Source organism: Perissodus microlepis, chromosome 7 (genome assembly GCF_051167445.1).
Source record: "Perissodus microlepis isolate ML-2025 ecotype Zambia chromosome 7, ASM5116744v1, whole genome shotgun sequence".
NCBI classification, from domain to species: domain Eukaryota; kingdom Metazoa; phylum Chordata; class Actinopteri; order Cichliformes; family Cichlidae; genus Perissodus; species Perissodus microlepis.
The window spans coordinates 45629055-45773233 of NC_140467.1; the positions used below are offsets into that span (position 1 = coordinate 45629055).

At 40.5% G+C, this 144179-nt stretch overlaps 3 protein-coding genes across 7 annotated transcripts; 2 read left to right on the plus strand and 1 right to left on the minus strand.

Annotated features, from left to right (window-relative positions):
- The first annotated feature begins 47878 nt into the window (after positions 1-47878).
- Positions 47879-103219, plus strand: znf462 (zinc finger protein 462). 5 transcript variants are annotated; one of them, XM_084935378.1, is made up of 13 exons: positions 47879-48218; positions 74720-74970; positions 75214-80411; positions 81044-81178; positions 82907-83310; positions 85281-85399; positions 87204-87401; positions 90524-90779; positions 91179-91318; positions 92588-92811; positions 96398-96758; positions 97107-97248; positions 98793-103219. In XM_084935378.1, the coding sequence occupies exons 2-13, from the start codon at positions 74760-74762 to the stop codon at positions 99010-99012; spliced, it is 7608 nt and encodes a 2535-aa protein (XP_084791504.1). In that variant the 5' UTR covers positions 47879-48218; positions 74720-74759; the 3' UTR covers positions 99013-103219. The 5 variants fall into 5 exon arrangements, with proteins under 5 accessions (XP_084791504.1, XP_084791508.1, XP_084791506.1 ...); XM_084935382.1 differs by having other exon boundaries at positions 82910-83310; XM_084935380.1 differs by lacking the exon at positions 47879-48218 and adding an exon at positions 48225-49193.
- Positions 103220-107824: 4605 nt separating this feature from the next.
- On the plus strand, positions 107825-116836 carry rad23b (RAD23 homolog B, nucleotide excision repair protein). Its single transcript, XM_084935385.1, has 10 exons — positions 107825-108031; positions 108887-108968; positions 110590-110669; positions 112420-112601; positions 112694-112743; positions 113746-113873; positions 113965-114100; positions 114241-114368; positions 115906-116067; positions 116295-116836. Exons 1-10 carry the CDS (start codon positions 107966-107968, stop codon positions 116406-116408), a joined length of 1128 nt encoding a protein of 375 aa, XP_084791511.1. The 5' UTR covers positions 107825-107965; the 3' UTR covers positions 116409-116836.
- A 298-nt stretch (positions 116837-117134) lies between these two features.
- Positions 117135-123306, minus strand: klf4 (Kruppel like factor 4). The gene is made up of 5 exons (XM_084935383.1): positions 122967-123306; positions 122724-122835; positions 121168-122023; positions 120430-120600; positions 117135-120048 (listed from the first exon to the last, which is right to left on the minus strand). The coding sequence occupies exons 1-5, from the start codon at positions 122969-122971 to the stop codon at positions 119873-119875; spliced, it is 1320 nt and encodes a 439-aa protein (XP_084791509.1). The 5' UTR covers positions 122972-123306; the 3' UTR covers positions 117135-119872.
- Between the last annotated feature and the right edge of the window lie 20873 nt (positions 123307-144179).

Here is a 144179-nt window from a genome sequence, read left to right on the forward strand (position 1 = left end):
TAGGAATAACATCTCATCTCTGTTAGTTGCTCGTTCTTCTTACATTTACAATAATGGAACTCATTCATTTAATCCCAATTTGCAAATCACCACATGATCTTCCACAAAGGACGAAGACATGGTCACCATCAATCCTTATTATTACAGCAATATTTTATTTCAGACAATACAGTCTCCTTTTCAGTGATCTAGTTTTTGAGGTCTCCAAGGAAGAAGTTCAATTCCCCATCCATCTGTGACCTCCACAATTAACTCAGCGACCAATCATATTAGAGAGTGATGGAAGTGGATGTGAGCCATTCAGAACTCTTGAGACTGTGGGCCTTTAATACTTTATCATCACTGTCATTATGAGACTTCAATACTCGGTGTTACCGGGTAGAACTGACGCTTAAAGTATTAGAAGGGAAAAAAGGGGTTTCTTCACATCTCGCCTTCATTTGAATTATTATTATTATATTGATGCTATCATCAGCAGTCATGTGGATCCTGCATTGTAGTACTGTATTAATTATCCACCATGAGCCCTGAAAGAAAAGATTTTCCCTTTATATTATGATGGCAGTGAAGCTGTGTTGGTGTGGAAGGATTGATATTTTTTATCTACTCTTATAAGCCTCATACTGGTTTTGATCATCTCTTGATTTCTGTTACTCGTGACTCTGTTTTTAATGAAGTATCTGTGACAAATATTAGATAATATATAAATCACTGCTGGTGTTTTTATTCAGAAAGAGGAAAGTACTACACATACACTGAGGTGCACTGTCCTATGATTTATGCTACAAGTCCACACACTGAGACAGATCCTTATGAGGACACACGCAACGTCTTCCTTCTGAGTGTTTAACAGAAAGCCCACAGCCCACGGAGCATTTCACAACGACTGCCAAAACAATCCTACTTCAGAAAAAAGGAAGGGTAGAAATGGAGACTATTTTTGCTACCTGTTGAAGATCAGGCTCTGGCTGCTTGGCTGGGGTCACATAGCTTAGGGAAATTAGAAAAAAGAAGCTGACAAACAAAGAAACAAAGGACTGACATCCTGCTCGAAGGTTTCAAAACTCTTCTTATTTTGCTGTCCTCTGTGGCCCCCTTGAACACTGACAGCACAGCGGATGCTGCATCCTGTTGACAGTTTGTTCAGGACCGGTTAATCCTTCAATTTCAGCCAACTACACTGCTCAAAAATAAAATAAAATAAGACTAAAATAAAGTACAATAAAATAATAAGTTAAATTAAATAATAAGTTCACAGATGAAAGCAGGTTCACCCTGAGCACATGTGACAGATGTGAAAAGGTCTGGAAAAGTTGTGGAAAAGGTTATACTGTCTGTAACATCATTCAGCATGACTGGTTTGGTGGTAGGTCAGGGATGGTGATATGGGGAGGCATATCCATGGAGGGATGTACAGACCTCTACAGGCTGGGCTGTGGCAACATTAAGTTTTGGGATTAAATCCTTGGACCCACTGTCAGACACTCTGTTGGAGCAGGGGGTCCAGGGTTGTTCCTGGTGCACAATAATCCAACTATGTATGGCCTCACATGACGAGAGTATGTAGGGAATTCCTGCATTGACTGGCCTCCACGCTCACCTGACCTGAATCCTCTGGGATGATTCAGTCCATCTGACAGCTTGCACCTGAGACCGTCCAGGTGCTCGGTAATGTCTTGGTCCAGATCTGGGAGGAGGTCCGCTGGGATCATCCAGATCGTTTTTTCACTTTGATTTTCAGGGTCTCTTTAGCCTTCCTTACGTCGATAATCTTCATTTCCATCAAACAATGTAGCATCCTTTCATTTCTAACATATTACGCAGTTCATATCAGTGTAGATATGCAGCATGGTTTTATTTCCTATTGAAATTTAGGAAATTCAATGTATCCCACAGAATATGTTTTTAATGAGATGGATCTATTTATTTATTTCTATTTGCATGTCTATTTCAGCATGTCTTCTTGTGATTTATAACTTTGCACATTGCCACAGGACAGTTCAGCTGTACTAATCCACCTTTTATTTTGAACATAGTTCTGTCTACTAGTGAAAAAACACTTCTTTGGATCTTGACCTCATGTCTTTGAAACATTTCCTGCATTGTCGTGGGACCAGAGCAAATGTTATATCTCCTCCCTACCTCGTTTAACATCATCTGCCAGCGGCTCCTTATTTAGTGGGCTGTGAAGTGGATTGTGGCATATCTCCACCTCCCACAGAAGGTCATTGATTTCTTCTTGGGAAATACTTCTTGAGTGAGTGTGTATGTGTGTATCTCTGTGGGGGTGGGGGCACACGGTTTCATCAGGAAATTGCCAGGGTGCAGCAGTGTGCAGTGCTTATTTTTGTTTTTTTTCTCTTATAGGTGGACAACATAATGCTGCTATTTTGCGCGTTTTCTGTGTATGAGGATACCCAAGACGTAGAGAACTACTACACTTTGCTTAAACGGATATGGTTTCTGTGGGTACCTACAGGATGTGGTTTGGTGGCTTTGTTTAGGGGCAGAATGCAAAGAATTTCTTTCTGACTTTCAGATTTCTTTCTCTAAACGCAAAACTTTGCATGCCTTCCCCAGTGAAAATCATGATTTGGTTGTTACTTTCTTTTCTAAATTTGCTAATGATGAGGCAATTTAAGTCTTAAATTGAACTTAAAGTTCAACTTCTCTACAACTGTTTGGTGGAGAGAGGATTAATAAGGTCATGACTGAACTCATATATATCCTTTGAGGTACATTATGGAGCTATGATTTTGGCATTTTGGCTGTAAACCAGCTAGTTTTGTTACCAAGAAGAATTCAAGTGGATTGAAGCACCATTTAAAACACACCTTCAGGCTGTGGAAGGGCTGTATGACCAAGAAGCAGAGTAATGAAGTGCTGCACCTGGCCTCCACAGTCACTAAAGACCCATATCCAGTTGAGATGGTTTGGAATGACAGAGTGAAGGAAAAGCAGCCAACAAGTGCTGGGAACTGCTTCAAGGAGAGCATTCCAGGGAATGACCTCAAGCTGCTTGACAGAATGAAGAGTGAGCAAAGCTACTCTGAAACATCTATATTATACAACCGTTTCGTGTTTACTGTACTTGTTGTTGATGCAGTTGTCAGATTATGTCTACAGTAGATTGTTTTAATATATATGCAGCACTATACAAATAAGTATGTTGCGTTCAGAAATGTTGAGGTGCTGCATGTATACAGTACACTCATGGGTCACTTTATTAGGCCTATCTGACTGTTGTTGCTGACCCTTTATGATCCAGCAGGATAACGCACCCTGTCACTATGCTCAGATCATCTCACTGTTTTTTTTAACATGACAGTGAGCCCATTGTACTCAGATAGCTTCCATAGTCACCAGATCTCAAACCAATAGAGCACCCTTTGGATGTGGTAGAATGGGAGATTCACATCATAGTTGTGCAGCTGACGAATCTGCAGCAACTGTGTGATGCTGTCAAATCTCTGAGGAATGTCTCCAGCACCTTTTTGAATCTATGTCACAAAGAATTGAAGCAGGTCTGAAGGCAAAAGGGGGCTGACCCTGAAAGGTGTAACTGATGAAGTGGCTGCTGGGTGTAGATATTAAAATGCCCTTTTCTTTGTCTTTATTGGTTTCAGTATTTGATATATTGTGTTCTAATGCCAATTAAATATTTGACATTTAAGTTATTTGCAAATCACTGGTCTTGTTTGTTTGGGTTTTTTTTTGTTTTTTTGTTTTTATTTTTTTTGCATTCTACATCCCTTCCCAGGCTGTGTAAACATGGTTGTACCTAGCTCATCTGACTCAAGCATACATTTGTTTAATCTTCAAAGGTGATAGTGCGGGTGGCAGACAGGTGTACAAGTGCTTGGAAAAGGCAGACTGCGTTTCTGGCCAATGGGCATGTTTGCAGATACGGCTTGGGTATGCAAATACTCTGACTTCTATTTTAATAGATAAATGAAAACTTTTACTTTGGGAAGTCTAGTTTGCATTTTTCACACCCTGTTTTTTCTGTGTCCCAGCAAAGAAGAGCAGTGCTTTCCTTTGCATCACAATTCAAACTAGGATTCTTCGGCGATGGCTTCAGAAAAAAAATGTCTGCCAGAGCAACCTTCTCACAAATAAAGATGCACACGCGCGCTCCTTAATAACACCACCTGCGGTCAGCACATCTTTTGATTCTGAGCCCGATTTTCTCTTCTCACCCCATAATCTCATCTTTGTCCCACAATGCTCTTCCTGCCTCTTCACCTCATCCTGTTTCCTTTAAGCCGAGAACATCTCAGACTTGCTTTGAAATCAGGAAATGAAAGAAAGTCTCAGTATTTGGCAGAGTGAGGAACCATTCTTCCATAAACACTGTATGATAAAGGTTACAGAGTCACAGTAAGAGATAGAGCATCACTGTTTTTCAAGAAAGGGCTTATTCCCATTGGTGGATGGCTTTCTCCCACCGAGTAAAGCTCCCGGTGAATGATACGGCCTGTCTGTGTTGACAGGGTGCAGATAAGGAAGTGCCCTCAGGTATTAGTTGTCATTCCTTTTCACCAGGAAAAGGAGCTGAGAGTAGCTACCTTATTTCTTCCCCCCCCCCTTTCTCCTCGGCGGAGCACCTTTTCCTCCTCTTTTTGGATGAAAAGAGAAATTCACAACAACAAAGCCTTCCACTCTCATTAAGTCAGCGGCAAAGCCAAGCACCACCAAGGAGCACAATATCTGAGGCAGATGAGTAATCCCCCCGCTCAATCTAGAAGCTGGCACAGAATTTCAAATGTCCATAATAACTGCCGGAGAAGGAAGTGAGGGACGTAGACACACAGACACACACGTACTGTGATGAAAATAAATGTGTTATTGACCATTAGCCCACTGCAGCAGAGCAGAACTAAAATGTCCTTCATTTCAGAATGTCACACTGTGAGTGTGAGTATGCGAATATTTGTGCTTCACCGAGGCCTCAAAACCCGTATCTTCAAAGACACAGACCTTCACTACTGTCAGACTTTTGACCATTTTAGCGGTCAGAGCTTTTAAGATGACATTTTAATAAACGATCGGGTCAAGCTGCTTGGACAGAATTAACTGCAGCGTAAAGAGATGACTCTGCCAGTGCGGCTTCTTCTCACACAGTGTAGCGATGCATTTCGATACTCATTTTCCTAATTTTGCATATGGAACAGCAGACGGCAGCTATAGCCGGTGAGAGGACGGGGCTATTGGTAAAGCCATGTAGCTTCTGCACACTTTGGAAATATGGAGCTGGAATGCAGCGATGAGTCAGCTGTTTTCTTGCTGGAGGAATGAATCATTCATCATGGCCGCCAGCACGGTCCAGGACTGGGATGCAGGGTTGGTGGGGTGGGCGGGGGAGTTGAAGGGAGGACCTGATGGCAAGTTCATCTGCTGACTCTACATGCAGCCTTTGAGGATGGTAGCAGTAACTGATGGCTCCTGAATGCAGCAGCTCTGATTGGTTCAGTGATAAAGAAGGAAGCTGAATCCAAGATTGAGGTTGTTTTTTTTTTCATAGTGTTTGGTATTTGCACCTTTTTACCCCAGTTTTATGAGCAAAGGTAAATGTTTTCTGACTTACCACTGTGCAGACATACTCTTGATTTATAGAAAAAAAAATCTAATTAATAATTACTAAAATAAAATATTTCAATCTTGGGAAATTAGCTAATTCCACCTCTAATGATGAGGATCAGGCACCAGTAGCCTTGAGGAAATTTAGGAAAATTAATTTCTGATCTCCTGCATGAAATTTAAATGGATCAGCTGCTCATCCATCATCCAGACCAGCACACACTTTTCACCTTGCTATTCTGAGGTCATACTGCATCCTTATTTGGCACTAAAGCTTTTGCATTGAATGTAAATCATTGCATAAATATTCAATATGAGCATGATTTACAGGAATATTAGAATTTTAACTTCAATTTTTTTTTAGCACCAATTTACAGCAACAGTTGCCTGAAGGTGTTTGGGTAAGGTGAAAACCATATTTGAGGGAAAAAAAACAACAAAGAGGCAATATGCAAATGAGCAAACCCGTGATGAAGAGAGAAGGGAAGACCTCGGACGACCTCCAGCTGAACCAGGCTCAGGCAGTGACCAGTTAGAGGGTGATGGGAAAGAGAAAAGAAAAAAAGGACAGGAAAGAGAGACCAGGACAAAACGCAAACTATGGAAGAGAGAAGAGAAAATGGCACAAAAACCCCCAAACACATGGGGGATGAAAAGACAGAAGTGTAGAAGAAATGCTCAGAGCATAATGGAACGCCCCCCTCAGTGAACTGAGCCTATAGCAGGGTAACTAAGGACAGTTTCAACTGATGTAAGCCTAAATATAAGCTTAATCAAAAAGGAAAGTTTTAAGTCTAATTTTAAAAATAGAAATGTCTCCTGAATCCAAACTAGGAGCTGGTTGCAGGGCAGAGAGACCTGATAGCTAAAAGCTCAACCACAAACAAGCATACAATCTGAGAGCAACTCTATTAGAACAATAAGGCACTATGAGGTCTTTGAGATATGACAGGGCCTGATTAAGACCTCAAGACTTCCTATCCGAAGCAAAGGATTTTAATTCAATTTTATAATTAAAGGAGCAAATGAACCGAAGCTAAAATGGGAGAAGTATGATCTTTCTTTCGAGTCCCTATTACTACTCTCTTTATACTGTGTAACTGCACTGTTTAAAAAAAACATCTTAAAAAAACTGTAATATTCCGGCAGCTGGGGCGCCAAAATGCTACCGTAAAATAACAGAAAATAACTTCCTCATTAAAAATACGGTTATTTCCAGTAATGACAATACAGTTTGTTGCGCTAATTTTACATGGGATTTTGCCTTTTCAAGTGATTTTAAACATTAAATTAGGAACATGTTAACGTGATCAAACAATGAAATTACCTATAAACAAGGTCAATGAATGTGGCAATATGAATCATAATACGTAAATGTACAGAAATATACAGTTAACAGTTGGTTTAAATAATAATGGATTGCATGCCCTTGGACAGAGGCGAGGCTGCCATATCGCACCAACGGCCCCTCTGGCCATCACCAGTAGGCTGTAGGTGAAGAGTCTTGACCATGGACACAATACCGAGAGTGTCCGAGCCAGGGCTCGAACCGGTATCCTTTTGATCACAAGGCAAACTGCCAACTCTTGAGCCACGACCGCCCTAAATAGCAACGATAATAATACTTATGTGATGTAACACAAGCTTATAGGAATCATGTTATATACTTTTCCACACACTCATTCCCCCTCCCTTTCCAAACGCCTTCGACACTTATTCCCTTCTGATGCCGACGGTGGATCAAGGAGACCAGCGCACAGGCTGCAGGCCTGGATGTACTGTCTAAATCGGCTGTCTCTCACCCTTTACCCATCCCTGTTGCTTGTCATGTGTTTCTTTGGTGTATTAAGAGTTTTTTCATGTGCTATGTGCAGAGGTGTTTTTTTCTGTTCTCAAACTGATCTCCCTGTTGGAGCTCAGTCTGGGGGGAGTTATTTTTTTCTCCTTATCTTTCCTCATGTGGTGCATTTTCCATTGTTATATCTCTCTGACCTGTCTTCCCCATGTGATGTTTTGTGTAATGTATGTATGGTCGGAGGGCAAGATGGCGCCGCCACTGCGTGCAATAGGTCGGCAGCCTTATGAAATTTCCCCTTGTGGGACTAATAAAGGTATATCAAATCAAATCAAATCCATAGCATTACATTTGAATTCAACAGTTCAATCTTTCAAATAACGGACAGATTTTTGTGAAATCATGATACATTTGTGAATGTATTTTTACAATCTAAATATGCATATGTACAGAAAAAATATATTTAAAAAAGTAAATTGTGTTTTACTATATTTACAGTGATGTTATGTTATTTTACCTTTGACATGTAAGATCACAGTCTACTTATGTAAATTTAATGATATTCTAGAAAGACAGTACAAAACTGTAAAATATACAGTAAGATACTTTGACATTACTATTTTTTGGAACAGTGTGGACTGGCATGCACGTCTGAAACCTTAATCTCCTTTAACACTTTTACAATGAATGGGAACAATCCAGGCTTTAAAAATCAAAATTATCACCTGACATCAACTCACCAATGAAACTCTGACTGCAGGTCGATTGCGAGTCATCACATCTGAACAGAAGCTACAGTAATGCTTGAAAGTTTGTCAATCCTTTGGTATTTTCTACATTTTTTACATAAATATGAGATTGGATCAGATTGGTTACTATGTAGCTAAGCTTAATTAACTAAGCTAAACTTAATTATTTACTTGTTGAACCATTATGATTAGCATTTTGGTTAAATAAGTGCTTTTTGAGTGTTTTTTAAATTTCATTTGATATGCATGGATCAGTGAAAATCCGACCATCACAATGCGCTTGTGAAAGTGTGTCATTGTATGGGAAAAGCGCATATTTAAAGAGCTGGAAATGCTCATGAATCCAAATCCAAAAATCTAAGAGCAACACTGGTGTACGTGACAGGTGTTTCAGTTCAGTTTGTTTACTAAATTGTAAAAGATCTACCAGTTGATATTAAATTAATTTGTTTCTATCACAGAGTATATATTTAAATATTATTTCTTATCGCTGTAGTTAGCCTAAAAGTAAACATTTGTATTGCTTTAGGACTAATATTAACAAAACATTTTTATTTACAGTAGATAAACTGTGAAATCTAATTTTTACATATCAAATAACAGAAACGTTCATTTTGTTTTTGACTCTAGACTCAATGTTAATTAATAAAAACATGTCAATTTTTGAAACTGCAGTTTGTTTAAGCACATATGAACAAGCTAGAAGACTGTCAGAATAATATTTTATTGACATATTAGAACAAAATACAACAACACAAGAAGCTTTAAGACATACCCTATTCTGTTGGTGAAACACGGCGGCGGTAGTATCATGGTTTTGGTCTATTTGCTTTATTGGGGAGAGGACAACTTGGATTAATTGACTGATTAAACAATGATTTCTGAATTCTAGTCGCAATTTCTAAAGGTAAATGTCAAGACATCTGTCCATTACCTGAATCCCAAGAGACACTGCATCACAGAAAGACAGAAAGATACTTGTGATAGATTGGTTAGCACAGCGAGAAGGTCCTGGGTTTAATTCCACCATCTGGTCCGGGCCTTTCTGTGAGCAGTTTGCACATCTCCCTTTGTTTATGTGGCAGCTGAGATAAGCTCCAGCCTGCAGATGACCTTGAACTGGAGAACCGGAAGGAAATGAACAGATATTTGTAATAATGTGGCCAGTTCAAAGTCCTGACCTTATAAGCTGAAAGTCCTGAAGGGAGCAATTTCTCCCAGATCCCAGAATGAATGAAAAGCGTGCAAGTTAACAGTTATCAGAAATATTTAATTGCAGTTTTTGCTGCACACGGGGTCACACGAGTTACCAAAAGCTTTGTAAAAGGTGTACATACTCCTTTCTATCACACATATGCAATACTGATTCGCTTCCATAATAAATATTTTTGTCTTAATTGTTAATTAGGTTGTCTTGACCTAAACTCTGATTATACTTTGAGCAGAAATACAAAAGTAGATTCACAAACTTTCACTTACCATTGTATTTCCGTATCATCTTAGTGGTCATGGAACTAAAATGAGATCTCAAATCTCTTTTGGCAATGTAGTGTAGCCTGACGTCAATAATTTACAGCACAATATGGAAGTCTTTCAGCGTGTTCATGAATCACATCGTCCTCAGAAGAACCTGCCTGCTGCTATGTGCTTCATATCAACTCCTTCTTTTCTCCTGAGAGAGAGAGAGAGGACAACATCACCCAGAGGGCTGGGGAGGGGAGTAAACCAAAAAAAGGGGAAAGGAAAGCAGAAGAAAGGAGACATTGGAACACAGCATATTAGGGAATATGAGGAGAGCAAAAGAGAGCCGAGTCGAGCTTAGGAGAGGCATCAAGTGACCTCCTCCCTCTCCATTGTTAAGGAACATAAGAGTGAGGCTGGCTAGAGGCCACCAAAGGGGTAGAATAAATCAGAAGGCAGAAAGAGAAAAGGAAAAACTGAGTGAGGCAGAAGTACAGAGAGCCAGTGCTTTTCATGTAGTAACAGCAAACATCAGCAAATACTGGCTGAGCTAATGCTTTTTACAAAGCCATTCAGGATGAGCTCTGTAATTGCAGCATAGGCCGAGCTGATTGTAAACTAGCGTGCGTGTCTTCAAAGAGAAGAGATTTGCTGAGGGAGGAAATGGACAGTGATGAAGAATGAGGATTAGATTTTTGAGAACAGGAAGAGGAAGTACCTCATGACAGTGGAGGAAATGCCTGGAGAGGACGGGAAACAGGTGGCAGCACCATGTGATGGAGGATGATCAACGCGTGGAGATCGGGCTCTGAGGAATTATGCTTACAGTATCAACATGACTTAGATTACTATCGTATTATCTTCTCAATCCAGCAGTCTGGGCTTTTCCACCTGACTCTTCGTTTACTGAAACCTGAGGAAGATGAATGGCCTCAATTGATTTTCGGTTTTCTTGTTAAGATTCAGCCCTTGTTTCTCTCTTCCATACTCTATAAAAATGCAGTATTGGACAACTTTGGATCTCACAAATCTATCCTTGCAGGGTATGTTTTTTGCATGTAGCAGAGCAGAAGTGAAGGCTTTTTCTTGCATTCACAGACCTGCAAATAATAACGTATCAACTGTAATCCTGGCTATCCTCTAATACATGACACCCTAGGGAGATGCTATTTATTTGATCTTACTGTAAATAATGATATTAAGTAAAAAGGAAGTTGATGTTGACGGCTTTTAATGCTTTTACGTCCTAAACCTTAAAGTGTTTGTGAATGTGTGCAGTTGTGTGACCCCGTCTGTACCTATATCTATGACAAAAATATATACCATATTTTAATCCTGATGTAGTCTCCACACTGCAGAAAGCGTTTCGAAAATTGTTTGATCTATATTCTTATTAGATGACAGGACTCCCAAACCCTAACCAGAATCTGTTGCCAAGTGAAAAGAAATGTAAAAAACAAATAAGTATCACAGCGCACGAGTGAAAGTCCAACATTATCCCTGAACAGTCCTGTTCCATTTTTTTTTTTTTGTAAATCAGGGACTGAAAACATCCTCAAATCCTCCACCACAATCTGGTTCTAATCTCCCTCCCACACCAAGGACAAGCTCCTACATGATGTGTGCACTGATGAGTGGGTGAATGGCTGTCAGCTGCCCTCCACGAAGGAGCTGCATGATGCCAGGGTGACAAAAAAGGGCAGGAGACATCACCACAGAGCCTGCACACCCAGGCAACCATCTGCTCTGAAACTCTTCCTGTGAGAGACAGAGCCTCCTCTTCACAGCCACCCCCCCACCCCCCTCTGTAACTGTCTGCAAACCCACTTGTGTAACTGTTAACACGCTACTTACTGCAAACTGAAGCCTGTTTTCCAAATGCTACAGTGAAAAGCTTCGGCAGTGCGTTCAAAGTTTTGGTTTATTTGGATTTTGTCCTATTCAGTTGGACTTTTTCTTCACATTGGAGATTCCAGAAATCCATGGCTGCAACACGGCTTTACTAACTGTGCCGAAAAGCGAGGGGGGTTTGTGTATCGCCCACCACCACCACCATCAAACACGCTTCATCAAATCAAAAGTCTAAATGTTCTTTAGTTAGTTGCTTTTTAAAACTTTTTTTTATTAGATTAACTGAGGAAATCCAGCTCAGATGCCAATCCATCTGCTGCTGCTTATAAACCTAAATATGATTAACTCTAGTCAACATGGCTATTGTTTTTTTGTTGTTGTTCTAACAGTACTTTACTTTATACTCAGAAATGTGTCCTGAAATACTGAGGCCCTGACTGTAGTGTCTTCATTTGTAGATACAATCCAGATTGCTTTTTTTTTTTTTTTTTTAAATATTCTGCACAGCTTTTGCACCACTCCTGCTGAGCAGATGTGCTCCTCAGAAACCTGAAACTACAGAGATACATGTGAAGACAGAAAGAAAAACAAACAGAAACATCTCTCCAAGTGCCAACACATTTATGGCCACGCCGACAAAGTCTCCCATTACTTTCAGTCATCTTTTTGAAGCACTCTTCAGTTTCTCCGGATGTAATCCTTTACATCTGTGGCATGCATATTATTTTGTCCACCACAGCACGGAGCTCCCTGTGTTTTTGTCATCACACCAGAGGGAGCCCCTGTCACTGCTGCGCTCTCTTTTGTCTCCCTAAAGCTTCTAACTCTTTATCCCTTATGACAAATTAACGCCGGGTGATGATGACAGATATTACCGTACCAAGGTAACCGCCATTATGGGGCAGTGATTGAGGGCCGGTCAACCGGAGCTGCTGTTTGTACTGTCACCCTTGTGTAAAGTTCTGATGTGACGGTGCTGTGATAACAAGGGTCATTAACTAGGAGAAGGTCAGTGGTGTTAAGCTGATACACCTAAGTGTGATGAAGACTAATGCCCAGCAAAAAAGAGGTGAAATGTCTTAGTTCCCACCTGAAGTAGTTTTAGTAATAGCAATAACACACGCAAAAAACACACAAAGGTAATTCTTTGTTTAAACCTTATCTGTTTGGCATTCAGGCCCTAAACACCATAATGGCACCTATGAGTCTTTATAATGTAATTTCCAGCACTGAATAACTGATAAGTAGGAGAATGTATGTGTTTAATTATATAAAAGTCCACAGACAGATGTTCATTCAAGAGGTTTTTGCACTTGTTTTCTGTGTGTATAATAACAGTACTGGAAACAAGAAACCAGCCTGACTGGAGTTATCTTCTAAGATAAAAATGTAAACAAAGCACCACCTGTTTGATAGCTTCCTTGATAATGGCTCATTCAGTATTTTACCTGACAGTGTTTTTTAATCAACGGGTGTTCACATATACTATATTGTGCAGATGTTGCATTGGTGCTAGATAGCAAAGAGCACGATAAAAGTGCTGCTACATAGTGGCAGAAACTGCTTAACCAACTGCTTAACATGCAGGTTACCATGTAGTTCTTACCAAATCATTACCAGTGATCCTGAAAACAAAAAGTCCCAGTCACAGTGCTGCAACATCACAACAACAACATGGGCCAAGTGCGCTAATGGTCCCAGAGCAACAGTAACATGATGTTGTAAGAACTACATCACCACTGTGATATTAGGTACACCATCTTTTTCACTTTTATGCACCATAGCTGAAGTTGCCCTCCTAAGAACTGCCGCAGAGTTCAAATTGGAGATGTGATCATTAACTTCTCTGATGAGACAGCACAAACCTGGCCTTCATGGTCGAATTGGTTCGAGGAAACAGCTAGCGTTTAAACATTAAGTGCCGTGAATCAGGTCCAGCTCAACTATGCAGGATTGGCACAGTGCTGTGCTGCAGTTGACAGACGGTGCAAAGAAATGGATTCTGGTTCTTTACTAGTTGCTTCAGATGACCACTTTGTGCACTTGTGGCAAAACAGAGCACAACTGAAACTACAAAAACTTCCTCAATGGTCTTTTAACTGCCGAAGGAAGTCCTCTCTCACCGATTATTATATATTAAGGGGAAAAAGCTACATGGCCTGGTGTGAAAAGCAATTGCTCCAACTTGTTAGATTGTAAACTAACTGAGATTAACCACATTTTTTTGGTCTGGCTGAAACCCTGCCTTTTCTCACTCTGTTGTCTTTGTGAAAACTATGACACACAACAAACGCACAGCTCCGAACGGATGGTTTCTACATGTGTTTGTCCCACCATGAAGTGTGTAGGAGGAGCTGTGAGTGTCTGGGGGCTTTGCTAGTAGCACTGTTGGCAGATTTTATTTTAAATTCGAGACGAAGCTTAAACAGCATGGCTGCCATAATATTCTGCAGCGACACACATTCTCACCTGCATATTGTCACCATTTGTCTTTGCACAGGACAATGGCCCAGAACAGACCCTCAAGCTCCGAAAGGCCTATTTCACCAAGAAAGAGACTGATGGTTTGCTGCATCAGATTACAGGAGACTCCACAGTCACCTGACCTAAGCCTAGTTGAGAAGGGCTGGGATGAGCTGTGTGGGAAGAAAAAGCAGCCATCTATGAAACAGGTGTAAATCACATGGCAGCACCTCAGTGCATTTATATAGATAAGGAAGTTAAGATTGAACATTGGAAAGTTGATTTAGGTGACTGAACGTGGCATGGTTTTTGGTGCCAGATGGGCTCATCTACTGGGATTTTACCCCGACAACCGCAGGGAAGTTCTCTGGATGAAAATGTTTAGTTGATGCCAGATGTTGAAGGGGAATGGCCAGAATGCTTCCAGCTGCTAGTAAAGCCATAGTAACTCAAATAACCACTCACTGCAACACCACAGCCCATCTGAGTATTGTTGCTGAACATGTCAATCCCTTCATGATAACAGTGCACCCATTCTCTGATGGCTGCTTCCAGCAGGATCACACATTAACTGGTTTCTTTAACAAGTGTTCACTGTACTCAAATGACCTCTATAGTCACCAGATCCCAATCCAATAGGGCACCTTTAGGATGTGGCGGAACATGAAAGTTGCATCATGCATTAGAAATATTGAATTTTTGAGGCAATAGTGCCACAAACCTGGATTATTTCAAATGGCCATCAGAGGGTGAATTTGCTTATTAATTTACGCCTTTTACCTTATAGTATAAAGCATCTTGAGGCAATTGTTGTGTGATTTGGTGTTATATAAATAGCACTATATATAAATGAAATTAAACTGAACTGATTTATATAAAAAGTCAGATTGTGTAGAAGTCTACTGGAAAATGACCCTCTGCTCTATGATCTCAATGCTTACCTGATGGGTTTAGGGTCTCAGTCAGCTGATTTAAGTGTTTAGGAATACAATATCAGTTTTTATATTATTATGACAATTACAGTGAAAAAGGAGCATAAAGAATGATGGGCTTTGTTGTAAGTCACAAGTGCAGTGTCCCTCAATTTCTAAATCAAACTCACCTCTCATTCCTATTTTTAAAACAACAAGGTGGGAGGCCACAAAAACAACAAGCTTGACAGCAGGACTCTGCAACAGTGCCTGTGTCCATCTTTTATATACAGTCTATAGCTGAAACTTAGTTTGCATGTGGATGACTAAAGCAGAAACCTGTGGTTTAAAAAAGAAACCTGCATACGTATGGCCCGTCTAAAAATTCTTCTATGTGCAGCGCTATATTGTCTGTTTTCCCTGGTTTTGATAGTAGCATAAAGGAGTTGTTATCGATCTACAAGTTTGTTATATGCATCTAAATATTGTTCATAAGTTTGAATGAATTTGCTGGAGTTTTTAGACTTCTAGAAGAAATTCTGACCTTGTAACCCTTTCAGGAAATGCAACTGCGACTGCATGTTGTTTCAGGTGATCTACTAGTGAGGAAATGTGGCCAATGTGTGAAAAAGACAGGAGTTGCGCTAGAGGGTGTAAATTCATCTGAGCCTGTAAACATGTATGAGTGTATGAGAAACAGAAAGTATGTCACATTGTAAGTTAAGTATTTCAGCTGCTCAGACATCAGAGAGCATGGAGGAGCAGAGAGCATGTGAGAAGCGATTATAGAATATATATATATAATATTTTGAGCAAAAACAAAAAGGAAAGTAAATCATCATCAAAGTTTACATTTATTCATTTGGTTTTAACCATCATCCAAGGTGGAAGTATTTATGATTCCTTAGACCTGAGACTGTTTGTAAGCCACTTTATTTCGAGGTTTGTGGTATTGTCGCTACTTGTTGCAGCAAGGTGTGCCAGAAGATGTTATTCTTTCAGAACAGGTTAGACTGCTAATGTCAGTGATATTAAACATTAGTGATGTATAATGTTCTCTAATGCAATTATGTTTGCTGTCTCAACACGAGATCGGTGTCAGGTTAGCCTGGTATCCACTATCACACAGGCCATAGAAGAGAAACCTCTGGTTGGCTAGAAGTTGGTTATAGTTAGTATATTGTCACCTGGCTTGCTAACATTAGGTATCAGCAGAGAGTGTAACCGCACAGTGAGGACGGGAATGTTATGCGGGGGCTAAAACTGAACTCGCTGCCGAACTTGGGGCTTTATGTTGCTGTACATCAGAAAACATGAAAGTCAAGAGGCTTCTGTTAAATTCATCATACGGTTGCAGTACATAACTTCCTGTTTGTAACTCTCACACACATATTTAGTTGACTTTTGTACAGCCTCAGTTTAGTTGTTCTAATTTCTGTTTCCTTTAGATCACCACAGCTCAAATGACATGAGTTTGACTGCATGACCTGTGCATGTGCAAAATGAAAGTTAGGTGTGTGTGTGTGTGTGTGTGTGTGTGTGTGTGTGTGTGTGTGTGTGTGTGTGTGTGTGCCTTAAATGCAAAACTATGTTCAGGAAAGCCGCAGCTGAAATCACAAAATCAAAATAGGGTTTCAAAAACCAGCATAATGATGAGGATGTTACCCAGTGGGGCCTTCTATATACTGTCTAGGCTTCTCTTTATATTGTCTTGTCCACCGTGTGTGGTTTTTTTTCACCAGTGACTCCTCATGCTTGGTATTTTGCCATGACCTCTCTCAGAGTACTCTGTATGTAACTCTTAAGGGAAAAGGAGATAAAATGTTTGCTCAGGGTAAAACCAGTGTTTAAAACAAAAGGGGTTATCTAAACATTAGTCACAGTCACTGCACACAGCATCACTAATCCAAGGTCAGAAATGGGTCTATTTGTTGTCTGCTGTTAGTCAATAAATACGTTTAAGTAAATAGTAGACTAGCAGCATGCTAAATCATAATGACCCATTTTGTATTTAAATATGTGAGATGTGGATGTAACAGCTGGGCTCCGTAAACTAATATGTTGAGTAATCTGTAATATAATAATTACTGCTTAAATTAGTAGTAGATTACATTTGCTACTAAAATTGCCCAGCTAGAGTCATGGTAAAAAAAAAAAAAGTCTACCCTGTTTAATTTCTGAGGTTTTATGTATCAGGACATAATTAAAAGTAATTTGGTCTTTAATAGGTAAATACAAACTCAGATCAACTACATATTACATCGTGTCAACTAAAAGTAAGCTAAATGTAGAAGCAATGTGTTGAAACTAAGTACACTCTTATTGCGTCCACATGATAGCAGCCAGTCTTTGATGACAGTACAATTAGACAAAGATTGAAAAGTATTGTTTGGTAGAGTTGTCAGAGGAAAGCTTCTTCACTCTAAAAAGAGCATGGGAGCGTGACTTAGGTTTGCGAAGTTGCGTCTGAAGAAACCACAACACTTCTGGAACAATGTCTTTTGGACAGACAAGACCAAAGTAGAGATGTTTGGCTATAAAGCACAGCAGCGTGTTTGGTATAAACCCAACGCAGCATATTAGCACGAACACCTCATTGTGGTGGAGAGGTGATATATGGACTTGTTTTGCAGCCAGAGGAGCTGGGCAACTTGCAGTCATTGAGTCAAACACGAATCTTTATTATTGTGTATTCTAGAGTGAAATGTGAGGCCATCTGTCGGACAGCTAAGACTTGGCCAAACCAGCATATCTACAACAGAATATCTCACTCAACTCAAAGAACTGAGGTATTACAGTAGCCCAGTCAAAATCCAGATCGTAATCTGACCTTAAGAGAGCTGTGCATGAATGCATGCAAAGCTCAATAAGCTGAAGCAACGTTTTTTTTTAAGAAAAGTGAGCCAAAATTGCTCCACGATGCTGGGAGAAAGAGATAAAATCATACAGAAAAGGTGGTTTTAAAATCTGTTGTATCATGAGGTGCACTCATTCTGCATTTTGACTTAATTGTTGTTCGCTAAACCCAATGATTTGTCGTTCATCAGAGGTTTTAAGACTCACATTTTGACAAACCTCATTTCTTCTTATCGTTACTGTATTTCTGTAATGGTGATTAAAAAGCACTTGAATAAATAAAAGGGTGCTGAAAAAACTAAAGCTAAAAAAATCTCAGACTCATCTACTGCAACAAGAAGCAACTGTTTTATTTTCGTCTTGAAGCTCAGTATTCAGCTCACAGCCCGCGCTGCCTCCATCTCGCCATCTCTTTACAATACTTCTCCTGTCTGTCATTTCCTCTCTTTTACCTTTGCTCCATGTCTTTCAATTATATTTATTCATGCATGTCTTGGTTGATATAAAGTATAAATAATCTTATTAGATGCTGTTGTTGAGACTCATTTCTTTATGGAGCTCCAAATTTATATTCATGACCACAGATGCACATTTGAAGGTGCGTAATGATGGAGGAGTCATGTCCTACCACGGGAAGGATACAGAGGGAATAATATTTGTTGTGTTTGCATCACCTGGAATGAGACTGTGTTGCACGCACAGGATGACACCTTGAATCAGATGGAGGAGAAAAAAAAAGAGAACTATATTGGATCTGTGTGACTCAGTGGTTTTTGATCATCTAGCCTCTCATGTGACGCAAGTCTAATGTGGGAGAGTTCTTTGCTGTGCAGTAATAAATATTAGATAAATAAGGTGAGGAAGAAGTTTGTTTTAGGATCTTAAACTGATCAGTGCTCTTGTGTAAACGTCATGTTATGTGCGGGTTTAACTGGGGCTGCTTGTTAGTGTTTGATAGCGATACCAGCAAACAGAAAAGAGGGGAGAGAACGAGAAGGGAAGAGATGTGAGAAGAGGAAGTAAATAAGACTTCAAGTGTAGCGTTATGATTGTCCTGTTTATGACAGCCGGCAAGTAAATCAGAGAGTGCAAGTGATTCTCTGCTCGAATGACTCCTCAGATCTTGCATCTGAAATATTACATCTTTTGCCCATTTGCTATTACTGGTTACATGAAAAAATAGAACAAAATCTAGCTAGCTCACCTTCAGTAATTTCACTCAAGAAAAGGTCATTTCAGTGGAACATTATGTCCCCAGGGTTAAAAAACATCCGTCATTGAATTCAGGTGTTCCAATCACTTCCATGGCCACAGGTGTTATAATATCACTGTTTATGGTATTATGACAAAGTGGAAGTGATTGGAAATGACAGCAACTCAGAGGTAAGCCGTAAAATCACAGAGCAGGATCAGTCAATCGCTGCAGACCTCCAAACTTCATGTGGGCTTCAGATTAGCTCAAGAACAGTATGTAGTGAACTTGATGCAATGGCCAAGCAGCTGCTTTCATGCTCCCAACTTTGTGGGATGATGAAATATTTACCAAGGTCACTTTTTATCTTTTCTGTTCCAACATGACTGCGTACCAGTGCACAAAGCAAGCTCCATGAAGAAATGGATGAAGAATTTGTTGGGGAAGAATTTGACTGGGCTGCACACAGTCCTGACATCAACCAATTAGAACACCTTTGGGATGAATTAGAGCAGAGACTGTGAGCCAGGACATCTCAACCAAAATTGGGGTCTAACCTCGCACGTCTACGGTCAGTAATTCCCATAAACACACTCTTAAACCTTGTCGAAAGCCTTCACAGAAGAGTTGAAGCTGTTAGAGGTGCAAAGGATGGGTTGACGTCATACTAAACCCTAGAAGAATGGGATGTCACTTTACTTCACATGCTTGTGAAGGCAGATGAGCAAATACTCCTGGCAATACAGTGTTTTTAGATATATAATTACGTGAATATAACTGCCATCCACTTGCTTCAAGAAAAAGCCCGAGTAAACCTTTCAACCATAAACCTCAACTTTTCAGTTTATCTGATTTTGAATGACACAAATTTAAAACATTAAAAACAAACAAACTGTGGATCCTGCTCTTCTTATAATGCAGCTTGTGTTGCATTAGGGCCTAAGCTTGCTCCTCTGTGGGTGAGTATGCTGTCCACAATGATTTCTGCTAAAATACACCATTGCTCTTCACTATAGACTAACCTACAGCAGACACAAGGGGAACGCTGCTATAGAAGCCTTTAGAAATTAGATGTATCACCATTTCTTACTCATACAGTGGTTGTACCCTGCTGTCAAGGATGTACTGATGCGTGCCAGTGATTAAGAAAGCCACGATAAGATTAGTAAAGAAAACAAGGAGCCAAAAGTAAGCATCTTTTTCTGGCTACATGATTGCCAATATATCCTAATTTGTGTTGTGCTAACATTGCTTTTCTGATCCAGACAAACAGTATTTTTCAAGCAGCAGACAGCACACTGCATCATTGTGGATTCAGCTGCAGCAGAGGCAGCGACAGTCTTTGTCAACAATCGTAGCGTCCGTCATGGGACAGCTCGGAGCCAAACTGCGCCTACATGCAGCGATGCTAAATATCTTCTTGAATTCCTCAGATGTCTTGTTGCTCTATCCAAGAAGCAGAGCGAGAAGATGCGGGCCAAATCAGTCTTGCAGCAACATCTGGAACACTGCGAGTTTCCACTGGTCCATATTTGCTCCTTCGCTGAAATCCCAAGATTCCCCAGTGAATTTCCTCAAATGAGCTTTCTTCATTTTTTTCAATTCCTGTGAGAGTGAAAGAGGTTGGACTGAGATCAATTTAAGTGAAGAATTCCTTCTCTGGGCTGTGGAGGAGTCTCAGGGATACAAGTTTTGGTTTATCATCTCACATCTGGAATATTTCAGCTTCTGAGTCACCAGGGTCAACATTTTCATGTGGAAAAGAAAAAATCACAAATGCAAATGCAAAAGTATTTCTAACTAAGAAACTGGAAGAATGTTGAAACATATTAACAGATATGCACCAGATAACTGATATGCATTAAATCAGTGTAGGTTAGCTCTTTATCTCTTTAAAGCCCACTCAGCGTAACCCTTCGGTCTACAGTAAGCTTTTTTTCTGAACTAAGTGGTTTCTGTCATATTTCAGCCTGGCTTGAAAAGCAAAATGAATGGGTGTGCATCAAAAGTTAGTGATCTCTGCCTGTGCAGCTACCCTTGGGAAAAATGGTCATCAAACCACATCTTTAGTGATAGATACTCATCATCAAGGGTACGGGGGAGGTCGTTAAATGTCATCTTTATGAAGGAAAGACAAAGACACACACAAAAAAAGATTCCATGTGAATAAATATAAGCAGTAGCTGTGCAAGAGTAAAAACTGTCAAATTTTGGAAATCTGAGGGGAAAACAGCTCTTCACTTTTTGAAGAATAGATTGTCATTATGACTACCACCTGCCGCGTAGCGACGCCACGGTGACAGGTCTGAGATTGGAAATATGATTGGCTAATCCTGCAGGATGAGCTGAAAGGCTGCGCCTTTCTGAAGACCAAGGTAAACTTTGTTGAGGACGGGGAGTTAATTGAAGTGTCACTCCATTCCCAATGTGAATGACATCCAGGACAAATGAGAATCACAGTTTCCTTCTCTCGCACTCCCCTGCTCTGCATAAATCTCTGTTTGAAGGTCACTGACTCTGAAAACAGCATCTGGTCAGTTAGTTCACACCAATATTTTACTCACTCTCAGGCATAAAATGGCTGCTCGGTTTTATCTGCTGCCAGCGGGCTTGACTGACATGCATATTAGCTCTTTTCTCCCGGGACTCTGAAAACACATCATATTTTCCACAACTTTCATTTTCTCCATTCAAATTGCAGCCACATTGAGGTGTCTTGGTTGCATACTAATTGTGTGTGATGCTCACCTCTGAGAGCGAGCTAGACATCCGCGCGAGGAGCCAACTATTTTTCATTGTCTCTGTCGCAATAAAAAGTGTCATCTTAGACAGGCTGCAAAAATAGCAAAGATCTGTCATCATCTGTGGAGTGTAGATTAAAACACGGGCAGAATGTGATTGTTCGGGGACAAAAAAGAAGTCTACACGGTAATATAAACACAGCCTTTCTTCGTCTGCAAACCCTCTAAAACCACCTTTTGTTCCACTTGGCCTCTGATGATATCCTGAGTCCCTACTGTCATTTCTTCCCTTTCCTGGTTCTAATGCTACAACAATCACCTTTGCTTTTCACTGCAGTCTCACGGCGCTACAGACCTTTTCATTAAATATGGAGAAAATATCTCCAGGAGAAAGAGAGACTCAAAGAAAATGTAAATAAGCAGTGAAGAACTTCAGTAACCCTGTACTGTTGCTTTTTCTTTTTTCTGTGGAGTGTGTGATGAGATGTGACCTGAGCAGGCCTTGTATTTGGGATAAAATGAGTAAGATGCTGTGTGTGTTCGAGTGTGAGTGTGTGTGTGGTTTAGGATGCTATGAGTAGGATGGTGGAGCCAGAGGATGCATGAGTCGCACTAGAAGACAGCTGCACAAGGAAAACCTCCACATGTAAAACCTTGGCCGTGAAACAGACAATTCTGTAAGGACATTGGCTGTGCAGTGATTTTTTTAAAATATCAAAACAACTCAGACAACTGAGATGGTTAACAAAGAGGTCATAAAATGCATTTAACAAATGCACTATAATATAATGCAATACAATGCAGGAGCACAGCAAACTGTTCATGCAGTTAAATGAATTCCTTTCTAACCAATAAAAAAGGCAAACAAAGGGTTGGATATTAACAAGCAAAGAAACTGAGTATGTTATCAGAATATCTTGAGCAAACCAGCCCTGTTTTGCCTGCCACATTTGTTCTAGCGGGTCGCTGAGCACGAGTCAATAAAATATAACATTAAATGCCTGCTTTGCACCAGTTTCTGTAGTTGTTAGTGGTTCAGTTTAAGTTTGTGCTGAGTCTGAATGTGGCTGTAATTTCTTTTAGAAGTGCAAAGATCTATCATGAGCTCTGTCAGGTAAGTTTATCAGCAGATTTCTGAGAAGTCAAATGAGTACAAATGCAGCAAAACTGTAGCTGCCCTCAGCGCTAGTTTCACACTTCTCATTCATACTGTATCACAGCCTGAGCTCAGACAAACACTGTGTCGTTGCATAGCCCGTGTAAGCAAACACAGAGAATAAAACCTGACCTCCATCAGATTTGCAAAATAGTTGAGTTGCTTTATTTGAAAATCTGAAATATTTCTGTTTATGTTGGTTTGGTTTTGGATTTTTAAATCGAAAGATGAAAATGAGTTTTCAGCCGAATCAGGTACATGAATAAAAAGAAAATTCTGTTTATCATGACGTTTTAAATATCAGGACATTAAAACAATATAAATTAAAATACATTTAAATTTAAATTAGGTCATTACAACCTCAAATGAACAGCAACACATTGCACTTATTTGGCAAAATCTAAGCTCAGATGGAAAAAGCAGTGTGTAAAAAATTAAGTACACCCTTAATGCTTCCACAGGAATCAAGAGACCAGGTAGCAGATAATCAAAACTGATCATCAGAGAGTGTGAGCACATAAATAAAAGCAGATGTTCTGAGGAACAGTAGTGGAGGGCAGCCTTGGGACCTGTGCACGTTGCAGTCATTGAGTTGACCATGAACTGCTCTGTATACCAAAATATTCTGGAGTCAAACGTGAGGCCATCTGTCCAACAGCTGAAGCTCAGTCCAAATTAGGTCATGCAACAGCACAATGACCCCAAGCACAGCAGCGAATCTACAACAGACTGGTTGAAATAATGGAATGGCCCAGTCAAAGTCCCGACCCAGAGGAGTGAAATGCAGCGGTGGAACCTTAAGAGAGCTGTGAATAAACGAATCGATGCAAGCTTCAATGAAATGAAGCAACATTGCAAAGAGTGAGCCAAAATTCCTCTACAGTGATATGACAGACTGATAAAGTCACACAGAACATGATTACTTAAGTTATATCTGCTATAGGTGGTTCTGCAAGCTACTGAATTATGCGGTGTGCTTAGTTTCACACACACTGATTCTGCATGTTGCCTTCCATAAGTAATAACAATGTGTTTAAGTAATTTTAAGACCTACTGAGATCAGATTTTTGTTTTTCCTGATAACTGAAAGAGGGTGTGCTTTCTTTTTCACCTGATTTGTTTGTATTGTGCTTTGTCCCTTCTAAATAAACTAACTTAATAAGAAAAGAAATGAAGAAAATCAACTAAAGCACTCTATACAGCACTCTATTTTCTCTTAAAACATTAAGTTATATTTTTGGTGAATGTTTTTGACGGTTTGTGTTTATGAGCAAATTTAGACGCCAATAAGCATTTCTTACCTCGCTGCATCTTAAGTGCTTTAGATCTGTTTTAGATAAATCAGTAAGAAATTAAAACTGCCTAGGCAACAGAAGGAGCTAAAGTTATAAAGGCTGAAAGAGGAGGGGTAAATCAGTGGAAGGAAACAAGAAACACAGCCCCACTGTGAAGTGTATTTACCTGATTTTACCTCTTTTATTTTTAACCCCTTCAGTAGAGCTGAAGTAGCAGCAGCTCTATAGCGCGCTCTTGTCACAGGTAAAAGCATAAAATGAGCCAGATTATTTGTGAATGACTGTGCAAACATGCAACAACACTCTCTGGCTGTTTCTTCAACACAGATGTCTGGCAGGTGCACGTTGTCAGAGCAGCAACTGAGTCTGCGAATATGAATATTAATGTACAGTAGAGAGCTGCATTATTATGCTAAAACCACTCTGTCCTTCTGTCTGGGGTAGATTCACAAATCAAAAATTCCTTGATGTGCTGCACACTTTGTCAATTTAGTCCATCAGCTGTTACTTTGAAAATATGTGAGAGGAAGAGAAGAATCTAAAGCTGCAGAAGAAGACATGAGAAACGTAAAGGCAGGATTATGTTGCAGCGTGCTTTAAAAGACATTATTATTTCTCTCTGGCCTGTTGCACAAAGCTTCCAACCCCTGCTGGCTTCATCTGACACATGATGTGTGTGTTTGTGTGTGTGCGTGTGTGCTGTGTGAGTGAAAAAGAGAGGGTGAGGGGGGCCTGACAAAAGAAGTGTCTGAGTGAAATGAATGGGGACTAAATCTGCCCATCAATAAGCTGCTTGGGCCTGTGCCATGAAGGCCACATGCCTCCCTGCAGATGCAGAACTTAAAAAAAAGAAGATACATCTGGATCTCAAACTGTGAGTGTGAGTGTGTGTGTGTGTGTGTGTGAATGTGTGTGCGCGTGAGCAAGCCACATGCAACTTGGTGCTCCTTCCAACAAGGATTAAACTCTCAGACATAGACTCATCTAATCACTGGTGGCCCAAATGGAGAGAGAAAATCCAATCCCCTCCCAACAAAGTGTGATCACAGGCACAGAGAGAAGCAAATGTGCACCACAAAGCATGGCTGGATGAAGAACTTCCTCTCATTTAGGCCAGCAATGTTTGGTATTTTAAGGAGTGGTTAACCCAAATCACTAAAAAAAAATAATAATACAGTCACTGACTACCTCTAGTCAGCAATGGGAAAATGTTTCAGAGTAAAAGTAAAAGTAGAAAAGAAGCACTGCAAGAAGCTCTACTTGAATAAAAAAGGCCTGCTTGAGAAATTCTGCTTTGCAAAGCCCTCAATTCCTCATATTTTCCTGGGGAAAAAAACGGGAATAGGTGTGGGAATTTATTGCAACATGTACAAGCATGTATTGAAGTAAAAAAGTCAATATTTGGTATGACCACCTTTATTCTTCAGCCTAGTCTGAACTCTCTTAGGCAAGCTGTTTTGTAATTTCCTTAAGTAGTCTTCAGGAATAGCTCTCCTGGCTTCTTGGAGGACATTCAAAGCTTTTCTTTGGCTGCCTTTTGTTGCGCTCTCTTTCGAGATAATGGCACACTGCTACAATAGTGTTGAGGTCCAGGCTCTGGGGAGGCCAATCCATGGCCGATAGTGATTTAATTGTTTTTTTTTTCTATCCAGATTTGCTTTGACTGCATTGAAAGTATGTGTGTGTATCATTGTATCTATTCTATTGTAATTTGGCATACCTCTCAGGTTCTATGTCAGGAGTCAACTGCTGGATTTTTTCTTAATCTGAGTAAACTTGTCCAGTTTCTTCATATTTTTTGACTACACACTGCACACTATTCCAAGATATTCCAAAACCCAAGTGTTTTGACTAATAGCTCTTTGGGACTCAAACAGCTTTGTGGCCCGTTTTCACCTTGTTAGTGAAAAAGGATCCCATAACTTTCAAACTGTGTTATTTTTGGAAATTCTAAAAAAAAGAAATGGGAAAAATGGGCTGCTAAAAATACTGTTTAAATTCCTTGCTAAAGGTTGTGTATGTGTAGACACAAAAATCTAGGTTAGTGTTCATGGCTTAATTACAAACAAAAAAATCCTCTGAAAATGTCCTGAATTGAAAATGAAAAACTTTGAAAGACCTTCAGATTTGTCAAGGCTAGTTAAAAAAACAACAACACAGATTACAGGAATATCTGGCTCCTAGATAAGTGAAAAATTGTGCCTTAACCAGCTTGAAACTGTGACTTAAATCAGTGGTTCGTAAAAGGAAGTTTGCAAAATTTTGCATGTTGTATCATAAAAAAATGAACCTATGCACCAGTTACGCCTGTTTGTTTGTTTTTTTAAACAAGCAGTCCATCTTTTCTTCATCTTCATCAGAGTGCAACAGACTCTTGCTGTTATTGGGTCATTAGCCAACAAGCACTGAGCTATTGTGAGGTAACTCCAAGTTGAGATAAATTGAACTGGAGTTAGGATTATGAGAGGATCTTTGGAAAAAGGTTCACCATTGCAAGATTACCATGAACCAGGAGCAGCCAGGGATTGAACGCCCAACCTTCCATGACTGTAGAGGACCTGCTCTTCCTCTAAACTACAGCTACCCCATATGAAAAAATTATTAATTATTAATTTTAATTAGTTATTTAACTTCGAAAGCTAGAAACATGGCCACGAGACACGAGTGAAAGTGTGAATTATTTTATTACACACATGTATCTCTGCAGAAATTATTCTTCCTAATTATTTCATATGGGAACATGTTTTTCGGAAAAAGAGGAATGCCACTGAAGACTGTAAATACAAATTTCTTTAAACTGATGAAAAACAAAGCAAAACCATGTTTCAGAAGAACTACACAGCAAAGCTGGTTTAAATTGTGATGATTTGTTTTAGATGCGATTTCATGTCTCACAGGAGAAGGCAGACAAAAGGTAAATATGGAAATGAAGCTACAACAAAGACATCTGCCTGGTGGAAAACAAAAAGAAAATCAATATAGATATATGTATAGCACACGCACAGATACACATATATCAACACACACAATCATACAAATGGTCAAAAACTGTTTATTGTTAGATGCTGCAGCAGCACTGCTCATCTATCATTCATGCCAATAGAGCACAGTGAATTGAAGTGAAATTAAGAGAAATAGCAAGGGAGCAAAGGAAAAGGAAAAACAGAACAAATCTGACCTGGCTTTGATTGAATCCTGCACAGACAGTGGCCAGATACACCTGGGTTCCTCTGTTCATCTGAATCCAGATATTACCCCTGAATATAAAACATCAGAAGCTTGACAAGCTGCCTCCAGTGTTTCTGAGATAAGGTGGTGTTTCTTCAGAGGCAGATCAGATTTTTTTTCCCCCTTTCTTTTTCTTTTTTGTATTTCACAAAGGTGCCGCTTTTTTTTTCAGAGCTAGGTTGCCATCCGTTGCCAGGAAAGAAAAGTACGCACAGAAATGCATGCAAAAAGCATTCACTGAAACAAGCAAATCATTTGAAATGAATGTCCCCTTTCACTCTGCCCAGATCAAAAGCATCTTAGGTAACTGGTAAAAGTTCTTCTGTAGCACGGCAGTCTCAATCTCGGAAAAAAAAACGTTTCCATCACTACAAAATGAATGTTAACAAATGCAAACACATACAGAAGACTTCCCACTGAGGAGTGTGAGCCCACCTACACGGCTAAGATTACTTATTTAAAGCAGATATATTATCTCACAGCTCAAAAGCCACACTGTTCCCAACAGCTACTCGGAGCTGTCATTGTTGATTTACACTCATTAGTTCAAAAACTCACTGGATCATTAAGGTGTTGTTTTCCTCACTGTTCCATTATTACGGACACCCAAATGTCAATCTACTCAGCAAAAAGCACATTTCTGTGTGCTTGAAATACCTAATGGCATCCATTCAACATTTTCAATAAATAAAGTAGCCGTGGAAAAAGGCGCACTGTCAGTAGAATATTAACAGTTGGGCATTTAAAGCATGTTTTACTGCACCGATTTTAACAAAATGGTTGGTGAAGAAGAGCCAAAACGTATTTCCATGTGACCCTTCGAAATCGCTGGCATTTAAGCTCTGCAGCATATATAATCATACATTTAAAGCAGCATGCAAAATGGGGGGGCATTGGCAGTGAGTTTGGAATCATACAAGATCACCAACACCATGGCTGAAATGCAGCCTCAAACCATGACAGCCTCCACCTTGTTCACAGATGCCTGAAACACTCACTGTTGTACCTCTCTCCTGACCTCCTTTAGAATAATTCACATTATTCATATTATTGATGAATTGAACCAATATTTTAAAAAATATATTCATCACTTCATAAGACCTATTGGCACTGATTTGGCATTCCTCAGCCTTTCCTCCCCATTTCCTTTCCTTAAGAATGGCTACTTGACAACCACTCTTCCACTGAAATACTTTCTGATGAACTTTGAAGATCTACTGAAAGGCCAGATGCATCTCTCAGGTCCTGTGTCAGGTCTTGATTTTCTTCCTGTTTCTTGACATGACTTTGGGATACTGTAGAAAAAAAACTAAAAACACAAGAAAGTCTGATTCCTTGAAGCAAGATATAAAGAAATGAGGAAGATTTGTGCACAGTGCATGACAGTTTGAAAGAACAGACTGTTCACTGTTTACTGTGGCAGTGCACCATGTTCCCTTTTTCTTTACTCTTTTCCCTTTTCAACCAACTAAAAGTTAAACACGTGGAATTCACTGGTTGCTGATCATTTTTCATAAAGTGTTGCCTGTTAATAACTGGTTCATGTGTACAATGTTGTTTGTTGCAATATTATTTTAAACTAAGACTTTTATTCATTAATTACACAAAAAGAGAAGGGTGTTTAGGCATCCCCATTAATATACACTCAATAATGTCAATAATAATGTGATTACTCAGTGAAAACATGTTTTTAGAAATATTTGCAAATTACTTAAAACCGAATTCATAAAATGTGCCTGAGGCTGTGCCACTTAACATTTTGGTCAGGTCCATCCTGTTGCTGTGTTTATCTTAGGACATGACTGCCTACCTTTAACTGTGGTAAACTGAATAAAATGTTTTGAAAGACACAAATCTTTGCATATAAGAACTCACATTTAGCAGTGCATGTCAAGACAAAAACCAAGCCTCAAGTCTGCGTTGTAGTCCTACATGATAAGATTGTGGACATCAGGCAAAACTGTAACAGTTTCTAAAGCTTTGAGTGTTCTGGGAGAAGAGTAGCCTCAAAAACTTCTAAATGGTTACCACAACCACTTACCCTACCAAATAAGTAACTGGCTGATTAGGTCATGACATCATCATCTGACACTGACTTGGGCACTTTGTGCCCCCAGGATCACATCTGAAGCCAAAATGGGACAAACTGGCAGGAAAATTTTTGATCTGTGGATATAAAGTATAAATATAAATAAAACCACTGAAATAAATCCAGAACTGATATTGATACTTTTGAATTACATTATACATCAGGTGGGCTTGTGAAAGTCAGTGCTAATATTAGCTGTGTTATTGATGTTCTACAATAACTAAAACACTTATGAATCAGAGTCAGTTTTTTTGGACTTTTAGAAGAGCATGAAACAGAAAATGGTGACATAGGCTGCCACACAGCTGTCAGGTAGCTTAGCCTGGGCAAAGTGCTACAAGGACTACAGGACCTGCAGAAATTCAAGAGTTTTAAAGGACATTCCAGAGGGCTCATGGTGTAGAATAAAAGGCAGATCTTGTATTTGCTATTGATGTGACTGTACTAATGACTTGAGTAAATACCAAATTGCAAGGCAATGGCCTATTTGCAAAATAGTAAAAGCTTTAATGAGAAACCTGCAGCTTCTTTCAATTCAGTTCAGCTCATAGAACAACATTCTCAATCACATGCCAACATTGATGGCAGGAGCCATTACAGCCCTGCACGATGAGTTTGCAAAGCAATCTGAAGACTTCAAAACAGTTGAGAGTGAAATGCACATGATTCAATATCCTTTCACTTGCAGTGTGGATAATGCATCCAGTGATGTTGAGCTTGAACTCACTGACCTGATTCACTTGTTGCAGAACACTTCTAGTCAGGATCACTCCTGTATTTTTATTCTTTTTTCAAAGAGGAGAACTTTCCACACATTAGAAGGCTCAGAAGATGTTGCTTCTCTTTGTTCTTCATATGTGAAAAAACATTCTCAGTGATGAAGTTTAACAAATACAGATGGTCTGTCAGTGATGATCACCTGTCCACTGCCCTCCACAACAGTCCCAGGCTTTCATGTGGACTCTTGGGATAACTGATTGCTCACCTCTGCCATAATGTGTGCCTCAAGGAGCTTCTACAAGGTAATGAATAGAGTGTCTGAAGGATTTGTAAATAAATAAATCCAAGTTTTACTTTTAAAGAAATGTGAAAAATAAAAAATCTGAAAACATGTTTTTACTTTGTTGTAATGTGCTACTGAGTTTAGATTTGTTTTTCACTCTAAATATAATCCTCTGACTACATAGTGCATAGCTTTTGGAGTTATGGTGCATTAAATTAAAACTAAAGAGCCTGATGCTCTGTAAAAATGACTCATTGCTCAGCATAAAAAACAACAGCAAAATAAAAGCAAAAGGAAAAAGTTGTGTTCAAAAAAGGTGGTTTAGATGTTTAGATTCACCACTAGAAAAACAAGTAGTCATGCAACAGAGCAACAGATAAAAAATAAATAAAATAATAGAAAATATCCACTGAGCAGCAGTTCTCTGGGCAAAAATGCCTTTTTGATGTCAGAGATCAGAGGAGAAAGGCCAGACTGCTTCAAGCTGATAGGAAGACAACAGTAACTCAAATAACCACTTGTTACATCCAGGGTATAAAGAAGAACATCCCTGAATGCACAACATGTCAAACCTTGAAGCTGATGGGTTAGAGTAGAAAAAGATCACATCAGGTGGTCTAGAACCCAATAAAGGGGCTGGTGAGTGAATTATTTTATTATACTTCCCTTCCAGTCTTAATTCTGACAGTACCATTATAAACTATCTCCATATGTGAAGTTAAGTTTTAATAGAATATTACTGAATTCTCAATAAGTGGTTAATTCAAGAAGAAAGTAAGAAGGTTTTAAGCAATCTGTCAGAATTTATTATTATTTATATACTGTCCCGTCACGACAGCAGTCACCTAGATGCACTTTATATTGTGACGATCCTACAAGAGAAAACCCTCAACAGTCATATGAGCAGACAACAGTATGAAGGAAAACCTCCCTTTTAACAGGAAGAAACCTCCAGCAGAAACACGCTAAGAGAGGGAAATCCATCTTTTGCAACCTCTGCGAGTTAGAGGAGGGACAGAAGACTAACTCATTTTAGTTCATTAGCATAAAAAGAAAAATTAGCTAACTGAAACTATTTTTGTGTATGTTTGAAACACATAAACAGACAAAAGATAGAGGACATATCCTGAATTTAGGTACCCTTAAAAAATAAAAAATAAAAAACTCTTTGGCTTCATATAAATGGTATATGGCATTCATACAATAATACTCAAAAAGACCAAAACTAACACAGAAACTAATAAAAGCAAAAACATTTTTTTTAAAAATAATACAAACTAAACTGAAATGAGCAAACTCACTCTGTAAAATAACCCAAATTAAAACCCAGGAGTCAAAATAAATGAAGTAGTAATTAGAAAACATTAAACCATTATAACTCTAATGTGTTGCCTGTTAATGGATTTGTACACCAGCTTATTCCTTTATAATGTCCACTCTAAACAAAGGTCACGTTCTCTGTAATGTCAGTTCCCATAATTATAATGTGCTGTCTGCCTCCTGGATCTTTTTTCTTTTTTTACAAATCTGAAAAAAAAAAGGTACATTCAATTTCGGTGCCTTCAAATGCTAAGAAAATTATCGCTATCTTTGCTGTGACATTCAGCACAGCCAGTCATCAAATCAATACCTCCATAATGATGCCCTGTGAGGATTTTGATAGAAATGGGAGAGGATTAGACTTCTGAAGACAGCTTCTTCAGCTCCATCTAACTGATTGAGAAGCCACAGGCAAAGACTGCAGTCATAATCCAGATTCAGGTACTGCAACATTGCAGCCATTTCTCACAGTTTTCTCTGATAAAATCTCATCCTACACTTACCTGCAGCAGCTCCTCTGTCATTTTCACCCAGTTACATCAGCAGCTCTAGGTGTTAAACCTAAAAGAGAGGCCCCTGCCACTTGGTCATGCAAAATTGATGATTATAAAGTTCTGAATGGACATAGCACTGTGTTTGCTGCTAAATGTGTACTGTATGGAGGCCTGCAAATGTGTCAACAGCCTGTGAAGGATCTGGATTATAGCTCTGCTTCCTCCGTCTAATGAGTGGAAACCTTAATCCACACCTAGCAGCTGCTAATTCCTGACTCACCTCCTATTTGCTTGTAAACCAGCAAGCTAGTATTGAGTAAGAGTATGCTGGCACAGTCTCTCTATACTAAAGTTCAGTAGAAATTAAAATTCATGATAAGATGTCAGTATATACTGTAAATTCTTGGTGTTTTGACCTGAATATTTAGGTCAGCTACCGTAAAGAAGAAGAATCTAAGTTCACCTTTATAGGGGACCTACTGTGCTCGTTACCAGCTCTTGGAGTCTACTAGAGTAGCTATGCATGAGTCACATTTCAAAGAAATCCTTATTTGCCTTATTCTGGGCCTTGAGGCAGACCCTCAGTTCATCAGCTCTGAAAAATATCTTTCTTTGCCTGAAATGACATTATTATCGTGACATCATACAGAGAAAAAATAGAAAAAACGCTCCAAAGCATGGCTTTCAGTTGATACAGGTTATTCATATTCATGTTGACATCATTAATTCAAAATGAATGATTGCAAATCCCCTTTATAGTATAAAATGGGTTTGTCTTTTTTTCATTTGCAGAGATGGCACTAGCATGCCTGGACAATGCTAGCATGAACCGGTGCAGACAAGCAAGTATGCACACCAGCATACCCACATAGATACCTTTGCTATCCAGCTTTGACACACATGCATGCATATATGCATCTATTTGCATATACATTTGCTATATGTTTATATTTATATATACACATACATGCAGGGGAGCTGTCAGCCCATGCGAGAACGCTATAGAAGTTAGCATATCATTCACCCATCCCCTTTGAAAAAGCCTGGCCACAAACACACCATTTTATTTGTCCTTATAATTTGGGCTTACTGCGGCTGACAAGTGTGATGTCCTTTTACACACCGGCTGAGGGGGGAGAAAGTGCTGACATGGACACTTGTCCCATGAATTTCGTGCCAGACGAGAATCTGCTGACGCCGCCAACTGTCTCAGGAAGAAATCTTAACAAAGAAGTGAAATTAAATGCCGACAACTTCTTCTGTGCTTCCTGGAGTTACAACCAGGCTTTAATATTTCATAGCCGCTTCCATATACTTTTATTGACATCAGACCTTTTGAGGATCAGGTTTAAGGAATCAAGGCAAAGGACGACATCTGTGAATAGTATTCATTTACGGATTATGACCACGAGTCTCGGCTTGTTTTTGCATCATGAAGAACCTTTTGATTTGTGTCAAATATTTCATGAATGTTTAAATATCCATTATTTTGTATTTTGGAGAAAAATCATTTATTAGACAGTGCACTACGGGATCAAGTTAACTGTTGTGAATTGCATTTTTTTTTTAAATTACATGGGTTACAAAAACTTTGTGTTATGTATTTGTATAAAATTTGTAGCAAAACACTTTTCAAATAGCAAATATAAAACATTACATTTTTCTTTCTGCTGTTATATTATTGCTTTAACCCTGTTTGAGTGATGAGCACATGGCTACAGTAAAACAGCTACAACAAATCTAGCATTTTTTTTTAGATAAAGACTTGTTGTGACTCTATTAAGGATCAGAAAATGGTGCATTGCCCACAATTGGTTGAACAATAACAGCAACAAGTCAGTGGAGGGAACTGGTCAAACAAGAAATATGGGTCACCATGCAGCCCGGAGCCATGGATCTGATTCACAAGATCTGGCCTGAAGGAAAAATTCACCCCAATATGAAATTCACAAATGTGGGGTCTCCCGTCTCAAACTGACATGGACATTTTCAAGCATCACTGCCAGTTTTCTGTCCTGAAATTAAAACACAAAAATAGTAATGATTAAAAAATATGTAAAAGTGGTTATTTTTATAAAAATGTATGTATGTATGTACGCGGTATTTAGCTCCTCCTAAGCCCAGTGTTTGTTGTGGTTTTCCCCTCCTCAGGATGGTGCGAGATTTCCATTTATTTCTCTTGATTGCATGACATCCTTGGTGGAAAGATGTGACCTTGGAGAGACAGTGGTATTTTGTAAGCACCGTGAGTGCATCACAGATTTGCTCTTTATGTGCTGTATCCCCTCATGATGGCACTTACAAATTCATGGCTTTAATGTACAACGTTATTCTCACCGCGCTTTCCTCTCTTTTTACTGACAGCTTACAAGAATGTCATAATATAGAATTGTTGGAATGAAATCTTGAATCTTAACAGGCAGAGGCCCTCGGAGGCTTGAGGTGGGGTATAGACACAGTTATTCAGTCAGTCTGCTCAGTATGCTTGATTCGTGTGAGTTTCTCTGGTTAGGCTGTAGGCATGCATCTTATAGCAACATTTGTGCTGTTTAGTCACACTACAACTGTGTCTCCATGGATGACAGTGTTGGCATATTGAAACATCTGGTACTGCTATGCATGACTCTAAAAGACTTCAACAATCCTCTGACTCTTCAGATCGAAGTTTTTATTTTACAGTCTAATGTTGTTGTTTTCTTACAGTCACCAACCTTAATTATTCAGAGGTAATAATGACTTAAATGTTCCTGTAACATTTAAGTCCTGCTGTTGTGTACAAATTTATTGGTTGGCAGAAATTTCTGCAGATATTTATCATTCGGTGTCTCTGAGATGCTGGTAGCTTTGACAAAAAGGCGATATCTGACACACTGTAAATGATAATGTAGTGGTTTAACCTTTTTTAATATAATCAGCTGCAAAAGCTTAAAAAACATTCCCACCAGCCCTTCACTTTGTGTTTAGAACCAATTAGAAAATAGATGGTAAGTAGGATGGAACAAATAAATGTGAAAAACAAAAGCCTCTCCTTCACTAGTACCTACTCAGCTCAGCTTGACACAACTCAGCTCTACTCATTTTAATTCTAATTTTGGTTGTTTTCCATTACAACTGAGTGCCACGTAATGTGTGTGGGGTCATTACTGCAATGTGGCCAAAAGTCCCATGAGAAAAAGCCATTTCAGGCACAAGTACAAAGTTTTTACCTTTCATGAAATCATTTTTTTCCTAATCTTTACTAGGTCTTAAATATAGGTAAAAATAACCTCAGATAAACAATAACACATGACCTATTAAATCATGTTATCATTTATTATTGTTATTTACTTAGTAAAGATTAAGGAAAAATGCAGAAGCTGGGTGAAAAACTGTGCAGTCTTACAGAATCAAGAGGGTAGGAAGCAGTCAGCTGCTGCTAATCAAAAGCACTGGATTAAATGATCACCACCAAGTGTGAGAACCTCTATAAAAGCGGAAGGAGTTTGCTGTTCTGGAGTATTCAGGCATGTGTTAACACAAAGGCAAGCAGGAAATACAACAGCGATTATGTCTTAGAGAAACAGTTGTTGCTCCCCATCAATCTGTAAAAGGTTATAAAAAGCCATTTCCAAGCAATTTAAAGTCCATCATTCTACAGCGAGAAAGATTATTCACAAGTGGAAAACATTCAAGGCAGTTTCAGTTTTCCCAGGAGTGGACATCACTAAAAATTCACCCCAAGGTCAAATCATGCAAAGCTCAGGAAAACACTCAAGAGCTGCATCTTAGACTCTGCAGGCCTCAGTTAGCATGTTAAATGTTAAAGGTTCATGACAACCACAGGATCCAGGCACCTTGCAATCACTGAGTTGTTCACAAACTTCTATGTATACCAGCGTATTCTAGTCAGATACAAAGCCATCTGTCCGACAGCTAAAGCAGCAAAATATAATTTTTTTTAAATGTAAATCCTTTTGATTACTCCTGCTAACAAATTACCAAGCAACCATTCAAACAAAGTCTTCTGATTCATTGGAATAGAGAATGTCAGTTAATATAGTAAGTTTAAAACGAAATGAACTCCACAAAACTTCAAAAATACTTTGAATTTGCTCGACTTCTATCTGCCAAGGTGCAACATTGTCCATGGTCAAATACTTTAATAGAAGATAAAAAAAAGAAAAGATAAAAATGTTGAGGATTATAAAGTGCTATGCAGTATTTTGGCATCTGATGATCCATACAAAGTGACTTCATGTCTTATTTCACACCCAGTTATGCAGCCACCTTCACCGCTTGCAGCTTCAAAAAGGTGGAAAACTATTACGTATCTCGTGTTGCAAGTGTGCTGCAGTGAAACATAAATGTCTGTGACAGCAGCATTTGAGTAGGAGCTCTTCCTTGGTTCGAAACTGAATTTCTTTGAGGTCCTCTTTACATGGAAATGCTTTTATTAATATCTTATAGTCACATTTAACTTAAAAAATGAAATTCAGTAGACCAGCCAGTCTCTGAGTCAAGCACAGCCAGTGAATCTTCTTTAGTGGTGTGCAACACCTTGCGTGACACGCATCCGACTCAGACTTATATAACCCAGCATAACCCTTGCAGACCACAAATTGTTGAAAGTAGCGTAGCTTGGATCCCGTGAGATTTTTGTATCTGGCAAGATAAATAAGCAGTGGCCAAGGAGCGAGCACAGTAATGGACAAAGGAGAAGCACATGTAAGCAAACCACCTAGTAACACCAAAGAGAAAGAAAATGAGAGGCTAAAGGAAGAAAAGGAGCTAAGATGAGAACTAGAGAGGATGATGAAAGCTCCCACTGATGGTAGTGAATATGTAATTTACACTATGAATATTGTATTGTTAATATATTGATATATTTTTATGCAGAGGCACTACATATTCACTAAATGAACAACAGAAAACAGTTCAGACTGAGCTTACTTCTTTGTGCCAAAAGAATTTCAGTCAATTTGAACCCTCTTTTATTAGAAAATAGATATGTTGGATGCTTTGGTGCTCTAAGGAAGGCCATCCCTTTATGTACACTCTTGACTCTCCAAAAGATAAAGATAAAAATGTGAAAAGAATCATTCATCAAAAGCAAAAGTGATGAGTGTGAAGTTGAAAACATAAAACATTTCTCAGTGATTGGATGTTGGTGCCTTGTTTGTCTCTCTCCTACACTCTGAACTCTCCTTGTAGTAGCTGAGATGCTTTTAAGGAGGGCTGACAGGAAAATGGATTAAATGGGGTTTGCTGACGGAATACATATCAAATCTGAGGGCATGCAATTGTTGGCTGCGGGTTTTGCAAGGCTTATGACTCCTGCTGAGGGTGTGGATCCATCACTACTTGCCTGCTCTCCTCTTCTCCTCGCTATTCAGATGTGGAGGAAGAGAGAAAGAGGAGAGCTGGAGGGAAAAGGAAAGAGCTCTTGATCACCTGCTTTGTCTGAAGTGAGTCACCTTGCAAATATATGAATAGCAAATGCAGGAAAAGTAATCTGGTGGCGCACTGGTACATCCTCCTATTTGCATACCTGCCAGCCCTTGTAGTTAGCTCTTGCATTTCAGGACTTGGCACCTTAGATACGCTTGGGTATGCATGGATTTTCTTCCTTTTTTCAACAGCTCTGTCCATTTCTTCTTCTATTTCACCCTCCTTTGTCTCCTTCTCAGCCCCGTCCATCTTTTCTCCTCATCTATTTGCTTCTTTTCTTCTCCACCCCATCCCCCCACCTCACTCACCCCTTTCCCCTCATGTCTCCCTCAGACATCAGGGCGTATTTCCCCCCCGGCTGGATGCATGACAAGGGAGCAGGTGGAACGGAGAGCAAATGACAAATCTCTCTCGCCATCTCTCCCACTGTCCTGCCAGAGGCCCTCTTTGGCTGTTTCCTCCCTCCTTCCAGCACCTTTCCATCCTATCTGACCGCATTGATATTCAAATCTGCCCCGGCTGCGGTCAATCTCCTCTCATCGTGAAGGTCTCACCAAACCAAAGAGAGAGGAAAAAAGTTCCCCACTTTGACTCAACAGTTGGATATATGAAATTGACTTATGCTATGGTTTGTGCTTTGCAGACTCATTTCCATGTTACTAACCTAAGGTCACTGATTAAATCAGCTGAAGGTGGTTAATAAAACACTTTCAGACTGCTTAAGAAAAAAAAATGTCCAACCCCATTCTCCTCTGTATATCTCAGATCTGTGGGTATATTGTGTGTCCATATATCTGTCTGCATGTAGCTGCTTCAGCAAACACAATTCTCAACTAGAGATGAGTTTGAAAAGACTGTTTGTGTGTCTGTTGCTGTTACTGACTTTGTCCCACGTGGCATGTGAGTGGAGCCACCGTCTCACATCTGGCCATGAGCAATCATTATCTTTGCCTTCTTCTCTCTGATGAATCTGCCCCAGCTCCTCGGTGAGGAGCTGGGCTTTATTTAATGGGCTCTTTCAGCCGTGGTTTGCTAGGCGGAAGCCTCTTACAAACCCATTTAAAGAAGGGTCTATGGATTTCATGGCTCCCCGGGCGCTCTCTCCTTCTTTCAATAAGGTGAAGTCCAAGGCTTTATCCATCAGTCAATGGGCCAGGGGAACAGTGGATGCAGCAGTTTTTAATCCCAGAGATGACACTGTCCACTATATGCTTGGCTGTTCTCTGATAGGAGGGCCTTCCTTGCGCAGCTCTCACCTGGGGACTTTAAAGTTCCTGTGGCAGAGCAGATTTATTGTTGCATAGATGGGGATAAAGACTGGGCACCTTGGACTGTGCCAGCAGACAGAAACATAGATAAAAGTACGAGGGAGCGACAGAGAAAGAAGATGCAAGCAGATTTGGGTGAAGCAGTATGCGTAGATTTTATATTGGCTGCACAAAATGTCTTTACTTTCTGCATTTGCATCATCTATCTACTGTCAACATCAATTTCTGCCAATAGTTGTATGTGTAATTGAGATGGCCTATGAGACAAGGACAACATAATAATATAATACTAACAACAGTGGAATGTATTTGTGTAACACCTCTCGTGCTTAAGATGTACCTCAAAATGATTTAAATGAAGCTACAAAGAGTCACAGACTATGTAACAGACTAAAGAATGCTTTGAGTAAAAATGCTAGCTTAAACATCAGCATAGCAACATGTGATGAACATACTGATGTTTAGCAGGTGTAATATTTGCTACATTACTATGTTCAGATTATTACTTTGCTTAGCAAACTTTGCATATATCTGCATGGCATGTAGAACAGTATGTGAAAGTCATGTCCTTAAGACATAGGAAAGAAATCCTGCAGAGACCTGACACTGAGCCTAAGAGATGTATCTGGCCCTTCTGTTGATCCATGTTGCCAGTGCATAGTAGAAGGTCAGGAGTACAGTGAGGTACAATAGTGTCTATGACCATCTGTAAAGTAAATCAGTAAAGGTTTGGGGCTGCATTTCAGCCAGTGGTGTTGTGGATCTTGTCAAAATTGATGGTATTATAAATGCAGAAAAGCAGTTTCTGATTTTTATCCAATATGCAATACTATTCAGTTTCATTTTTTCATCATGACAATGATCCCAAACACACTGCCAGTAGAGTAAAAGCACACCTGGATAGAAAAACACAGTGGAACACTAGCAGTCATGGACTGGCCTTCCCACAGCCCAGACCTTAGCGCTATTGATGCAAGAGTGGGATCACTGTGACAGAGAACAGAACAAAAAGCAGCCAACATCCAAAGATGAGCTTTAAATGTCCTACAAGAGCCCGGGAGAATGATTCCTGAAGACTACTTAACAAATGACAAGAAAGCATGGCTCTAAGAGTTCGGGCTGCATTGAACAGTAAAGGTGACAAATTGACTTTCAGGCTTTTTAGAGTTGTAGAGCTGTATTTGTCAGAACTCTGCAGTCACCCTATATAGTCTGTTTCCATTCATGTTTGTATGTTTCAGTAGATAACCCATTTCCCATCAAAATCTAAAGAAATGAGGGGTGGCTAAAGACGATTTCACAGTGTTGTATAATGGCTAAATATCAAAGGAATAGTTTTATGCCCTGCTCTATTGCTGTTTACAACAACAAATGGCGTATGACAAAAGGGCTTATGAAACATCAGTGATTCTTTTATTATTACCAATTAATTTTACTCTCGTTCTTTCCATCAGCCATTGGCATACTAATGAAAGGCTTAGCAGGTGTGGACAGATCAATGCATGATTTAGTTACTTAGAGGCAAATATAGTGCAGTCAATTTTCTCCTTTGATAAATCAGGACTGAGAAAAATCCACACCTCTTTCAGAAATCAAAGTATTTTCTATTCTAGTGGCCTGATTGTTCTCTGGAGAATTGCAGAGCAGTGGTTAATGGCATTATCAGATACAATCACTTCAGTGAGGTCAGAATGAGATCTTGAAAGCAATAAAATTCATCACAAAGAGAAATTAACCACCATCACCCACTCACGCACACACCCATAATGATATTTCTATTGTTCAAAAATATATAGCAACCCATCTAATCAGGTTTTAAACAATATCAAACAAAACATTTTCATTTGTGCAAAAGTGAACACAAAAAAGACATTAGATTAAAATTGGCAAGTGCTACTATTAGCTGACCAGCTGAGTCAGGTGGCTGATAGAGACTGAATCGTGTTTTTGAAATACCATTTATGAGCAAGCATTTGGGATGTTTTTTGTGCTTTAACCGATGACTTGCCTACTTGCTAATCATTTGAGAAATCGCGCAGGATCTACCCATGTGTACTGCATCCAGTCCTAATACACAGATTGTTCTTACTTCAGTGCCATCAGTGGGTCAGTCAGTCAACCATGAGGGATGTGAAGCATAAGCAAGAATGGCAGAGCAATCCTTCAGCCCTTGGAAAGGTAATATATTCACTGATAACATCAACAGATTAGGAGATCATAGCCAAATGAGTTATGGAAAGGTTATGAAAATCACTGGGCAGCAGTTTTCTGACAGTCTAATGCCAAGGTGGTTCTGTCATGTTCAGATGACAAATAAATGTCTTCTTCAAACAATGTATGTAGGTCAACATGAAAAAAAAAAAAAAAAAAAAACTTCAATCTACTTAGATGTGTACCAAAATAAATTGCTTCATATGTATTAAATGCTAATTGAAGTAAACACATTGCATACCATTTGTCTAGTTCTTCTTACCTTTAGCATGTCATACCTTTCATATCTTTAATGAAATGTTTGCATCAGTCCATTATTTTGTCTGCTGTCGGAAATTGCTAGGAAGCACAAAATTTAAAATGCTCTTTGTCCCAAAGACATGAGATTCAGAGTTTTGATCCAAATACAGGATTCAAACTTAACAAACTTAACTTATTGAGGCTGATCAAGATACACCAAATATTAAATGCAAAAACCAAATTCTCACAGAAACAAGGAGCGGGGGCATGGGTCACAGCTGGGGAGTATAATAGATACTCAAAAACAGAGAAGACAGGACGATTTAGGCACAAAGAGCCCCATGACACACAGATGAGGAATTAAACCACAAAACCTTTGGACAGACCAACGTGGAGATGTTTGGCCAAAATTCACAAGCATGGTGGTAGAGGGATCACCTTGCAGTTAAGGAACTGACCATGAACTCAGTATACCATGAGCGTAAATGCTAACACTTAAGAATGAGACAAAGAACCACAAAGACAAGGAGGGGGAAACTGGGGAGACTAATGCAAATACTAATGAAGATACAGTGCTGCGAAAAAGTATTTGCCCCCTTCCTGATTACTGCTGCCACGGATGATATGTTTTTGATGGCGTTTACGTGCGCGCTTACGTGAGAATCATTCTGTCTGAAAATACAATAAGGCAAAATGTTTTGGAGAATTCGGATTACACTTTGTAGGGGTGCAGAGTTGGGTCGTGTTGACAATTTATTAAAACTTGGCTTACATCCACCAAGGTCTACTTAATAAGCTATTGGTTATCCATCCATTCGCTTCCGCTTATCATTTTTTCAGGGGCGCTGGAGCCCATCCCAGCTGTCATAGGGCGAGAGGCAGGGTACACTCTGGACAGGTCCCCAGTCTGTCACGGGGCTAACACACAGAGACACACAACCATTCGCACTCACATTCACACCTATTAGGAAATTTAGATTGATCAATTAACCTATATGTCATTGGACTGTGGGAGTAAGGCAGAGTACCCAGGAAGAACCCACGCAAACACGGGGAGAACATGCAAACTCCACGCAGAAAGACCCCGGCCTGATGGCGGAATTGAACTCAGGACCTTCGTGCTGTGCGGCAAGAGTAAGAGTACTGGCATAACCACCATGCCACAATACTGTTATTGGTTAAAAATTTGAAGGAAAAAAAAAAAAAAAAAAAGCAGCCTTATAACAGAAATTATGATTTCTACACACCTGTAATGTCAACATATAAAAAGTGTCACATAAAGATTAGAAATATCATTGTACATTTGACCTCTGATCTCTTAATAGATTGATCTAAAGTGATAATAAGGCTATACAGAGATTTAAAAATGTTTCTTACTCCCATTACTTGTTGTCATGATCCAAGCAGCCAGGAACACACAGGCACAAATGTAATCTTCAAAAAAAATGGGTTTTATTATTCCCCCAAAAAGGACAAGATGATTACAAAAATTCAAAATAACAAAAAAAAAGTTTTTAAGAACCAAGTGGGCCCATAAAAAGAGGTTAACTTAACAGAACGCTACTCAAAAGTCACTTAACAAAAACATAACTCAACAAACTGACCTGCCCAAATGAGAAACAGCTCCAGTTATATAGCAAATGAATAAACCATTATATACACCAAAGGTGAAAACTAAAGAGATAACAGCTAACCATCATTCAAGAAGAACCCCATTCCCCCTGCATGATCACAATAGATGGTCCAGTCCACTTTATTGGCTTCTGCATTTAAACCAGCTCCACCCTCAGCCTCCTCTTTCAGCCAAACCAGGAAGGACTGGAGCGGAGGTCAGGTAACTCAGAAAGAGCAGAAATATAATCAATATAACATATACCTATATAAAATAACAAACAATGCAAAGCAAAGTCTATGCCACCATTTGGGCTATAGCTTAGTGCTGTCATGCATTACAGGTAAACTCAAAATATCAAATTAGTTAACTTATGATCACAGAAGCTTTAGAGCAGCGGTCCCCAACCCCCGGGGCCTCGGACCGGTACCGGTCCGTGAGTCATTTGGTACCGGGCCGCGAGAGTTGAGGCTCAGGTGTGAAATGTATAGTTTTCAGGGTTTTTATCGGTTTTCAGCGTTATTTTGTTATCGTTTTTATCGTTTACTCGGTTTTCCTGGGTCTTTTCACGTGTGTTATGAATAAATTTTCTTTTTTTCGGTACCGGTACTAGTTTTATTTTGTTGTATTTATCCGCGACACCTTAAAGGCCGGTCCGTGAAAATATTGTCGGGCATAAACCGGTCCGTGGCGCAAAAAAGGTTGGGGACCGCTGCTTTAGAGCATAACGTAAACATAAGACAAAAGACCAAATGAATATTACCTAAGTATCTCAATTGTGTGGTTGCATGCAGCCATCACACTTGTATTAACAACATATAGGCAAAGGCAATGATATATGGGGATTCTAAATATGACATTACTTTGGACCTCTGACCTCTTCATCAAGGTCAAATAGTTTTTTTTATGACGGTTTGACCCTATCTTTGAAATTACTTTGTTTGTATTAGCAACATTTCAAAAATGACCTTCTTATATGGGGATTCTAAATATCGGATTATACTTTGCATCCAAGTATCATGTCACACTTAACTTCTGACCTCACTTTTACCTTTCATGTTTATCTTTCTTTCATGTGTCATAGCAACAGAAAGAGATTGAGCTGCCCAGTTAGTAAAAAATATACCGTAGCATAATATTATGTAATAAGTCCAAGTTGTTCATGGCCAGTTATTTACAAATCAATACCTATTATTCATTACTCCTACGTAAAGATTGTATACAAAATATAATACTATTCCTTTAAAATAAACACTGCCAGAAAGATGTTCAGGCTTCTGGAAGAAAGTTAAACATTCACAAAAAAGTGGAGGAGCGCAACAGTTTCTGGTAATCCTTAAAAGACATATAAAGACAGTTAAAGGGCTTAACTATATAAAATAGTAGTTCAAGCATTAATAATTCAGGATCATTTATCCATTTAGGCCTAAGCCGTGGTAATTTGCTGAATGTAACATCTCTGTCTAAAGGTCCTTGCAGGCAGCAGTTAGTGGATTTATTTCCACTTTATACACATTGTAATGGTGTGTTTTGTAATTTAAGAGATATATCAAAAATGCAATGACAGTTTAAAAGAAGTTATTCTGGGAAATACATACAGAAAGAAACTGTATGAATTTCTTTTTCTTTCATCATAATCTCGTACATTTAAACGGAGCGCACATTTAAAAATCTGTCCGACAACTGAAATAATTATTTCATTGCCTGCTTGATTACAAGAAAATTACGTCACGACAGAACCGGCACAAACAGTTCGTGTGCACTTTGTTGTGCTCATTGTGAACGTACGTGTGCTGTTATGCTGTGAAAGGGGGGGAAAATGAGAATTTAAGAGGACACAGGCAGCATGTTTAGACCTGTAGCTGAAGGTAGATGTCCATGAAAAGTCCCGTAACAGCAGCAATCATTTTATCCGCTTGTATCACCTCCGTCTATGTGTGGTCACATATCTAGCAACTTTTGCTGACCCAAATGCTGTAGGACTCGATTTAAGTGTTTCTGAGTTCCAAAAGACTCCTAAAAGCATTTAAGAACATGTACAACACAAAATATCTGTTAAACTGATTCTTTTTATTTGCAAAACTCTTAAGAAATAATTGACTGAATTAACTGAAGACCCTCGTTTTTAATTAGCAGTAAATATTTACACTGAAATGGTGGCACGCTGATGTAAACGTATCCAAAAAGTCATCGGTCACCTTCTAAATCTGTACAACACCTCCTCTGCTCCCGCTCTCCCACTGCTCAGACCATCTGAATCCCTGACGACGGGTCTGTTTTTAGCTGCGCCGGGTGGAGGCCTGGCACGGTGTGAGGGGGAGGCCGGACCAGTGGGGATGTCCTGGCGCAGTCTGTCCCACGCTGCACGCTGGTCTCCTGGCCATCCCATATTAATCAGATTTGCCGCAGCAGCCATATGTCCAAGCAGCGTGATAAACCCCGGCTGCTACCTGGCACCCAAAGGACTCACTGTCAACAGAGTGTGTGTACGTCTGCGCAGGTGTGTATATTTCACAAGTCTTTTACTCCAGAGACATTCCTTCAAAGATCTGTTGAGACATCAAAAATGCTTGGCATGAATATCTTAGGCCTTTTCTGTTTGTGTGTGTGTGTGTTTCTTTTTCTTTGAGATGCTCTGACTTAAAAAGAAAATATATAACACAGGTTATGAGCAATAACCCTGAAGGAGGGGGAAGTCACTTTTGGGCCAAATGATCATTTGCCACAGTGTTTGGGAAATACATGGGGCTATGTACGTCACGGCGACAGAAGAACTGGCACAATGGAAGTGCATTAACAAAGGCAGAGTCCTGTTTCCATCTGTCACCTTATGCTTAACAGCACTGTATACATTTCATATTCGCACATGACTCGGCTCACAAGGTGTCACATTTTAGACACCACTTGTATCACACTGCTTAGTAGTGTTGTGGAGAATCTACTCGAGCATTAGCTCTGCTGACACGAGCAGCGGCGATGGTGATAGAAAGAGTGACTGAATATAATTTGCTAACCCAAGCTTTCTATTAAATTCAAGACAAAAAAAATATGCATTCCACAATCCATAATTCATAACCGAACCTCGCAAGAGGCAACATCAACACTTGTCAAACATGATTAACTACGTCTGTATCTTACACAAATTTAATTCCTCTCTGTGTCTCTGCCTGTAAATCAGGCAACAATCACCAGTGAGCATGCTCGCAAGATTTGTGGCTGAGGTTTTTCGTGGGTTTGAATGTCACAGGAAAGGAAAAGTTTCTGGAATCCAAACGACTTTTTTTTTCACTTTTTGCTTAATGAATAAAACCTTGAAGCACACAAAACATCTCAGATCTTTGTTTGAACAATCAGGGCAGATGGGCTTTTCTGTCTTCTGTCTTGAAAAGACAAAACCACAAACAACCAATCTCCTTGTGCACATCATGTAGAGTGAAGTAATTACTCTGCGTGAGTATTAAAGAGTAATCACATCGGCCTTTAGATGAACATAGCGCAACTATTACATATACTGTACAGTATTAATAAGCACGTTTTACCACTATTTACACATATACAAGTGTAGTCAAGTAGATGCAATGAAAGGAAATTGAGTTTTATTGGGTGGTTTGTATAATGCATGGCTTACACACAGTGCTTGCACCAAAGATCTTCAACAACAAGAAGAACAAAGAGTCCAGAAACAGATGGTATTACCTCCTACCCTGCCCCCCCCTCCCCTCCCCCCCAGGGCCCTGATATCAACAACATGGAATCAGACTGGGATTACATGAAAAAACAGAAGCAAACGAGACAGCCTAAATCCACTGAAGAACCACAACAAGGTCTCCGAGATACACAGAGCCACCAAACTGCTGCCGAACCAAACACAGATCTCCATTTTTAATAAACTATTTAAAAAATGATTTCATTTCATTTTAGGTTAACTGATAAGTAAAAACTACCAATGACAAAAGACGCTTGCTTTAAAGCAAATACTTGCAACTTCAGCCCAATTCTGCAGCTGCAACTGCATTTATGTGAAAAATCAAAGTGCCTGACATCATACAAAGCTTTTAAATATTCAGACATGCAGTGTGTGACAATAAGCTGTTGCCATATCAGAAATATTGTGCAGAGATATAATGTAAACAGCATCGATTTAAAAGAAAGAGCATATATAACAGGTAAAAATATACACTTCTTCCCAACAAAAAGTCATCGAGGGAGACACATTTCCCCGCTCGCATTGTAGTTACTCAACCACTCAAGGTAGACTCTTCTTCTCACTACCCACCCACCCATGCGTGCCCTTCCTGCCGCTCAAACCCCCACCCACTCACCCACCCACCGTTTACACTGACATACATCTGAGCAGGACCCACCACCTTTTGTCTTGGGCTCCCTCCTTTGTTAGTGGCTGGTGGACACAGCAGCAGCAGCAGCCTGCGTGCCGCATGTCTACAGAAACAGGGAAGTGACAGAAAACTGCATCTCATCAGCCATTTACCTATTTTTTTTTCTGACTATCAATCAAGTAAGCACAAAATATATATTAAAAAATATTAAATCTAATATACATATATAGAATTATATATAATTAATTGTTTAATTTAATTTAAATAGAATACTTTGAATTCTTGATTTTTTATTATTTGGATGAAAACAATAAACCTTGTTTGTCAGTCTCTGGGAGAGATTTTTTTATATTCTATATTTTATATATATTGGGATGTGTAAAAATATATAGTTTAAATTATATTTATCTTTTAATATCGGGGTGTGTATAGTGAATCTGTGTATCTATGTGTCTATCTGTGTGTTTGGTTGACTTGGGAAGCAGCATCACCACCAAAGTGAACTGCAGATAACCTCATGACGTTGCAGACATGGTATGCAACCCTATATAAAATTGACGGTGGCCGCATGTATCTGGTGGTGGTCTGCGCCGCTTGATAAGGCTTTGCAGACTATCTGACTTCAGTCTAGATGAAGGATGAGCTTCTCAGGCACAGACGTTGTCCATCCTGCTGATGCTCCCTCGTCTCATCGTAAACTCTTGTGCACCCTCTGGTGCTTGCTAGTCTCCCAAACTTCTTTGTGTAGCCTGCTTTGCAGATTGTCTTCCTTGTCTGTGTGGTTGCTCATTATTCAGAGACAGACGGATCTCAGGTCATCTGCAGCTGCAGCAAAGGAGAAGCAGGAAAGATGGCGATCATCCACTAGACCGACCGAGCGCACGCATGAAATACGGAGGACAACTTTTGGGAGGATCGCTTGAGGAGAAGATTGTACCAGTGAGTTTTTTGTGTGTGTGCTCTTGCTCTATATTTCCAGTTTCGTCAAGATTTCGGCTGAGCTTTCAAGGTCTGCGAGAACGTCGGTATGGTAGATCATGGGATATAATTTGGAGAGCGCCTCGTGAATGACCTGGAAAGAGCTGATCTCCCCTCGTTTCTCCCCCTTTTTTTTGTAGTCGAGGTCCATGCTACCACTGAGAAGGAAGTCGGGGCGAGATTTTCTCCTCTCTCTCTCTTTTTTAATCGGGTGGTCGCTCTTGCTGGCACCCGTGCAGCCAAAGTCAAGTGGGTCTTCTCGCTTCCCAGTTAATATCCTAACCAGCCTAGCGCTTCCTCGCTATGTCGCCTTTCGGTTTGTTGTCAAAGTGACACAAGGAAATGGACGCGGCGGTGTAAAGAGGCTCGCCTGCGTGTTTCGGCAGCACCGGAGCGCCAGTGTTTTGTTATTCTGACATGTCTGGTCAGGGGAATTATTGGCCCCGGCTGTGCACCCCCCCCCCCTTCGGCCGTGCGTGTTGTTGCGCGTTAGCTTCATGGAGAAGCCATTGCACGGATTGCTCTCCTTTACCAACCAGCCTCCATTAGCGACACAGTGGAGCTGGCATAGCCGCTGGTCCAGTCTCACACACACACACCATGAAAAGCCATGTCCACTGTGTGGAGGCTATATGCGCTCTCCACCTCCCCTTGCTTCTCTCAATTTTTAAAAAGGAAACCTTAACGTGGTGGCGATTTTTGAGTCCACAGTGCTGGAGCTACTACACGTCTTGCTGGTCGTGAAATCAATTTAAAAGCGCAGTGTGGCTTCTTCTTCTGCTCTTTCTTTTTAGATGTTTTTTTTTTTTTTATTCAAACGGGTTTTTTTGGTCCTTCTTTTGCTTTTCTCCTTGGGTGCTTCTTGCTACACTGTTAACCCGCATGTGCCCTTGCACTGTTTTGGATGTCTATTTGCTGTCACTGGTCTCAAGTCAGGTATGTCACACTAGTGAGGGCTTCACCATAAAATGGAGGAAGGCAGATGAGTATCCAAGGAGAGCCCTGGAGTCAGATAGGCAGGATCTCCCCCCCACCTCCCCCCCTCACGCCAGAACAAAGGTTGTGTTTAGAAAAAGAAAGAAAGAGAGAGAAGGGGGGGGTAAAAAAAAAGAAAAGCTCGGCCACATCCTCTTCTTCCTCCTCTTCTGCTTCGTTTTCAGCTCGGAAGTTTTAGTCTAAGAGGAAGCAGAAGAACTCTAAAAAGTGAGGTTAGATCCTCCAGTGTGTGTGTTTGTGTGTGGGGGGGGGCCTTTCGAGGTTAACTTCTTTATTTTTAACCCCCGGCTTGCTTGTTTAACTCATCTTGATTTGAAAAACTTGCTTTTCAAATATTTCTTTATTTTTGCTAGAGATGTACTGCTGAGGCTTCTGGAAAGTGTGCGCTTGTGATTGGCTGGGGGGGCACATGGATGAGACAGGAATCCTAAGGCTCAATAATGCAGTGTTTTGACCATGCAAGTAGTTAATGTTCAACAAAAAGTGGTGTCAACACACACACACACACACACACACTCTCGCTCTCTTCTCTCTCTCCTGGTTGAGTGTGTGAGGGTGAAGTAATGACTGTCGCAAACAGTTTCTTAAAGGAAGTTCTCAAGATGATTCTTTTTTTTTCTTTTTCTTTCTTTTTACTCCGTGCTCTGGTCAGACGAGGGCTCAGATACTGTCATGAATGTGCTTTACATTTTGCTCCCTTATGGCTTCCCCATAATTTGCAAAGGAAGCAGGAGCCTCCACTGTGCACGTTACTGCAAGGCTCTACAGACTTATTTGGGACTTATTTTGAGATTCTGGGTCCTTTTGGAAAACTTATGTTAGACTTGCGATTGAGGTTGTTGGTCATTTATTAACAGCCTCTCGGTTGCAATGCGCTCCGCGTTCGCTCTGCAAGCCTTGGGTGACTTTTCACACATTATATCCAAAAGGTGTCTGTTGACCAGCCTGGCAGGAGAGTGTGGGGGGGGGGCTTGAAAGCTGTAGTGTGTTTGTCTGTGTGTGGGTAGACGTTCTGTGTGTGTGTGTGTGTGTGACAGAGAAAGAGAGAGAGGGAGTGTGTGAGGTTGTGCTACGCTCTGCAGTTCCCCTGGCCACTGTGTGAAATCTTGCTGACAAGGAGACTGTGAGCTTGACACACTGTGCTGCGACAATGCCGAGGCTGAGAGGAGCAATCAAAATGGTGGCGAGGCTCCTTCTCCCCGGCGTGGCAGGGCAAACAGGTTCTCGAGGAGGAGCCAATAGAGGACAGAGACGGGCAGGAATCTGCTGCGGCGACACATTTGCCTCGCTGCAATGCAATGGATGCAGTCAGGTGGATGGTGGATGTTCTGCAGAAACAAGCCCCCGTGATCGCAGTGTTTTGTTCCTGCTCGGAGTGTGCTTCTCTTTGCACTTGCAGTTCCTGTAATAACTTTCACAAGTCTCCAGCACATTTGTGGCCTATTCGTACTACGCTGGCAGGTGACCTATAGTCATATACCAAAGCCCCCTGGACTCTGTGAGGGCCCCTGAAGTTCCCTGTAGGAATTTCTTTGTTATAATTCGGCAAATGACACTCATGTGTGGCAGTAACATATATATATGTGCCACACATATGAATTAAAAACTGAACAACGCAGGGTCCTTAAAGTGGCTCCTGTATTTTTACATAGCCTGGAAGGCCACTATCTGTAACGCCAATCTCTAAAATCAATCTCTCCTTGGGAAATATGTATTTTGTAAGTGGAAACTAGTGTGCTGGTAAACAAAATAGGCTTGGAATTTAGACTGTAAATAAGAGGAAACATCTTGTGCCCCTTTCCTGCTTGTATTTCTGAGACTAAACTAAGAATTTCACAGAGCCAGAATGCTCTACTCAAATTTGATCCTGGACTTTTCCGCTGCTCTGTTTAGTGTTTCACTCTTCTGCTCGCTTCGTGTCTACAAAAGCATTTCTCTGCTGGTGTAATCATCACCAGTGACGTACAGAAAACCTTGGGGCAGGGCTGTGTGGGAGCACATGTGTTGGGTCTTTGAGCTGCATGTTTCTGAATGATCTTCTAAGATTTAACTGAAGTCATGTGATGACACGAGCAGATGTGCACCATCATGTTGGACTGAAAGGCTATCGCTGAATGTCCCAATGCGCATTCCCTTCTTCCTGTTGTCTCACTCTTCCTGTTTTATTCTGAAAGTCCCGACCAAACGCCGTGACACCGTGACCTCCACTGTGCCCTCCACTGCTCGATTACTGTTTGTTCTAAAGAGACTACACCTCCAGGACCTGTAGTAATTCCAGCAAATGTTGCCTTAATTTGCATTAAGTTTGAAGTGGAGAATGGCAGTTGGGCAGTGCTGTTGTTTGTTTAGTAATAAATGGTCTGAAAAGCAGATCAAGATCATCTCTGATCAGGTCCCCCTCTCACTTGTGATGTGGTGCAGCAGACAGTAGTGTTTTGGGTTTTATTTTATTTTTTTTGATGGACCACTTTCTGTCTGACTGAATATTTGCATGTAACGCACACTCGTATCAAACTGTTTGAATTTTAGCGCGGCATAGAAAGGAAATTTTAATACTCAGTGTTACCATAGCTCAGCTTTAAGGTGGCGGGGGGAGGAATTACATAACTGGATTTGTTTGCAAGGTATTTCAGGATTATGTTAGAAAAGCTTGACAGAGAGGACAGAGGATCAAACGAGAGACTTCTGTGATGGTTTGAATGCTCGGAGGAAGTGGTCATGAAGCTCATCACCCCCCTCTACACACACAAACACACATGCATGCATACAGCTGCTCTCTCTCTCTGTCCTTCCCTCCCCTCCCTCCATCTCTCACTCACTCACTCACACTGGGTGATGCACGTCTCCATTCTTCTCTACCTGGGGCACTGAAGAAGGCTAAGGAGACGCACAAAAGCAAATTGAAATGCTCCAGTGAGTGCTTTCTTGACGTGATGCATGGCTCACAAGATGCAAGTGTAGCAGCAGGGCCAGGTTGCAAGTGTAGATCCAAAACACCACAGTCATCACAGCACAGCAGCAAGGGGGGAAAAAACCCTCACTATTTTCTCCTGACCTTCCTGCCTTCATAAGTAGCCACCACACACATGCATGCTCTTACAATATGCCCAAACCTGCTCTGCCCATCTGAATAATTTAATGCTGTTTAACTGTAGCGGGTATATTTGAAGAACTAAAAGGCAATATCATGTCAGGGTTTAAGTGGAACAAGGAAGTAGCTTCTTAGAGGTGTCATTCCAGTTTCTGTTGTCAGTTGCGACGTTATACTGCTGCAAAACTGGTTCCTCCTCTCTGCTTTCCATCAGAACATCAACAGTTCAACTGTGTCCCGAGGAAGAGAAAAAAAATGCTTGTGAAGCTTGCAGTTGTGCCCTACCTTTATCTAGATCTGCTGATCTTTTCAGCGTGCATATTTTAGGCGTGCGAGGGACTCGTTTTGTTGAAATTCAAGGTCTAAAGTGGCCGTGCTGAAGAGACAGCTCGTCTGGTGGGATAAATTAAGCAGTCTACACGGCGTCCTCAGGTTTCCAGCCTAAATTCAGGATTTGTGCTGTTCTCTGCTAAGACACAGTGAACCAGCTCTGTCAGTCTCGAGCTGCCTGTGGTGGGGAGGAAGAAAAAAAAAAAAAAGGAGAAAAAAATTCTTTGGAGACGCCCGTTCCTTGGGCAGTGTGGTGCCACCAGACAAGGCCTTCATTGAGCAGAAACAGGAGTGGTCTTGTAGATGGGATCCACAGTGGCTCAGCCTCCGAAGCAACAGAACTGTCCAAGGACGATTAAATATTTAAGAGCTTGGAAAGGAGGTCTCAGTGGTAAGTTAATATTGATGGGTCTCATCTTTCCCTTCTCAAACTTGTTGAGTTGACTCAAGAGGTTGGTTTAGCAGGTCTGGAGAGGAACCTACCTTCTTTTCTTCTTAAAAAACTTTGAACCTTCACAGAGTTTGTTTGCAGTGTTTCCTGCAGCTGACTTTTGAATTTTTCTGACACCCCCCCCCCTTTTTTTTTCAGCTTCTTCCTGTGTCCTCTCATGGTCACTGTGAAACACTCCATCCTGGCTAGCTTGTAACCTCACCCAGTCCTTGTAACTGTAGTAACTGCCATGTCAGGCTTACAAGGAAGTCAGCATTGCAAGCTTTTCTGGCATTTGTCCACTGAGCACTACTTACAAGAAACCCTTCAGTGCATCTTGCAGTCTTTTCATGTAATCCTTCCCCCCCCCCCCCTTTCCTTACTTTTTTGTGAATTGGGCGAATAGCATACAACCAAAAGGCATTTTGATGTGTAAAATGGAAAAACAGGAGTAAAATTCCTGTTGCCTCCAGCTGAGGGTAATTTTCCTGACAGTAAGAAGGCATTTCAGTTATACTAAACATTTCCCTCGATTGTAAAGTTTGGTACCTCAAGAGCAAAACTTCGGGGTCATTTATGGACAATTTTTGTGAGATGATGCCGATTTATCTGAGACAGCAGTGGATTGATTTACGTCAGGAAATGGTTTCCTAGGAGAGATGGGCTTCAAGGCTGCACGGAATGCAAGGTTTCCTGGACCTAATTGTCCTTGTGGAAAAACACTTCCTGGTTTCTCTCCAAGATCTGTCCTTCACTTGCCCCACTCTTGTTTGTTTAGCCCATGAACCCTTATGTTTCACTTTGGAGCGTTCTGACTCAAGCATGTCTTCAGGCTCATGTGTCTGACTTATGTGTTGTGTGCAGAACAACTTTTTTTTTTTTTTTTGCTCTAGCCTACTTGTGTACACATCTTTTGCAGGATTTTTTTTCTCTTTTAAGCTCAAGGGAAGAAACCTCTCGAGAAAACCAAATATATCTACTTATTCCCATATAAAATTGTAAAAATAATCATGCCTGAGGCTATTAATTAAATTGTGCACTTAATCATTTTTGGATGGAATATTTAATCGTGTTGCTGAGGGTTGCCCCAAGTTTTCCTCTCTTATGCTTTTCAGTGTAGAAAAGAAGCTCTAACCTCTTTCATGGAAATCTTGATTAGACCACGTTAGGTCGCCTATATAAGTATGATGTCGCTCGCAGAAGGTTCAGGACGCGACATCGCCTCTGAAGTGTACTCGACCGGGCGGTCGAAGGAGCCGCGTTTTAGATGCACGACAATCAGATCTGGGCTCTTGTCTTCACCCTCCGAAGAACAGCAAAAGGCAGGTTCGCAGGAGGCCATCTTTGCAGTTCATAAAACCACACTTTTCACTTCTGCTTTTCTCGCTGACTGCAATGACAGCGTGCAGAGGAACCGACAGGAGGAGAAGCAGCTTGCTCAGGTCTGCGCTCTTAAAGTTAAACACTTCCATCTGTGTAACAAGATAGCAGAGCAAGCAGAGGCAGCTCCACTCAGCTGAGCAGGACAGTCAAAGACCTTGAGGAGCACAAAATGGTGGATGGCCATACCACTGATTCTCCAGCGTGATTGGCTGCGTGTCTCCTTGGCCACTGTGGGGCTGGCTGTGTGAAATGGAGTCCTCTGTGCTGAGCGTTGGCCCAGCCTCAGCTCTGATGCAGAAGATAATTCTGTCAGCCTCGAGAGAGAGAGACGAGAGAGCAGCCAAGTGAGGTGACTATACTAAAAGAAGGCAGAGGACTCGAGCCATGTTTGTGTCTGCTTGCTTCTGTTTCTTATCTTCTAATCTGCTGTCCTACTTGATCTCCCGGGTTCTGATTTCTATTAATAGCTATTTAAAAATATATATTTTGGTGCTTTTTAGCTTTAAACAGACCTGTAACAGGTTAGGAAGGAATCAGTTGGGATTTATGTTTTGGCTTCGTTTGTAGGAATGAAGAAAGTGGCTGTGTAAGAGTGTTCGGTATCTCGGTATCTAACCTTCACACCCAGCAGGCTCAAGCTGAGGGATTTACCAGACCCTTGTTTTGCTGCTTTCAGCCTTGAAGGTCACATAAATATCTCTCAGGCTCGTGATTAAAACGCAAATTCACGAGATTTAAAAGAGTGTCAGCGCTGCATATTAAGTGGACTTGTATTTTTTTTTCTTATTGGTTAGTTTTCACCATGACAACCTGAAGACGGCAGCCGCACAGCAGATAACCATTAATGCTTGTCCCTTCCTAATCTGCTTGGTCATTATCATCTGTGCAAAAAAAAGGACCAAATGTTACTACTGAGTGCTCTGCAGTCGTCCTCCTGTTCAGAAGGAACAATCTGAGCCCTTTGCTAAGCACAAAGGTTACCCTTGGTGCAAGGTTACTTGTACCATGATGGCCAGCGTCGTCTTCTTCTTCTTCTTCTTCTTCTTCTGCTTTTTTTTTTTTTTTTTTTTTGGTTCCAATGCAGCTTTAGAGAGACATGGATTTGGCAAGTTGGATGTCTTTTGCTTGACAAAGGGAATGTCTTGCTTTGCAAAGTAAGTCTATATAGAGGTCAGCAAGTACACTGATGTTAAATAGAAAAGGCCCAGTGACTGGTGATGGGTGATGTCAGGTAACGTGTCAGAGAGACAGGCTGATCCAGGCGCTGTCTGACCTTATATTATTAATGACTGTGACATAAACTAGAAAGTAAAAAACAGGAAGAAGAAAAAGTACGCTTGATATTTTTTTTTATTCTTATTATTGAGGTCTGCATTTGAAACTGTTTTCGTGGTTCAGTTTATGTTTACTTGTTCTTGGTCAAGATTTTTGCTATAAATGTGCATGTGTTTTGTTTTTTTTTCTTTTTTGTTTGTTTTTTCCTTCTAGTTTTTTTTGAAAGAGAAAGTTGTCACATTTTTCTGGGCTCATCACAGCATTCCAACTAGGTGCCGTGTTAAAAGAATTTCAACTTTCCTCTTTTTGATGTGAGGATTTGCTTGAAGGCTTCAGTCACTCAAATACTTTGAGGTCCAGAGATCAAAATCTCTGGACTGGGGGGACGTTGCTGACTTTTATTACAAAGGTGGCGTGTCTTCCTTTTGTTTAATGTCTTGACCGTGTGGCGAGTTGGGACCAGATGTTGTATTCTTGCGTTTCTTCTTTCAGCACGATTTCAATATAAATGTGCAGGCCAGTATTAATAATTGTATAAAAAAAAACAAAAAACTTGTTCCTCCAGTGTTATTGTTCAGAGTTGGTGCATTATAAGTGATACGGTTCCGCTTGCAAAAACGTTAACTAACTTGCGGTTTAGAAGTAAAACTCACAGAGGGAAAATGTGAAGAAGCCACTGAATAACATCACAATTCGGGCTTTTGCAGTTTTTAACGTTGTTTGCTCTTCTTTAGTTACACAGATATCATGCTGTATTGTGATACTATTGTAACTGCGTGCAGTGTATTGCAATAGCAATCAGTTTGAAGAGCAGTAACAATTTTCTAAACCTTTATCAACTGACACTAGAAAAACATATCTTTGTGCTTCATTTGGTTTCTCTTTAGTCATCTTAACGGTATGGCGGTTAGCCTACATGATCTTCTCAGTTACCCAGAATCCTTAAGGGTTGCCTGATCCTGCTGCGATGAGTTGTTTCTCTTTTACGTCCTTTGAATGTGACACTCGTGAAGGTCAGGCTGCGGCAGATCAGCAAAGCTTGCTGGATTGCAGCGTCTGAAAGGCTCTGCACCTGCATTTAGCAGTCTCTCTGAGACAAACCAGGATTACTGAGCTGGATGTTCACAAAAATCTTCACTGCTTTTCATTCATTCTGCTCAATTGCAGTTAAAGTTTAGACACAAATGACTGCTGTTTGTCTATGCAAAAATGGGCTACTTCTGCTTTGTCTGCTGTTTTTGAGACTTGTGCTTATGTACGGTCCAGTGTTGCTTATGTTCATTCTGATTAGAAAAAAGTAAAAGCTGATTTTCCAACCTCAAAATAGTGCAGTTAATAAGCACAAAGAGCCTGCATGCTAAAAAATAACGTTTCAGATGGGGGGGAAAAGGTAAAAAATTAGATGAAGGTTTTCTCTGAAACACAGCATAGATAGATGTCATGGAAGGAATTCTAGAACCATGAGGACCACATGTAGATCAGGTCATCTTCCTATGATGGACAATTATAAAGAGGAAGCTCAAAAGGAAAAACTACCAAGAGGCCAGCAGCAAGCTAAAAATATCTGAAGGACTATATAGCAGAGTCTGTCCACGACATGCAGTTAGCAAGAGATTCATGTGTTCTGCACACTTCTGAACTCTCTGCGGGGCAGCGGCATGAAGATTTCTCTTCTCCAAAAGGCACATTTTAATGTTGCAAGCATGTGGTTAATTCCCATGACAGGAAATGGAACTTGTGGTCCGATGAAATCAAGGTTGAATGTTTTGATCTTACTTGCCAAATATGGAGGAGTGGTACGTTTCAGAATGCAGGTCAAAACCTTTATACAGCTGTTTTGTAGATGGAAGAGAGAATAAATTCACAAGGTTTTGAGAGAAAATGTAAATAGAAATATTTATCATGACTCTGACTGAAAATATTCCCGGGGTCTTTGGAAAAAACGGACTTTAGGAAGGCAGGAGAATCTCAGTCTTATGTTGGCGGACATTACGTGATATTAGTCATTATCAGCTGCCGGTCAAATCAAACCAAGTAAGGCTGAAGAATGTCTTTGGTCAGAGAGATGCTGTTTAGCTGGTTATGGTTGACCTATTTTTTTTTTTTTTTGAATGCCATATGCCTCCTGAAACAGATCTCTTCTCAGATTTTACGCCCAGCGTTTTTATCAGCCACAATGGTGATTATGGTATTGTTTTCAGGCTTTGGTGTTTAGGGCTCCGTTGCAAAATGTAGCCCAAAAGAGCCAGAACTAGTAGAAAAGCCACTCCTGGGTACTTTGGCATGTGTTTATAGGTCTGTGTGCCTGACGACAGATTTTGTCAGCATGATGGCAACATGTACAGGTGGGTAGCTGAGGTCAGTATTATAGCCGTGTTTAAAGATGGGTGTGGTCTGAAAACACATTGACTTTGTGACTTCTCCTTTAGTTATTAGTCAGATAGCTGATTATATCTCATGACAATGTGGAGGATTTCTGGTGTTCTGGAAGATGTTTGTGACTTTTAGACTCTGCAGAGTTGGCTGATTCATTTGAAACATGATAGAAATGCTATGACTATTATGGTGGTTTTTTTTTTTTTTTCTTTTTTTGTTTTTTCCTAAACTGAGTAATAATGCTAGTCAAACTGCGCTGTTATTTAAAAAACACTGTCCTCTTAGAACCAAAACTAAAACTGAACAGAAATGTGACAGAGAATATTTAAGTTCAAATATATGCTAATGCTCGACAGGCAGAGCATTGCGTGGTGGCATTGCTGATGTATTTTCAGCCCTTTTTCTGTTGCCTTTCATGCCCTTCCCCATCCCTTTCATTCAATTCCAGCAGATGTCTGATGAATGTTATGACAAAATGTTCATACTGAACATTATTGATTCCTCACATCTTCTCTGAAAAGGCCTGGTTCATTGATCGGCCAGGTGGGATCGATGTTTCATCTCGACACATTCAGACTTCCTCAAATGAGTAGGATCATGTGATCACGTCATTTAAGGAAGCTCTGTGCTCTGATCACAGACACAGAAGAATGAGGTCAGTGTCCAACTAACTGCTCTTATCGCACAAGCTGTTGTAACGAGACAGATATGCTCATCAGTAATATAGTAGCAAGATAAATATCTGTCAGATTCAGGTTGCTTAAACCTATCAATGTCATTGTTTTAATTATCAACACTGCCAAAGTAGCAGGAGCACCAATTTGAGTATAATATATTTCTATTCAAGAACTCCAGACTGTGAAATCAGTCGGGACATCTGAGCAAGTCCCAAATATATCCTGCAGCTCCCCAAATATACAGCCAGAGCATAAACGAGCTATCTTCTGCAACAAGAAGAACAAGGAGTTCTGCAACAGACGGTAGTGCACACTTACCTCATTCCACCCCACCCCCACCTCACTCCAGAGTCCAGACCTCAACAACATTGAGTAAGCCTGGGATTACATAAAGAGGCTGAAGCAGTCTAAATTCACAGGAAGACTGCTGAAGTTCCTGAAGTTGCTCAGGGCATTCTACAAACCAGAAAGAAAGTATGCTTAAACACTGGTACTGTTTCAAAAGCAAACAGTGGTCATCCACCATAATGATTTGGTGCTAATATTATTTGGAAGCACTTTTGTGTTACTTATTAGTGCCTTTTTTGTGCCCAAAGCTGTAAACTAGTAACAAATATGTTACAAAAGAGATTACTTCATTACTTCATCTATTACATCTCTTCCAACTTTGGATTGGTGCAGCTGTGCAAGTGCGGAGCGTTTGGTGTCTTTCAGAACCAGCTTTCACTTCATCAGTTTCTAAAACCAGTTACATGCTTGTTGGTACCTGTCAAACATTTGAACACATCCACTTATTGGGTCTATCCAGTCATTTAAACTGGTGCTGAATGTAGGAAAAAAACCTTCCATAGTTAATGATGAATTATTCCACCTTTGGACCAAACACTTTTTTGTGGTGCCACACTGGTGACAGATTTTGGGCACCAGTTTGTTTGTTTTTTGGTGGAAATCACATTGTTTGAACACTAACTACATTGGTGGGAAAGAGTTAGCTCTGAGGTTGCACTTTCACACAGTTACTTTTAGCTAAATACAATGGCAGTGTCCCGTGCTAAAATAAGGCCTGTTTCATGTTAACAGTCATGCCAGGTTTGAACTTATTACTGAAGTGAGAAATAGAAATTGCATTAAATACCAAACCAGTAGGTGAGACATTTGACTAAAAACAAATGCAATCACTCTGCATGATAAGTTGCCAAGAGTCCTCCAATGTGCACCATCAATGATGGCAACAGATTTAATAGAAACAATCATGTGGTTGTTGAAACACATTAGATTAAGTGCTGAACCAACAAGCACATCGCAACTTTAGGTGCAAGCAATCAGTAATCAATCCCACATTAGCGATGCACAGCCCCTACATGCAGGATCTCTACATTAGAGTTTTACTATGCAAAAGGAAACTACAGTGTTTTTCTGTCTTTCAGTATGTTAAATCTTCTGTGATTGGACTGAGAAGGTCAGTCAGGTTGGACAAGCCTTTCTGTTTTGAGCCAGTGTTGTTATCTGCTACACTGCCAACAGATAAAACTTCAACTGTGCGGCAACAAAACTCTAAGCTGCATGCAAATTTTTTTTCGTTCTTCAAACCCGACTTATATTTCTAGGTTGTATTTGAGGGCACCCTTCCAAAATGAACCAAGGCAACTTTCAACGCTCATGCAAAGTAATTCTTGATCCTTTTCAGGGGATTAACGCGCTGTGGTATATTCACACCCCATGGTTTTATTGTTTGCTGAGACCTTCAGGTGAAGCTACACCACGAAAAGTCTGAGACAAGTTGCTGCTGGAACTCTGCACATTATATTTTAGGATGTGATGCTGTGTAATCTTTCTGATTGTTTTGTGTGTGTGTGTGTGTGTGTGTGTGTGTGCAGTGCAGTAAATTTAGACGCATATGGGTGCATGTAAGCTGACAGTACAAATGTTAATTATGCTTCCTGGCTGCCCTTTGGCTGCTGTCTCAGGGCCTGTAGCATCCTGTGTTTGCTGACCCTAACAAATTAAATTAACTGATAAATGTGCGGCTTTATCACACTGTTAACACTGTTAACCTTTCTTTAAAATAACATTTTTACCTGCTATTATGATACGCTGTAAACATATCAGTGACATATCACCTTTTGAGTCGATACGATGAATGTTTAGCAAATCAGTTTTCGCTACTGCAATGCATTAATTTCAAAAATTTGGAAAAAATAAACTAAACCCCCCAAAATGCAGGATTTTTAAAACCGATAACGATATTTGATTATTAAGAAAATCCAGTATACGGGCCGCTGGTTGTCGTTTGTGGTGTTAATATCAACACTTGGTTGAAGGGCGTTTCTCTCATCTTTTATGTACTTTCAAAATTTTCATTTATCGCCCGTTATAAAAGCCAAAATTGAAATATCGTCTAAAAGCTAATATCGTACGATATATCAGCTCCATATTGATTGGGCCTCACAATAAAGTGTTTTATCTTAAAGAGTAACTTTTTTTCTAAATCCAACCGTTATACAACAAATCAATTTATTTTGAGCCATCTGAAAATTCTGAAATCCAATGATTGCTCTCTTTTAGCTCTTGTGTTGGTTCTTGCTACAATAGTTCAAGGACCATTTTTTCGCTCTGACGCCATGTGCGCACACATGGTAAAAGCAGCAATGGTTGTTAATAGTTGAGTAGGGAGCTGTGTTAAGGCGGAAAAGGTAGTCATCACAGAACAGGCCTTTTTTAACGGATACGTTTTAATGGGATTTGCTAAAGCCCTAACAAAAATACAAAAATAGTATGTTAAGATTTCCCACAGATGTGGAAGGAGTGAGTCAGTTGTCCTGACCATCTAGTCAGTGTCTGTGGTGGCTCTATATGCAACTGAGCAGTCTCAGTGCTAGTGGGAGCTTTGTGTTTTTCCAAAAACTGGGTTGCCGTTTGCTCTTTGTTATTTTGCCTTTACATTCAAACGCATGCAAGTTTAAGTGGAACTGTCATAATTTAAAAAGCTTAAATGCTGTCTGTAAAGTGCTTCCCATTAAACAATTAACTCAATTTTTTAATAAAAGGGAACTAGTCAATGTTGTCTATAGTTTAGTAGCTTCTAATCACCTCTGCCTAGTATGATGTTGGTCTATTAAGTGCTGCCACAATGTAATCAAACCCACATGGACTCTATAAGGCATTGAAGGTGCCCTGTTGTATCTGACAGTGAGAAATTAGCAGATCCTTTAAATCCTTTAAGTTGTAAGGAGCAGCTGAAGCAAGTCAGACTTGCTGTAACAAGTCTTCCAACACCATGGTACTGATTCATGATTTATCCCATTGTCCATCTGTATGTACCATGTCCGATTGGTAAGCAACAAGCCTGTTTGTTTAAAGGTGCTCCTGACAAAGTCTGTAGAGATTTAAAAAAAAAAAAAAAAAAAAAAAAAAATGTTCTCGGATGTTCGGTTCATTAAAGCTGTCCATTTCAGTTTTGCTCTTTTCAACATACATACGCCGGGTAACATGAGCTCTTAATATATTAATATATCCCCTACTTTGGTGTGCACATTGCTGAAAGATAACAACCATTATTTGTTTCACTTTTAGGCGATCTCTAGTCTACAAGGTTGTTAGAAAAAAGTGAGAAGGACCTTTTCCAGTTTCTTAAAAGCAAATTGTGACATTTTTAGATTGGTTGCATTGTTTTCAGGCAATATAATCTCAAATATGATGGAGCAAGTCAGCAAATCGTCACGGTATATACACTGGCATTTTTGCTTGAATTATTTAAATAAGCATCAAATATTTCCTTTCAGGAAGTTTCAGATGTGTTTTTTTTTTTTTTTTTAATTTAACTGTTTTCCACCACATTAGGCACCAAATCAAGTTTGTCCATTTTAATATGGTTCATCATCATCAAACTGCCAAGCTTCATTAAGTCACTACTCCTTTACATCAGCCGAGCTGGTTTTCCTGTTTGTTTCAAAACAGCTGGTAAATAATTTAACAATAAAAGACCAACGGGATCTAATACTCCGTCTAATGATTACAGTGCGTGAACAGGTGTAATATGACCACACACAAAAAATGAATCTGAGGCCTTACATTGTTAGTTTTCTGGTTTCAAAGTCTCACAGTATCAGGTAAAGAAAAGGTTTAACAGTTTGGTGCCAAAGTAAATATTTCCTGCTGCTGCTTGACTTGGCCCACACTTGCATCAGTTGATTTCACGAAGATAATTTGAGCCTTCACCTTTAAAGAGCGTCTTGCAATGTTAAGGAACTGTTAGGCAGGAAAGAGGTCTTCTAAATTTTTTAATGTGTATGTACTGAGATGAAAATGGAGACAAAATCCTTTTACTTTTTCCAAGTAAAATCATGAACCATACATTCATTCACAATGCCCTCATTCCTGTATAAACTTGAGTCATCCCAGAGGTGTTCCATGGGTTGAGATCAGGACTACGTCCACACATACACGGGTATTTTTGAAAAGGGAGATTTTCCGTTTTCGTTTTAAAAAATAATCACGTAAACGCAGAAATGAAGGAAAACGTTGCTAGGAACATGCCAAAGCAACAGGTGGCGAAATATTCCTAACCGTGTAGAAATGTTGGCCAATCAGAAGTCTAGAAGCCTCGGTGGGAAATAGTAAACAAAGATGGGGCATAGAAGCAGAACCGAGTCGTATGTGTGGAGGGACAGTAACTGTGTGTGTGTATATGTAAGCATTTAAACACTGCAGAGAGTACAATTAACAGTAACAGTATTGTAGAAATTCATTTCACCGAAACAATAACGTGGCGCACAGTGTGACGTCAAAAAAGGCGCACACCTTTGACGCTGTGTTTTCTCAGTTTTTCTCGTCCACACATAAACGCAAAAACTGAGTTTTCAAAAATATCCACCCTGGCCGGAGTTTTTAAAAATCTCCGTTTTCAGTGACCGAAAACGCCGTTTACGTGTGGACGAAAGGTGCAAACGCATAGAAAAATCTGCGTTTTCAAAAATACCCGGGTACATGTGGACGTAGCCCAGGACTCAGGCCAGTCAAGTTCTTCTACACCAAACTCATTCATGATTTTATGGACGCTGCTTTGTGCACTGGTGCGCAGTCACGTTGGAACAGGAAGGGGGCTCTTCCCAAACTGTTCCTACGATGTTGGAGGCATGACATTGTCTAAAATGTCTTGGTATGCTGAAGCATGAAGAGTTTCTTTCATTGGAACTAAAGGGACGAGCCCAACTTCTGAAAAACAACCCCACACCGTTAACCCCCCTGCTCCCCTCCACCAAACTCTACACTTGGCAAAGTGCAGTCAGACAAGTCGCGTTCTCATGGCAACTGCCAAACCCAGACTCTTCCATTTGGTTGCCAGATGGAGAAGAGTGATTCGTCACTCCAGAGAGCACATCTCCACTGCTCTAGAGTCCAGTGGCAGTGTGCTTTACACCACTGCATCCAACGCTTTGCATTGCACTTGGTGACGTAAGGCTTGGATGCAGCTGCTCAGCCATGGAAATTCATTCCATGAAGCTTTCTACACATGGAGATGATCTCAAGGCCACATGAAGTTTGGAGGTCTGTGGCAACCGACTCTGCAGGAAGTCAGCAACCTCTGCACACTCAACATCCCCTGATCCCTCTCTGTGCTTTTACATGGCCTATCACTTCATGTCTGACTTGCTGTCATTTCCCAGTCGCTTTCACTTTCACGACTGGGCTTGTTACACAGGTGGCATCCTATCACGGTACCAAGGTGGAATTCACTCCTGAGAGTGACCCATTCTTTCACTAATGTTTGAAGAAGCAGTCTGTATACATAAATGCTTGATTTTTATATTTTATCTGTGTCGATTTAGACATGTAAGTAGAAGTGCCCCATTCAGAAACAAATGTTGTAGTTCAATGTTTACTAAACTTAAAATATGTTCCATTAAAGATGAGTGGGAAAGCATGCAAAGGAGCAAGTGAAAAAAAATGCTTAAGGCATAATTCGATAATAAATGATGAACTGACCCATATTCATCCACTACTTGGAATTCTGTTAAATATCAAATCCTGTTATTTGTAGCCCATTATTGTTATTTAAACGGTGCCTGTCAGCAACATCTTTTAGAGCTGATAGGATTAACAGTTAAATTCATCAGACAAGCTTGAAAGCCTGAGGACACAATGGCGGTATCATTTAAAAAGTATTGCCTGAATTAAAACCAAGATGAAAAGTTACAGCTGCAGTTAAAATTTGCTTACATATTGTATGCCAGTCATAATTCTCCCAAGTGTCTGATCCATTTGTTCATTTGGCCTCACAGTGCTGCAGTTGTGTTTGACTAAATTTGACTACATTTTTAAACTTTCTTCATGTGGAAAAGACCCAAACACAACTACCAAAGGCTTTAGGGAATAACTAGACAGTCATTGACTTGTCAAGACTTGTAAGATGGCTCAAGAATCATCATTTGAATTGATAATTGAGGATCTGAAAATAAAGCCCGGTGAGTAGTTTCTCTTAACAGAGGAAGTCGGGACTTAGAAAAATGCAAAAAGCAAAATCTGTATTTAATGTGTCAGCTAAACCTTCCCACATGAGATCGGGGCACCATTCCTCTGTATAGAGCTGCTTGCAAAAACAGGTTCTACACGGAAGAGTCATCAGGAAACCTCACAAAAATCGACATAGAAAGCATGCAAAACATCTGCAAAAGCACGTTATTTTTGAAAAGGGTGGACGCATGAAGATTAAATTGCATGTAGCTTGCCAATTGTTTAGCTTGGGAGAAGAAATAGTCTGCTTTAGCATTGTCTGTAACCCATTGCAACAGACAACACTGCACAGATATGAGGACGATTGGATTGCACTTAAATATAGAACAGTCTGGATGCGTCAGTCATGCAGTCATTCAAAATAAATAAATAAATGTGAAACTGAAAAGAGACAGGTTCCCACATCGAGACGAGTTTCCAAAGCATATCTTTAAAATCTAGCATGACCTACTTAAAGAAACTCAGGCTGAAGCTTTGGAGTGGCCTTCATAGTCCCCTGACTTGAAGAACATTCAAAGTCTCTGGGTAGACATCTTAAACATGCTGTGTGTGCAAGAAGGCATAAACATATCACAGAACTTGACATGATATACAGGGAAAAGTGGGTTAAAATTCATAGAGAGATTTTGATGGTCATGCTCTCCTTTGATTTCACAGTTCAAACAATCAGTAAACAGATAAACTAATAAAAAGGTTTGTTTCAGCTGTATGTCGGTGTGCATGATGTGCTTGCAGCTTCACTTTGTTTCAATTCAACTCAGTTTCTAGTTACAGTGATTTATATAGTACTGTGCAGAACCCTCGAGCCTCCCCTCATTTCTTTATCTTCTGCCAGTGACTTATTGAAATGTGCACATATAAATGAAAATGAAATATTTCAGAAAAAAAAACCAAGTTGTGTAATTCTAACAAACTTAAAAGTCAAAATCTGGTATGACCAACTCTTTAAAGAAAAAAGCAAGCATATATCAAGATTGTCAGCAAACTTGTGAGATAAACGTTGTCAGTCATTGTCAGATTCATTCTTTTTGGCTGAATATCGTATGGTTTAATACTCTTGATTAAATCTTTCTATTGCAGCAGCACTCTGCCGCAACCTGCCATATTTCATGAATAATGTTCAAAAGACAGGTGCGTATAGACTACTGAGAGGAAAATGTTGAAGAAGAGATTACTGATTTTTTTTTCTTTCTTTTTTTTTTTTTTTGTAAAGGCAGTCTTTTTGTCATCCTTGTGAAAACCTATCATTGGGTATAAATATGAGTTATTTTCACAGAGCTAGTGTGCCAGCATGCAGACGCTGCTGGTTATGAACCTGCTTGTTTTGTAGTGGTGTGCAGCAGATGTCTTGTCTCTTGTGGCTCTGTGGCTTTATGATAAAACAATCATAGCAAAGAGCTGCAAAATTTGACTCCTTGTGAAAAAACCCCATAAAATAAAGCAAAGATTTCACTTGGGTGAACTAATCTTCTACTAGTGAGAGTCACTGCAGTCTGATGTACGTCCGATATGTCCAAGTTGATGCCAGGTTTTTGATGTTTTAGGTGTAAACTTAGATAGTTTACAGTCTTGGCAAGTTGCTGTTAAGCAGCGACAGCTCAGCATGGTTTTCTGCTCAATGCATATAATCTTGCAACTGCAGGTACATTTTGTACACTGTCTCTTCCATTATTTTCTATATACTACTGCTTGCTAAAGTGGTAGCTAACTGTGAATATTTAAAGCTCCGCTGGTGATGTTGTTGTACCGGTGTTGGGTGCTGCAGCTCGCTGAATGAGTAAGAAAAAGGTCTACTTCTCAGAGGTGACTTCAGGCAGGGTAGAAAGACCACTGCTCATGAAGCAGGGATGGAAAGGCACAGATTTTATTGAATTTTATTTCCTTTTCCTCTACCGTCCCATTTATCTGGACTAGATTTGTGGCTAGGTGTACCTTGTGAACCCTTAGGCTGGGCGTGGTTCCTGGCAAGGAGGCCAATGTGCCAACCATTACACAATGGAAACATTACATATGACGCTAGGTGCATTTTTAGAAAAAGTTACTAAAGGCTGTTAAAACTGGCTGGGTGTTGTGACAGAGTCACTAAGGTAGCAATAATGAGACAAACTGAAGTATCACTGCTGTGAAGAAGATTTGTCAGGTTCTTAAGCTAGTTCCAAACATTCAAAGCAACTATTGTAATCCTGAAAACTAAGACATGGCTGTGAATGGTCTCCTCCTGCTGCTGCTGTGTTTGGCCATTACTTAACTACTATTAACTTGCTTGAGTTTGATAAATTCATTGTTTTTCACTCATTTGCTGAGTGTGCTCTGGTGAATATTACCTTTGCTAACATTTTGCTCTTCTTCTTGATTTTTCTGGTGGTTTGTAAGCAGCATCACGGTCCATTACCTCCACAACTGGAGTGCGAATGGGAAAATCAAACTTTACCTTTACTGTTTCTCATAATAAATACCAGGAAAAAACTATATTTTAATGGTAAATTAGATTTACATGACATAATACGCCTCGATAATCTCTGTAATCTTTGCCCCATGTAGCAAACAAACATCTGTATAGAGAAGCTCGACAGTTGAATCCATGTTTATTTTATTGTTTATATCTCAGCGTCTTGCTTTGTTTTCGCTCAAACCTGTGACAGGGAGTAACTTGTTTATTTTATGAGTTACTCATAGCTGTGTTAGATGTTGCGTGCTATTTGTGTTTGAGAAACTCTTAAAGCACACACTCTGATCCGGTGTCTTGAGTTCTCCGGGTCCGCTGACATCAGAGGATGGGAGTAGACATCTTGATCTCCAGATCTCTCTTTCTCTTGTTTGTGCAAGAGGCCAAATTCTCACTGGTATCGTGACGCAACGTTTTCTCCTCTGCGAGACACAATGAGATCTTTCTCCAGCTTTTCCTTTTTCTTCTGGGTAAACCCTGGTGAAGCACTGCGGGCTAAAGAGATCAGGATTTGGAGTATTGTGTGGTTTCCTACACATTTCTGTCTCTCTGCCTTTAAAATTTTCTAAAATTAAACTAAACATATTGATTTCTTCTCTGTTGTGGTCATCTAAACTCTGCAGGAAACACGAATAAATACATTTCCATGATTCTGGCTACCTGCTGTTATTGCCACTATCATTTTTTTTCCCCCTTTAAAAAAATCAGGCTGTCGTTTTCATTCACTGGGTCATTAATTATTGAGGATGTGCAGGTTGACGAGATGCACATCCTGCCTTGCTTGCCAGATGACTTCTCTGTCACCAGGATGCATGCCATATAATAATTTAACACATCTGTGGACTTCTCTCTCCCAGACAGCATGAGATGGTTGCGCTAACCAACAGTTAAGGACAAACCTCTGTACTCCTAATCAGCTTAATGCTGGCTTATTCAAAGGCCCTCTTTCAGACAGAGCAGCTGCTGTCAGCCAGTTTGAGTAGAGGGTGTGACTGCTGGCAGAGCTTGCCAATGCAGTGAGACCGGTTGGTGATTAACAAATGTCAGTAGACTTTGGAATCTGGGGAGCCCAGTCTGATGGCTTTGTCCTCTTTTTCTTGCACCAAAGGTCTTCCAGGTGGCTCCGTCATGCACTTTCACCGCCTCCCACCCTTCCCTTCCCTTCTCGTCCTTTCCCTCTCAGATCTGCTCTTCCCTTTTTGCTTCTGTGTGCCCCTGTCTCCTCAGGGCTCAGGGTTGCAGAGCGCTCTGAGATAAAGAAGTTCAGACATGCCTCACATTTTTAGACCCCCTTGTGGAACGTTGCTGGCGGCTTCCGCAAAATATTTTTGCCGTATTTTGCTCCGCAGAGTGCCGGTGGATGCCGCTTGCTCTGACCTCCGCTTTCTTCCTTTTAGAGAGGGACATCCAGCATTTCTCCGAGAATCTCTTGATGTGAGAGATAATGTCGCCGAGAAATGAAAAGACTGCGCAAAGTCAGGCTGGCAAGAGCGTGAGATGTTTTCTGCTGAGCTGTGTGGGCAGAGAGCTCGGGTACAGTACTGTACATCTGGCAGATAGATTTCTGTCAGCAGCTCTCCAGCGACAGCCTGCCTGCCTTTGAGGAAGAGGATCAGATCTGTGGGTCCATGTTGTGTGCTGGCTGAACACCTAAGCGCACATAGTCAGCTCCTAAAATGGCTGCCCTTGAAGCTCGGCTCAGAGGAGGATCTGAGCAGCTCAGTCGCTGTCTGTTAGAGCCTCAGCTGACTAGATGAAAGCAGTTACACAATCTCACCCATTAACTTGGTGTTGTGCAGGGACTGACTGCCTGAAAAGACACACTGAACTCTGAGGCAAATGCTGGTTGTGTACAAGGGTTGTTTTTATTTCTCTCCCACTCTCCTCCCTGGCCATCTCTCTCCCCTCCTTCTCCAACGGGATTCTCTTGATATCCATGTCAAGGAACCCTTCATTAGGAGACAACTTTGTTCAAAACAGCAGTGAACTGCCAAGAGAGCAGGGTGGGGCCACGTGGTGAAGTTGTAACCTGACCCTGAACAACAATGGCTCCCCTGGTTGCTCAGGGACATACTGGCAGTTTGGCTGGCTCTCGTGGAGCGCTCCACTGGCTGGTCAGTTGGGTGTGGGAAGCACGGTAGGATTCCCAACTGTCTCTGGCTGGATCTCATTTGAATTGCAGTGGGAGTGAGAGTGGGGGGACTGAAAATGATAGTGTTACTGAAACTACATTTCACAGATAGCTATCCAACGTAAACCTGACATAATAAATATAAGTAGAATAAGTATAATTAATTTTTTTCTTCTAGTAGTTCAGTTACACTGGAAGTATTTTTTTTTTCTTCACTTAAAATACTTTAAACTAGTGTATATATTTTTTTTCCGTTTTATTCATTTATTTATTTATTTTTCCAGTTGTTGTTGTTGATTCAGAATTGAACTCATGAATGGGGGGTGAAAAAACCAATAGCAACAAATGGTTTTGGGAACTTTCCTAAAATAAGTGTAATTCTCCACTTAACACAGGTTAATATAGGGTGATTGTGTATTGCTTTTTATTTCCCTCTCAGTTCCATACACACACTGTATACAAGATGGATGTAGCGGGCAGGCCTGAATGTAAAACTGCTTCCTTGTTGGCTAACGTCTTATAAACCATAGAGATGGTAACCAGTGCTGTGATTGCAGGTAGTTTGTATGGAAGATGCAGACTTGTCTGCAAACACTTGCTTATAAGTTTCACAGAAAATTCACCTTCAAGGTAAAAGCTGTACCTTACTGCTAAAACATTTCAAAAGGCGCAACTTTTACTTTGATAGCGTACAGCTTCCATCTCTGATTTGCGTTGTACTCTTCACGTTTCCACTTGGCGCGACCTTTGCAACTGGCTGGCAAGAAAATCTGCATCTTCCGCACAGGCAACTGGTGCAACCTGCTACCAAAGCAATTGTGTAGAGGTTTGCGGTGTGGTTTCGTATACCTCTTTGTGAACCAACTTAATATTACCACTGCCAGCAACCACTGACCACTAATTGTGCCCATTGGTCCCTAGTATCCAGGTTATCAGAGGGTCACTGACCAGTCTGTTGGCCTTCGTGAGTGCTACTTTTTCTCGCAACTGGTACTTTTCAGGTAGTTGCATGCAATAATGCCTGTGCAATGAAGGCTTTGATACATCTTAATATAATATGAACTTTTTGTAAGAAAAAAAAATCTGTATGACTTGAAATGAGAGACTGAGTCTATAAAGTCTGTAAGAGCAGGTTTACAGTCAGACATAGAACTGGATGTCTTTATGTAACCATGTGTATCGCCCCCTAGTGGCTGTTAATAAAGCAGGTTTAAGGAGCTTCTGCTTTGCCGTAACATTTAAGACCTGAAAGACAGGTCTGTTTTTTGATGTTCTATGGTTTCACATCGTGGAGCGTTTAGCGATCATTTGTAGGCTACTAATGTTGCTTCGGATGTCTCATCTCTGGCTGCCGATATCTACTTTCAGATGAAGCGTCCATGAATGGTTTTTCCATCTGGTGATTCGACTGTGCTTTATTTTTTAAATTCACGTTGTTCTAAATACTTGGTTAACAGCACTTGTCTTGGTTTTTTTCCAAAGTACATCGCTAGTTGACATGACCTGATTTCGGTGTTTAGTCATCTGTTCCAGACCCACGCCCACAAATTTCAACTGTGGTGTTCTTGGTCTAATTTAGTTGTGTTGTAGACATTTAATGCACTGCAGCATTCAAATGAACAGGCCTAAGCAGATTAATATTTTACTAGTCTATTTGTTTTTATATTGTTTTTTTGCTTTAAAAATTTTTAGATTCAAGGCTTTAGGTTTATGGGATACTATTTATTTTGTGCCAGTCATATATTTTTATTTCTTTCAATGACAAAAAGTACAGCAGTAAGATAGGATTTAGTCATATTCCAGACATCCAAGAACAGTGCAGTGTAGACTATTTTCTTTTATTTATTTTTTTTATTAAAACAACAAGGGATCAACAAGGGTCACACTGGAAGTGTGAATCATTAATCTTCTTTGAATATATTCAAAACATTTTGGCCGTCGCCTAATAGAAAACAAATGAATAGTCATGGCAAAGAAGTGGGTCTTGGAAAAGAGGCTTGATTTTCAGCTTGAAAATGTGTTTCCGTTGGTAAGACTGAAAGGGTTACATTTAACTCAATGCATACCAAAGTCATCTTCCTGGGATGCCAGACACGGGCATGCAGTCCATTGTAACCCTGACGTCCATTTGTGAATCGAGCCAGGGAGTAGTGTGGGGAATGTCACTTGTCATTCGTCATTATTAAACTGCAAAGTTGTACAATAAAGACAGGAAAAAAAATTATAAATTGTGCAAAAGAGCAATGTTGTTACAGTCTGGGGCTTCTTACCTCTTCCACTTTTAACAGATTTGAGCAGAAGTGGCGTGCAGTGTATGTAAAGTGTGTTTGTGTTTGGTGTTCATTTGTGTACATACCACTTGTGTGCACAACTTCCCGTGTGTGTGTGTGTTTTTTCTTTTCTTTTTTTTCATTGTTGTTTTAGTCTTTTTTAAATTATTTTTTTATCCCTCCTGCGGACATGCAGTGCTGTAGAAAAACAAAGGGAACTCATCGCACTTCATCAAGCAGGCAGTGAGGAAGGGCCACCTGTGCTTTCAGAGGTGCTTTAATCCATCCTGAAATGTTCCAGGTAGTTTTCATGAAACTCTTTTTGGTTTGAAGGTGTAATCATCCTGAAATACAGAAACAGCATGAGGAGCTGCTGTTTGCACAGCAGGGTGTGTCTTGTTCTGTGAAACGGCTGCATGCCGGTTGTGTTGAACAAACCTAAAGACTCCCACACCACAACCTTACTCATCCATACTTGTTAGACATTTGTTGGTTGTGTGTGTTTTTTTTTTTTGTGCCCTGTCCTTGGACACAAGCAGTTTGGTTGGGAAACTTGCCAAAGATGTCAGCTTAGGTAAATTCAAATTATACAGTTCCTGTTGAAATCGGGCCACAGAGGTGCTGATTTAGTACCAAAGTAATGTAATCTCTTAACCGTCGATTTGTGGCATAGTTTGCTTTTATTTGCTCACCGAGATAAACAGACCGTTTATCTCAGTTTCTCAGTTTTGTCACAAGTTTTCTGTCTTTTGATTTTAGAAATCCTTTCTTTTTCATTTCAGGTTCTGAGATGTTTCATGTTAAGATCTGCTCCACAGATTTTGCAATCATGTTAAAGGACAAAAGCTTCAGCTTGTGTTTTATGAAAGCAGAAGTAGTTCATGGACGAATTCTTCCGTTTTTCCCTTCTACGTGTGCTGACACACAGCCTTTTTTTTTTTTGTTAAATCAATTGCTGCCTTTTCAAACACCAAGCATACTTATTCTGGTAGTAAACCTCAGTTTTAACCTATTCTGCCCACAGTATTCAGGCATTTATGGAATGAACCATACTTGTATATTAAAAAAGAATCTCAGATTGTCTGGGGTTATGTGGACCATAACACCATATAGCTCACATATTAGAGTTACATTTACTGAAAAGATGAACCCACTATGAAGCTCATCCTAAAAAATGTAACATGTTAGAGAAAAACTTTGGTGTCATTTAATTTGCCGCGTTCAGGAGAAAAAATCAGATTGAATGTGTTTTAATTCTAGAATAAAGGCTGTAAACTTTGCCCTTTTAACCATCTTTTCAAAAACCAATGCCAGCTACATGTTTGTTTTTTTTTTAGCTTTGAGGGGGGGGGGGAATCACTGCTGGTGATCAGAGAGCCACAATGACAGAGATTTGAAATAACAGCCACGCCGTCAGCTTTCATTTTACTGGCTATGTCCAAACTGCAGAGAAGCCCAAAGACATAAAGCCATCATTTCTTAGTTGATTCATTCAATCTTATTTCAGAGCAGTTGATACAATCTGATGGAATAGTCTGCTCTAAATACTGAGCTGTGGAGCTGCTCTCCAGCTGTTGCTTATCCCAAGGTAATAAAAATGGGACAAATCAGCCCATAATCCCTCCTCAGTCCCTCCATTGTTCTTGGAATGATGCTATGCAAAAAAAAGAAAAAAAAGGAACCTTCTTAGTATTCAGAATAACATCGGCGACTGCTGATTTGCCTCTGTGTCATGTTTTGTTGGCTTTGTGTCATCTCCTGTCATTTTAGCGATAGATAATATTTGTATGTGAATTTATGGCGCTTGATCCGTGCGGGTTTTTTATCAAAAGGAGAACAGATTAATTCTTTTTTTATTTCTTTGTTTCTTGTGGGGTTTTGGGTTGTTGTTTCTTTTTTTGGGGGGGGTCTTTTTTGCGGTTTGTTTTTTGTTATCTGTACTTGTTTTATTGCAGTTTTTTTGCTTTTTAAAAAATAATAATTCGGTGGCATTTCGATCGATTTTGGTCCTTTAATTGTGTCATTTCAAAGCAGTCCTGAAAGGTGTATTCAAAGGGCGGCACTTTATCCAATACATTTCCCCTCACAGTATAACAGGTGAAAATGTTAAGGAGGTTCTATTAGCCTGAGTTCTTTAAGCTACGAAATTAGGGTTTGCATTTGGAGCATATCTTTTGAGCTGAGACACATAAGCATCTGTTCTCTCTTTTTTTTTCTTTCATAGTGTTGTTATTTGGTGAAGGTGTGTGTACCTTCCTGCACCTGATTATTCTTTGCTCACGGAGCAGTAATCATCACTGATAATCATATCAGATCATCACTGAGCTCATTTTTTATGGAACAGCATGTTTAATGCACTGAACAGGGTGATGACAGCCCTGAAGTCTAGGCCTGGACTCTCTCTGTATATACTTTCTCTGAGTCTGACAAAATTCGGGCCCTGACCTCACGTGTGAAAGTGTCAGCTCGATTGTTTTATATTACTTTGGCTTTTCTTAAAAAAGGTTCTGTGTCCTCATGATTTTCTCTTTTTGTGTTTTGCAGGTTTCCCTGATTTTCCAGGGAGTTCTCCCCAGTTTTAATAATGGAGGTGTTGCAATGTGATGGCTGTGACTTCCGAGCCGAGTCATACGACGACTTGAAGACTCACATACAGGAAGTGCACACTGTTTTTCTGCAGCCTGCAGATGCAGATGAGTCTGATTCCCTGAAAGATGAAGATGAAGACGAGGAGGAAGAAGAGGACTATGATGATAAAGATGACAAGGATTATACGCCTCCTAAATCTGGAATGAGTATGCCTACCACATTCATTTAGATGTTGCTGTTGTTTTGTTGAGGGTTAGGATCATGTCTGTGTCTGTTATAAAGAAGTCTACAAAGTAAGGTGATCATACATTTTACAAAGTTGGGTAATGTAAAGAGTTGTGGATGGACTTTATCAGCAGAAACGACAGAAAGGGAAAGAAATTACAACAAAATAATTTACTATTTTCCAGCATGTGTCTAATAATCTTTCTCTTTTTCTTTCTTTTTAGGCCCCAACTCTACTGACAGTCCCAACCAAACATCACAAAAGCCAACAGCTGAAACTCATCTGCAGTTTTATCAGTGCAAGTTCTGTGTCCGTTACTTCAGATCAAAGTCTTTCTTAAGAAACCACACCAAAAAGGTGCATAATGTCATAGAGCCAGATTCGGATGCAAGTGTCTCCTCAAAGACTGCAAAGCAGCCCAGCTACACTGTCATAATGCACAGTGACCATTCAAAAGTGTATTCCTGTCAGTATTGCACATATAAGTCCCCACGGAAAGCACGGATAATGAAACACCAACTAATGTATCACAACAAAGTTCCTTCGGATAGTGCTGGAGATCCCCCGGAGTGCAATGAAAGCGGTGAGAAATCGGACTCTGCTACTGAGCTCATGAAGGGAACTTTTGCCTGCGAGTGGTGTGACTATCAGACCAACCAGAAGGACAGCTGGACCAATCATGTGGTGAAGGAGCACAGTGACAAGGTCAAGATAGTTTCCTGCATTGCGGAGGTGGAAGAGCAGGCAAGTGCAAGCTCCCCCAAACCGGATTCTCCCTCCTCTTCCCGTGCTAATGTTAGCGGAAAGGAGGAGTCTGTAGCAAAAACACCAGAAAACACCGGGGAGAAGTCCACCTCAGAGATCTCATCCTTTCAATATGCACAGATAAGTGCAGTTACACCCAACAGCACAGGTTCTTCTATCCTATCCAAGAGGTTTGCATCATCCGATGTCCCCAACAGTGCGATAGCTATGGACACCAACCTACTCAATGAGGAAGACTCGAGGAGCAGCTTAGAGGACGATGACGACGACGAAGAGCTGGGTGATATGGACGATCCCAGCTACACTGGAACCCTGTCCGCAGATGCAAAGCAGCTATTAACAGATGAAGATAATAAATTATTGGAAACTAAAGGAATTCCCTTCAGAAAGTACATGAACCGATTTCAGTGCCCATTCTGCTCCTTCCTCACCATGCACAGGCGGAGCATCTCCCGCCACATTGAAAATATTCACCTCTCTGGAAAAGCCACGGTGTACAAATGCGATGAGTGCCCATTTATTTGCACCAGCCCTCTGAAACTAGGCACGCACAAACAGAGCCACAATTTTTCAGATTTAGAAACCTTGGACCTGACAAGTGATAGCCCAGGACCTCAGAATGACAGCGCAGCAGAGCCAGTTAATGAGGGTAACGTGAGTTCTAAAGTCAATGGGAAAAAGACAACCAGCACACCAAATGACCAGCAGAACCCTCACCGCTGCACCCTCTGCAGCTTCTCCACCACCACCCTGAAAGGTCTGAGGGTCCACCAGCAGCATAAGCATTCCTACTGTGATGACCTCGACTCCACTGTCTTTGAAGCCCAGCTGTCTGACCAGCCAGACTCTGAAGTGGATGCTTCTCCAATCTTCCTACAAAAAACCCAGACCCCCATTTTAGGGCTTGCCACCAAAAAGCCCTTAGTAACAGGGAAAAGAGCCAGGAAGTCCATTAATGACTTGCCTTTGGATTTGTCCTCAGTCAAAAAGAGAACCAGAATTGATGAAATTGCCAGTAACCTTCAGAGCAAGATAAGCCAAAGCCAACAGGACACAGTCATTAATCTGGATGACATGGATGATGAAGACGCGGGAGAAAATCATGCCAGCGCTGATGAGGGGAGAAACAATGAAAACAACTCTGTCTTTGCTTACAACACACAGCAGCTTTATGCAAGAGACTCTGCCAGCTCTAATGAGGGCAGCAGAATAGGGAAAAGAAAAAGCAACCCTAGATCCAAGCCTAGAAACATCCCCATATCGCTGACTCTCTCGGACGATAGTGAAAATATCTCCGCTGATGCCAGTGACAGTGCTATCCAAGAGAACATGGAATATTCAGAGGATCCTGGAATTACACGCTTCTACTGCAAACACTGTGATTACCACAACAAGTCGGCTCGTAGCGTCAGCACCCATTACCAGAGGATGCACCCTTACATCAAGTTTAGTTTTAAGTACATCCTGGACCCTGAAGACCAGAGTGCAGTCTTCCGCTGCTTAGAGTGCTACATCGAATACACAAATTACAACGATCTGCACCAACACTACATGGACCACCACCCTGAAGCAAGCAATGTGCTCAACTTCAACCAGCCCCATCTCTTATACATGTGCCGGTTTTGTTCGTACACGAGCCCTAACGTGAGGAGCCTAATGCCCCATTACCAAAGAATGCACCCCACCGTGAAAATCAACAACGCCATGATCTTTTCCAGCTATATTGTAGAGCAGTCCCACAAAAGCAGTGAATCACAGACTCTGAGGGAAATACTCAATTCGGGACCGAAAAATTTTAACTCTCCCACTTCGATGCCCAGGTCCACCTCAAGCCCGGTGCAGAAAGCGGTTTCCAAATCCCCTGAAGCTAGCGCTGACCCAGAACCTCTCAAAGAAGGCAGCAATGTTGTCGTCTACGATTGTGACGTGTGCTCCTTTGCAAGCCCCAATATGCACTCTGTTCTGGTCCACTACCAGAAAAAACACCCAGAGCAAAAGGCGTCTTATTTCCGTATACAGAAGACCATGAAGGTCATCTCAGTGGATCAGTCACAGCCTGTAGCCAACTCTTCGTTTAACACCAGCATGTCTTCGACTCCAAAACAATCAAGTGCAGCAGTTTATGGATCAGATGAAGAAATGTATTACTGCAAGCACTGCGTGTACAGCAACAGATCTGTTGTTGGTGTTTTGGTCCATTATCAGAAAAGACACCCGGAGGTGAAAGTGACAGCGAAATACATCAAACATGGCGCTCCTACCCCTGGATTGATGAAGCTCATGGATGAGCTGCAGATTGCAGCACCCAAGCAGTTCATGAAGCAGTTTCAAAATAACGGTCACGACGGATCTAATAACTCGAGCCCCAAACCCGGAAGTGGTGAGAAAGGCGAGGATGAGCTGTTCTTTTGCCAGCACTGTGATTACGGCAACCGCACTGTAAAAGGCGTGCTTATTCACTATCAGAAAAAGCACAGGGAGACCAAGGCCAACGCTGACCTTGTGCGCCGCCACACTGCAGTCGTCCGGAGTCAACGTGAGCGAGCGCAGATGGTTCAGTCCAGCGTCGCCTCGTCTGCCGCTGTCCCAGCTCCTCCAGACCCTGAAAACACTACACCTCTTCGTTCCCTGAAGTGCAGGCACTGTTCCTACACATCTCCCTACGTCTATGCTCTGAAGAAGCACCTAAAGAAAGAGCACCCTACTGTGAAAGCCACAGCCATGACAATTTTACACTGGGCTTATCAAGATGGTATCTTGGAGGCTGGCTACCACTGCGAGTGGTGTATTTACTCCCATGCTGAACCCCAGGGTCTGTTGCTCCATTACCAAAGACGCCACCCTGAGCATAATGTTGATTACACATACATGGCCAGCAAGCTGTGGGCTGGGCCTGAGACAACCCAACAGGGAGGCAATGCAGAGACGAAACATTACAAGTGTAGGGACTGTGCCTTTGAGGCTTGCACAATATGGGACATCACCAATCACTATCAGGCAGTCCACCCCTGGGCTATCAAAGGGGACGAATCCGTGCTTTTGGATATAATCAAAGGAAACGGCTCAACTGAAAAAGCCCAACAGCAGGTTTCCAAAGAGCAGATGCCTCTGAATTGCCAGACTGTTGAAGATGACGGCCCGTTGGTTATTGCCACCCCACCTCAAGAAAGCAATCCCCAGCCTCACCACCCACGCCTTTCCATCTCTAACAATCCTTATCAGTGTACTGTATGTCTGTCAGAGTACAACAGTCTGCATGGCCTCCTCACCCACTATGGAAAGAAGCACCCAGGCATGAAAGTGAAAGCTGCAGATTTTGCACAGGAGGCAGACCTCAACCCCAGTTCTGTGTATAAATGTCGCCACTGTCCGTATGTGAACTCCCGGATCCATGGAGTCCTCACCCACTATCAGAAAAGACACCCGTTGGTCAAAGTCACAGCGGAAGACTTTGCAGACGACATAGAGCAAATCACAGAGTTGCACGAAGGGGACGACAAGTTCAAAACTCAAAGGCAGGGCTACGGCGCGTACAGATGCAAAATGTGCCCGTATACACATGGGACTCTGGAGAAACTCAAAATCCATTATGAGAAATATCACAATCAGTCTGCTTCCGACATGTTCTCTCCTTCTCTGACTCATTTTTCTTCTGGTAAAGAAACAGAGCTAGCAGGTGAGTGCAGCGCTAGTCATATATCAAGTGCAGCAAAAGTCCAGGAGGTCAGTGAGTTGGACCTTGCCCTCTCTCAGTTACCCATCAATAAGACAGAAAAACACGCTGTGTTCAAGTGTCAGCTCTGCAAATACTTCTGCTCGACCAGGAAGGGCATCGCTCGCCACTACCGTATCAAGCACAACAACGTCCGTGCTCAGCCGGAGGGTAAAAATAACGTCTTCAAATGTGCTCTGTGCTCATACACAAACCCCATACGCAAAGGCCTGGCAGCACACTACCAGAAGCGGCATGATATCGATGCCTATTACACCCACTGTCTGGCTGCTTCGAAGACTATGAATGAAAAGGTGAACAAAGTGATGGCACCCCCGCCGACAGAAGGGGACAATTCAGAAATGAGCGAAGATTTGCGATTAGCTGTGGAGAGACGGAGGTGCTCTCTTTGTCCCTTCCAGGCCTTCAGCAGGAAGAGCATTGTCTCACACTACATTAAACGCCACCCGGGTGTCTTCCCCAAGAAGCAGCATTCGAGCAAACTCGGCCGCTACTTCACTGTCATTTATGCCAAAGAACCCGAAAAGACTGCCGCGAGTGCATCAGCAGAGGACGATAAGGAAGTGATAGAGGTCCCGCTCGAACCTGAGCAGGATGGAGATGTGGACTGGCTGCCATTCAAGTGTCTGAAATGCTTCAGGTTGTCTTTTAGCACTGGCGAGCTGCTCTCTATGCACTACAACAACCACCACTGCAACGACTTGAAGCGGGACTTTGTGGTATCTCCTGGTCTCTGGGACGAGGATCCCGATTTATATCATTGTTCTCACTGTGAGCTGAAGTTCCTAGATCTCCCCGCTCTTGCTAAACATCTCCTGAAGCACAATGAGGAGTTTCAGAAAAAGGCGATGAGGCACGAGAGAAGGAGGCAGCTCCTCAGCAAGCAGAAAGCCACAGAGCTGCCTGAGAGCAAACAGGAGAAGGTGAGCAAACATAGTCGTCCCGAAATCTCATCAAAGAAAGAATTAAGGCGTAATAGAATTCTCTACCTACCATTAATGTGTGTGATGGCATACTGTGATTTACATGAGAGTCACATACCAATGCTCTACATGTGTTCTTCATCTTCCTGTAAGATGGAAGCTTCCTTCTGTTTTTTTTTTTTTTTTAAACAACTATTTGTGGCATTGTGCTAAAGCTAAAGGGTGGCTTTGCCCCTGCACTTCATTGGCAGTAAACGGTAAAAGTAATGGTAGAAGAAGCTACCTTTAGAAGACGCTATTTTGTGTCTCCTTCCAGGATTGAACCAGAGATCTTTCGCTCATTGAGCCAATTTGCAAGCTGCTAACTGTGCATGATGGGGTGATTTCATGATCTGCCAATTAGTTTCATATTAACTTCATGTTAAATTATAGAACGGTAATATTTTTCTTGTGAAAATTGTAAACCAATACTAAAATAATGGCAGATATGTTGGCTTGTGTGACTGGTGTGCACAAGCCAACATAACTCATGTTAAATTAGGTAGTTATGGTGCTTTAATGGTGTGTATTTTTTGTCATATATTATTAAATAGGACATTTAAAAAAGAAAATCTTTCCTTTTCTGTGCACAGGAGAGTCCTGTAAATAAAACTCCCATCGGATTCAGGTGTAACTTCTGTGTAGAGATACACCCAACCCTCCGAGCCATCTGCAACCACCTTAGGAAGCATGTCCAGTATGGTGAGGTCAAAGAGGGGCATGTCAAGGTAAGAGAAGCTGCTTTTAAAGCTTCTTCAAGTGCTTATAATATATAGTTATATTTCTTGCGTCAAATAAATACTATAGTGTATATTCACTATCCATATCCTATATGAAATAAGTCGTTATTTAAAATGTGCGGCAACAATAGAAGTAAGTCGTTTGTCGAATATATTAAACAAGTTATTTTACTATTAAGAATATACATTTATCTTGCCTTCTTCTTATTGTTCTCATATTGGGCAGCAGGGCATTAGTGTGCTTTAGGGGATAGAGATGATGAGCCAAACATCAAATATCTGCAGCATCATATTTATTGTGATGTTATGACTCTTTTAAACTTTTCCTTTTATAAATCGTGACCACATATACAGTACATGTAATTCATTCCACTGTGCTAATGTGATATCAGGGTAATATCCTCCTAACTATATTTCAAAGGCACATTTTTTTTCCGGTCCCCTGTGCTTCTGTATTATTTTCCATCTCTCATCCTCCTAGCACTGCAGTGATCTGTTTTACTGGACTGGGGTTCTGTTTCCCATTTTGTTTATTACTGACAGAGGCTTCTGGGTAGACAGTCTGTCAGCTACCCCGAGAGAAAACAAGCAGTGCTGTCCCATTGCTGTAGAGAAGCAGGGGGGTTGGAGTGGTGAGCCATAACTTTTAGGGCAGTGGCGGGTAACCATTCGAACATTAGTATTCCAGTGAGGCTGCCAGTGAGGGGAACAGGCCTAAGGACCAAATGCCTCACCCAAATGGAGGCCTGGATCTTCCATCAGACACTCGGTCTCTCTTTATGTGTCTAAGACGCCATGTTTTCCACCAACGAGAGTGATCCAGTGAAAAAGCACTGTATTCGTTTTGGTAACGAGGTCATAGGTTCAAAGATGGGAATTAAATTCGAGAACAGCGCTGGTTTCTCAGAGGGGAGCGTGAAGAGCAGACTGACGGTGCATTCAGGGACTGGATGGTAAGGCTGGGGCTGTGGATGCCACATCTTATTTATGGATTCACAAAGTGCAGGGTCAGGTCCTTCCACAGAAAGAATGAGTTTCCTTGAGGCAATAAAAAAGTCATGGTGATCGTCTGTCTGCTCGCGATGACTGCTGCAAGTAGCCTGCACTCTGGCAGATGAAGGGAGGGGGGGAAAGAAATGTTTTTCCAGTTCCTTTCAGTAATTGTTGGTAGAACTGCACGGTTGCAAGATCTTTGTTTTTAGAAAAATTTGTCTCGATTAGTCACCTCGAATAAATGCTTATGGTTGGTTACAGTTATCACACTTGATGCATGAGGCGAGGGGATAGGCTGGAATTTTTCTGTCATATCCTGTTAAATATAAGCCAAGTGCGGTTTCTCTCAACCAACACACTGAAGAGTTTTATGTCAGAGTTAAAGTTAACCAAAGTGCTGATCTTCAGATAACACAGAGAGATGGAAAGAAAAACAGGGGGGGGGGTCAAAGGCAGAGTGTGAGAAACTGTAACTGAGGCCTAACTGACAGTGACTACATGGATGGAAGCAGAAGTGTTAGGCAGCTGCTTAACTGTCGTCTGTATGCAGATAATGTAGTAAAAAATAACTGTAGGTGCTAGACTTGAAGCGATATTTATATTAAAGCGATCTCTTCATTTCAGCATTCAGCAACCACATGAAAAAAGGTGTTGGCAGATAAAAATCAGCATGAACTGAGAGGTTGCTGAACATCTGAGACCTTTCCTCTCTTTGCTTTGCAGCAGGAAGTCAGCGAGGTCCCCCTGATCCTACCTTCAGAGAGCCTAACTAATGGCAACATGGAGGGGGATGAAGCCACCGAAGTCGACGGCCTGGAGAGACCCGGAGCCACGCCCAAAGATTCTGATGATGTCGCTGTTACCGTGGAGAACCTGGATCCTGAGACGGACGCTGGTGAAGGAAGGGCGGCGGCCTTGGTGGCCGCAGCCAGGGCCGTAGTGTCAGAGGGCCAGCTGAAGCAGCGGCTGGCAGCAGGGGGTCACCCGTGCGCCCAGTGCGATCGAGTCTTCATGTCCATGCAGGGCCTGAGGTCCCATGAGAGGAGCCACTCAGCCATGGCGCTGTTCAGCAAAGAAGACAAATACAGCTGCCAGTACTGCCAGTTTGTCTCGCCCTTCAGACACAAGTAAGTGGGGAGGATCGGGGTTTGTGACTGACACCTTTAACACCGCTTCCACAGTGATGTCCCTTGTGTGTACTGTGGTACTGTTTTTAAAGAGTAGAGCGCAGTAAATTGAGACACTTTGGCTGAGGCAAGCACATATTCACCATATTGCTGTGTTATCTGTTGACTCTCCTTTGAACATTTTCTTTCCTCACTTTCCAGTTCTTTTGATTTTTTTGCTTTTCATTAAGATGAAGTTTTAAGATTTAGTGGCTGTTTTGCTTCTGTCTCCTTTTAGAATAGTGCAAAGAAAATCCAAATGTGCATTTATATACACATAGGTGCAGATTTTTTTAAGACATAGACTTTATTTAAGTGGGGAAATTTACTTGTTACTGCAACACAAGGGACAGGAAGAAAAAATGAATTAGAGTGATATTAGATAAATAAAATTAATTAAATTTTCTCCCCTCTTATATCCAAGAATCAGTGCTTTAGTGTGACTTAGATACACCAAACTTTCCAATTTTAGTGTTTTCTTTTTCTTCTTCTTTTTTTTTTGTAGAGGGGTTTGTAACTATCAAACATTTTAAATCTCAAAATATGTGTAAAATTTGAATTTTCTGGCTTTTGATCAGTTTTTCACATTTGTGAATCGATTTTAAAAACATGCCACAATCCCTCTGTAAAAGAAGAAATACGGTCTCTTGCATGCCACCAAAACGAAGCCTGTGTCCGATGTTCAGAATTAGGTTCTGGAAAAGCAAATTGTCACGTATTTAGACAGATAATGGCCACTTGTCGTTAGAAAAATTGCCTTAATGTTAGCCCTTAAGCAGGGGAAGTTTCATAACGATCGCCATGCAAGCAGGATGAATGCAAAGACCATCTTCTTTAAGATGTCAGTCCAGCTTTATGGGGAGCTCTTACATGCAGCTACTTCTTGCTGAGAAGCTTCTTCCTGTTATTTGGCTATTGCTATTGCTGTTTGGCTAAGTGGCTGGATTAGCAGATGCAGCCTTGAGGAAGTGCGATCAGTGTTAACCTCAGCGATACACATTGTGCACCCTGTGGTATTTGAATGTTCTGACTGTGAAGCAGCATTACTTGGAAATGTTTAGTTTGCGTTAGCAGTCACTTGGCAGGAGGCAGTGAGTCAGACATTAATCTATTAAAAATTACAGTTAAAAACGGATGAGTGGTTTGAACCCTTTGCAGCCCCAGTAAGCGGTATATTTAAGCTAAACGCCTCACCAGCCTTTACACCAGCTGCTCTTTAGATCAACTAGATGTTAAAGTCATTTTGTACAGAGCACAGTTTTACACCTTATTCTGTTCACCCTATCACAAGCCCTTTGAATCTTCAATCTTCTCCAAGATTTCCTGCCTCCTAGGAGAGAAAGACAAGCATTATAAGCGAGACAGACATTTTTTTTTTTTTTTTTTTTTTTTTGGTAGCGTGATTTGTTTTATCCATCACAGAGACACAGAGCGAGAGGGGAAAGAGAGAGTCCTCATCTCCTCTGAGCTCCCAGGTGTAATCCCTCTGTACTGTATGTGCCCTGACCCAGAAAGAAGCCACATTCCCATGCCACCTAGGAGGCTGGCATTAAAAACACAGCTACCGTCCCCACAGGCACTCGCACACTCATTCCCACCAGGGGATTGTGGGTAGATGAGTTCACCCCACGGCTCCTTGTTCTGTAGTCATTGGAAATGTGTGGCTGTTGTTCGCGAGGTAAACAGAATCGAGCGCTTTAGACGCCGCTGAAAAGAAGAAGGGAAAAAAACCCCGCTGTTGAAATCATCAAAGTGGATGCTGTAGAGCTGCTTTCTCTTTCTTTCTCGTACTCCCGTCTTGTCACCGTCTCTCTCTTGTCCTCATTTCATCCATTTTTCTCATTTTATCCTCTTATCTCATATCCTCCCTTCTGTGTTTTGCTGTTGTTGTTGTTTTTAACTTCTTTTTTAAAATTTTGTTTCATTGCCAGTCTGGACCGACATGTGCAGTCTCACCACGGGCACCACAAGCCCTTCAGGTGTAAGCTCTGCCCCTTTAAATCTGCCTACGTGAGTCGCTTGAAGAGCCACCTGCATAAGGCACACACAGGTAAATAAAAAAAAAAAAACACAAGCAGACACAGAACATTGCCACATACAGCTGTATCTCTGACTAACAAGCTATTCCTAGACCCATATACCTACCAACTTCCTGTTTATCTTCTCCAAAAAGATGTTCTGTGTGATTATCGAGCACAACTCAACTAGTGGGTTAGCCTTAGCAGCATTTTAACCATTCACTAAATCCAGGGATTTAGTTTGAATTCCTATTTTAACACTTAAAGGCCAAGTGAGCATTTGTATTTTTAATATTATGTATTAATTTAATTCTATTCTTAACATTTTCTTTATTGGGGAACCTAGCACGCTACAAAAGTGAAGGTTTACTGGCCGTTGTGGCATAATGAGATTATTTTTGTTGTCGAAGGAGCCAGACAGCGATTTGAATTCATGTTAATGCAAATGCGGAAAATCTCCACCTGAGCTATCAAAACACAAGCAAAATGAAGCAACCTTGAAACTGGTGAGGCAGATAAGCTATTCCTACGGAGGATTTGAATAATACTATGAAGAAAGATCCGGGATGTCAAATATAAGGCTCGGGGCCAGAATCTGTCCAGCAAAGACTCCAATCCTGTGAGGCTCTGGAAAATGTGAAACGTATTTTCATAACTTTTATAGGTTTTCCTAATGATAAAGACCTCCACCACATCCATTCACACTACACCAACATAATCAAAAAATGTATACTGATTTAACTTTCAACTTTTTTTCAATTGGTAATAAGTCAGTCTGATCTGTAAAGGTCAGAAATTTTACAGTGGGTCCATAGTTTACAATTTATTTACAGTTTAAGCCCAAAGATTCCTTTAATTTGTTATGGCTGCAAGTGTAGTTAAACCTCTTTACACTGACAGAAAGAGCAGTTTCACTGGTTAAGATCAAAGTGGGATGTATGTGGCCCACAATGTAAGTCTGACTTCCCCGCTCTAGATCTTTGAGGCAAACCAATGTTTAGTTACATTCAATAAGTGGAATTGTGAAAACGATCAGCATTGAACGTTTCCATTCACATTGCTTTTGTATTGAAGCTACCAGGAATTTATGTTGAAGATATTCTTACTAGAAATAGTTCAGTGCTGTGTGTGGCAAGCCAGTGTTAGAGTTCGATTTGGATCAGGATGCTGCTTCCTTTTAAGATGTTAAGCAAATACATTTAACAGAAGCAGGAAGTACAAGGCTGGAAATGCCCATGGGAACATTCAGAACATCAAAACCAAAAATTATAAAGTAAAGCATGCAACAGTGTGCAGTTATATGCTATAATAGAGCATAAAATAATAAAATGGGTCACTGTATTGGGCTTCAATTTGTAAATGAGAGATAAGCTGTGATAACCTCATTGTAACCTTTTGTATTTTATGAAGTACTCTTTTTGTGTGGCTCACTAACCTGCGCTGAGCGCTTTTTAATGAACCAAGGATTACAGTTTTTATGAGCTCTTCGTTCAGGTGCAAATTCAAACTTTCAAATAGCAATCAAATCAAATTTCTTCTAAGTCTAAAATATGGGACCAGCTTCAGCATTTTTGCTTGAAGTTTAAGAAGCTTTAATAAACGCTGTAACTCAGGGGGAGCCCTGTTGCCAATAGGTTATTACATTTGCTCCAGATTTCCTCAAAGGGCTTTGTTTGTGGTCGGGGATGTGTTTATCGTCACCGCTTTCATTAACAAATGCTCCCTAATTAGCTATCTAGAACCATGTGCAGGTCTTTGCAAGCCTGGTATGTATAATACTTCTGTGTTGATGTAAAAATTAAGTCCAACGCCTCATGATCCTCAATATTCTTCCAGGTGAGCAGCACACATACAAGTGCTTGTCCTGCCCCTTCACTTCTATGACCATCAGCCAGCTGAAGGAGCACTCTCTGAGAGACCACGGTGAAGTCTTGACCCTTCCCAAACTCCGAGCAGCCAACCAGGCTGCGCATGCCACCCTCAGGCCCCCCCGACCGGCCAGTAATCCAGAACAGACTTCCATAGCACCTGATGGTATGAGATCATGCGTAATCTTCATTAAGCATTGTTTTCTTCGGTTTGTCTCTGGGTAAAAGGAACAAATTATAATATTTTATCTAGTGAGATTTATAGGTGCTGGTAAGCAGCATGCTCCTGGCTCACCACAGTCGACTACAGCATTTTCCAGCTTTGAATCTTACATTTAATGAAATTCATTGCGTAGAAGATATCAGAAAACTGCAGGAGCTCATGTGTAATGTTTTTTTATAGTCAAATAGGAGTCAGCATGAAGTAGCTGTCACTGAGGGTGTACGCATTTAACTGTATAACTGGTTGCCAGGGTATTCTCAGGTGTCTATATGGGGTATCGTTGGGAAACAACCTCTCATGACCAATCACTTCTGTCGAAACACACATTTCAGTCACTTGAATGTCACGATCCTCCCATCCCCGAAGTATCAGACATTCTCAATGTATGCTTGGATATGCAGGCAGGAAAGTGCCGTCACATTGAGGGGGAATAGTGTTAATAAAATTAAGCGGGGATGCCTAACAAGCATAGCCATCTGTAGAAGTGAGTCTGGTATTCGTGAGTCATGCATTCATGTTGGAGAAATGCTTTAATGTAGTACTGTGGCTGTTTAGATTTGACTACGTAAGACACTGTTTTTCCACAGAATATGTTCAGACGGGGACGTGCCGTGACTCTAGGCTGGTGTAGAAGTAAACCCCTTGATGTAATCCCATGTTTGAGGTGTTATAGTGGCTTTGCAGCGGCTGCTTTAGCTTGCAGACTGTTCTTGGCAGCAGCTGTCACCTTGCTGCTGGAGCTGTGGAATCTTCCCTGGAGCTGAAGCGGGGCAGCATTCCTCAATGCACCATCCACCACTGTCAGCTGTGCCCCACCAAGACAAATGAAGCATTGAGAGAGCGAGGCTGACATATTGAATGTCTCTTTACTGAGCCAAACTAGCTACCTTCAGCTGAATGTCTGAAATTCAAACAGAGGGAGTTTGTCTTGTTGGCAGGGTGTCTTGAAAAAGATTTCCATTTGATCGCCCGTTTTTAGCGGCAATGTTTACTTGAATTTCTTGGAAATTCCTCTTAACAGTTGTACCTGGCAGAATTATGAAAATAAAACCAAAAGGTCTTTGAAATCCAGCCTCATCATCGCTTTTAGCAAAATGGCAGTGCAGGCGTATTAGTTTGATCCACACCATATCTCGGTGACTACTAAACTGCTATACACGCTCATCATCCCCGCAGAATGAATAATTAATAGCTTTAGGAACTCTATAAAGAAAAGGATTAGGTTAAATTTTTTCAGAGCTTTAGTTTATGACCAAATACCTGCAAAGTGAGTGAGTTTCTAAAGGTTTCAGCTGTACTTACAATGTGTGTTAGCTTGCAGGTAACTCCTTTATGACTTCCGTGTTAGCTTTTCCAATTTGAGGCCGACAGCTTGGCAGTTAGTGTAGGCAGCCGCTATCGTAAGGCGTTCTCCTCCTTTCCTTTAACTTTCCCACACAGGTATTCCATCTCTAATGCAGTACAATAAATAGTTTTAGCCCTTAATGAACAATTTAAGAAGCCACGTCCCCACCTAACTACAGAATCTGCTCTTCATCTTTCCGTCTCATCTCCATACCTCCTCCACATCGCGGAGAAGATATTACGGGAATTAATCAAGCGTGGCGCTGTTTAATTTAATAGAGCTCTTCCGTCTCCTCTGCCTAAGTCAAAAAATGGATCTCAAGAATTTTGTAACAGCAAAGTTTCAAAGAAAAGTTGTTGAGTTTTTTTTCCCCATTCCCTGCTTGCTTTCGCCTACTCTTAGTGCTGAATGGGGTATTTTTCGCACGGAGAGATACTCTGTTAGTGTCACTGTAGTTTATTTATTGATGTGTTGGAGGCTCAAACTAGGACGAGAATATGAGCCGGCTCGATGATATTATAGAGGAGGGAAAGAGGCAGGGTACAAAATGACAACAGTCACAGTTACACTTCGGCGGGGGTGTGAGGGACATTTGGTGTAAGCACATCTGAACACCTCTTCTTTACAGAGGCATGAATCATATATGGCCCTTTTATTCAACGTTATGTATTCTTTCTATCGACTTACTGAAGACTTTATTAGGACCACGTACCTTTTCGTATGTGTATCTAAACAGCCACTTATTTTCCAGCAGTGTAGTAGCACAATCTTGCTGATACACGTTAGAAGCTTGTGTTAGTGGCATAATTGTCAGTTCCAGACGGGCTGATTTGGTGGTTTGAGTGTTTTCGAAGCTGCTGATCTCATGAGATTTTCACACAGTCTCTAGAGTTCACTACTGAGCACCTCGATGGCAGTCGGATATTGTTTGAATGCTACAGCCTATCGGAGGACTGTCGCTGACCTCACACATCCCTTTATGATGCAGTTAACCCTCTAATAGCGACATTTAAGCATAGTAAGTAAAAGATATTGCACACCGGTTTCATTAAAATGACACAACCGTGCTCCTCGGTGACACCCCCCCAGTCACCAGATCCGAGTCTAACACCTTTGGGATGTGGCGTAAAGTGTGGTTCATAGCGGAAATTATGCGACGCAATCATGTCGGCGTGGAGGAGAATCTCAAAGGAAAGTTTCCAGCACTTGTGGAATCTGTGCTGCAAATAACTGAGGGTCTGTCGAGAGCAAATCGAAGCCTTTCCCAGTGTTAGTTATGGCGCTCATAATAAATTCCCTGGTGAAATGTTTACTCTAAAAAAAATTAAATGTTAATGAAATGTAATCAGACCTCTTACATAAACTGAACAAAACTGGGAGATCAATTGATCCAAGTAGATAAAGTAGGTTAAACTTCACCCTGCTGTGCAAAAACATTCATCAGCTCGACAACTTCACCGTGCGCTGGAGTCAGTCGGTGACTGATGATGATGATGAGTTGTGGTTGGAGTGGTTACTTGGTGAGGGAAGAAAATAATCAAGTCCTGCCACCTTGTATACAAATCCTGTCCTATGGTAAAACATAGAACATCTAAAGATAAAACATCAGTGTAAAAAGCGATCTTACTTGCCAGACATTACATTTTCCCCATGTCCGCATACACTGCGTCACCTTTTATTAAACCCTGAGGTTGTCTAAACGCCTCCGCCTCTCCCTCAGATCCGTCATACCTGGAGCCAGTGGATGTTCGTCAGCAGCTCAGTCATTACCAGCTGGCCTCCCGCAGTCAAATGTCTTCCAGCTCGACACCTGGTGGCTCAACGGTGGCCGACAATCGTCCTGAGAATATCCTCACGTGCGAGTTTTGTGAGTTCAGCTCCGGATACATGCAGAGTCTACGGCGTCACTACAGGGACCGTCACGGTGGCAAGAAGCTCTTCAAGTGCAAAGACTGTTCCTTTTTCACCTGCTACAAGTAAGTGAAAAACAAAATTTAACAGAGAAACGTAGAAAGATGTGCACACATTGCACTTAGTATTGACACAGTTGCAGGTGCTCATTTAACCTCATAAAGTCTGAAATGTGAAATAATTGCCTGAAAATTCACTTTTTTTTGGAAACTGGAGTTTACTGAAGTTTCTGACTATTTTTTTTTTTTTTTAAAGAAATTAAATATTTGCATATATGAGTTTTAATTTCCATCATTTTTTGCCACAGTTGGCGCTTTTGTGCAGTTTACTGCTTAAAAACATATTCTACAATGTATTCAGCTTTTTCAGGAAAACAAAAATCTCACTTTCGTCTTAATTCACAAAAACTCTCGGATCAAATATGAAAACCTTACAGGGTCTGTCTGTCTTTTAATCTGCCTCAGGAATACCTTCACCATGCACGTAGAGGCGGGTCACTACAACAACATGCCAGAGGACCTCGCTAAAGACCTGCGCTGCCCTCTCTGCCTCTACCACACCAAACGCAAGAGCAACATGATCGACCACATTGTTCTGCACAGAGGTACGCTGCCTTCAAAATGGAACCGGCCACGTAGCATGTTTTTCTAAAGTCAACTTTATCGGTGGGTCATGCTGTGGGAGACTGGTTTTTAATGCTGTGGCTCAGGTGGAAGAATTAACCTCAGGGTCAAAGGGTCAGTTCGCGTGAATATTGTTTTTTTTTCTTCTACCACTTACCATTTAGGAGTGAAACCAGCTACAAAAGGAAAGGCGTGTGTTGTGGTGAGATCTGAAGACCTTTGGTGTCGGCGCTGCGGCCAGTTTGGCGAATGTTTGCCAGCTCTTGAGTTGTTCTTTAACTCTTGTTCTTTCTGTGTAGTAAACAGACATGAGCCATCAGAGATATCAATCATCTTATATAACTGCCGGCAAGACCGAAAAACAGTGCATTTTCTAAAATGTCAAAACATTCTTTTACAGCAAACGCCATTAGATTCAAAGTCGGCGTCATACTGCCTGTGCTGGCATTTGCAGTGTTCAACATGAGGGAGACGGTTAAATGATATTTGAGTCAGGACTACTACAGTCAAAGGAAGATTGTTATTTCCATCTGCTGTAATTTATACTTGGCGGTATGCCTCGGCTGTGGAGTAGGACAGCACAGATCCCCCGTGCAGGGGAGAGCAGGCGTTAGCGTCTGTAGATATGACACTGATGAGAGACCCAACATGAAAGGAGCTGGTGTGGAGGTGGGTTGCAGCCACAGCGAATTGTAGGCAGGCTAAAGCGGCTTAAATAAACACGCCCCATGTGAGATTTGCCAATCTGATACATAGAGGTTTCTCATCTGAGCCGTCAGCTGATGTGGGCTAGCACTGTGATCAGCTGATCTGCCGGAACTGCAGCTGAGCTCGGCTTCTCGCTTTGCCTGGTCTGCTGTGCTCGATGTTTCTGAGTGATGGACAAGTCAAACGTTTAAATTTCTCCTGACAAGAATGTTTTTCTTGGATTTATATCACAAGGAATAAAGACACACCAGTAAAAGTAACGGTAACACAAGCAATACCAACGGTCTTTACATGTTATGTGGAGCTTTTTTCTTGTTTTTCAATAGTTAAAGCATCACTTTCTGTAAATGAAAGCGTTTAAAGTGACACATAACAAAAGCAAGCAAAGAGAAGTGCGACTGCATTATAGTGTTCGGGTACTTTTTATGATAGAAAACGTGTCTGTAGGGAAACTAAAGAAAATGGTAAAATCGCTTTTACCATCCACTACCTGTATTTCCTCCTTACTTTCTCCCCTTCACTCTCTCCTCTCACTCCACCAGAGGAGCGCGTGGCTCCATTGGAGGTCAGCCGCTCCAAGCTGTCGCGTCACCTTCAGGGCCTGGTTTTCCGTTGTCACAAATGCACCTTCACATGCTCCAGTGACCAGGCCCTGCAGCTACACCTGCAAAAGCACGCTGAGATCAAGCCCTACCAGTGCCAGCTCTGCTATTATGACACCAATAGACGGATCCAGCTAGAGGACCATCTACGCCTTGAGCACAAGGTCGGTTGGAGTTCACGTATAATGGTGTGGTGTTCAAGTAAATTCAAACTAGTAGTTCTGAATCGTGGTGTCGTTTGGCAGACGAGAGTCTTGCTTTTCACTGTAAGAGTGTCTTAATAAACATGTTTGTATTTAATTATTGCTCTTCTCACTTGGTGTAACGTGAGATGTTCATCACTGAAACACTGAATAGTCTTACTCGCTCCCAATGTGTAAAGACGGAAAATCTAGTATTATAAAAACATTACACACAAACACACATTCATTTTTTAAAATATTAGCATTACATTTTTAAAAATTTAAGCGTTTAAAAAACACATTAAGCATTTAAAATACAGATCGTTATTTGGCAAGAAAAGGAGTTTCACGTTAACTCACCAAAATCCAGTGGAAATGGTACTTACAGTACAATAAAGCAACAGATCAGGGGAACACTGTACAGTTGGCAGTTTTCTGGACCCCAGGCAGTGTTGCACAAAAGTACTGTACCTCCTAAAGGGAGGAAATGAGCAAAATACTGCATTGTTTTGTCTTTTTCTTTTTTTCAAAGCACGAATAATTTGTAAAACATTTACAAACATACTTTTAAGTAACAAGAAGCACTCTCGAGAGCACAAACTACCACCAAGGCAGCTCGCTCAAGGCAGTATTTACTTTTAAGGGAGTACTGTTGTATTTTTGATATACTCATTCTGTTTTCTTTGTTCTTTTTAAATGTACGTTAAGACGTTTGTAGTGCAGTAAAAATCAGAAAACGGCAACTTGACAGACGTTTACTTTGATTACACAAACACGTGTAGGAGTAGGTAATGGTAATAAGTATTGATTTGTAAATAACTGGGCATGAATAAATTGAGCTTATTACATAATATTATGCTACAGTATATATTTCTAACCAACTAGGCAGCTCTTTCTAAAAATGGTATTTATATATGTACCATATTTTAGGGTCATATTGAAAGAAAGGCGGAAATGTAAAATGAAATGCCAGTGTCATTGCCAATACATTGCCTTTGTTTGTAATGTTGCCAATACAAGCAAAGGCAATAAGCACAATTTTAAAAATAAAAAAATGCATTTTATGAAAGTTTGACCTGATTTGACCTCGAGAAGAGGTCAGAGGTCCAAGGTTACGTCATATTTAGAATCCCCATAGATCTTTACCTTTATGCCTATATTTGCACACAGGTTTAAATAGCTCTATATAGCATTGTTGACACGTTGTTAGCAAGTTGACCTTCAGATCAAGCCTTTGACCTTGAAGGAGAGGTCAGAGGTCAAATGTAACACAATGTTTTAAATCTTTCTATACGTTCTATACGTTGACAATACTCAGCACACTCGTAAGAAGAGTTTCTGAGTCGTAAAGCTTTTTCTGAGTTTTCAACCAGTAAATAATGAAGTTGACCTCGGTGTATGTAACCCAGATTTTAATGGATATTTAACATTCAGTTTTACCAGAATTCATTCAAAACTGTTGGAGCTACTGTATCGTGTTTACAGGCAGAATGACAGGAACGCATGCAAGCGAATAACAAAATATAACCTCCTCGTCAGAGGTAAGAAGTAACAACCTCAAGGCTGTCAGTGAGCGTGGCAGTCAGACTAGATGTATACCTCCTCTTTTTTTTTTTTTTTTTTTTTTCCCTCCCTCTGACTATGTAATGATAAGTCACATTTAAATTGGAACAACAATAATCAGTCCCCATTAGCATATATTTGTGGTATATGAAAAGTTGCACCGGGAATAAATAGGAAAGTCTTTACTGTTTGCTTGGGTGTTGTAGGTTAACCTTAAGAGCAGGCAACTCACTGCTAAGCATTTTTTTTATATAACTAATCAAATGACCAAAAAGAAAAGAGCCACATTTTTCCAAATAGTAGCTCAGCATGGGGTAAAATTTGTAAAGAGGCTGCTCTGGGTTTGACATTAAAATCTGCTCATTTTAAGGTAGAAAAAACTGCCTCAGTGATTCTGCTGACATTTGTTACGCCTGCGATTTTATTCATTTATCTTTGCATGAAACCTTAGTTGGTCATAAACTAGAGGATTGGAGTGTCTGCAATTCGAATAAAAATATGTCGATGCTCTCATATTATCAATAGGCTCCATTTCAAAGTCTCCCGTTATCTATCAAGGTGTAACAAAACTAAAGAAGGGCAGTGCATTGATACATTGGGGTGAGACGAGTAGGTGTCATATTGCTACAGTTTCAGTATATTCTTACAAATCAATCCAGGAGAGGAAAAAGAGTTAATCTATTACTCTCTCTTAATAGGGATAAGATGATGAGATGATGTGCGATGGCAGGTGGAAAGAGCTTTAAAGGGCACCCTCTTAAGTTCTTTTTCAACCTTTACCTGAGATTCCGCCCAGTGCTTGTTGGGATAAAGTCAAACCCAGCTTTTAGTTGAAAAACGATTTGCTTGCTTCAGAGCCATGATTTTCACATATAATTTATAATCATATCTCTTTGATTAAACCGTGCGATGCTCTTTTTATCAGACGCCTATAAATACTTTTTTGGGGTTGACGTTTGCGATAGTTTTATTTACAATGGAAGAGGTCAGTACGACCTTTTTTTCCCCTGCCTCTTCACTGGTTGTTGTGTATTTAACCTATATATAAAAAAGTCAGTTTTGAGTTTTTCTATGAATTTATATGAATTCAGAGCTATTTCAGATCATCTTTGTTTTATTTTTTCCTGTTTCAGATTAATGGTAGTTCTGAAAAACTTTCAGACTGTTAGAAGGAAGCATGACAGATCAGGTTTCTTCCTGGGTGAGGCAGCAGGCTAAAGCTTATTCATGCTAAAGGATGATGTGAGTTGAGGTTTGGAGGGTTGCTGTTCCGTGTCTTCAGGGAGTATGGGAGGAGGAAATTACTCAGAAAGAGTGAGATAATAGGTGACAAGATGAATGAGATATTGGAACAAGTTTCCTTCCTTTGTTAAATGTTCTATTTTAGATTATCTGAGTTTGTCAACTAGAGATACAAAAATCTCCTTGCATAATTCTTGCGAATCATACGAAACTTTGACTGAGAAGTAGAGCGTTCAGCAAAAGCTGCGACTGTTTAAAAAAAGACAGGCGTTCACCTGCTAAGGCCTTACAAAAACCAGACATTTCAGTTGTTTGAGCACTTTGGTCTATAAATAACCACCAAAACTCACTTTGACTGATACCAGGAATTTCTGTGCTTGTGCTAAAAATATACCGCTTTCACCATGAATGTCGTATCCCATACAGGCAGGATGTGGACTTGTGTTACAGTGAATGAATATAGGTCAGAGAAACATAGCTGCTGGAGGAAAAATCGCATCAAAAACCAAATCCAAGCAGAAACAGTTAGCTTTGTGGTCTCAACCCAGATCTGGAATTTCTAACAGGTTTTCATTTTGTTTTCATTTTCCTGCTTAAAATCAATCAAACAAAAAAGGCCAAACATGCACATTCTGATGTTGTCAAAGCCTGGAAAGTTTCAACTCTGATTTCGGGGAGCAAGCGGGGGGAGCTCCTTGAAATAAACCCTGGTTGACGAACACCACGCTAACCTGAAAAACACACATCTCCTGTGTCCGATTAGGTAATCCGCAACTTTGAACTGATGGGCCGGGTCAACCTGGACCAGCTGGACATGATAAAGGATCAAGGCAGCAGTGCTGAGGAGGAGGAGGAGGAGGAGAGAGAAACTATGGAGATGGTGTCAGATGGAAAAGTGGCTCTGGAGGAGGAAGAGGAGGAAGCGGAGGAGGAGAATGACGATAATGATGTGGGAATGGAAATCATTGAGAACATGGTGGAGGGCCAGACAGAGATGGACGATGAAGAGATGGAGGAAAACGTCAAAGACGAAGACGATGAGGTGGAAGAAGTAGAAGAAGTGGAGGATGAGGAGGACGAAGAGGAAGTCCAGGAAGTGGGGGAAGGGAAGCCTGCCCCTCAAGGTAACGTCATATCCAAAAAACTGTTATTTTACGACTGGCCTGTCAAATCCAAAACTCTATATTATGACTTAAAAAACAAACAAACTAGACTCTAAAAGCAGAATAGACTCTTTGACAAAGATTACTGGGGACCACAGTGCAAGGGATTATGTGAAGCTGACCTATGTTTGTGCTATACATTATCTCCTGTGTCTCTCTTTGATCTCAGTAAATATATTGGTATGTCTGCAAAAAGTACATTAAGTATGGAAAAAAAAATCCAATCTGATCAATCTGTAGGTATGGGGATGTGGAGGCTTGTTTTTCGACATGTGTGAATTTGCTGTATTCTGAAACTCTATTTCCCAGAAGTCCTTGCATCTCCCATCAGCAACAGCAGCAGCAACAGCTCTGGGCCAAGCAGTGCAGAGAAGCGTATTCCCTGCGAGTTCTGCGGCCGCTGCTTCACAAACAGCCTCGAATGGGAACGACATGTCCTTCGACATGGCATGTAAGTCTATTTTTTTTTTTTTCCTCTCTCTCTTCTTCGTAACTGTCTCTTTGTGTGTGAGCCTGCATACTTTCCCTACCCAGTCAGCTCTTCCAGCCTACTTTTAAATGCCCTCTGTGGCCCTTTTTAGCCATTTCTCTGCTGTCATTTATGTACAAAAAAAAATCTGCATTCAGTTCAACTGATGAAAGGTTGTGCTGATACAAAACCCAAGGAAAAAGTTGACAAATCATTCGAGAGTTAAGATGTTTGTTGACATGGTTGACATGAATTGATGAAAATGAGGTTTTTCCAGATTTTTGTCTTTGGTGTGCAGCTGTGGAGAAACGTGACTTTGGTAAAGCACCAGGTGCATCCTTTTCAAAGATGTTTGCATTCAAGCGTTAATGTTACTTAAGGTCAACCCAAACCTGTCTCAGCAAATGGCTGCCTCTCCCTGTGTTCTGCTGGAGCTCTTCATCTTACATCTGTAGCTGCCCAGCAATTGCTTTGAATTGTTTTTGTTCTTGGAGAGCAGTTGCATGCGTTTGTGGAGACTGACTTTCGATTTCAAGGCAGTTGCACCGATGGGATGGGAGGCAACCTGTCTTGTTTGCAAATAATTGCCATCTGACTTATAAATGCAGAAATATTGCCTACAAATTGCAATCAATCTGAGTTCGTCTGCACAGAATTCAACTCATGAACTGTTTGCCAATATTCATATACTGTATGACAAAAGTTGCTTAGTACCTATTTCAGTCTGCAGTTAAATTGCTTTCTTGCAGCAACTATGTCACTATTTGTGAAGCTATATCTGAATTAAATCTGAGGATCTGGCTAAAGTCTGAATGTAACTAAATGCAAGAAGCCAATTCTGTTCATATAGAGTGTTTTCAGTGGGAGAAAATTTTCATTACTTATCCAAGTGACATCTTCAGTCTCAGTTGACTGCAAGTTTCTCCAAACTTACAAACAGTACTTTTGCATAATGACTGAAACCAGCACCACTGCTTAACACTGAGCCACAAGATCAGTTTCATGATCGTTCCCCAACTCTCTGTGAATCAGACACATGGTCATTGTTCAATGGTCATGACAATTTGTATAATAACTGATCAAAAACCAATCTCTGGCTCCAGATGAACAGAATCAACTTCCTAGGATTTTCTTACTGGAATCAAGACTCATTTGCAGAGGAATCTGCTTTCTATTATCAAATCTGTCAAATCTATGGTGTTCTGGCTGGAGTCTGAATGTTTACCACCACCTAGATGCACTAAAATTGTTATAAATACAACAACTGACTGCAAGTGGTCACAAACGTGGGCCTTGTCTTTTGAATTAGTCATTTCAAAGTTCCTTGCAAACAGTCGCAATAATTTTGGTTGTGCCACAGTCACAAACTACTGTTTTCCATAATATGACTGTAGTGTAAGTAAGATATGTTACCACTTTTGCTGCTAGTCTCATTGTCGGTGCACACCACTTTGTTTCATTGCTTTATTTTTTGCAAACTCACACACTCATTGATGTCTTTCTGTGCATTGTTCCTCTGGCTTTAGGATGGTTAACAACAGTCGACTGGACACCAGCACCACTTCAGCAATAGAGGCCTCAGCTTCATCTTCCACCGGCTCCTCTGTGTTTGCAGACACAAGACTGGACCTGTCCAGCAACAGAAAAGAGGACGGGAACCCCACTGATCTATCTTTGGCAAGTCAAAGCCAGTATGTGGAAGACAAAGAAAAGCTTGACACCAAAAAGGATCAACAGTTCGGCTGAAGCGATTGTGGCCTCTTGAGATGCTGTGCCAGAAAGTGATAAGATTGGGTAGGATCAGCGCCGAGTAGTGGGATCAGAAAATAAGATGTCAAAGGAAACAAAAGGTTGAAACATAAATAAAAAAAAAAAAAAAAAAAAAAAGAGTTTTTATGAGTTGGTGCATTATTAGATTTTAGATGTTACATATATAAGTATTAGGTTGTGCTGCATAAAACGGCTAAGCTCTTTAAATGGGCGGTCCCCTAGGACAGATTTTAATATATTGGTAACCAATAGTGAACAGAACTCTTTATTGCTGACATTCTGGTCAAATCCACAGTAAAAGTTCCCACCTAGATAAACTCCACTATTTATAGAGAATGTTGTCCAAAACGAGAAACTAAATTTTAGCATTTTATTATTTGAAGCACCTTTCACACTCCTCCCCTGCTGATTCAACACAGTGGTACTGAAATTTTACCTAAAACAAAAAGGCGTGAAAGCATTTACAGCTGTGACCCACTGTAGACCAAGCTTTTCTTATATTTTATCAAAATTTCAGAGGTTTTTTTTTTTTTAGTGAAGTGTGTGGAAGTATTTTTGGAGAAATAGTGGCACCTTATGTATTTGAGTAAAATCCCAAATCTTGTTCTCTCCCTCGCAAATTGCCCCAACGTTTGATCGGAATTGCTATAATTTTTGGTCCCTTTAGTATTATACTATGTATAAATCTTTGGCCTGTGGCACCCTTTGCATTTTACTTCTACTCCTTTTGGGGTTTTTTTTGGTTTTTTTTTTATTGTCCACAAATTCACTGTGAAAATCGTAGAAATAATGGGATCGGCTTAAATCTCCTGTAAGATATTATGTTGAGTGTAGTCCGGGTTTTCCTTTGCCCTCAGCAGATCCCACAACGCCTCTCCACAGCCAGCTGATTTATTGTTTTTTTGGTCCAATAATTTTAGAATATTAAATGAAACCGTGGAACATTTTACCTTCATACTTTGAAATTCTTCTGAGTTACAGCCTCCCCAAGTACACGATGGTTGCTATTGCCACTTTCTATTTCATATTCTAGCCTTTTTGAACCCCCATAACCTGTAAGGGACAGAAGGATCTTTATAGAAGAACAAAGTTATCATTATTACTTAAATTGATTTCCATAGCATGAAGGTAAAAAAGAAAAGCAATGTATAAGTACCACTCCATTTGTCATTCACCACGTTTTTGCATTGCTTCATTGAATATACTGAAGTTATTATACCAAAAAAGGCTGATTGTGAGGTGGAAGTGACTTTAAATTTGTCATGGATTGACCTAGTGATTTGTTTAATGTGTCATGACCTTACCTGTGTCCGTTAAGGATTAGCCTGGATTGCAACTACCAGTTTTACGATCAATGGCAACTTTTCTGAGAGACAAAGATTACACTTGTCTTTTCAATGCAAAATGTGTAATCAGGTGTGCCTGAAATCCCGCTCTCTCCTCGTCCTCTGCGGAGGAGTAAGAGTCCACGCCTCCGCCGAGATCAGGAGGTTCTAACCGTATTGGAGTGGTCTGGTTCACTGGATTACACTGTGCACGGGGGATCGGACCACGCCAAGTGTCAACCCACCACAGCTGTGTTTCAAAACCAGTGCACAAGTGCCTTAAAATGCAGCTCCCCTTACGGCCGCTATATGGCTTTTGATTGCTTTAACAGTAATAAGGAATACACCAAACGTCCCTCTAAAATTTCAAGTTAAAGTTGTGTGTTTTTCCGCAAGAATTTGCTCTATATGAATCTATTCCAATGTGTGCCTTATTGGCAATAATTAAGATCAGATCAGATCGAGTTAAATTTATCTTTATTGTAATTGCACAGAGCAAGTACCAGAAAAGTAAAATGTGATTTATCATCTAGCGCAAAGATATTGAGACTTTTAGCGTAACCAGATTACCAAAAAAAAACCTATTCTAATCTAATCCACCGGATATAGTTTTAGTCACTCAACTATATAGTGTAGTTTATTTCTTTTGACCTCCCCGATCCACTGTAAGCACATGGGATTTAATTAGTTATGCTCACATTATTGAGAGTTCGATAAGGAGGATGGTGTGTATATAGAAGGAAAAGCTGCTTTTGATTATTTTTGAGTGTTTGTTTCATGTTTTCGCACCACAAATGATATCCCGGGCTAAACTGAGTATGTTTGTAGCCTTCTTTGTTTCTTTGAAAAATGTCTGGACCTTTCACTGTCACCTCTGTTGATTACATTATGGAAAGGTTGCTCTACTGTATTTGTATGTGCTTGCGTTGAGCATTCAAACATAGGCTTTGAAATGTCTCTTCAGAAACACATGGCTGAGGCTTAGGGAATGGCCCTGTTTTGCTATAGTCTCCGGCCCAGTTTTAAAAAAATACAATGAAAAGACAAGTGTAACCTGAGCAGGAAGCTCTGAAAACATTTGTTTCTACGTGTATAGGAAAAATCTATAGGAAAAATATGAGACAATGTTAAAGATTCACTGTTTTTAAAGGTCTCAAATTCCCTGATCTTAAAGACCTCTGGAATTTTTTTTTTTTCTGTTTTGACGCACCTGTCATAGTCTGCATTTGTGTGCTTCTTGTTAGACAAAGCTGTTATATAATTGTTAATATTGACAAAAGGCAGAGATTGTATTTGTTGGAAGCTGCTGCTTGAATGCCCTTAAGCCTTATGAGAAGTGAATAGCAATGAAGTCAAATTCGCATCCAACTCCAATAAGACCAGCAAGAACAGTTAAACAGTCTGGAGAGGGAAAAAAAGAATGGCTAATAACTCCAATGTTAAGAGGAACACGTAATAAAGCAATGTGTTCTTGGTACCAAAATATTTACCACGCCTGATGTGTTTGCTGCTGGAATCGGCTTTCATAAGCATTGAACTGTTGATGGAAATGGCAAATCTGGGTTTGAACCATAGACTTGTTCTATGGGTTGAACTTGGACGAAGTACATGTTTGCAGCCATGTATAGACAACAAAACTACTCGTTAAGTGTTTTGAACTGTGGTGTTTCAGAAAGGATAACTTAACCCTTTTTTTTCTTTAAGTGTTGACTTTTTTTTTTTTTTTTTTTTTTAAAGGGAAAAAAATAAATCTAAAGATCATAGCTAACCGTTGGGGGGCTTTGAGTCCCCAATCCAACATTATTATCCTGTTGTGCAATGTCTGGTTCCAATGGAAATGCATCCCTATTTTGTATCGTAATGGGAATGAGCAGATAGGAAGCACAGTGTGGTTGTACAATAGTAAACATAAAGGAAATTAATGCAATTCTCTACTGATTAATGGCCAGGGCTTTTACTGTTGAGGAAGAAAAAAAAACATGGTTGAGGAAGAGACATGTAAAGAATAGTTTGCTTTGGGAGCATTTATCTAAACTGTTCTGTCTATTTCTGGGCTTGACCATCATCAACATCTGGATTCCAGTTCCTAGTGAGCCTCTTGACCTGCTCTAAGATTTAGCTTATTCTTGTCCAAGCCCAAATCTGACACACCATTATCTTCTGTCCATGGCAAGTAGGGGCACCAGCTCATGTTCTCCAAGTGTACCTGTCCATCGTCTACCCACTCAACAGTAGGTGGCACTCTGAGAGTCGGACTCCCCGGTCCTTCTAATACCCTCAAACCAGTTGAGTTGGTGCTGAATCTCAAAGCCCTTTTTTTTCTGTTTTACTGAACCAGCTTGTATCCTTTTTTCTTGAAAGCAAAACTCTTTGAAAATAGTTGTTGTAGAAATAAGCTTTGTAAGGCAGCTTGTTACCCAGCTTGAAATCCCAGGGTTAAACCAGATGATAATCTGGGACAATGTGGGTGATGAAGCTGTCGACCCAAAATTGTTTGTTGTTCTGTGATCATTTTAATAGAGAAGGACTATGAATCCCTCACTGTGTGCAGTCTCTAGACTGTAATGTTCCCAGTTTACCCAAAGTTACGCCCCTGCTGACAACACACTGGATACTTGTATATATGTTTAGTTTGTTTCCAATGCATTTCTCCTTTCAGACTGTTGTCTCCATAGTTTGACACTAGAATCTCTCCTTCTTGCCTTTCCCCATATAAATCTGATTACCTGATGGTGGGTTGTGATGTTGCCTAGAATGATTGTTTACAATTTTATTCCATTTATCTCTGGATATTCTGTAAATATTGTAATTCATTGTCTTTTTTTAACTTGATAATAAAGTTATCAGATAACAGTTAATTGTTGGGTTTTTTCTGTTTTTTCCAATTTTCCTTGCTTAGCACAAAGGTTTAGTTAAAATACAGAGCTGTGGAACTTGAACTAAAAACAACTTTATTAGTTTTGTACATTTGACTTGATATGTTTGATAGTGTTTTTTGGAGCTATTTAAATCGGAGAATTGTGCTTTCTTTATTAAAGTTTAAAGTAAGTATGCAAATGGACAATAGGGATTAAGTGAATCCAAAGGAACTAGAAAGAAAATTTTGTTTCCCTAATACAGTCTCCTTCAACTATTTTGATTTAAAGGTGTTAAAGTGACTGAAGTGCAGACCTTCAGCTTTAATTCATGGGAAGATTTTACGAAGGTTTTTCATTAACTGTTATTATCATTTATACAGTCCCCCATTTTCAGATGCTCAAAAGTAATTGGAAAAAACAAAAAGCTCCAAAAACAATCTGAATATTTATTACTTGGTTGAGAATCCTTTGCAGTCAGTGACTGCCTGAATTCTAGAACCTATGGACACCAAAATCCCTGAAGTTGCTGCTTGTATGTGGGACATCCTGCAATCGTTGTCTCCAGAAACTAAAAAGCTGCTCTGTTGGGTTGAGATCAGGTGACTGACTCAGCCATTGAAGAATATCCCATTTCTTTGCCTTGGGAAACTCTCGGGTTGCTTTTGCAGCTTGCCTTGGGTCATCCTTCGCTTACACTGTGAAGTGTTGTCTGATCAGTTTTGCAGCATTCATTTGAATCTAGCAGAGCATAGCCCTGTACACTTCAGAGTTCATCTTGCTGTTTCTATCAGCTTTCACATCATTAGTAAACACGAGTGACCCACTTTTGTTGGCTGCCAGCGTGCCTATGCCACAATATTGCCTCCAACATGTTTGACAGATAATGTAATATGCTTTGGATCATAAGAATTTCACTCTTCCTCCATACTTTTCCTCTTCCCATCATTCAAGGGCATGTCCATCTTGGTTTCATGAAGTCTTTTTAGTTAACCAAAGAAAGAATTCTGCGATCATCCCACTTCACTTGTCTCCTGTGCTTTTCCAGCCCTTTTTGGTGTTGCTGATCTGGTCAGAGCATTCTTTTCCTCCTTTTTTTTTTTTTGCACAGGATTTATTGTAATAGGCTGCATGCTGCCATCAGCCCCGGCTGTGTGCTTAGGGATAATTAGCCAAACTTGGCACAACTACATGCTGCACTGAAATAGTGAAGATTATTTAAAAAATGCAGTGGCTATGTCAGCATCATCACTGTGTGCATTTTAGCTTACACTGCGTGTTGGCTTTATCTGACGGTACCAGCCACCACCCAGATCCGGAAACCACCAGCAGTAGACATTTCACTTGCTCAGATGGAAGACTGTGTTTGGATTCTTTGTTCACACATCTGGTGAATTATGATTCCAGTTATATTCTGTACTTTGTAAAACTTTAATGGTTGGCACTTAACTTTAGAGCAATGTACTCAGCAATGTTTTGGATTTCCAGTGTAACACATCTACACAGCCCCAGTACCAGCCAATAACAGCGCCTACACCTTTTTCACAGGAAATAGCTTTGGGCTGAGAAGGCATCTCAGTGGCCTTCAGTCTGTGTTCCACCCTTCCACCCTTCTCTCTCTCTCTCTGTGTGTCTCTACACCACTCCACACCCTGCAACAGCTCCGCTGACCAAAACCACAGATCCCTGCAAATACCAGTTGTGTCTGTTGTGTACTTGTGTGAGTCATTGTGTCTGTTTATTGCACATGCATGAAATGCTGCAGCTCTGGATGTCACAAGTCACCGACACCAAAGGTACATTTAGCTATGCTTTCATGTTCCACGAGCTCCTCATTTTCTCACCATTACGATGGACCAAGAGGCACCACTCTGACTACTCCATTATCGCTGTCTTCCTCCAGAAAGCCTTTATTTTGCCGCATTTCCTCTCCTGCCTGCAACGTCTTGATTTCACATGTCTAACATCATCTCTTAAAAATATCTTGAAGTCACCAGGGATCAGACTGTAATCTCTGTGGCTCTTCACTTCAGAGGGGGGCTGACGGCAGACTGACGACCCCTGGAGACAGGAGCAAGAGTCACAGCCACAGTGGGAGAGGGGAAAGGAGGACACTATTGCTTCTCGTGCAGCTGCTGCTGAGTGGAGCAACATAAGGAATGCCTGATGAGCGCTCGGGCCAAGGCAGGCGAGGGCACTGCCCCCGTCGTAATAACTGGATGATAGAGGGAGAGGATTGAGTGGAGAGATAGAGGAGGGGAAGGCAGAAGGACAAAGGCAGTTGAGAGGAGTGGTAGATAAGGACAGACAGAGTCATACAAACAGTCATTGCAGGTAAGAGGGAGCGGTATAAGAATAAGGGTGAAATGACCTGGGGAAGAGACCCCATCGGCCTCCAGCATATTATCTTTGCACTCAACAGTCCTGTTTAAAGTCAGGGCTGGGCAGCTGGACGATAGAAGCCAATAAAACCTCTGAATGCTGAGTGCTGGATGGGTGATATTGAAATTCCTCTATGCATGCCAGAAGGACCTGGGATTGTTGAAAGGTTGATAACGGAATAAACTGCCAGCTCATGTTTACTAAGGAGAGAAAGTTTTTCCTAAAACGTCAGTCTTGAGACAAATGTAATGAACAAGCAGCAAAAACATTCAAGTAATGCATTGCATGTCAGTGGTTACATACTGCAAGCCTTCGCATCTGCTCAGATGATGCTGTCCCTGCTTTGAAAACAATTTGCATCTAATTTGAAGAGGTTAGTACTGTAGAATAAGAGTGTATGCAACAGGCTACGATGACCTTTGAAGGATTAAATTGAAGATATAGGCCTTTTTGACTTGTTATAGTGGCTTACTTGGTTACTTAGTTTGTTACTATTTTAATTTCATGTGTTTGTCCTGTGTTGACAAAGCAAAATGCATACCATGAAAAAAGAGCTGTTAACACTATTGCACTGAAAATTGTTTTTGTGTCTATTGAACTATCCCTCATTTATATTCATATTTTACAAGGAAAATGGGAAATAAATGCAGCAATTTATTGAAACATATGCAGACATAACCAGCAGTAAAGTATATGAGACGAAAACTGAGTTTGTAAAATTCTAATGACCTTGAAAGTCAATATTTGGTATGACTGCCTTTTTCTTCAACAAAGCCAGAACTTAGGCAGGCTTTCTTGAAGTAGCCTTCAGGAATCGCTCTCCCGGCTTCTTGAAGGACACTCAAAGCTCTTCTTTGATCATAGTCATGCTGAAAAATGAAGCCTGCTGAATGAATGCTTTCCAGATGGTATTGCACAGTGGATCAAAATCTGGTGGTGCTTATCTGTGTTCACATTCAATTCATCAATTTTGACAGATGGTTGTAGATACTCTCTCCTATATTCTGTTGCAGCTGATTTTCAGTTCGGTCCAGTCTTTTCTCCCTCTTTCCTGATGAGGCTTCAGTGAGCAGTAGATGGATCAACAGCTATCAGACCTGTGTCAGACCTATGATTTTTACTTCCTATTTCTTAGGAACATGACTTTCAGATACTGTTCATCTGCTGATATGTTTGGGGGGGTGGGGTGGGTGGGTATGTTTGTTTTTTCTTCCTCCGCTTGTCTAGTTTCATCAAAATCTTTAAGGACACAGTGCACAGCATGCTGAGATATGCCAAGTTTTCAGCTCATAGATCTTTGGGACTCATCTCATTGGTACAGAAATATTATGTCATGCCTTTCAAACTGTGTTATCTTTGAGATTTTTTGTAGATTCAACTAAAGAAAGGGGAACAAATGATGTGCTTTTGTGACAGGCTGCTAGTAATAAAGTGCCTAAAGATACAAGTTAGGTGTTTTATTGTGGTTAGTGAGTCATAGGTCAGTTAAGTGGTTCAAGAAACAAACAAACAAGCAAACATTCCCCTGAAAATGGTCACGTAAAAGGACTGAACATGAGTGAAAAAGCAGCCATTGTACAAAGAAAAACTTTAAATGACCTTCAGAAAGCCAAGACCTGCTCAAGACCACTTTGAAAAAGTACAAGAAAGTCTGGCTCTTTGGAAGCAAAATATAAACTAATGACAGGTGACTCTGGACTTTTGCGCAGTACCTTACCCTGTACTGTATTACAAATAAATGAGTATAAAAGAAAGGAAAGTTTGCAAGCTCACTTGGGGACTAGTAGCTGGGGGAGTAGCTTTTTATGTGTATGCCCTTATGTATCACATGAAACAAAATGAATGATGAGCAGTAAAAATGTTCTTAAGTAATGTGCTTAACTGTACTGGAGAATTTCTGTTTTCTGTTAATTCACATTCATCTGCAGTTAATGCTGAATTTGCAGGTATTATAAATAGCCATAAAACATCAGCTTATAAAATATATTTTTGCATGTTATTGAAATTATAATCCACAAGACTCTTGGCTTACTTGAGTTTTTCTGCGTCATTTTGCCCATTATACTTGTGTGCCTTCAGTTAATCAGCTCGCAGTGTTTCTGCATTGTAATACTTCATTGGAATCAAGCGTGTTGGAAAACTCATCAACGAGCACACCTGAGCATTGTGGCCAATGCTCAGTTTACTGTAGTACCGAAGCAATCCAGCAGAAGCGCTGTCCGTCAAGTATTTAACATAGAAGAAGAAAAGCGATACGTCATGGCGGCTGACAGTTTACGATGATTTAACGAAAACAGTAAAGACTCGTGCAAGTTGGATTTAAAGCGTTTAAACCGGACGCAGGAATAATAAAACTCCACCGACAAAATGCTAATAACTTTGAAGACCTTACAGCAGCAGACTTTCAAAATCGACATCGATGAAGAGGAGACGGTGAGAGTTAATAATCATGCATTTTGTGACAGGGGAGTGGAATGGGAGTTGAGTATGTCCTGAAATCGACATGATTTGTTTTGACTATTTCCAGTTTTGGCGTTTTATAGGCAAGTCTGGGTTATAACGTAAGATTCTTTTTGGATGCGTCTGACGTGCATTAGAAGTTCGGCTTAATGCAGATGCGCATTATTTTTAAAAACCAATCAGGAAATTGTTTTTGTTGTCAGCATTTAGCCGTAGCCCACTTAAGGCTCCAAATGTGAGTGTTACGGGGGGCGGGGTGGGGTTGACAGGTTAGCTTGAACCTTACCATTTTAGTGTTTCTCAGTCTTTTTATGTTGGCTTGTAAAACTTATTGTAATTGGAACATTTGGGTTAAGGTAAAACAAGAAAACATTTGTGCCATTTAGAGAAAGTAGCGTTATTTAAAGTAATTAAAACATGTTGTACTTGTTATTAAGCTTGTATAAACTCCCTTTTGTCTTTGGTCAAAGATATAAATCTTTGAGCTAGCGTTAGCTTTAACCGTCGGCTACTGAAGGCCGGCTGGCTACAGCACATCTCATTACATCTCATTATAATAGGATTAACTTTAGTGCAGACACTTAACTTTTACTTTCGACGTGCTTGTATGCATATTAGTCGCCAGATTATAGTTAGCGTTGCACTGCTTTTAAATGTATGGTTTTGCATAATCACCGATGACACAGCTGACACAGTTGGGTCACACTTTGGACTTTTACTCCTGTTAGCGTTGCAGGGCTGGAGAAAATGGTGCCAGTAAAACATCTTAATGGTTTTGTTGGTAAGGGATGAAAATATGAAGTAAAAGTGCATATGTTTATTTCACAGGTGAGGACATTGAAAGAGAGGATTGAGCAGGAAAAAGGGAAGGAAATCTTTTCAGTTGCCGGACAGAAACTGATTTATGCTGGTATGTTATATGCTCTTGTATCTTCTTAACTTCTTTCTTTCTTTCTTTCTTTCTTCAAGGAAATATTAATTTTTAAAAAATTACTTTATTCTTATAGCCCTTTTTAAGCACACAGTTACAAAGTGCTTCAAAGTTTGGATAAAATCACACATTAAAGATAAGCGTCAACCATACCAACATTGGCTTACATTCAGTCCTACATACACACAACTCCAATAAACGCATAATGAAACATGAGTGAACGTTTAAGAAAACACTAACAGTCGTTTAAACTACACTGGTCCAGAATTTAGGAGCTACAGCCTCAAAAGTATGATCACCTTGAGATTTAAAATGAGGGCGGGGAACTGTTAAAAGACCCTGATCAGATTATCGAAGAGGTTGACAGCTGTTATAAGGTCTCAGTAGTGTTGCTATATATGCAGGAGCTGATTTTTTTTATTTGTATTTTTGAGTTGTAGGCTAGGGCTTTTTTTTTTAGGTTTACAGTTCAATGAAAGACGACCATTGCAGAGCCGTTGAACTGACTGTTGTCCCAATTTTTGTTGCTGTACTTCCACTATACGTAGACCCCAAGGCAACTACTCATGTGAAATCAAGTCCTCTAGACAACCTTCAAATGGGCTTGTAAATACTATAATAGGATTAACTCACACATCTCCAGTGTGCGTGAACACATCTGTAACCTGGTCTTTACATCAGTCATGTCTTAGCAGACTGCTGGGTTTGCTTGTAGTTAATATGGAAGACAACAACTTGTCTACAAATACACTTGATGTACAAGCTGTGTGTTAAAGAAGCTGTGCGAACTATAAACAAAACATTCACCTTCAAACTAAAGGTTGTGTCTTTTGAAACATGTTGGAGTTGCAATAAAGCACTGCTTTTACTGTGAAGGTGAATGTTCTGTTTCTAACTTGCGTTGCACAATCGAGTGTTTGCGGACAACTTGGTATCTTCCATGTAAGCTTTTGGCGACCATGATAGTCGGCTAGCAAACAAAAGAATAATGAGGGTGCAGCACCCTCTTTGCTACGGATTTCATCCAGTGACAGTCAGCAACCTCCAACAACCGCTCGTCAACCAGTGAATGAATACATATTTTTTTCCTAGCCTTCAAAGGGTTTCCAGGGTTACTGGCCAACCCTTTGTTGGGCTGACTAGGCTCTAGGGCTATGTGACCGAGTCCTTAATCAAGTATATTCAGGGAACCTGTTGCAATTGAAGTCACCACAAACGCTAATTTTCCTTTGTTTAAATAATTTTTGCTAGTGTCTATATTTCAAAAAGTGCAATAGAGGGAAAAGCTGCATTAAAAATATAGATTTTTGTCTCCCTCAAACTTAAGTGACACAACTGAGCTTTTGTGTTTTTGAAAACCATCGGGGGCTCATTGTACTTTAGAAGCTTTGTCTATATAACAATACTGTATTGCCATTTAGACCTCAGGGTTTTGCTTGACCTGCTAAAAAATTCTCCGACATACATAAAGTACAAAACAAAAGCCGTGTAGCAAATCATATCATGATTCATCTGTTTACTGATATAGTTTGATAGTATCTGTTGTTGAGGTTAAGGGAGGGAATGCCCTGAAGTTTTGACTTTTTTTTTTGTGTTACAGGAAAAATCCTCAGCGATGACTCACCGCTCAAAGAATACAAAATCGACGAGAAGAACTTTGTGGTCGTCATGGTGACAAAGGTTTGGGAATTAGGAATAGTTTTAGTAAATTGCAGGTTTTCTTTGTCAAGCACATCTTGTGATGTTTCTGTAGAACACCATTTCCTTGTATATTATGAGTACAAGCTCATACTCAACTATGATTCGGCATTTCCAACCACTTGTCTGCTATTAAATATCCTCTTCTGCACAGGAACAAGTGCTCACAGCATAATCAGTACAGTATGGAGAGAAGGTCACTGTTTAGCTCTGCTGTCTATTCCACTGCATGGAAAATTAGTTGTTCCAAGCAGGGATTATCCTCAAAATGTACAAGAATTACTTTTTTACGATTTTTTTTTTTTTTTTTTTTTTTTTTTTTTTTTTGGGGGGGGGGTGTTAGTTTGTCTGTTTTTTGTTTGTTTGTTTTTTTAACTCTATTGTGCTACACAATAGTCCCCTGCCTGTTAAAATGTGTCTATAAGAAATAGGCTGATTGTAGCCTTCAATAAGTTTGCAAACTCTCCAACCAAACTTAAAATAGATTAAAAAATAAAGTGCAGAAAAACATACAAGTATTTAATTTGTTAATTGGCTCTTTTATCTGCACTTTCATGTGAGCTACTGTACTCTTTCTGTCTCCACTCCTGTGCTCCCTGTTTCGCAGAGAATGTGCAGTTTACACTGTGTGTCTGTAGGCCTCTAATCTTATTTGCTCAGCAGTGCAGAGTAGTCTAGGAAAAATACTGATAATAGGAAGCCAAATATTGCCCAAAATATCAGAACCCCCCCTCTTCTACATCACTTCACAAACTTCACACTGGAGTCCTGAGGAATACAGCCGCCGCAACTGAAATAGATTGCACAGTCCAGAGCAAAAGTAGGCCCAACAAAGGTAATGAAAATCAGTTTCTCCTAATGATGAGTAATGTAAAAGTAGCACAATTACTTGGGCTCTGATTCATGTTTGAGGCTGAGTTGTAAGCCACAGAAAATGAAGGCAGTGTCTTTGTGTATTTAAAACACGTTGTTGTTGTTTTGGGTTTTTTGCTAAAAGCACAACTACAACACAACAAGGACAGATATAATGGTAGAGCAAATGATGACAGTAACTATTGCCTTTAAAGTAGCTGATGAGTAAATTTGCACTTGTTTTAATGTGGGATATGATAAGATATTTGTTTTTTTTTAAATCCCAGAAACAGGGAATTATTTTGCAGTTTGGAAAAGACAAATCAGTTTTAAAGCTTTGAAAAATGTTCACATGGAAGGTTGATTGGTACTCTTGTGTGGGCAGATGAGCAGGTGCTTTTACAGTTTTATACTTTGGAGAATGGTGTAGTTCCAAGTTTAAGATCCATGAGGTAAAATGCTGATTATGAGAGAGGAGCGACTGCAGTGCCACAAATGTTGCTTATGTATCTAGAATCTATAGGTTTAAGGTATTAAAAAATGAGGGCTGTCCCAAATACCTACATCAATAGTGAAGTTTTGGGCCTTCTAAGGATTCACATAGTCACATAATCGGCTACAACCTTAGAACTTTTTATATCCAAGCAATCGTTCAGTGAGCAAATCCTTGTCTTTGGCTGGATATTTCCTGAGGCTGTCTTTTTGTTGCTCACACTGTCTGACCCATAGGAGCCCACTGAGCTTCCTAAGGAATCAGTCCCAATTCCATGTGATGCAACAGCTGATCCAGCAGAGAGCAGCCTTAAGTAAAATACAGCCCAAATTTACCATTTTGATTACAACTAAAAGAAAAAAAAAAAACTACAAATTTGTTTTGCAGCCTAAAAAAGCCCCCGCTGCCTCACAGCCTTCAACAGCAGTGCCAGCTCCCAGCACTACAGCTCCAGCTGCACAGTCTGATTCATCATCCACTTCAGACAAACCAGCAGAGCAATCTTCTACAGACGACAAACCAGAGGAGAGCCAGCCTTCAACAACTGAAGCATCTTCCACTTCTGTCGGGTAAAGACGGGCTGATGCTTCTCTTTAACTGTTCAGTGTGTGGCTTTGAGAAACGACTTTTAGACCTAATCCAAGGTCTCCTTCTGTTACAGACGATCTGGAGATTCAGCAAACTTAATCAGTGAAGCAGTTTCAAATCTAGGTAAGCTTGTTTTTGTGAGGTTTAGTATTCTATTGCGTTCTATTGTTGTTGGATTTCTATTTTTTCTTGTTGTTGTATTTGAGGGGAAAGATTTTATAATGGCTAAAGTAGGGCTGTTTGATATAACAATATATATCGGATGACGATATAAAAACGTCTATCGTTTCATTTTACGCTATCGTTTGTTTTGTGGTGTCGCAAAATAAACCATTTACAGCAATAATTTTTCATCGTTTTGATGGTCACTGTAGTGGCTATATTAATTTCTTAAAGTTCTCTCTTTCTCTTATATTTAATATAACCACACTACGGACGGACAAGCGCCTGTTTTTATGCGTTGTCGTTAGCAACAACGACGGTAAAACCATCGCGTGTCCCCTTTTTTATTTTCCACATAAACCTTTCACCATAAAGTTCAAGATACTGTTGAGACTTTTCAAAATAAACTAATTCACATGAAAGAGTATGCAGAGTATTTACGGATGAGAAGCAAAAAAGAGCCGCCAGGTGCTTAAAAAATAAACCCTAGACTCAAACGTTAGAACGGGCTTTTCCCCGCAGCACGCCGTGTAATAAATACTCACAAAGAAAACGGCGGCTGTTACAACTTATGTCTAAAAATGTATCGTTTCATGCATCGGTTAAAACACTCGACTCCAGGTACATGACGCCCAGCTGGAAACACTTCACGCAAGTCGAGCTGCCCGAGATTCACAGAATTTAAAATGTTAAATTTTTGTGATTTTTATATCGTTATCGGGACAATAGATGTCTTATATTAGGATATGAGATTTTGGTCATATCGCACAGCCCATGTCCCTGTTGAAACCGAACATATATGCAGATATTGGGTCATTACAATGTTGCACCACTGAGCAGAAGTTCCTAAGTTTACTACATTCTTCTAGAAGTGGCTGATGACGTACTAAACGTCGGAAAGCAAAACTTGACTTTCAGTTTGTAATAACGAAATGTTCCGTCTTTGTGTTTGTATCCGTACAGTGACAGGCTCTTCATATGATGCCATGGTGAATGAGATGATGCTCATGGGCTACGAGAGGGAGCAGGTGGTGGCTGCTCTGAGAGCAAGCTTTAACAACCCCGACAGAGCTATGGAATACCTCCTCACAGTAAGAGCAGTGAAATTTTTAACAGAGTATTGTATATTCAGTAACTGTGTCATAGCAAATAAACAGGTGTATGTCATCAATTTCCCCACAGGGTATCCCAAGCAGAAATCAGGGTAATGCATCAGGTCGTGATGCAGCGGCGCCTCCAGCGAGTGGAGCTCCAGCTGCACCTGCAGGCAATGCTAGTGCTCCTGCCAATACTAGGTCTTCACCAAGTGCTGGGGGAGGTAAATGGCCTTATATTGTTCTGCAGCTTCAATGAACAAATGTTTTTCTTTGTTCTTCTTCCTGTGGCTCTTTTTTTTCCTTGTCTTTGTGTCTTTTTTCTTTCAATTTTTTGCCTGCACTGTGTGACTCATACTTGTAGGCAATCCACTGAACTTCCTAAGAAATCAGCCCCAATTCCAGGTGATGCGACAGCTGATCCAGCAGAACGCAGCCCTTCTTCCCGCCCTGCTGCAAGAGATCGGCAGGGAAAATCCAGAGCTGCTGCAGGTGACAGGACAGAGCCTTATGTGTCAAAAAATAAAAATGTTGTTGGAAACATGGATGTAGTAAAGGCTTTTAACATAATTCTTATTTAATATAATTAAGGGGTTAAAAAGTCATATTTCACTTAACAGGTCATTTGACCAGTTCATACTTCTACTTACTCAATGCAAGGTTAACTGTTTTTCCAGTTTGGATAGAATACACCTTCCCTTTGGATGGTCTGATATCAGTATTAAGTTGATAAGCCATATCCCTTACTCTGAAGGAGGGGCTCAGAGAATCACTTTTATATTTGAGGAAGCATCAGACTGAATTTAAGCGTTACAACAAATAATTTAATGAAATAATTCTAATTTAGTGAAGTGGTATTTTTAACTTTTTTTTTTTTTGCGTTGCTCAGTTCAAATGTATGTATTTGCATTGCTTTCTTTTAGCTAGTTGGGAATCACTATCACAAGTGCACATCTTTACAGTGAAACCGAAATCGTATAAGTTGAAGAAGATGAGTCTTCAAGCTTACATAATGGGAATTTGAAAAGCACCATGACTGGAGATTTTCAGTTATGGCAGATGTGAAATACCTCTGCTCAAACTGCTCACACTTTGCTGTTAGCTTCTGCTATGCTGTTAGCACTCCTGCCAGCAACTGTTACACTGCTGCTGACTCACAGTTGGCAAGGAACACAGAAATGAAGAATTGCTTCAGCCTGTTGTGAGCATATCTAATCTGGCTTTTCAAGTGGGGAATAGTCTGATATACTGTCCATATATCAGATCAGTTCATTCCTAACTTGGCATATTAACAAGTTTAACCATAAGATTAGAAAAAAAAATTATATCAAAATTGCTCTACATTGAGAGCAAATTGTTGAGTGATTGTCTCCTCTTCCAGGTTGTCTCCTTAGGCACCTCTGGACCGTTTCCAGAGTAGTTTCTGTTTTTAGTACGCGTCCTAGGACTCCAAATCTGATTACTTGCACCACTTCACCATGGATGACCAAGGTCTGAGTCAGTTCATCGAGTTAAGAATGCAACAAGGAGCTTACGGCATGAATTTGTCTCTAACTATAAACTATAAACATACAGCTCTGCTGTAGCATAAAGGGGTGTCTGAGGAAGAACATTAAACTCAAACCACCTAAACTGTGACACGGGCTGTAGTAGCAAAAGCACTGGAAGTAGTGGAGTGCTGCCATGAGGAGACTACTTATAAGGGGAGCTCAGACAAATTGACTTTAAGTCCTAAAATAAACAAATTCAAAAAAATACATATTTTCTAAGTGAAACTTTCTGGCTTCATGTTGTGTTGAGTTGTGTGACTGCACAGCGAATTCATGAGATTCCAGCTGCTTTGTGCAAATAAACCTTTAGACCCTTGGTGTTTGCGAGTCTTGTGACTCTAGGAAACTACTATACCTAATCACCTATTTTTTTCTAATTGTAAAATTATCATTTGTAGTCTTTATTTTTAATGTATTATTTATTTCTGCAGTAGAGAGTTTCCATTGCTATGGAGTCTTCTTTTTATCTACCACACTAGGAGATCAGCAGCCACCAAGAGCAGTTCATTCAGATGTTAAATGAACCCGTCCCAGAGCCAGTGCCAGGAGGTGGCAGCAGTGGAGCAGGAGGAGGAGGTGGCGGCGGAAATCAAATGAACTATATCCAGGTCACACCACAGGAGAAGGAGGCCATTGAGAGGGTGAGGAGAACGACACATGGCTGACACATGACACATTTTCCATAATTGCAAAGCTCAAGGCTCCTTTACCAAACATGGTGGAGTATCTATGTGAACCAGTTTCCCTTACATGTCACATTTGTGCAACATTTACTCAACAAAATGTCAAATGAAGGGATATTACTGACTGGGGAGTATGTATTAACGTATTGATTGACTAACTTTAAGCTATGACTCTCTAATTCCAGCTAAAAGCCTTAGGATTTCCAGAGGGACTTGTTATACAAGCCTACTTTGCTTGTGAGAAGAATGAGAACTTGGCTGCCAACTTCCTTTTACAACAGAACTTTGATGAGGATTAAACAAGCCATCTTCATTTCGATTATTTTCATACCACTTTCTCTATGTTTTGATCGCAGATTTTTTTGATAAATGTGCACAATAAGCCTTTTAGTTTCCAAAAAACTATTTTATTCACCACTTCCACATTCTACTTTGTTTGTAACACTGGATCTTTATCAGCTGGTGGCTGCTGTACGAGGGGAGGATTTTGTTTGTTATTGGTTAAAAATGAAGTAAAAATTAAAGTACAATAATTTTGCATCAGAAATAATCTGTTTATTATTATTTGTTATACTTAAGACCAGTATGTTTTATGTTAAGTTTTTTTCTGTTATGTGAGATGAGTTCTGGGTTCATCTGAAAGGTTCTGACAGTATTCATGCACTCTTATTTGATTTTTGGAGTTGACTTAAAATGGAGATTTGAAAAATTAAAGTGTTCAACACAAGCAACGTGGAGTTTTGTTTCTATTTATTTTTTTTATTCATCTTTGTTTTTCAGCATGAAAAAACGCCACGATTAACTGCTTATCTGAGTTAGTGTTGTGTTTCGGAGGTTTCACCAAACTGGTGAATCTGCAATGCGCATAGATAGATAGATCGATATGCATGCATTTTAACATGTGTGGTGCTATGGAGAAGTATTAGCCTTCTTCCTGATTTTTTTTTTTTTTTTTTTTTTTAATTTTCAAATAATCAAACAAATGTAATATTAGAGGTAACTTGAATAAATACAAAATCTAGTTTTTCATTTATTAATGTGAATATGTTAATGTTCCCAAACTTGCCAGGCCTGGTGTAGGAAAACGCCTGATAACCAGTTGTACCACATTTGGGGGAGATGATTTTTCAGAGCACTGTATAAGGAGGGTCAAAGCTTTGGGAGAAGTAATACAGTGCTTTTTTTTTTTTTTTTTTTTTTTTTTGCTGTTAATAAATGTGTATACTCACTTTCACATCTTTATGTAAAAAAAATAAATAAACACACACACAAGAAATCCACAATCCGTCTGACACTTTAGTCATTAAAATGCTGAATTAAAAGACATTGAAAATTAGCATATTCTTTCTGTGGCAACAAGCACTACAAATGACACCTGCAATTATAGCCATCTGGTTTACGAAGTGTAATTCTTAATTAAAAGGGAGATTCTGAAGGGATCGTGCTGTGCTTGAACCAAATAAACCTATAGGGGGCAACATAGACCACAATATATTTCCAACTTCCAAGCCTGATGATGTGTGACTGGGGGCTACCACTCACAACAAATGGAAAGCAATGCTACCCGCATGGTCTTACACACATCCTTCTTTTCCCCTTGTCATCCCTGTGCTGTGGTACTTAAGTCTCTAAAGAATGCTGTAATGTCCTAACTATATGATGTTTTTTCTCTATAATCAGTATGTGATGTTTTGAATCATCTTATAAATTCATATTGTTAAAAAATTATAATAAAAATTTTGTATTATTCAAAGGCTGTACACTCTCAAAGAGCAGTAAACCTCAGAGACACAGCAGCACCACTCAGGCGATCACGTAATCCTCAAAGAAAACAAATCCAATGGAGGCCACAGTACAAATTCACTCAGGATTTAATTTAAGGTGAGTCTCTATGGGGGTTTTTTTTTATTATCGTTGCCTCACCACAACATCTGATCTCAGGCTTCACCCACCTGCCAAGTGCCACTTTAATAAATGTAACTATACAGCAAATGTGTCAACATCTAAATACACAAGTAATACTCATACATGGGTTCTTATGGTTTTACCCTTTTCTTTCTTATCAGGATGTAAATTACTTTTTTCTTTCTTGATAAATTTAATAGAATTCTTTGCAAGGTGCTATAATGTCATCACGCTACAAATCCAAATCCTTAGTGATAAATAACACAGCTGTTGCAAACCCAGCATTAGATACAGTGGTAGATTTAATACATTTTTAAGTTCCCCTGTCAAAATGAAGGGCTATTTAAATATCTAAAAATGATCACCATCTGTATTTTAAACTTATTTGACATACATAAAAATAAGTACGGTTATTATAGTCCAAATCTCTCTACGAGGTCACACTGTGAGGCCTGCACAGTATAGGTATAGAGCCTTAACGGCTCAGCAACATCACCTTTCTACTGAGCTTTTTTCAGTGCTGTAAGTCTCAGGTCATCTATCTCACTGCAGCATATCTGAGTGCTTGTACTCCTATTGTGCACATCGGTGTCAGATTTGGTGTCACCCTTGAATGTCAGCCACCAACTCAGTTGTCCTCCCGATTCATCCGCCTGACAGGTGGAAAGAGAACTCCATGGAAGTGCGACATTGTAGGAGTGAATTTTCTTTTGAAAACCTTTTTAACAGCAACATTGTGTTAGGTCGCCTGGAGTGATCTCACCATTACCACAGAGGTCAGTGCTGTAATCTTCAACCTACTGTAAAACTTTTTTTTTTATAGGACTAATGTCTTTCATCCTGCCAACTGTTCATGTCTTTAGATATCAAAGGTTGTCAATGAAATGGCATAAAGGTCATAAAGATTTTTCTTCTTATACCAAATACATTTTATTATAATGTAAAATACAAAACAATAACAAAGAATTATTATTTACAAATGTACAAAGTTCAAGATTATATTACATATTTTGGCTATAAACAAACAAATATTTGTTCAGAGTTATTCATTCAATACAAAAATACAAGCGTCTCATATAAATTATTGCACTTTGCAGCTGCAGTGCATTGAAGATTGCCATCACCTTTAAAAAAAATGAAGTGTTTACCTGATTTAAGTCAGATTGCGGAAGAGAGGTTTCCAAGAAACACAAAAACCAAATGGCACTTTTTCATTTCACCCTTTTTGTATAATCTTTGGTACCTTTTATTACAAAAAAAAAAAACCTTCAGAGTCACTGAGCACCATTCTGTATAAATTAACATTGTACCTGAAATCAATGGCATTGCAGGTGAAATGTGTATATAAATATATATGTATTTAATTGTACAGTGTGTCGTTTACAGGGCCTATGAAGACATGTTGCTGGTAGAAGGCTTCTGGAGATGTTTTTTCTGTTGCTCCTGGTTTCCCTGACAAAAATACACTTCCAGTTCGAAAAAAAACCCCAAAAAACAGTTGGCACCTGGTCCTCCAAGTTTTGTCGGTTAAATAACACAAATTCCAGTTTGGTCCCTTTCATAAAAAAGTTTACAACCCTGGCTGAGAGGTCTTGTCGAGTCACCTGCACAACGTGCGAGCACGGGATCAGTCTTGAGAGAAATTCTTGGCTCTTAAAGATCCAGCGCTCTTTCATTTTTGTTTTTTCTTGCCATGAACACCACAGCTTGTCTTGTTGCTTGACACCAGTTTGAAGGCAAATCGCGGTTTAAAAGAAAAAAAAAACTGTAGGTCACAGGTTTGTTCAGGGTTCTGCTAACGTACATATATGTCCCCTTCCCCGCCCACTGGAGCCTTCATCCACCGACCATCCAAGTCTCATAAGTGTCTCTTCATGTGGAGAGCTAGGTGATCTGACCTTGAAAACGCCCGGTCGCATTTCTGGCACTGGAACGGCCGGTGGCCTGTGTGTTTCCTGTAGTGGCGGGTGAGCTCATCCGAACGCGCAAACTTCCAGCCGCAGCCCTCCCAGTCGCAGTGGTAAGGCTTCTCCCCTTTGATGGAAACACAATACACACAGAGCGGTTAGCACTGGCCCTGAGGTTAAAAACGGCCCAGCCTTCCCCACATTCAGGAGAAAAAGAGGTCCATCCTGTCCTGCAGCTAGTGTGTAAAGGCCAAACCATCCGGCCTGGGGTTTGTATTTGAAAAGGGATCAGTATCAACCTGTTTTACTGCACCTGCTAAACAAGTCCCCCTCCCAGCCCCCACCCTTCCAGCCCCTATTCAAACATGTTTGTCCATAATGAGCAAGTGATGTTCAACAAGGAAAATATCACGAAAATAAGAGAATAAGCTTAATGAGAGCGTGCTAAGGCTAAAAGCTAACACTAGTGTAAGCAGACGCCAGAAGCGTCAAACATCCATCTGCATACCTGTGTGTGTGCGGTGGTGCGCTTTAAGGTGCGAGCTCTTTGTGTATGTCTTCCCGCAGCCGACAAAGTCACACGTGTGTGTCGCCACTCTCTTCCTCGGCCAGGACCGTCGACCACGTTTAGGCTTTGGCTCCTCCGGCATGCAGTCACCAGTAGATATCATGAGGGGTTCTGTGGAGTCAAAAAACAGATGTGACAATAACTGTTATCATGGTCCCTAATCATACTCCACATGAACAGAGAAAACTTATAACTATATCAGAGATCACTGAACAGTGGGGTAGGCTTATAGCTGATATAACAGAGGCATAAAAATTCAATATTTGTTTAAAAAGAATGTATCTTCTGTCTCGAACTTTGAAGGGACTCAGAAAACATCAGCCCCTCTTAAATCATATAAAAAGCTTGTGCAAAATAAAGCTGCTATTCTAAAAGCTTTAATACTTCTCTGCAAAACACTGCACAGTGCCACAATTAATTAAAAAAAAACCCACCACAACAGAGAAGTGGTTAGTTTTAATGTTTTAAAGTAACAAACAACACAGATTCTATAGAAATTCAAATTCTGTATGCGGGCTAGACTTTTAAAGAGTTTTACGAGGACAAGATCCTTTTAAGTGCAACACTTTGAACCAATGGCTCGTTTAAAACCATTGACTCTGTATAAGTTGTGTTCTTAGACAGATTTTAAGAAAACACAGTTTTAAGAACTCTCTATTATAATAAATGCTCTCTAACCTTGGTACTGCATGGATGATGTCTGGGCGTAGGACGTGTATCCCGGTGGCGAACTATGGTGGTATCCCTGGGGAGGAAGAGGGATCTGAGAGTGGGAATGGCCCAACACCTGGTGTTCCCGGCTCAAGGGGTGGTCCGGGGAGAGGGAAGAGGATGAGGATAACCTGCTGTTTGTCATGGAGCGCCCTCTGCCATGGAACCCAAGATCCAAGTGGCTGGGACGCTGCTGCTGCTGGCTTCCTCGTCCGTGGGAGTTTACTCCAGCCAGGTGTAGGTCCATGGGTTGTGAGATGGTGCAATTACTGGGGTTTTCCTGCTTTATCCTGTGGCACGTGAAGGTCGTCGAGGCACGTGAGGGAGTCGGGTCTGACACAGCGTTAACACAGGCCTTGCTAACATTCATGCCTTGGTTGTAATCTCCCATGTCCATTGTTGTCTTGACTACAAACTTCCCATGGAGGCTCGTGGGTTGGAGGTAAGCCGGATCCAGCTCGGGTCTCATGAGCTCGGCCACGAAGCCTCCAGAGGGCGAAACATCGTTGATGTCTGGAATGGTGTAGAGCAGCTCGCTGGCAGTTCCCTGAGGGGAAGGGAGAGGGTAAGATGAGGTGAAAGACCCAGGGGAAGGAGACAGTCCCTGGGCAGAGGTGCATGCCATGGCATCCTCCTGCTGTTGCTGCTGCTGTTGTTGCTGCTGCAGAATAGAGTTGGACAAAATAAAGTCATAGTCTAAGTCCAGGTCCAGCTCTGTGTCTTTCTTGGACATGCTGGTGGCAGTGGGATGGTCTGGGTCGGGGCAGCTGCTTTCGTCTGGCACGCTGGATCTCTTAAGATGGGACAACTCCTCCTTCCATCTCTACGGGAAAGTTATAGAGGCAATTATGAGTGTGCTGGCACAATTTGATCATTTGTGTCATGTTGTTGTTTTTACAGGCACAGAGTCGAGAAAATCACACTAGGGTTTTATCCTGTATGTCCTGCTTGAAAACAGCCCTAAAACAGGGTAATTTAGAGTGAAGGGAACCTGGATCTGCAGTATGGAGACTGATTATTATGACAGCTTAGCTACAGAGCTGAGTGTGGTGCAGAAAGTGTCCTTGGCTGTAAGCACTTCCCAAGAATACTGATTTGTAGCTGAAAGCACGAGAAGAGGCACAGGTATATCTGGTGAATAAAGAGTGGGCCCTTTTTTAATGATCAGACTCAGAATAATCTTCCTTTCAATATTTTGAATTTGAACTGCATTTAATTGGAAAGCTAATCGAGCTGGATGCTCTCCACGGAGCAATACAGTAACCCATGTGCGCTTCCCGTGCATGTCTCACTGTCTCCACGCTAAAGCAGCCTGTGTAAACTGGTGCACGCCCCATTGGAGCGTGGTGTCAAGCCCTGGCTGTAGTGTAACAACATGGGAGAGACACATTGGAAAAACAAACACCCTAGAAATACACTGCACCCAATTCTTTGATGCTTTTTTTATTTTTGTTTTTTTACCCCACACAGTGCTATTTTTTTTGGCATGCGCGCATAATATGAAGTGACCACAGGATACTCACTAAATTGGCGTTTCCTATAGATTTACTCTTGATAGTGGGGCCGCTGGCAAAGGTGGATATGGAGGGCAGAAGGGTTCCACCTAATGCCATCTCGACGTCATTTGGAGGCTGCCTGAAATTTAAACAGAAAAATAACGTAAATCCTCGCGGGCTGATCCCTGGGGCGAGCGCAGGCTGTTTGTAGTCCAACAAGCAGATGTTAGTCAGTCAGATGTTGTCATTAAAAGTTTGTCAGGTCCACACCTCATCGCTTAGAGTTTATATATATACACACACATATACATAAATGTATATATATGCGGAGTCCCGTTTGAAAAGATTCTTCTGAGGATGCGGCTGCACTGCTTTGAATATCCCCCGGATTTTAAAGTTTCTGCTCCGCGTCGCGCATTACACTTTGGTTCCAGGACATGCCACCGCGAACGGGTTAAAAGCTGCCGGGCTGCTGCATTTTTAAAGCTGAAACGATGCTAAACGGGAAGATAGACTGGGGCGACGGGGCAGGGGGGGAATCCCTTGCTCCTGTTGCCATGCAGGGACCGGCAGTCTGAACTGAGGGAAGCGCGTGAGAGGTATTCGTCTTAAATCACTGGAGCGAAGGGAACCGCCTCTGTCGCCCCGGCAACAAAACATTAGCGGAGGGGGGAGGAGGGGAGGGGACTGGAGGGAGAGGCAAGGAGAGCGAAAGATTGGAGAGAGAAGTTTGTTTGTATTCATAGCAACCGTGACTCTCCTTACTTTTTGTTAGTCGTGCGAAATGTGGTTGAAGAACCGCGTTGTTCTAAATTCTGCACACGGCTGACATGGGAATACCTGAGACTTTCGTTAATAACGACTGGAGAGTCACCTGACGTGAGCAGGTGATATTAGGGCCTCGTTTCATTAGCTAACCCCGAGTTGTAAAAACACCAGGTAGCTCTGCTTTTGGCGTATTTAGCCAATAACAACAACTCTATTTGTGTTTGTCATTGCTGCGTTTGTTTCCCGTCGTAATTGTGGATTTGTTATTTAGTGGCACAGAGTAGTGCCAAAGCGGTGGCCTATCCCATGACAGGTAAATATGCAAATTATTGTGGGTAAACATTATGTTTATCTGTGTTACATCACGAACCGGCACAAGGACCCTGTGTTGGAAATCATTCGGCCACTCACTACTCCCCACTCACTGTAAAATAGGGAGCTCTGTGTAAAGGACCGCATAGGGAGTCGTTTCATATCCCCCATTAAATATCTAATTTGTGTCACGCAATTAAAGCAAATATTATGCTGAGTGCTTTTCTTCCAAATGAATCAACTTTGTGGTCGTTTTTTTCATCTTCAGAATAATGCATGATGGCTTTATAGTTTGTGAAATAATAATAATTAATAATGCAAACCTTCATTTGTATAGCACTTTAAAAACATAATTAAAAAGTGCTTTGTTGAACACAAAAAATAAATCACAGACAATACTGAGTCTTGAATACTTTGCTTTCGGACAGACCTGTAAAGCAGTGAAAACACTATCTAGTCCTGGACATACTGAGTACTGAGTTGCTTCACACAGCCTGTATATAAATGACGGAAATGATGGAAGCAAGTAAATCCAATGTTGCACCCTGCTGTCTTTCCAAAGTCCTGCAGGCGACTCTTCTGTTTTTAAAAAATATGTCAGATTTTATCTTGCTCACCTGATTTATAATCTCAGTAGACACCTTCTTATTCAGTGCATGGTCTTAATCCTTAGTGAAACATCGTATTTAATCCAACTCAGGTTTCATTTTGTAAATTATTTGTAAATTATAGTTTAAGATAAATTAGTCTAAGTTAAAATAGATGAAAAGACAGTATGCCGTGGGTAGGATATACTCCTGTTACTTATCGACGTGTCTTCAAGAGGAATTTTTGGAGCACCAACCATCAATCACTCACAAATCAAGTTAACATATCTTTAATTAGCAGTTACCATGAGACAATCTAGCTGTTACAAAGCTTTTTCATACATAACCAGCATCTGAGTTGTTACTCAAGAAAAGGTAATGTATTAAGTAATGAAATATATTACTTGATTTCTAAATTGAGAAAGTAATTTGTTGCACTACTTGTTGCATTACTAATTTATTAATAGATCAAATGACCTGAAATGCGCTGTCATATTATCACCAGTAATATAAACCTATAGCTATAATCTTCTAGCAGGATTGTGCAGGATGTGTTTTTTTCCCTCTTTGCCCAGCACACAGATGTCTAAAGAACACTTGCAACACAAGTAACGACATAGTATTAAATGTAGTGTAGTTACTGAATTACTACAGTGACACGTTACACTACTGTGTTACTGAAACATGCAATGTAACTACAGTAAGACGTTACTTTGTAACATGTTACACACGACACTGTATATAAAAAGCTAAGTAACAGCCATCTTCTTTTAAAGTTCATTCTGACCTGCAACCATCTCACTCTCTCAGGAATATTTTTCATGATTTCATTGGCTGGAGCATTTGATTAAACTGATTTGACTGGGTGGCTAATGACTGTCTAAGCACTATATAAAAGTATGTTTTGTTTTGTTTTTTATTCATGAAGAACAAAGAAATAGATCCACGTGACACTGCCCAACTCAAAATGATTGCGAAGAGAGAGCACTGAAGCCTGACGTGAATCAGTGGGAACTGTGACGTACATGTGACCTGCCTTAGGGCGTGGCTGACACTGACAGATCACTACTATATGAGCATCTGGTATGCTCAGTTCCCTTTCTAAATTATGACATCTGGTTTACATCAAAGAACCAAACAAAAAAACGTAAAAAATGGCACTCCACAAATCAGTGAGACCACGGTGACTATGCCTGTCTTTTATATACAGTCTATGGCCAGCCTTCATGCAACAAATGTTCCCACTGCTCTGCAAAATGTATCATTTTATTATTTATAAAACAATATGATTATGTTAGGACAATATTTTTAATAATTATTTAGAACGTTTACACTGTATTGCAAACACACTGCAGTTTATGCCTGGCCAAAATTCTGAGAGCTAGCCATGCTACACACCAAAGCCAAAGGTAACGTGCAATGCTTATCCTTAAATGGGCCTTCAATATACAAAATATGTTATCATTCTGAAACAAATGCTATGTGGTATGCTTGAAATATAGGCAACTAGAATTAAATCCCTTTTAACATTTTACTACGTTTCTTCAAGAAACAACACATAATAATTATCTTGCTGTCACTTTTAGCCCATATAAAAAAAAAAGAAGAAAAACTATAAACAGCACTGTAAACTTAACCTTTCCTGCAAGCATTAAAGTACACTGCTCATTTGAGCTGCGTTTGAACTGGGCTCAGCAGTGTTTGCACAGAACAGGAGAACTAACACAGACCTCTCTATCCAGCATAATTAGACACATTGAATCAAGAGTTCAGTGCAAGAGCAAACAAAGCGCTCGCTGCTGATCCTGCTGCATCAGGATCTTGTCTGTTAGGCATGTCAACAAATGTGCCGTCATTTCAACAGGACACATCTCAGTGAATATCTTCATTCACCGTTTGAAATTGCACAAATGCACAGCGCTTGGGCTGGCAAACAAGACTCGTGGGAAAATTGCCGACTAAAATGTAAATATTCTTTGGTAAATAGCAAGTGTATCCTGTTGGTTAGCTCACTGCAATAATTTGATATACTAATACTATGAGACTTAAAATCCGAACCTGCGTTATCTTTTAACGCCTGTAAATGTGCAGTGGGAAGTGATGGCTTCACACCAACAACGTTTGCACTACATCTTTTGTTCTTCAAGACCTGCTTCCTACAGCAGGTAGGAAGATAAAGGAACCTGTGTGAATATAGCCATATTCTTTATGATGGAAGATAATGGTGGTGAAAGTGATCCTGAAAACAAAGGCCTGGCTTTGACAACTGAGTTGCTTTTGCAATAATGACAGGCAGAGGAGGAACAGAGGAAAGAGATAAAGGAGGAGAAGGTGACACCACTGTAGGCTGTGTTCTTTTCCTGACACAATGAAGTCGTGGTGATTTAGTAACTCACACCAGACGCTTGTATAGAATATGTTAATGTAACACTCACAGTATCGGCTGAGAATATGAAAGACAAATCTGCAATACCCAGTTTTAGACTTTTTTTTTTGTTGCAAGGCATTGATGACATAAGAATCGGAGGTGGTGAGACTGAGGTAATGTTTTTGTATGAGCAAGCATAACTGTCTAGTATCTGTACGGTGTAATATTTTCCTCTGATTAACGTCAACAAGTGTCCTGGTATTGCTTCTGCTTATCAACATGGATAAAGTGTGAGTGCTATGATGCCTACCTGAAGAAGAACGGGGGTGTTGTTGTTGGCTGTGCTGAGAGGGTTTTTTGTTTTTTTTTGGTTTTGTTTCTAAAATGTTTGCTGACATAATCTGTGGCTATTCAAATTAAACAAACATATTTTATAGTCTAACAACACACTTGTGAACACTGAATAACAAAACGCTTAACTGCCTATCACTGGAGAATTTGAGCTTTTCTGGCATTGTTTCCATTGGTGTCCCTCAGTCAAGTTCCCCCTCCTGGAAAGCGCCCAAGTGCATATGAGTATCAGCGGATCATAACTCCAGATATTGAGGTTTGCTGTGCTCTCTTCCAGATGCTGTTCAGTAATTAAAAAATAGCTTTCATTCTTTCCCTAATTCTTGAAAGCTGAGTCAAGCTTTGTTGAATCTCAGTGCTGTACTTTCCCCACTACTCCACCTCGCATTAGGTTTAATACAATTATATATGTAGGAACTTTTTGTTTTGCAAAGCCAGTGCAAAGCCAGAGAGGAACTCAAGTTCAGATGACTTTCTGATTATTTGCTTTCGAACAGCACGAGCAACGAGGTACTGACTGTGGCTGTAATCGAATTATTTCTCCTATCGCTGTGGTTTGTAGCACTCAGACAGCTACGAGTCTCAATTCCTTCACTGGTGCTGCACAAAAGAAAAAAAGCGGCACAAAAGCAGCAAATGTTTGTAACATTCGCAGCTAAACTTACCCTTACAGCGCACTATTTGACAACAGCATCTGTTCAAAAATCCCAAACTGCTCTTTGAGCATTTCAGGTTTACAGAAAAATGTCACTAATGATTATATTTAAATTGCTGACCTACAGCCCAAAACCCAAATGTGGAAAAGACCTGAAAGAAAGGAAAATAGTAAATTACCGTAAACATTTTCAGTTAATTTTATGCAGTTGTAGCTGAAAAAGGAATTGAGGCATTGCTATTCTGCTAGCTGGCTAATTGTTATTAGTTATTTGACTGAAATATTATGTGAGTAATATTATTATTATGTAATGTACTTAATATATTAGTTTATAGGTGTTAACATTGTTTCAAATAGTTGTTCCCAAATTAAAATATATGTTTACAGTTTAAAATATTATAATAATATGCAATATAGCATCTTTTCACTGGATGTGCTTCTTACAAATAACCTTAGGCTAGGGGCAGATCTGATGAGTTGCATTCATTTTCTAATCATCTAAAGCTAAATCAAATTATTGAAGGATTTAGATTTGGTGTCCAGTTCAGTACTTATTTTAGATCAACAGTATATCACATGTGGTGCTGTGGCCTTGTATGTAAATCACTGCAGTGGTGAAAATTTTTGATAGTTGATGGATAGTTGTTGCTTTACAGTTCTGTCATGGTATGCAAATGGATGAAGTCTGGGTTTGTCCGGCTGCTTTGTTTGGACGTTTCCGGCCAAACCTCAGTAGCCAAACAAAGTTGCGGCTGGGCTGAGAAGCACCAACTGAATTTTCATAACATTTAATAATGTAGACCTGAGCATCCACTGGTTGTAGGAAAATGTTTCTGAGGTGCAGGGTGTTGATCGTGGGTAAGGCGAAATGGCTTCAGACGACGGAGCACTGTTAGGAAGAAGTTAGCAAGAAACAGAGTGAGAGGGAGGCGAGAGCTCCTGTCGGGCGGCAAGCTGTCCAGCCTTTGCCTGCCCTGGGATTCCAGCCTTAAATATCTAAGTTATTTTTAACCAGGCCCACGTAACAGAGCCTAGCGCCAGCCCCCTTTTAAATATTTTCTTTCCTTCAGGAGGGGAAATGGAAGAGAGCCACACTTCCTGGTCACGTGATCAAGCCTAAGAAGCTGAACATGCAACAGGAGGAGTGGAGAAGGGCGAGTGAGGGAAGGAGAGGGAGCCTGGTTGGCTAATTTGTACTCACACCAGCCCACAGAATCAGCGCTCAGCGCCTCCTTTCTGTAAGGTTTAAACCCCTCAGCTGGCCAGATGAGGCGTCGGATGAGGCAGTCTGTTTTAATCAGATGCTCAGACGTAAGAAGTCAAAAGGACCGGGGAAGTGATTGGTGTTCGTGAGCTGCAAAGGAAATGAGAGCGTGGGTACAGCACATCAGCAGACAGAGGGGTGGGGAGAGGGCCGTGTGACGTCAGGCCAGGGACCCACCAGGATTAGAAGCCTCTAAAAAGAAAAGGCCTGGGACTGGGCTGCCAGAGCTGGAGAGAATGTGTTTCTGTGTTTGACATGGGAGAATCAGGGACTTACCATGAGCTCACCTTGTTGACATATGGAGAACTTGGACGGCTTCGTGTCTCAATCTGAAACCTGAAATCATTACCAACCTCACATTACAGCCTGTGATGTTTGTCAGATTTATATTGTGTCTCATCCAAATGGGGCTCAGTTAATTAGATGATAATATAAAATATGTCTGCTTTAATTTAATGTAAATACATATAATTAGTGGCATGGTGTTACAAACATTTTGCTTGTGGTGAACATTTCCCATGTAGGAAACACACACTTAAGTTCACTTCCCTCCCTGCACACATCTGTTCTCTTATCTGCTCATTCTTTGAGATTTAAAAACAGCTTCCCTGATCAAGTATGGCCAGTGAGACATAAATGGGACTGCTGTAACTGTGACCAGCCAGAAACTACCTGAGTCTAGATTGTAGTCAGGTTGACTGCAGGATATTTGTGAGTTAGTGAGCCAGTAAAAGACAGACTCACAAGGCTTTCTTTCAAACACTGACAAGATTGGTCATGTGACCTGTAGGTGATCTTTGGGTTTCTGCTTAAAACTAATTTTACATTGCAGGCATATACAGCCCACTTGGATCTTATGTGGGCTGGAAAGAAAATTGTCTAGGCTTAAATTGTAAGAATTAAATGCGTGAAATAACAGAAATCTATATAATAATTACTTTGACCTAAAATGAATGACCATGAGGGGAGATCTTTATCTCAGGAAAAGCTGGAAAAATTATGAAAATACAGTTAAAAGTCCAAAATTGATGTTCTCCTTCACATTTTCCAAGGCCACCCAGTGGGCCGGATTCGAGTCTTTGCCAGGCCGATTCTGGCCCCTGGGCCTTATGTTTGGTTTTTAATTTTCCAGTCACTCGATATAATACAGTTTAATATTTGTCCGGCATGAAATGTAGGCCAATACAGGGTTTTACTGTGAACCTTTCTGTTGAGCGCCCACATAGTTTCAGTTTAGGCATCACTTTTTGCTTCCGATCGTTAATGGGAGTGTCCTTCAAGCAGGTCCTTTCAAGTGGGAACATTTTCCAACGCCTCCATTTTAACTATAACAACGATTTAGCTTGTTTGGGATTAACATCAGTTGAGCATGAGGACTAACTCAAATATCTGCCCATGCTTGCTTGGCTTTCTTTCTTGTTTTTAAGCCAGTTATCTTAGGTTTGATTAGTGACTCAATGATCTGGCCAATCTGTGTACATTTGACTCTGTTTAAAGTTTAAAGCCCTTAAAGGTGTTTGCATAGCTTCCAATAAACTTTGTGAATGGCAGGAAAATAGGGATTTTCGTTTAGAAATGAATGACATCCTTGAGTACTATAATTATATAAAGTGCAAATGAAGGCATTTTGTTTGGAAGTACAGTACTGCACAAAGTCAAGAGACGCTTAATTTCTTCAGATTTTGCTCGGAAAATGGGAAAAGTCAATATTTGGTGTGACCACCTTTATTCTTCAGAATAGCCTCACCTCTCAGACAAGCCTTCTTGTCATTTCTTTAAATAGACGCAGGGAATAGTTTTCCGGGCTTCCTGAAGGACATTCACAGCTCTATTTTGGCTGCTGGCTGCCTTTTGTTACATTCTTTGTCAAGACAATCCCATACTGTTGGATGTTGTAATGTTGATCTTCAGGCTGTGGGGAGGTTAATCCATGACTTATAGTGTTCCAACGTGTGTTTTTCCATCCAGGTATGCTTACTGCATTGTCATCAACATCACTGTCATGCATAAAAAAATGAAGCTGTTTCTAATCTGATACTTTTCACATTAAAATCTGATAGTGGTACTTTTCTGTGTTTATAACTCCATCAGTTTTGACAAGCTCCCCACCACCACTGGCTGAAATGCAGATCCAAACCTTGGCAGAGCCTCCATTCTGTTTCACAGATGGCTGTGAACACTCACTGTTGAACCTCTCTGTACTCCTGACTTCCTCCATACACTCCAATGTTGATTTGAACCAAAAATTTGATATTTTTCATGAGACCTGTTGCTACTGACTTTCAGGGCAGTTTTTGTCTAATTTTGGATATTCTTAAGTTTTTTGTTTCCCTTCCTTAAGAATGTCTTCTTGTCGACCACCGATCAAGACCATTTTTGATGAGGCTTCACTGAACAGTAGCTGGATCAACTGGGCCAGATGCATCTCTTGGGTCCTTTTTTAAAATTCTAGGCCTGCCACTTTTTCTTTTTTCCTTCACTTGTACATGTTCCTCAATTTTTTCTTTATATGGACGTACTGGACGCCACGCTCAGATGTGCAAGGTTTTCAGCCACTGGCTCTTTGGGAATCACCTTTTTGGTGGAAAAACACAATTTTATTTCTGTCAAAATGTGTTATCACAGATTCAACTGTGAGTTTTTAGAACAACAAAGTGCCTAAAATACACTGGTTCATCCCTTCTGTTAGACCGGTCGGTTTTAAGTGGTTCAACAAACAAACAAATAAAAAACCCATTCCTCTGAAAATTGCCAGACGAGTGGAATGAAGATGAGTGAGAGAGCAGCCAGTGTTCAAAGAAAAACTTTGAAAGGCCTTCAGAAAGCCTGGACAACTATTGCTCAAGAACACTTTAAAAAGTCTGGCTCCTTGGAAGCAAAATCTAAAGAAATGAGGGGTGACTCAACGGTTCTGCACAGTGCTGTAGTTTCCTTGAATCCATTTAATATCAGACTTAAATACAATGTTTTTAATACTGTTAGTGTTACTATGATTTTTGAAATGGCATCAAGTTAAATCGTGCATATATGGTTTAGGATTAAAAGAATAGTCAAAAAATTGTTAAATAGTCACATGATGGTCATTTTGCATTGCTGAGGGTCACTCTTGGGTTGAGTTGTCTGCATAAACAAGGCAAAGTCTATAAAAAAATAGGCAGACACACACACACTGTTTGTGGCTAGGCACACACATAGTCCACAGCATGTAGACAACAGGATGCAGTTAGTTAACCAAGCCAGAGTGGCCAAGTCTTCAGTGCATGAGCACAAACTATAGAGCACAAACTATAGCATGTTTACAAAGACATTGATGCATTGTTTCATAACCAGAAACACACATCTGTACACATCTGTAGTCATGCATCTTTCTGAAAAGGTTCTCTTTATTTTGTAACTATGATTTTTAAAGTACAGGCCAGGGGAACATGAGCTATACAAAACAGTCTAATTTAACACGAGGAATTTCAGTCATGCTTGTACCATAAAAGCTAAGTGTACAGTTCAGTGAGTAAACCAGGATCTTTACAATGTTAGAGAGGTTCCATATGAGTATTAAAGTTTTCTGTTTCACTGTATGAGTGCATCAGACCCTGCGCAGCTAATATGGCAATCACAAGCACTTTTCAAATGCTTAAGAAGAACACTGGCATTGACTCAAAGGCAGCTAACAGGTCGTCGATCCTCTTGATGCAGTGCTGTTAAACCAGACCTGTCATATTTTTACATCGCTTGATTAAATCTTTATGTTTGTGAGGCTTACAGGAATCTAAGATGCAATGTGATAGACGCTCAGCGGTTCAGCGACATAGAAATGGGGCCAAAAGTTTGTGATTTACACGGCTTAGGGCTTGCATGCTATTGCACTTGGAATTTTAAAGCTTTTATGATGTGGATTAAACTCAAGAGTGGTTGAGGGCTAAATATTTGAATGCGCAAGCTTTACATTTAAAACTGCTAAACTGCCAACACATCACATCCTGATGATCTCCAGACTGGATGAACACCTTTGGCTACAGGTTTACTCTCTAGTGTTATAAAGTCCTGAAATTCATATGATAATTGTTTTCAGATTTGAGGGTAGTAGGCTCCTGGGTTCCTTGTGCACCAAGTTTTCCCACTGGGAGTGGTTGGGAATGCTTGACCCCTTCCGTGTATTGCTGTTTTTCAGGTTTTTCAGATTGTCGTGCTGGAAACATACCTGCAAGTGAGTAACGTTCTGAGAATTAAAATGACACTAATAATCCAAAATATCAGCACGTACATACTGCTGGATGATCCATGGTTTGTAGAAGAGAGAAAACTGTCTTGGTGGGAAAGCCCCATTGAAAAACCAGGGAACTCCTAATAAATTTTATGTGCAATAAGAGAGGAGAAACATAAATGTCACGACTGCGTCTCCAAACCTCCCCATGGTTTAATATTCAAGCATAAATCTAAGAGGTGCAGGGCAGAACTCTGTAACAGTTGGAAAAAAGACAACTGTTGTGAAGAGCAGAGACATGGAAAAATTAGAGTTGGAAAACTAATTAAAAGTTAAAAACAAAAGCTGATTTCTTGCTCAAAAAGCACGTTGACTGGGGAAGCCACCTTCCTTCCTCACTTTGCTCTGTGCATGCATCTCCAGTAACAGGCAAACAACTTTTGTGGCAACTTTTGTGAGGCAAGCACCCAAATCAAATCAGAAATGGCACATTGTGGTAACCTTAATCAAACTACAAATCATTTCAGACCCATCGGCCCGGCTGGAATGCTGAAGAAAGGACAAAACTTGACAGGCACAATTTAAGTGATGGCTTCTCCAGTCTGACGTTTTATTGACATCATGCTGCCTCTAATTGAGAAGGGGGGTTTCTGTAACTCAAACCAGATGGGCCACCAGCTCATGAACTTAAATCCCCCTCCCCAACTCTACTCTCTCTCGCTGGCTTTCTCTTTCTCTTACACTTACAGGGCTACTCTGGCTCAATGAAATACTTAACTATGAAATAAAATGTCGTAAAACTGACCTATTTGTACTGATTGTAGGAATTTGATACTATGCCATTTATCATAAAGACGCTATGGCAGGGTAAATGGCGAAAGTACTGTCTTTTCATCTTAAAATCCTCTGATTTTACATCAGATTTTCTTGTTGGAACAGCCAGGATAGACTAATGAATCCCCTTGAGGGAATAGTCTGACATTTTGTTTTTTTGCCAACAGTTAGATACCAATCACATAACCATATGGTAAATATAGCTGGAGCTATAGCTCCTATAGCCATTAGCTTAGCTTAACTCTCTAAATTGGAAAAGCCAAGAATCATCTAGCCTGGCTCTGTGAATTAAATGTACCAGCATCTCTAAATAAGATGTTATGACTAATTTAGGGCTATATGCTGACCTGGTTGTAGGATAAACCAGGTATAATATGTTAATGTGTTAACTTTAGTGGTGGACACACAAACAGACTACTGAGGGAACCATGAACATGTAGCTCGCTCTTAGCCTGCTACTTTCAAGTTTGCTCGGAGGGTGTGTTCAGGAGATTGCAGTCTATGAGAAAGCACTGTATTATTTTTTTGAAAGTCTGGGAACATTATATAAAGCCAGGGAGACCAGCTCTTAATGCATTATTACAGTGCATTTGTTTTTCTAGTATACATGTAGATGGTCCCCTTGATGTCTCACAACAAACTAGGGGGGATGTACTGTTGAAAATTCTCAAGCTACCCCTAATTTCTTTATATTTCACTAGGAAAATGGTAACTAGGTGAAGCAAACTTTCTTAAAATAATTTAGTATTCTGCAGGAATAGTTCTCCAGGTTTCTTAAAAGACATTTAAATCTCTATTTTGGATTGGTGCCTTTTTTTTTTCCTTCTCTGTGAAGACAATCCTGAACTGCTTTGATAATGTCTGAGTTCTGGGGAGGCCAATCCATAACTGATGGTGTTCAACTGTGTGTTTTTCTATCCAGGTATGTTTTTACTGCATTGACAGTGTGTCTGGGATCATTGTCATGCTGAGATTGGATTTGAACCAGAAATTCAAAATTTGGATTCATCACTCCATAACACAGTCCAGTTGTTATTTTGCAGTAATTTATGTACATCAGCGTTTTCTCCTTGTTTGCCAAAGCCTCGTCAGAACTGGCATAAGTGGAAGGTTGGCTGTCAAGAAGCCACTCTTAAGGAACAGTAGATGGATCAACTGAAGAGCCAGATGAACCTCTCAGGTCCTGCGTCAGGTCTTTGCTGGACTTTTTCCCCCCTATTCCATAAGATTATGACTTTCAGTAATTTTTTTATATGCTGTAGATAGTTTTAGGCCTCCCACTTCTTCTTTTGTTCTCCACTTGTCCAGTTTTTTAAGGATACACTGCACAGCATACCGAGATATGCCAGGTTGCCTAGTAGCTCTTTTGGAATAACCTCGTTGGTGTTTAAATTCTGTTGCATGCCTGCCAAACTATATTATTTTTGACATTTTTTGTTGATTCAACCAAAGAAGTGCAAATACATGATGTTGTGCAACAGGCTGATGGTAACAAAGTGCCTAAAGACACAATTTAAAACTGGTTCTTTGCTAAGGTGACTGTCATGTGTAGACTGGTTCATTCCTCATATTAGGTGCCTTTTCTCTGAAAATGGTCAGGTACAAGGACTGGATTAGAAATGAACAAAAACACAGCCAGTGTATATAGAAACAATTGGAAAACCTTAGGGGAGCCTGGAGAACACCACTTTATAAAAGAAAATATAAATATATAGCAAAATGTGGGGTGGCTCCAGATTTTTGCACTGTACTTTATGCATCTGCACTGAGGCTAACTCTTTTCTCATGATTTCATTCTTTTTTGCTAAGCTAACTGGTTCCTCTGGTTTCCGCTGTCTATTTGTTAGACAGTCTCAGGGGTGGTGTCAGTCTTTTCAGCACAACAGAAAATAAGTGCATTTCTCCAAATGTCAAACTGCCAAAGTTCTTCTTTGAGCCCAAAGTAAAAGTATACATGTGCATGCACTGTTAGAGAGGAAGAGAGAGAACTATTGCATAGGCTGTTCATTAGACACATGGATTTAATGAGTCTGAAAAGAAAACTGGATGTTAGAAGTGCACTAAATTAGTAGGTTCACATGGATTTCTTTAGAACCAAAATGGGAAATTTGCCACATTAGCAAAGCACTTTCATTTGCAGACATTTTTGAAAAGACATCAGAGGCTTTGTGATTTTATACCAACTGCGATCAATTGTGCACTTAGAAGGCATTAAAGTAAATTCACCAGCTGCTAATGACATTTATGACACAGCATGGAGACTATATGGCACTGTGAGCAAATAGAAGAAGAAAAAACGCTGAGACGTCCTTAAGAATTAAATTAGGGTTTCCCTGGCAGAACCTTCCACATAAATGGCTATAAAGATGACAAAAGCATGGCAGTCATTAAAGTTTGGCCATTTTGTCACTCTGAACAGTATTTTTTGCCCACAGATTTTATTGATGTTTAATAAGAAAGATGGATTAGAAAAAAAAATCCACATCAGTGTTCATTACTGTATCGGAAACGCTGCAAAAAGCACTCATTAAACCACTGGAACTGATGGAACTTATAAGATAAAGCACTGATCCCATTAGCGTCAGCTGCTCGTACAAGAACACTGTTAGGGGTGCACACTGAGAAAGAGCTAAAGAGATTTCACTACAGCAAAACAACTTACATTTAATGGTATTATTTACTTACTGTGCTTTAAGCCAGTTTTCTTTCTTGGTCTGCTTTGAGCACAAATGAAAGGCAGATAATCAGTTGGCATTTTTCAAACATATTTTTCAGCTACTGTATACAGTGCATATGTATTACAGTTCAGATGTCTTTCCTTGAACATATTTAGTTCTTTAGTACTTTAGCACAATTTACCTTGAGTGCTTTTCCAACAATACAGCCACCGACCTCTTTAAGAGAACTGTGAGACTCACTCTGTGGTTTTTTTCAAGCTATGTGACCTTGTTGCCCCTGCACTGGTTTATATCCCTTACAGTCACAGTGGAAGCTCTCCAGCTTGTTGATGGTGTGAGAGCGTGTGGACTTATTCCATTATGCCAAGATACAGTATGTATGCCTGCTCACATACATGGCAGACATGAGCTAGCTACATCTGTAGCAGGGAAAAATTGATGCAGGGTCTGTGCTGTCAACATTAAGGAACTTAACAAAAAGCCAGTATGACGTGAGCATGCAAACGCCATGTAAGCATATTCCTTCACACACTTTCACACACCTCGACTCTGTGTGCTTTAGGAAAAATACAACTTTTGTTTGCCTTGGAGGCTTCAGCACCTGTTTCGCCACATTCACATACTGCACGAAAGTCATGCTGCTATTTAAAGTGCACCTGTGTATTTTCCTATTAAATAGGTTAGGGACTCCTTCCTGACTAGAGCAAATAAGTGCATGAGCTGGCACCACAGTCTGCAGAATGACGTGAAGACAGGAACAATCAGCAGTTTGTGTACCTGTTGTGACGGAGAGGTCACTGAGACTAAACGGTGGTGTTCTTGTGCTCAGAGTTAGCCAGGAGCTATGACTATCCTCATTTTCTGATTCTACATGTGGTTGTGTGTGTCTGAAAACAATCCTTAAAGAAGACAACCGTATGGACTTAAGATGATTACACCATCAGTTTCGGTGAAGTGGCAACCTCCAGGGCTGAAAAATGAAGCCAAGGTCCATGTGCCAAAAGCTAAATGTTCATTGGTTGGCCAGCTCAGGCTGGCTCCAAAAGTGGATCAATCCCTATAGACTCCCATGTTAAAATGCCAACTGTATAGCAGATATAAACATTTTTACAGCCTAATATAAATAAAACTGTTGGTTTCAGTGTCTAATTGCTTAAGAAAACCAAGGGACAATGCTCAGGATAGGGCAGAGGGGGGTGCTTGCAGGAGACCAGCCCGTGGCTGGATCCTTAGCCCATCGTTCCAGTTCAGGCATGGCCTGAAAGCGCTACATGGGCCCGCCCTTCCAGTGACTCCCTCACTGAAAGGACTGTAGGCGTTCGGTGCTTTGTAGACCAGTTGGCAGTCAGGGGCAGAGGTCCTGGGAGTCTGATCTCAAGTTGACACACCAGGCTTGGATTGGTGGAGTATCACTGTGGCAGAGGTGTGGTCCCTGGAGTAGCTGCATGACCGGCGAGCATCTCATCCCACTCTGAGGCATCTGTGACCTCAGAGCTCACACTGGAGGTTCTGGTTGTAGTGGAGCTCAGCAGTGTGTCCATGTCTTCTAATATAATAACAGAGTGACCAGGAGACAGATGTTCAGAGTCTGTTCATCAGTCATGGATTCTCTTGATAAAGATAAATTACAAATACATTTTAAAAATAGCTTGCCAAATTTCCTTTGGCAGTTGTAAATATAACTGGCAAAAGTGAATCCTGTGTAGGAAACACAGCAGTAAACACAGTAGTCACCGTTCAGTCCCTGTGGCTGTGTTTGACTTTCAGTAGCTGTTGAAACGAAACATTTTTTAGGTGGTCAAAAAGTTTACACAGGTGACAAGTGGGCAGAACTTCATCTGAGAAAAATGTTACACAATGATGTGAGTCAGCATTTCATATGCAGGTATACAGATTTTGAGATGTATTTTGGTTACAATCTATTCGTTAATTAAAGGTATTATTGTATTAACATATTCACAATCACATATGACCATGAGCTCTGGGTAGTGACCAAAAGATTGAGGTCACAGATACAGGGAGCCACTTTTCCTCCACATCGAATAGAAGCAACTAAGATACTTCTGGCATGTCCTACTGGGAGGAGGTCCAGAGTCAGACCTGGGACATGATGGAGAGATTATACCTCTTGCTGGCTTGGGAATGCCCAGTGCACCCTCAAATGTGCTGGAAGAGATTGCTGGGGAAAGGCCCTCCAAAACGGATTTAGATAGGTTGTATAAATAGCTAATTTCTTACTTTTTGAAGGTATTTCTTTAAATTAAAGAGACCCCAACAATTATGCAATGCCCTATGAGCAAGCACGTAGTGACAGAGGGAAGGAAAATCCCATTTTAACAGGAAAAACCCCCTGACAGAACCTTAGGCTGGGCCAGTCATCCACTGTGTATCATTAAGGCTAAATCCACATTTATATGCAATCTGTGGTTTCACTCAAGCATCAGACTCTGGGGAGTTAAAAAAAGAAGCCAATACAGCACCAAAAAAGTTGGAAAGTTTCTCTAGTGGCCACCTGAGGCTGGCTAGAAAAGTAAGCTAGCCCAAAAAGACTCCTATATTAAAATGTCTAGCTTTACAACATTAAAATGGATGTTTACATCCTGGTATAAAAAACACTTTGGCTTTTCCCCTATTTTCCCCTTCATAATGTGTCCATAGGGGGTGAATAGGGTTGCATAAGAGGAATGGCTGCTTCAAGGGAGAGGTTTTCAGTTAGACGCAGCCAATCAGCATCTGCTACGACTCTTCTGCTCTGATTGGAGGCGCTGAAATTGGAGCCTCTGGTGCGTTCTAGTTTTTAGAGTATTGTAATAGAGTTGTTTAATGAATAACATGGTCTCCCGAATGGTACTGCACGTCAAAGAGGTCTTCACTTCATTTGTGTTATACCTGCCAACACTCCTGTCCGTCCATGGTTTCTCCAGTATTTTTGCCTTTTTTCTTAGGCAAATCCCATAACTTAAAGTGTGACCCTCACATTTTATTATGAAAAATTGGGGAAAAGAATCCATCTGCAAGCCTTGTGTTGTTGTTTAATGTAACCTAAGCTGACAAATTGTAAATAAAGTGGAGTCTACATGCACAGTCCATGCACTACATGCAATTTTAACCCATTTGTCAATGAAAGCTGGCACACGCAACCTGATTCAAAGGGTGTGTGCTGCTACTCTATGCAGGCAAACAGACCAGTCAGAGGCTCCAGTACTCCCCCAAAGGATTTTAAACATAGCTTGGGCTCAGAACCATCCAAAGTAATAATCGAATTATACATATCAAGTTATTTGCTCCAATCTGGGAATAGGCAGCCTCCTTCAAACGACCGATCCTTGCCAGTAGCACTGCTTAAAAGAAGCATTATGGGTCAAGACAGACAATGCTTTTGACAATGGTGATTTTAAACAAAGTCTAGGGTTCGAATTGTTTGAAAAAATAAAAGCAAGCAGTAAAGATTTACCCCAAAATGTTTACTCTAAACATCAAGTTGCAGACTTCACTATTTTCTTACACCAAACTACTCTGCATATACAGTGACACCGAAATGTATTTAGTTGCTCACACATGCAGGTTACATTATGCCAAGACATATTTGTCCTAAATGTTCCCACCAAAGTCATTTTTAGGTTCCAGTTTGGCTCCCTTAAGGTAAAGTGGAGGATGGAGGATGTAATCAATAAAAAATGTGATCTGTTTCAAATGCCACACTGACTTTTTTATCTTTTTATTTTTCTCCTTTAAACAATACTTGCACGTCGCCTTGTTTGTCCTCGCATTTACAGCACAGGCATGTGCACGGTTGCCTCTCACCAGCACATCAACAATTACTTTCCCTCGTTCCGTAACAGAAGAATCCTGATTGTGTAACTGTCTGTCAAACCAGTTTTTTTTCTCCTCACTACTTAAATACCAAACCACAAAGCTGCAGAGGGAGGAAGGACCCTCCCCTCCCTGTGACTCATTCTCATAAGAGCGTAAGCAGCCGCTACATGCCATAGAGTAGTGTTCCATGACTCCTGCCATTATCTACTACCGTCATGTCGTCTTCACCAGCATCATCATCATGGTTGGTGTTGCTGTAGTGCCGGTCCCCCGTGCCAAGCTGCTGTAACTGACAGCTATGCAAAAATATGTAGCAGTTGGGTTAGGTTGCACCTCCATAGAAATGTTCAGCTGTTGAGTTTGTTTCTTTTTTTAAAAGTGCAATTTAAGATTGGACTGCTAAGTCTGGGTAGTAAAACAATCCACTAACTACATAGTGACAAGCGGCAAAAGTATGTGAAAGCAGAGAGGGATATTTGGAGTGAAAGAGTGAGGATGTGAAGATGTGAAGTCCAGGAGAAAGCCAGCGAAGGCAATCAGCAGGTGCCGAGGACGAAGAAACTCAACTCTGGGTCAAAGAAAGACTTCGTCAGGGGGATTTTCCAGTGAAGTTTAGGGTCTCTGTAGTATTATGTCACTCTTACAGCTCCATTAAGCCATAATGAGGGTGTTACCTAAATTATAATGTCACAGTGGCTACTGCCAGCAATACTATTACACTTGGCTTCATAAAATATCAAACCTGTCACTGTATCAGCTTTTCTGTATGACAGTATTAGACACAGCTCTGGTCAGTGTCTGAAACCGAGAGGAAAAATGGCATATACGAATGTGAAAATTTGCTTGGGCACGGATCAAAGTGTGGCACCGGCCACTGTTGGGACATGCTCAGCAAGCACGAAGGCACAGAAACCACGTCACATGCCATTGTGAGAAAAACGCTAGGGAACCGTGCCAGAGGGTAAATATCCACTTGACGATGGCGTGCGTGCTGATCTGGAGTACACACCCTCTGCCCACAGATAGGAGGAGCCTTTTATCTTAAACTATACACACACAGGCTCTGTAATGGTGACCAGACAGAAAACTAACAGCACAGAGCAATAAGAAACTGCTGATGGAGCATCTTTAGTGAACACGGAAAGTGTTAAGAATGCAATAAATATGCATTTAAGGCCAGACTGCATCACATGTCAAGTGCTCTAGCTGTGCTGCCTGTCTGAAAAATTTTAATATAAACGTTAATATACATGCTACAGGGTTCAGCCACTTGTCATTCCTTAACTAGACGCTGAAATAGCTCTCCTTTTCTGTTCACTCCTCCATAATATGTTATTCAGCTCCTTTTCAAAGGGCGTCCTTTTTCTAAGGATCATTGCCCGAGCCGCAAAAGTTGAGAAACAGAGGCGTTTTTTGTCACTGACGGGAGCAATTTGATGCTTATCGCAATTTCAGTGCGCCACTTGGTCTCCACTCTATGTCGTGGCCAGCTACGGCACAAAATGTTACAATTTTGCAATAGGAAACATTAAAGTCGACCACAGAAAGCTGGCCTCACAGACCACAGTGACAGAATACACCTGAGGAGCTTCTCAAAGGGACTGTTTGTGACTTCACTGTCTAAACAAAACTAATAAATGTGCTCAGAGCTAAGGTCCATTTCTTAAACACACACAAGCACGCAATTATTGGCAACTAATTGGCTAGCATAACGTTACGGTACAGGGACAGCGCGGTCATTAAAAAGACATTTCCTGTTTGAGTTCACTGATGCTTCCACTGATAAGCACAAAGACACACTCTCATATTATCGCCGATTGCAGGCACCAGTCTAAAAGTAGAGAAGTTGAAGCTGGAAGGTGTCATAATGTAATTTTTGTTCATGTAGGCCTATTTGAGTCAGACGTGAGTGTAGTTCAAAACACTGTTCGAGAGAATCAAGGCATCCATTAAGGCAAAAGCACTCAGTAACACAAGTAAGTATGCCTGAAACAAAATCTAACTACTTCGTAAATTAGGCTATATACTAATGCTGATTAGGAAGCTGGTTTGTTACCGTGCAGTGTGCCAATCTAGTCTATTCATATGTCATGCATTTTCTTTTTTTCTTTATAGCCTTTAAAATGCATCATGACATCATGAACCGGTGCGTGATGTCACAATGGCTACACAAATCTTTTTAAAATCTTGAATGGAAAGGAAAGGTCTGCCCTTATAGCATTCTGCAAGCTGAATAAAAGAATTTTGTATATTTAACTCTGTACAGCTATAAGCAGTGTTTGGGGTAACATGTCCATGTTACTGTAATCACATTACAATTTTGCATCCATGATGCTCTAATGTAATTCACAATCGAACTCAGTACAAAAAATTCACGTTGATATCATAATTATATTTTAACTTGCGTTACAAGGATTCTTAAGTTATCTGCATAACAGTCATTAAAAAACCCCATAAAATATGTGTTTTTATTAATCCACACTTGCACTACAATTAGCTGATTTTGGTTCATATGCAGGGAGGAGGAAAAGGGTGGACAACTTTTGAGGAGTAGACTACTTTTTTTATTGCATGAAGGACAAGAGCGGGAGAGTAAAATGCAAACTTCCTCAAGGACAGGAACATCTGTATTATATGACTAACACAGCATCAGCTCTCTGCAAGCATCTGCTAACACAAAATAGCTAAGAGCTGAGTGTATGCTGAACCCAGCACAGCAGCCAGAGCCTGATCTTCAATAGCTAACAATGGCAGCGGTGAGCAAGTCGGGCCTCCATTTCTACCAGTACACATTTCTAAAATAAAATCTCTCTCTGTGGTGATTGCTTTTAAAGTGTTCTGAGCCTGGTTTTCAACTTTGTATTTTTTTTTTGTTTGTTTTGGGGGAGGGGGGGGGTTGTGTTCATGTGTAAACACTAAAAGAAAGATCATATGTGTGTCCTCATTAGGATAGCGTTACGTGTTGGTGCTTGGGACTATAGCCTCAGGTATTTTGTTGACTGACAATCATGCGACAGTGCATTTCAGGTCTTGTTATTCAGTAATGTTATAGTAATGTGACAAGTAGTGGTCTTACGTAATGCACTGCGTTACTTTTAAGAAAACTAATGTGTAATGTGTAATACAATACTTTTTAAAGTAATGTCCGCAGCACAGGCTATAAATCATCATCACTATGGTGCTACTGAATAACTCTACCATCATCATTCTTTAATGCTGTGCATTATGCATGTACTACATTTCACACTGATCTGTCAAATAGTGGCTGCAATAGTTCCATCTGGACTAAAATGGCAACATGTGAGACTAATACTGATATTATTCCAGTTACTCTTTGAAGTGGCCAATCCTTGTTGGTTCTGTCCATCAGTGTGATTAGTAAATCACAACTAATGCTTTTTTTGTAGCTTTTTTTGTTTTGTTTGTTTTTTGCTTCAGCCTCTGCCATTATTTTATTTTATTTTTTGAACTATGACATAATACCTCAGTGTCATTGTCTCTATCCTTACATACATTCATGCACCTATTGTAGCCTGACGTAACCTTAGACTCAGACCTACTTTCACTACATCAGAGGAAAGGAAAGGACTTGCTCGAGTGTAAGGAGGCATACCGTCGGTCAAAGGGCGATGACCTCATAATTTTATGC

Excerpts from the sequence above, each read along its gene's own strand:
- znf462 (XM_084935378.1), top strand. The coding sequence starts at position 74,760 with ATGGAGGTGTTGCAATGTGATGGCTGTGACTTCCGAGCCGAGTCATAC. Across the intron at positions 85,400-87,203 it reads CCTGCATAAGGCACACACAG|GTGAGCAGCACACATACAAG; the intron begins GTAAATAAAAAA and ends ATATTCTTCCAG. Across the intron at positions 91,319-92,587 it reads CCACATTGTTCTGCACAGAG|AGGAGCGCGTGGCTCCATTG; the intron begins GTACGCTGCCTT and ends TCACTCCACCAG.
- rad23b (XM_084935385.1), top strand. The coding sequence starts at position 107,966 with ATGCTAATAACTTTGAAGACCTTACAGCAGCAGACTTTCAAAATCGAC. Across the intron at positions 108,032-108,886 it reads ACATCGATGAAGAGGAGACG|GTGAGGACATTGAAAGAGAG; the intron begins GTGAGAGTTAAT and ends TTTATTTCACAG. Across the intron at positions 110,670-112,419 it reads TGGTCGTCATGGTGACAAAG|CCTAAAAAAGCCCCCGCTGC; the intron begins GTTTGGGAATTA and ends TTTGTTTTGCAG.
- klf4 (XM_084935383.1), bottom strand. Across the intron at positions 120,601-121,167 it reads ATCATCCATGCAGTACCAAG|AACCCCTCATGATATCTACT; the intron begins GTTAGAGAGCAT and ends TTGACTCCACAG. Across the intron at positions 120,049-120,429 it reads GCACCACCGCACACACACAG|GGGAGAAGCCTTACCACTGC; the intron begins GTATGCAGATGG and ends TTTCCATCAAAG.